Here is a 144,179-nt window from a genome sequence, read left to right as displayed (position 1 = left end):
CTGAGAGTTCATGTCCACGATGGCGTCTCCAGCCATGTCTCTCCTTGTACTTTCACTGCCACCTGGGCTCTGTGAGGAAGCTCATCTCCTGAGCAATCACATCCTGCCTGTGTCTGGGCTCCTCAGATCCTCTCTCAGAGCCCACCAGCCACCCTTTGCCTGTTCATCTGCCAGGCCAATCCCTCCCGGGATTCTACTCCTTCATTCCCAGAAGCTGCTTCTCAGCAGCTATGGGCCCAACTTTTAAATTTGCATGTGGATGTTTAATTCAAGCAGGGCATAGACCACCATTTCTCCCAGTTCTCACCACTCCCTGTTGCTCACACCATTGGCTTCCATCATCTGCTTTACCTGCCTACCTCCTGGGGGGCATATGATTTTTGTGAGTCCTGGCTTATATTCTTCTTGGGGACAATGGTTCCACAAAATGCTGACTCCCACAAATGGTTTTAGGAAAAAATATTAGAAGGTTACCTGCAGCCAGGTGCCTGTGGCTCACACCTGTAATCCTGGCTACTCAAGAGGCAGAGATTTGGAGGATCGCAGTTCCAAACCAGTAAATAGTTCACCTATCTCAAAAATACCCAACACAAAAAAGAGCTGGCAAAGTGGTTCAGGTGGTAGAGACCTGCCTAGCAAGCATGAGGCCCTGAGTTCAAACCCCAGTTACCACCAAAATAAATAAATAAATAAAAATTAAAAGGTTATATGCATTTGAGAAACAGTGTCTCCCCTCCAACAGATTATGAGGCATTCATTTTAAAGGGCCTGAAAAGTTCTGCAGTAAAAAAAAAATAATTTACCTGGCATTTCTCAAATTTATTGGTTTACAAAAATCCTTGTTCTCAAGGAAACTTATAAATGTACAGTGGATATTTGTCACCAGGAACACATCCTAGACAAACATGTAGCTCATGAGCTCCCCCTTCCACAAAACCTTAGGACACAAACACCATTCATTCAGCCAAGTTCCTTGACCCTTTGTGACAGGATGGCCTATCCCCCTGTCCAATAGCACGTTCCTCACATCCACATGAGACCTCATCAGAATAGCCTTGGCCATTTACTGTGATTTGAATTTGTTCCCCAAAGATTATGTGTTAAAAACTTGATCTCCAATATGGCAGTGTCGGGAGGCAAGGTCCAACGGAAGGGTTGTGGGACACTTATTGCCTTCATGAGCAAACTACTAATAGTGTTAATAGTGGGAGTAAGTTTGTTCATGGCAGTGGGTTTCCCATAAAAGGACAAGTTAAACCTCTGTTACCCTCTCACTTTCTGCCATGAGAGGACACAGCAAGGAAGACTCCTGTAAGATGTGAGCACTTTGGTCTTGGACTTCCCAGTCTCCAAAACTGTGGGAAATAAATTTCTCTCCTTTATAAGTTACCTGGTTTCTGATACTCTTTTGCAGCAGCACAAAATAGAATAAGGCACCATCCACCTATATTTCTACTAATATTCCTGATCTCTTAGGTATTCCCTAAGATCAAAATCACCCTTAACAGTGTTCACAGCAAGGTAGGCATTCTCTAGGGTGTACCTCAAAACTCCTCCAGGGTCTACACATCACATAGTCCCAAAGTCTCTACATTGTTAGGTATTAAGGCAGCATCCACTTTTTGGTACCAAAGTCCTGTCTTAGTCAATTTGCTGTAAAATGAACTAAAGGTTCCATGAAAATAAAGCCTGTGACTGTTTTTGCTGATCCCAGCTTCCCTAGCACACAGCAGAGCTGGCACATGGTGGGCACTCAAGTATTCGTGAGTGAATGAATGCAGGTGTTCACATAGCTCACACGTGCTAGTTTTGACGGCCGAGCTTTCAGTCCCAAGAAGGCAGAGACAGTGTCTGCCAATCCTACAAGGACCTGAGAGGCACATCCTGAAGCTGGAGGGCAGAAGACCCTAATCATATTGTAAAGAGAGAGTATAGCTTTGCATACAGGCTTTGGAGTTAGATGTGAGGGTTCTAGGAGAACCCTAAGCAAGTTACTTAATCTTTCTGCACCCCTGTTTTTCACCTGCAAAATGAGGATGACAAGATGTCCCTAAAAAGTTACTTAAGTGAGCCAGCAGACATGAAACCCTTTAACGCAATGCCTGGTTGAGTAATCCCTCAGCTGGTGCTAGCTGTTATTATTTTAGGATCATTAATAGTCATCAATAATGGGTTCTTGGAACAGGTTAGCATCCCATTGGGTGATGTAGAGCATAGCCTTCTATCGAAGCTCCTGTCAAAGCACGAGATTTCCTTCCTTACCTTTGTGCAAAAAGGCAAAGGTATGTTCAATTTAGGCTCGAGGAAAGAGCTCTCTGTGAGACCATGGATAGGTGAAAATGACTTCATTTTCATCCATCTTCCCTGGGCTCTCTCAGCTGACACTGGCAACAAAGCTTTAAGCATTTGATATTGGCTTGTCCTGATTCATTACCCTGGCCTCTTCCTGCATGCCCACTTCTGCAGGTGAGCTGCTGAGCTTGGCTCCCAATGGGCTCCATCAGAACTCAGGGATCACTGTCAAAGGGAAACCTCCTGAGCTGCCTCTCCTCTTGGCTGATTCTCACTTTGCAAGGCAATTTCTTTCCTGCTTTGCCTTTTCCTTCTTCCTTCCACCCCCCACCATATCAGCCTTACATAGCCACCAGAAATGATTGCCAAGGAATGGCTTTTCAAATACCCAATTGCACCAAATACAAGGGCTGTGCAAATCCCTTCAACGGGGAGGAGGCCCCTGTTTGGTTCGGCTGTCCAGCAGGACATTATTCAGCAGTTTAATCATTATTACCAGTGCTGTACTGCACCTCTCTGGAGAAGCACTAACCTGGAATGAAAAGGAACTGACATAATTAGTCTGACACAGTTCAATAAGGAACTATTACACCAAAGGTAATGAGCTCTGATGATATATTAATGTTATTGTAAGAAATTATGCCAGTGCAACATAGTGACTTTGAGGTGGGGATGGAAGCACGGACAAGCTTGGAGTTTTCCTAGTCAATGGGCTAATGAGAAAAAAACAGTGAGAAGACTTCTAAAAGCCCCTTTCCTCTGGCCAGGAAGTGCTAGAGACTGGGATTTGTTATCCCAGCTACAGGGCACTGCAGAGGCCATCAAGGAAATGCTGTTACTGTTGCTATGCACAAGTGGCTACATGTTTGTTCAAATAGGAAAACAAAAGCCCAGGAAAATTTCTCTGAGCACTAAAAGTCTATGAAGAGATATTGTAATAACAGCTCCTTTCAGTTGCTGGACACTGCACAGTTTACAATGTAGTCCGATGTCTCTTATGAGAAGCAGATGGGCACAAAAGGCAAGGTCTCTGCTGCTCACTAAGTTGTGATCCCAGTCAAGTCATTTACCACCTGTGGACCTCAGTTTCCTCATCTCTGAAGCGGGCACAGTTATGCCTCCCTTCAAATTTGGCATAAGGCTCCTACAATATAGCAGGTGTGCAGTATAAGATGTAGTTAGCATGATGCCAATCACCTGCCATTGCATTTGGGTATAGGGTGACAAAGATCCTCCCTCAGGCATGTCAACTTCTTGATATTAACTTCCAACCTCAGAAGAAGGAAAGTGGGCAGCACTCTGAAAGTCTAAAACTGGCAGATATGAACATTTCTAAAACACAATTGACCATTTCCCGAACCGAGGTACTGAATCAGCTACCATCTTTCATGTTAGCACCTCCATGGCTAAAATTGGCACTAGACCCAGTTGAAGTGTGGACTCTGGCCTCATGTAATTCTTTTTTTTTTTTAATTATTTTTTGGTCTAAGTTCTCTAAACATAAGGAAAAAAGAAAGGAAACCAATTCCCAAACTCCATGAGAAGGTAGTGACTGTCTTCGTGACTCCTCCACCTGTCCATTCTCCCTAGTTTAAATTGAAACAGTAATTAAATTTGCTTATGATCAGCCCTTCATATCTATAGGTTCTACATTGTCAGATTCAACCAACCATACATCAAAAATACTTGGAAAAATACTGTGTCTGTGTTAAACATATATAAACTTTTGTTCTTGTCATTATTCCCTAAATAATGCAGTCTAACAACTATTTACATAGCATTTACATATATTATGTATTATTTGAATCTATAAGACAGGAGATGAATCTCAGTTGTAGAGCATGTGCCTAGCATATATAAGGCCCTGGCTTTCATTCCCAGCACAACAACAACAACAAAAAAAGAAGCTAGAGGTGATTTGAAGTATATGGAAGTATTTGCACAGTTAATACTCATGTTATTTAAGGTAACATAAGAGTGCCTCGTGTTATTTAAGAGGCTCGAGCATGTGTGTATTTCGATGTCTATGGGGGGCAGGTCTTGGAGCTACCCTCCCCTCTTGGTGGATACCCATAGATGGCTGTACTCAATTTTCAGTTCACATATTGATTTCATATGCAAGCCCTCAACCGCCAAGACAATTTTGGTGAACCCTAGAGCAGCCATTCTCATTGTTTCCATTTTACAGACGAGATGATCAGGGTTCAGTAGGTTAAGTGCCCAACCCCCACACACACCAGGAAGACGAGGCAGCGCATAAACTGGAGCTTGGATATCAATCCCAGGAATAAGAAGGTTCTGGCACTGGGCTTCTCCTCACTCAAACACCTTCTCGCTTGGCAAACCTCAGCACCTGGTGCAAGGCATCCTCAGTACTAATGCCCTTAGTGGGGGCCCTTTTTTTGCATCTTCAAAAGGGGCACCCTTTTCCCTCGGGGGCAAAGGATGAAACAAAGGAATTGGCTTTGTGGTCTCTGAGACTGGAGGGTGGCCTGTGTTCTGTTTTCCTTAGGGAAAGAAGGGCTAGTGTCCAGTCCCATGACTCATGGATTTCATGCTATTCCCTCCCCTATGCCCCATGATATTCTCTGGACCTGAGAGCAGTGTAAGGACCCTTTTTTCTTGGTGGCATTAGGGTTTGAACTCAGGGCCACAGGTCTGCTAGGCAGGTGCTCTTCCACTTGGGCCACTCTGCCACCCCCTTTTTGTGCTGGGTATTTTTGAGATGGGGTCAAGTGAACTATTTGCCCAGTCTGGCTTTGAACCACAATCCTCCTGATCTCTACCTCCTGAGTATCTAGGATTACAGGCATGAGACACCTGCACCAAGCTAAGCAGGTCTTGATGGAAGAATTCAAGCAAGCATCTCCAGAGTGTCCTATATCAACACCGACCATATAGGTCGGTGGCTCTGGAAATGTGCACCTCTGACCAGCAGTGTGGGCAATACTGGGAACTTGTTACAAATGCCAGTTATCAGGCCTGTGCCAGACCACTGAATCAGAAACTGTGGGGGCGGGTTCAGCAAGTCACAGTTCACAGTCCTTCTGGAGGATTCTGATACACAAGAACATGAGGGGACCACTGGTCTAGCATCCTGACCTTACCTGTCACAGGGTGGAGGAACAGGAACAAGGTCTCACTCTGGACACTCCTTACTTCTCACTCTCTGCATTTTCTACCTACACACAGCCCACTCCACTGAAGTCAAATATCACCAGCCTTCCCCAGTGGTCCCAGGATAGCTGGGTCCTGGTTGCCAGGGGCACAGGCTTCAATTCTTCACCAGGCACTCCCTGCTAACCACAGCTGCTGCCAGTTCTCTGCTGACAGTTTAAGGACAAACTCAGTTTTCAAGCAAAGAATTGGTTTTCTCCTGAAGACATCATGTTCTAGTCTATAGGCAAGTGTGAGTTCTTCCTATGACTTCCTATGACTGGTCCCACTCCTTGTGAAATACTGGCCCACTCTTATTATGCCAGAGCAGCACTGTCTGCCTCCATGAGCCATTTTCCATTTTTCACATCAAGAGGCTGACACTTGCTTGAAAGCACTTCCAGTCAGCAAGCCTGCCTGATTCTTCACTTCTTTCTGAGAAAAGAGGGGTCCAGTTCATCCCATCATCCTTACCCACCTAATTCACTGCATGAATAGCAGGGATAGGAACCAGGGACGGGAAGGGCCAGCACCTGGGTTGCCAAGGCTACTCACTAGTAGGAGCCAGTCCTCACTCCTCAGGACCGGGGCTTCCTTCCCTCCCCACACTGCTGGCCATGAGCTCCAGGTAAAAATGAACCCTCATCAGCAGATGTGGGGCCTCCTGGCCACGTGCTATGTGGGAAACAATGTTGCTTACACAGGAGAAGCATAAGTTCTGGGCTCTCCCAGCAGGAAAGCTGCTGGGCTGGGTCCTTCCCAACAGCCAGCCAAGCCCCTGAGTCACAAGGAGAGTCACAAGGAACCCACCAGATTCCCAACAGGTTCCCCAGTGGCCACTAACAGATGGACCTCATAGGAGGTCCTAACCCCTTGAAGCTCTGAATCTGACACTGGCAAACTGAGTAGGGACTTCAGCTGCCATCTTGTCAGATGGTGGGAAGTCTGCATTCCCTTGAGGACTCTGCCCACCACCATTAGACCCCCAAAACTATCTCTACCAAGTGGCAGGTAACACAGTGGTTAAGCTGAGGTGCTAGACTCAGTGGACTATGATCAAATCCCAGCCCCACCAATCCTGTCTGAACCCTGGGAAGCTTCTTCACCTCTCTGAATCTACATTTCCTCACCTGCTTTATGGGACTAGTAATGATAGTACCTGCTTCATTCTTACTAGCCTGAAGTACACACTCAATTTAAAAAGAGAAAATGGTATTTTCCTTATTGTCATTTTATTCTTTGCAGCAGCCGCAGATGGGGAGGTACCCTAAGTGGAAAGTGATAGAGAGGCAACCCTTGCCCTATAATAGCCAGACCTGCACCTTCAGCTGAGTCTGGCACCAGACAGAGGCCATGCTGAAAATCCATGTGCTCCCCAGCAACTTGATAGCCGAGGGGTCCTGTCCACAGCAGCGTCTGAGGCCTGACTCAGGGCAGCACTTCATTGCCTGTGCTAGTGATTCTCGGTGGCTGCCAGAAAAGGGTCGTGTCACCTTGGGGACACTAAGACCCCACTTTTTTCTCAATGGGCAAAGGGGTCCTGGTGCCTAAAGCAACCAGTAGTCTCCAGCACCAAGACCCCACTCTGCATCTCAGGCTGGGTCTCAGAAGACAAGGCTAGACCAGTCCACAACAGGACCAGAAGGTCCAATATCTTCCCAAGGGGCTGTCCCAGGGGCAGCCCCTAACCCCAGTCAAGCCCTCCACACCCTTGCTTTTAACTTCATGCCCTATTCTACTGAAAACTTTGGTTGCATGTCATCAAGCAATCTGACTTAAGCTGGCTCATGCAAAGGGACATATATACAGGCTTATATGATATTTGGAAACAGATTTTGCTGTGTTGCTGACATATACACTAAATCACTGCCCTTGTGAAGACTAAGATTACATAAGAACATACATCCTTACCCTGCCTCTCTGAGCAGGCACAGCCACGTGCTCTATGATTGCCACGAGTGGCCGCAGAGGTAGCTCTTGAGGCTACATCCTTCCCTATTCAAACCCATTGGGAAAAAAAAAAAAAAAAAAACTAAAACTAAACTCCCAGCAAGTTGTTGAAACACAGATGCAGGAGTCAGGTTCCTACCCCAGGTAGTAACTGTGACAGGAGGAATGGAATGTAGTGGTTGGCTCAGGCCCTGATCTCATGATCCATTCAGACCATTAAAATGAGGGTGGAGGAGGAGTGGGCAGCTGAGGGAGAGATTATGCCAGAAGCAAAGCTCATGTCTTTCTCCATTCCCTCACCCAGGTCTCCTTAACCAAGTCTCCCCCAGCTCTGCACAATACAAACCAGCTCCTCTGATATGCTGAGCTCCATACTCCTCTCCTCCCTGGTTTCCTCCCTAAGGTAAAACAGCAATATAAATTCATTCAGGTACACAAACTAGTTTACATGTTAATTTCACTGTCACTGTCTCCTTTCCAATCCCTGTGCTACAGACTGAATGCATCTCCCCAAATTCATAGGTTGAAGCCCCAGTGCCCAATGTGATGATATCAGGAGATGATGTTAGAGGAAGTCATGAAGATGGGGCCCTTGTGATGAGATTGGTATTCTAAATAAGAAGAGACACCAGACAGTTTGCTCATCTGCCCCAACACCAACTAGCACAGAGAGGAGGTCATGTGAGGACACATCAAGAATGCAGCCATCTGCAACCAGGATGAAAGACCGGAGCCTCACCATGCTGGGTCCCTGATCTCAGACTTGCATCCTGCAGAGCAGAGAGAAGTAAGTGACTGCTGTTTAAGTCTCTGGCCTGTGCTATGGTATTTTGTTGTGGCAGCCTGAGCCAAATAGATAATAGGCCTCTTCTTTTCCTGCCCCAGCCCTAGACCATCTGGAAGGACAGGCTTCTGCTGCTCTGTATCACCTGAGCAAGGAAAGTGTGAAGGAAGAGGAGGCAGGTAGACACTGATAGGGTGGTCAAGGCCCATGGTTCCCTCCACAACATATGGCCTTGGACTGTGATGCAGGAACCAGAACTTGGGAACCTGAAAGAGACTCACTTGCTGTTCTCTTCCCAGGATTTTCCGGCTTTCTTGAGAGGAAGAGCACTGGCCCCTGACTTTGGTGTCAGGACACCTGGTCTTTAGTTTCAACTTTGCAACTCACTTGCTGAGTGATCCTGCAATGTCTTCCCCTCTCTGAGCCTCAGTTTCCACATCTATGAAATGAGGAAGTAGAATTGCATATGCACCAAGACCTTTTCCTTTTCGGTTCCTCCAGCCTGTACTCTGCAGATGCTGGAACAGCAGGGAGAAGTGCACAGTGATAGATGCCCAGGCACGTGACTCTTGCCCATTCCTCCTTCCCACCATCCAAGGCTCTGGGGGATAGGAGCTTCCAATAGCCCCAGGGGATCAGCATCCATTCATCTTTGCAGATCCCCAGCCTGGCTGGGGTTGAGCTGCTGATAGAATTTCAGATGCTTAGTCATACTTTTTTGAGTAAATATCATGGTAAAAAGACATGACATTTCCGGGGCCAGTCTTCAGCATTAATAAGAGATTCCAAGAACAGGGTGACCTTTTCACAAAGGATTTGTAAATGCCAAAAACTACATAAAACCTCTCTTTCTGAGGCAGACAGGATTGCCACCACTCAGCATTTATTCCCCACATGTGAGGCTGGCTGTGGCTTTTTCAGGTCCGTGGTGAGGAACTGTGAGAACTGTACAGGAAGAGGGGGAGAGGAGGAAGAGGAGAAAGGAGGAGGGGAAAGGAAGGGAAGAGGAGGAGAATGAAGAGAGGACGAAAGTGGAAAAGAGAGAGGGGAGAAAGAGAAGAACAGGATGAAGGAAGAAGGGAAGAAAGAAAGAGAAGGGGAGGGAGGAAGGAAGGGAAGAGGGGAGAGAAGGAGGTAAGGAAGGAGGGAGGGAAGGAGAAAAGGAAGGAATGGAGGGTGCAGGGCAGGTCCACCCTGGGAAACTGTGCAATTAGTTAACTGAGGGATGCCCAGCCATTTCCCAGGCCCCTGAGGACCAAGCTTCTAAACTGCTCTGCCTTAACCACCGCCCCACAGGACCAGCTATGTTGCCTCCTGCTGGCCAAGTAAAGGTGCTCTTGCAGCCACCAGCCAACACAGAGGGGGACAGTCCCATGGTAGGAGCCCAGACACCCCCTTGCTAACCTTCTCTTACAGTGGTTCACAGGACCCAGGGGATGGCAGCAGCATGGTGCACAGAATGAGCACAGGCTTTGGGGACAGGCTCATCTTCATCTAAGTCCTGGCTGGCTCCTTCCCAAGCCTCAGTTTCTGCACCTGTAAGAGGGATCGGCCTCTTACAGGTAGAGGAATGATGTCAATGCATCACTGGATACATCATAGGAATACATCTGTTCATATCTGGTGCCACTCCATCCTTCCTTGTGGGGGCTCCAGAGACCACCTGGTCTTTTTCCTTTATACTGCCTTCTGCTGCTTGGGCAGGCATGGAGTTCTGAGGGCCTTCAGAGAAGACTCCACTCCTCAGACCAGAAAGTCATGTCAAATCCTTCCCACTCCACCATCCAGGGCAGCTGCCAGGAAGTTGGGAGAAGGAGACTCCAGTGGGTACCTCCACATAGAGTGTGTGTGGGTAATGAACAGGCCCCAGAAAAACAGTTCCTCACAGCTGCCTCTGCACAGCCAAAGCCTGATGTGCTGCCCTGGGCTGCCCCTGTGCTGGGTTCACTGTGTAATGGTGCTTGACAGATCCTAATTTTCTTTTAAAAAGACGTGCATTATAGTGGAGGACATAATAATACATGTTGGTGACATGAGGCAATTGTCCAGTTAGTGAGGATAGAGAGGGTTTCACTGGCTCAAATGTCTGACTCATGAAGGATTTTAGAACATGGTCTGCCAAGAACTTTTTAATTCAGTTATCATGTTTTCGGGACTGTGGGTGGACCTGGCTGTGTGCTAGACCACAGGGAGCTCCATAAAGAAAAACCTGGTCCCTGTCCCTGATGAGGCCATATAACAGCCCTGTAGATTAGGTAACACAAAACAGAAGCCCAGAGAAAGCAAGAGATTCTCCCTATGTCACACAGCTCCCCACGGCAGGATGAAGGCTAGAACTCAGATAGCTCATTCGCCCATACGTGGGAAGTGAGTTCTAGACTGATTCCTGGTTGTCATCAGGTAGGATGGAACAACAGTTGAAAAATCTGAGCTCTGGAATCAGACATATGTGGTTTTGCCTGATATTAGTTATACTGACTTAAGACCATTTCCTGCTTGATGGGCAAGAATGTTCCTTGAATCAGTGACAGTTGGCAACATCTCCTGTGCTATCTGCATGGACAAGGTGGGCAAGTGGGTTCAAGATTCCTACAATCCACCCCTTGTCCCACGCCCTTTACATGACTGACTCACCTTCATGGGGATGTCCAGAAAGTATTAATGTCCAGATCAGCCTTGAGGAAGGTCTGTCTTTACCTGCTAGGGCTCCTTCTGCTCTTGGCTTTGTCCTCATTGTCATTCATTCATTCATTCACTGTATATTCATCAAGCACCTCCTGTGCTCTAGGTATATGCTGGGTGGTAGGGATATAAGAGGAAAACCGACGAGTCTCTTCCTTGACGGACTTACAGTTTGGGGATCAAGACAGACAACTGGAGACAAGACCATATAGGAGCCCAGTGCTGAGGCTCCACAGATGTGTAAAATGCAAGACAGGTGAAGGGGGTGGGGTACAAGCAGGACCCAGCCAAAGGAAGTAACATCCCTCTGAAAGCAATGTTTCAGAGGGAACATGGGGTTCTGTGACCAGAACAGCCTGTGGGGGATGAATGAGCTGTAAGGCAGTAGGTGAGAGCAAGGATCAAATCAGAAAGTGCTGCACCCAGGCCTTCTGAAGTCAGTGGTGATCCATTGACAGATTGTGAGAAGAGTCCCATAGTCAGGTTGTCCTCTGAAGAGGGTTCTCTGGTTGCTGTAGGAGAATGGCTTAGAGAGTGAAGCCTGGAGGCAGGGGTCAGGTAGGAGGCCTGGGAGCATCCCTGGGAGGGGGTGGCTGGGATAGGAGCATCCCACTGAAGAGAACATGGAAAGGAACAAATGCAAAAGGTATTGGGAAAGTAAAAGGGAAAGACTTTGGTGATGAAGGAGGGAACTGCTGGTAATGGGGAGGTGTTCCGGCCAGTGACAGACCTCACGTAGCAAGAGCAAGGGGTGGCTTTTAGCCCCAGCCAATGTATACAAGTCCATGGTCATCAGGTCCATTGGAGTGAGTCTGAGGAGGCAGACCATCCAAAAACTGGTCAAGGGGCCAAGATGTACAGAGGGCAGAAGCAATAAAGGATAAGGAATCAGGAAGGTTGGGAGGGAGCATTGCTGCCAGCTCACTAAACAGGTCTGTTTCCCTTTGTGTGTGGATTGTGTCCATAAAGGGGCCAGTGCAAGAGAGACAGGCGAGGATCCAATTCATAGATGAGGCTGGTAGCTGAAGTGACAGCACACATGACAAGCTAGAGCATGCAGCCCGAGCTGGGCTTGGACACACAGGCATGCAAGTCTCATGCTCACAGCTGCTCCTGCGGGGTAATCCGGGTGTCTCCATCTGACTGTAAGGTCTGTGCCAGCCATCAGCTGCCTGTGGCTGCCAAGAAAGCAATTGCCTTCTCTGACTCCATTAATAGGAGTTTAGTGTCCGGATCAATGTGGAGGAGAGTCCCACTTTACTCTGCACTTGTCAAGCTCTATCTAGCCCTGCAGGCTGTGAAGAGCGCACATGGCTCAGATACTTCCCTTGGGGCTCTCAAAGCCTCTGTCTAAAAAGCATATGCTTCCCTGTTAGGGTGAGGACAGCCCCACCTCCATGACTGTAGGGCCTCCCTCCCCTGGGAATGCCTCAACTCCAGTGGGAATTGGCTGGAGGCTCTGACGTGAGAGGGAACACAAAATGCCCCTTTTGTAAGGTAAGTCAGAACTCCAGATTTATGTGAAGTCTAATGATGTCTGAATATCGGTCTACATGGTTTTTGTTGTTGTTTTGCAATACTGGCATTTGAACTCAGGGCCTATACCTTGAGCACTACACCAGCCTTTTTTTGTGAAGGGTTTTTTTGAGATAGGGTCTATTTCCCTTGCCTGGCTTCCAACCTCGAGTCTCCTGATCGCTGCCTCCTGAGTCACTAGGATTCCAGGTGTTAGCCATCAGCACCCAAATTTGGTCCATATGTTTTTAAGAATTCGGTGAGGGGAAACATGTGTGTGAGCTAGATCAAACCTGCAGCCTCCCACCTGTAACTTTCAAGCTAACAAAGACCCTCGTTTTTGCAGGTGAAGCTGGCAAAAGTCAGAGCACACAGTTCAGCACTGAGCTAGCCTTGTCAGGGTTCGGCCGTTCCTTTATTCTTTTCTGCAGACACACCCTGTACCCAGTCCCTAGTCTCTATCTTGACCTCTAGTCCCTGAGCCCCTATCTCTGTGCCATGCCTAGATCCCAGCACCTCTGAGACACTGTCGTCCAGGGGTCCCTGGCCTTCTCTGATTCCAGCCCACTCCTGAGGCCTTTTCCCATCCCCAGATCTACCTGCATGTTCTGCCTGTGGCATGAGTCTAGGTGAGTCCCTGCCTGGGCTTTCCTGGCTCCTTGCCTTAGCTTCCTCTTCCTGCTGTAACTTGGGTGGCCAAAACACCACACAAATATATTATCTTGCAGCTCCAGAGATCAGAAGTCCGAAATGAACTTAGAAGCTAAACTCACAGCATAAGCAGAGTCGTGCTCCTTTTGATGGCCCAGGGGGAGAATCATCTCCTCGCCTTTCCTACCTCCCAGAGGCTGCCTGCATTCTTTGGCTCATGGCTCTCTTCCTCCACCTCCAAGGCACATCATCCAAACCCCTGCTTCTACCATTACATCTCCTTTCTGACTCTGATCTCCTGCCTCCCTCTCATAAGGGCCCTGTGATTACATTGGATCCAAATGGATAATTCAGGATTATCCTCTTCCTGAGATCCTTTACTTAATCATATTAAACAAAGCCCCTTTGCCATGTAAGATAACATTTTCACAGGTTCTAAGGATTCAGAGGAGCCGCTATTCTGTCTACCACACTCCTTGTCCTTCAGTCCAAACACTTGTCCCTATAGGGGTATCACTCATCTACTATAGTGGGTGGTCTACTTTCTGGAACCTGGTGGGCTAAGGTCCCAACAGTCAGACAGACTGATAGGCCAAAAGACACATGGATGGACAGAAATTCAGATCAAGTGCCAGAAGCAAAAATACATACCCACGTGTGTGTGTATGTGTGTGTGTGTGTCTGCACATGCATGAATGTGTGATTATATATGCACAGGGAGAGGACAGACACCTTGACCCACAGGTGGGTTCTGCTCTGTCTCCTGCTCACAGTCCTACAAGTGTTGCTGCCTAAGTCCCTTCCTCTGAGTCCACTCTGCAAAGTGTAAGGTCAGCATTTTTCCCCATCCCCAAGTCACTTATCAAATTGGATTAGCTGTGGACAGAGCCCAATTAGACAAACGTACCTCCCAGCCTTGATTTACTGGAAGAAAACAAGAGATGTTGTTCATTCTGGGAAGGTATCATTCTTAAGTGTGCTAACATGCAAACACTTCACTCCTGCAAGATTTTGTATGAAAAATCTCAGTGACAGGGGCCACAGCTATGTGAGTAGTTTGGCTGAGAGTTTATTCAGCCCAGAGATGAGTGAGGACTTGAAAAGACTGCTCCTCTGGTCGGGAGAACAGGCACACCCAGGAGCCAAGAGCCAGGGGATGCTTGGGAGTTGAGCCTGCCAGGGAGCATGAAATTGACATCAACAGGTGGCAGGACCTCAGGTGCCACCTCACCATGTCCCACCTTTTGAGCTCAATGAGGAGCTCAAAGAGGGCCCACACTCGCCAGTGAGGAGCAGAGCAGCAGCCCAAGTTACAACCTGAGTTTGCTAGGGAGGGCAGCATGTGTGTGGTTAGGACAACAAATTCTAGGTTCAGACAAAACCCAGTTCAGCTCCTGGCTCCCTAGACACCCACCAGTTCTAGAACCTCAGGAGCTTGTTCTGTTCCTCACTATACACACCCACAAAATGGGAATAAAGCCATATATGTATGTATATATATGTGTGTGTGTGTGTGTATATATATGTATTTGTGTACACATGTATATATAGAGAGAGAAAGTTGTTGGAGACATCAATGTTACATCATGTACAAAGTGATCAGCACACTGCTCAGACTCTAATAATTGTTATTATTAATATTAGAAGATGAAGACAGGACCAGATAGGCAACTTGGAAAGCTTGCTGGTGAGTCAGTCCTCTGGGTGACACTCCCATTGCCTCTACCCTCCTGCTTAGGACTGAGCTGAACTGAACCTGAGTTCTACCTGTTGCCAGGTGTGGTAATGAATGCCTATAATCCTAGCACTCAGGAGGCTGAGGTAGGAGCATCATGAGTTCAAGGCCAACCTGGGCTATGATATCAAGACCCTCTCTCAAAAAACCAAGAGTCAGGGATGTAGCTCAGTGGTAGAGCTCTTGCCTAGCATGCACAGAACCCTGGGTTTGATCCCTAACCCTGCAATTAAAAAACCCCTACCTGTGACGAACTGAACCAAGCAGGGCATCTAGCACATCCCACCAATGGCAGAATGAATGTCATCATCACCTAAGACCAAGAGGCCCTGTCCACACACACACCAGCAAAGCCGTTCTCTCTCTCTCTCTTTCTCTCTCTCTCTCTCTATCTTTGTCTCTCTCTCTCTCCCCTCTCAGAAGCTGTTGAAAGCTACTTCAAGGTTAGAATTCCAGTAGCTCAGTCCTGAGTGGGACAGAGGACACTGAGTGTGACAGAGAACACTGAGTGAAACAGAGGACACTGGAAAAATTTGGAGCAAAGAGGTCCAGGGGGCCTTGGCAAGAGGTCTTCTTTTCTGTACCTAGCGATCCTTTGGGCCCTTTCATCCCATTGCAAACAACAGAATCTGCTGTCTAGATGGTCTCTGTGGAGGAGGGATTTATTAGAGTAGAGAAAAAATGACACTTTTCTCTGTCATCATTATGAATAAGGAAACACACAGTGTTTCCCAGCCAGGAGCAAGAAACCAAGAAGAGGGTCACCGTGTCTAGAAAGGACCCCTATCCCAAAGAAACAAGTGAAATCTTGAGCCTTTCCAATATTTGTTTAACCTCACATCAGACTTTATTCCCAACATATGCAGAACTTTGTCACAGTCTTTGAGAGTGTTATGATGTGTGAGAAAACTGCTGTTTTGCACCATGAATGGACTCACTGTAAATTCAGAAACGTTGGTGTTCACCCTGCGCTTTTTGCTTTCAGTTCCTGTTGGGTTCTGTTTGATAAACCTAAGTCCCTATGAAGCTTCTTTACAAGTTAGCTTTTTCTTCTAGTTTCTAAATACTGTTGTCTTTTCATGCTAGGTAATGCACAGAACTGTTGAGCAGGAGGACGAACTGATTGAAGTTTAAGCTTCCATAAGGAACACACAGGCTGGCCTGAATTGGCTGACACTACAGGGTTCTGAATGTCTGACCACAGTGAGACAGCATGCATGGGAGGAAGGACCTCTCCCAGCCCCATGGGGATGTCAGACAAGCTGATGACTGCAAGAAGACCTAGTGCAGCCCTTGCAGCCCTGTGGGTGTAGGTTGGGACTTGGAAGCCCCAGTTTCTTCTGTAAAATGAGAACAATGAGGATCCACTTCATGGGTTTGTTGTGAGGGTGAGGTTTAAGTGGCTGGGGAAAAACAGGCCCTCAAGGAACATGACTTTGCTCCCTGGCTCTGATCCTATTGGTACCAACAGGGAGCTGGGGTCCAAGGGTAGGCTGCTGTCCCTCCAAAAGACATGGAGAAGATGAAGGCCCTATAGCAACTGAAAGAAGTTCAGCTTGGAATGATCCTAGCTGTTAGAAATGGGAACGCCTGACCACAGCAGGTAGGGGAAGGGCTGGGGTGCCACATGGAGGTCAAGGAGGCCTGGTTAGCACAACCCAGGCCCAGCATTAGGTCTGATGAGCTGAAGGCAGGACTCGATGCTGAACCCAAAATGAGGAGGCTGGAACTGTGGGATGTCTCCAACCTTAAGTTAGTCTTGATCCTGGAACCTGGGCTCTGGCTGATCAGGGTTTGACGTCCATGCTGTGGGGAGGAGGGACTCACAGGTTTCCAACCAGGAAGAATAGGGTTGACAGGAGGTGAAGGCACCATGTACTACATCCTGTTCCCACTTCAGACATGATGGATGCAGATGTGACTGCTTTGTTTCTAAGCAATACAAGTCAACTCCCTGTATAGCTATCCTTATCTCAACTAGAAAAACCCTTGGTCCTTACTATTATTGCTTATACTCTCTCTTCAACAAAATTAGAGATAAGGGCAAAATAGTTTCTGCCTGATAGCGAGCAGGGTAGGTAAGGGAGGGGGTGGGAGGAAAGGGGGAGAAATGACCCAAACATTGTATGCACATATGAATAAAAGAAAAAAAAGTTCTGGAACAAATAAAAATAAATAAATTAAATAAATAAAGTTCTTAAAGTTGGAAAAAAAATTTTTAAAAAATAAACTTGGCCTTATGTGTTTTCTCTGAGCCCTGCTCCTCAAGCAACTGTTACCTAAGACATAACCTAGCTCTGTAAACAAACTTGGCTAAGGCTAGTTCCAGCCCAGCAGGCACTACCACCCCTCTCTTTGCAACCATACTCTGATGGATCCTCTGTACCCACAGTGGTTCATCTGTCCTGCCACTCTGTGGAAGTGAGGGGCAAGAAAGAGTGGGTGCAGTGAGATATCATCAAGCATGAGCATGGACCAGCTTGCATTCTGTTTCCTAACCCTGGCTGAGTCTGTGGACCAGAAGCCTTGTTAAAGGAAAACCCACCAACACGGGCACTGGATGGCTGAACGCCAGACTTGCTTTCTGGGCCTGGGACTCAGGACTATCAGAGCTATAGAGCTCTTATATAGACAGTTGGCTAACCCTTATGGGTTTACAAATCACTTCCGTGTTTCCAATTTTATTAAATTCTCACAACAACCCTAATAAATGAGCTGAGCATTAATTATCTTCTGCATTGTACAGTCAGGTCAGCAGAAGCCCAAAGGGGGCAAGTGACTCATGCAAGGTCACACAGCTACTAAGTACCAGAAATGAGATTAAAAACCCAACTTTCTGGTCACAAGGATCGTGCCTTCTCTGGCTCACGCGCATCTTTCAAGGGGTGTGCTCCATGTTGGTCAGGTGATCAAGAAACAGCACATGGGAAACTTCCCAAGGTCCAGATCAAGTTATATGCAGACTTGTCATGAGTTATTTTGAAAAGAAATCATGCCTAGTCATTTGGGCAACAGCAGCAGCAGACCTAAAAGCATCAGCCACCTCTTCCCCATCACAAGGATGCAAAGCATGCTTTCAGTTCTCTCATGAAGTGAGCTACAGAGAGGACACTATGTTCACTGCCAAGCCCTCAAGCAGGGCCAGGTGCCACCAGTGAAGTTTGTGCCTTTGGGAAAAACCCAAGTGGCTAAAGTTTTAGATGTTCCTTATGGAAGCTTAATCTTGAATTGGTTTCTCCCCTCGATCCATAACTCTGTGCATTACTAAGTGTGAAAGTAAGGCTCAGCAGTAACAACATTTAGAAACCAGAAGAAAAGGCTAACTTGCAAAGAAGTTCAGACTTCATAGCGACTTAGGCTTCATCCCCAGCCCCAACGCGGTGTCCCTGTCTTTAAGTGAGATTGACAGCCCTACCCCACACATGCCCTTCCATGGGTCTGGGGCTCCTTGCTTCCCCTCTCGGCCCCTCCTGGGAAACACAAGGCCCCCAGGAATCCCCTCCATGCCTCCTGATTCCTGGCCTCTAGCTCCAGCACCCCACCTCAAAGTTGGCTTACCAGAAGCCAAAACAGGGAGCTTAGCTCAGTGAGCAAATCAGCCCCAGCAATTGTCTGACCAAATTGACTTGTCAGTCACCAGGGCCTTGGAAAGTCATGTGATCTGCACACAGAAGGAATGATTTGTAAACTTTGAGACCTGGAGGAAAACACTCACAGAAGGCTCAACATAGAGAACACACCCAGAAACAGGTGGAACCTCAGGCGAGGATACTCCAAGAGATGGTTGCCAGCAATCACCTGGCTCCATCAGCAGCACTCTGCAACTGTGTTATTGCCCAGACAGCCAGTTCCCTCTCCAAATCCTAAATCTTCCCATCCAACCCCTGCATCTTAATCCACACACATGGATCTCTCAGAATCCCTCACAAGGTCCCTCTGAAATCTGCAATGGTTTGAGAGAGGAATCATAAAATCATGTTCATATAAAAACAGATAAAATAGGTGTAATCTTAAATCAGAATATAACACAGCTATCCCAAAAATCTAGAAAGAAACAGCTCCAGGTGGCCAAGCATTCCCCCAGTCCTGCCCCCAAGGATTTGCATGTCCTTATGGTGGCAGAGCCACACCTCAAATCAGAACTATGAAAAGTGAGTTACTACAAATAGGGCATGGACATTGACTTCCTCTGAGACTTTTGCGTTAAAAGTGGTTCTTTTTCTAAATGCACTTTGAACTCACCTGTCTGGAGCATCTCATATTTGGCAATAGGTACTTGTTCATGCCACCTGCTCTGGAAATAATAAGAAATATAATTCAGGTGTTGCAAAGTGGTCCCCCCTATTCTGTTACAAATGGGGTTTTTAATGTCCTGTGTGGGGTGGAGAGGGGGCTGGGAATTCAGCATCTGTTGCTGCCTCTTACACCCAGAGTAGAGGTCTTCTTGACCCTTGCTTCTTTCCAGCTTCTATCCCTTAGTATTAGTAGATTTGCTGTAGCTTTAACAAAAATATCTGAGGCTAGGTAACTATAAAGAAAAGAAGTTTACCTAGTGCACAGTTTTGGAACTGAAAGTCTAAGACCAGGTAGCCTCATTTGTTCAGCCTCTGGTGAGGGTCCCCCATGGTTGCATTATAACATGGCAGATGATATTATAGTGGGAGAGAGATATCACGACAAGACAGGAAACCAGAGACCAGGGAGGAGCTTTTTTTTTTTAAATTACAATTTACACTCATAAGAACTTAGTCACTCCACGAGATCAGCATTAATCTCTTCCAAGGGCAGCTCTCCCCCACCCCCTGTAAACTAAGCATCTCTCACTAGGCCCAACCTCTCACATGTCCATCATCTCTCAATACTACCACACTGGGGACCAAGATTCTAGCATGTGAACTTTTAGAAAGGAAACCACATCCAAACCACACAGCCTTCCTTTAATGGCTCCCTCCTTCTCCAGGTCCCCTCTGCTTGTTATCAGGCTTCAGCTGGAGCCTAGGACAGCCTTTCTCCTGCCCCGTACTCATTGAGTCATGAAGCAGAGGGTGCTTACGGGGCGGGATGTGATGGGGAGAACTCTGTAATAGTCTCGCAATTTTCTGTAAATCTAAAACTATTCAAAAGTAAAACATATACTTAAAAATAAAATAACCAAAGTAGCAGGTAGGGACTCTAGTCCCAGAAGTAAGGAGAAGAGGGAGCCCCAAATCTTCACTCAGACTCCTCCCATGGCAAATTCTTCCTGAGTTTATGTGAGAAGAAATCACACTGCATCACAGCAGATAATTTTCCCACATGAGAAAAGGCTATTCCTCCTGTTAATGCAACTTTGACCTTGTCCTTTGAGGAAAATGACTCCAGCACATGGTTGTAAGAAGCATTTGACTCTGTTCTGGATGTAAATGACATTCTCAGAGGGCATGGCACCAACTCTGGCGAATGTCCTCCTTCAAATCTCTTTCTCTCTCAATCCTTCTCTCTCTCTCTCTCTCTCTCTCTCTCTCTCTCTCTCTCATACACACACACACACACACACACACACACACACACACACACACACACGCACACACCCCTACTCATCATAACGAGGACAGAGAGGTCCAGTGCAACTTGCCACATCATAAAAACTGAACTAACATCAGTCCTCTGTGTTCACAAGTCAACCAACTGCAGATTGAAAATATCTAAAAATAAACTGTGTGCTTCACATGTACAAACTTTTCCTTGTCACTATCCCCTGGGCATCACAGCATAGCAATTGCTTCATAACGTTTACATTGTGCTAGATGTTACAAGCACTCTAGAGCTGATTTAACGTATATGGGAGGATTGTGTAGGTTGTGAGAAAACACTGTGCCATTTTATATAAGGCACTTGAGCATTCGCAGACTTTGGTAGCCTAGGGTGTGAAGTTCCTGGAATAAATCTGCAGATACCAAGGGATGACTATACTTGTAACTATTTGAATAGTTTTATACTGTAGTATATTATCACAATTGTCAGGATACATTGACTGTCTCAGAAGTTGGGATCTGTCATCTCTCTGAACCTACTCAACAGCTCTGTAAGGAGGGAACTGTGACCTCTATTCACAGGTCAGAAAGCTCATTCAGGGAGTGAAGCCATTTGCCCAGGGTGACTGTAAAGTCACCAGCTCCAGCTCTCTTTGGGACTTGGAGTTTAGTGATTTTTCCCAAGGTCCTACCATGAATAGCATGAGTGGGACTTAAACCATGACTTAGGAATCTGTTGACTGGTCTTCCCAAGTTCTTATTTATTAGTGAGCAAAAATTTAATCCTGAAAAAGCAAGCATAAAAAAATCGTCTTTAGGAGAAGAGAAACCAGGGTGTTGCTGGGGGAGGGCCTATGACAAGGGCAGGCCAATATAGGGAAATGCTAGGGTACGGTTCTGCTGGGCTGAACCCAGAGTGAGCAAGCAGAAGCATGTCGGGGAAGGGCAGACCACACAACAGTGACAGTAACAGCTGCCTTTTGTTAAAGTTTTCTCTGTGTCAGACGCTGTTCAGAGAGTTCACATGGAAAAATCCCACTTAATCCTCAAAGTGATCTAATGAGATACATTCTCCTAAGAGTTAAGATGTTTTATATTACAAGTAATAATATTTTTAAAACTGAAAAATAGTTTCGGCACTAAAGAGCCTTCCAGCAAAGATGTCACTGAAGGTCATGCCTTGAGGTCTTCCTCTGATGCCAGCACATGACAGTCATAGATAAAATAGAAATAGTGGAACTAAGAAGACAGCCACTTTCCAAAGCAAGATAAATGTCTTTCTGGACTAGAAGTGGTAGAAAAGGATGAAGAGAAAAGGCTAGCTGAGTTGCAAGTCTGCTGGATCGGAGTCTGGAGGCAGGCGAAAGTGGCTGGGGCCCCATCCTGCGGGTTGTGTGAGGTAAAGATTCTGATCCAGGCTCATTCTGCCTGGGATGACGTTCCCTTTCCAGGGAAAGAGTTGAAAACAAACCTGCAGTGTACCAGCCCAGGCTTGTGGTTTGTAGAACAGTGTGGTTAGGATGGTGGGAGGTAGGGAGCCATCAGGCCAGAACCTAGGCAAACCAGGCAAGCTTTTAAGAAGTAGAGCCTAACGGGAGGCCCTGAAGTCAGGAGTGGGGAATGGGGGGGGCTCTGCCCTTCGAAGGAAAGGCTGGTTTCCTATTGGGAAAGGCTGAGCCTAACCTCTGAATTGCTCTCTGGCTTCCTGTCTGGTGATATACTGGCTCCCTCTTCCTCTTACACTCCATGCCACAGTGAAACTAAAGAACATAAAGGGTAAAGAAAAAGTTATCTTAAATACAGAAAAAAATTCTAATTTTAAAGGTAGAAAGCACAAGATATTTTAAAGGTAGGAGAAAAAAGACAGATTTGTCTACAAGGTAAAACAATATCACATTGCCATACTTCTGGTCACCACAGTGGAAGACAGAAGGCAACACAGTCATAGCATCAAAGGGCTAAGCAAAAATAACCAGAACTCAAGACATGTCCCCAGCTCAGCTACCACTCAGGTCTGAAAATGAAACCAAAACATTTCAGTCACAAAGACTATTCACCATCCAGAGAAACTAACTGAAAGAATTAGCAGAGAAGGAACTTCTCCAAAAAGAAAAGGAGACCAGAGGGAAAAGACCATGCAAGGAACAGAGGTAAACTTGGAAATTAGTAAAATTGTCCATAAATTTAATGACTTGCCAAATAACGCTGTCATTATTGTGACATAGCATTATTATTATTAAATATTATTTAATAATATATATTGTTATTTATTATTATTACTAATATATAATATTCAGACCCAAAGACTAAATAACAACAAGGGTAAAGATGCCAGGCTTCTATGGGTGGAGTATGCTAAGGTCTTATCTAAAGAACAGAAATAATGAATTTATTAGAAAAATTAATAGGAAAATGCTAAAAATACAAAGCTCACTGCTAAGAGAACAGCAATACAATTTATAGTTTCCAAGTCAGCAAGAGTAGGGAGAAATGACAAAAGAAAACCTCACCAATCTAGCAACTCCTTAAAGTAGAAGAATGGAACTTGAGGAAAACCACAAAATAAGATAGTGAGCATAATACACTAGTAATTGCCATTAAATGGGAATAAATCCAACTTATCTCTTAAAGAACAGACTATTAGATCAGACCTTTAAAAATTTTAACTGTGTGTTACTTACATGTGACAAAGAAAACACGAAATAAAGAGACAGAAAAGGACCCATACTTGGTAAATAAAAGCAAAGGCGGGATAGTCAGGCTAATGTGACAAAACTTTGAAGCAAAATCTATGAGAAATAAAGAGGCATTATTATACAATAATGATAAAAGGAACACATGCCACCAAAGGGACATGACAATCATGATTCCAGATATCTTGTGTTAAATACATAAAGCGAAAACTGGCCGAGTCGTGAGGAGATACTGACTAGTGAGCGCCCATCACAGGAATTTTGGTGCCTTCCCCACTGACATATCAAGCAGTAAGGATATAGATTATCTGAGCCACATTGAAAAGTTTGATCTGATAGAGAAATGAGGAGCCCTGCTCTCAATAAGCATGGAATATTCGTTCTTTTTTTTTCAGGCACACAAAGCACATTACAAAAATCGACTTTGTACCAGGTCACAAAAACAGTATCAAAAATTATAAAGAGTGCATCACATAGTATTTTCTCTAGCCAATGTACTTAGATTAGAATTCAGCAGTGAAAGTAGTTTAAAATATATTTGGAAAAGAAAAAAATAGAGACTCCCAAATGACATGAGTGACAAAGAAATACACAATGGAAATTTATGAACTATTTAATATTGAATGACGACTATACTTCATGTAAAATTTGTGGGACATGATTAAAGCCATTCCTAGAGGGAAAATTTAACTTGCAATGGATTTGTTTAAAACTGAAAAATATTAAAAATAAATGAGTTCCTTTTTCAACTTAAGAAGGTAGGGAAAAACTGAGCGTGGCAGTTCACATCTGTAGTCCCAGCTATTCTGCAGGTGGAGGCTGCAGGATTGCAAGTTTACAGCCAGACACTCTCAGAAACAAAATTTTGACAGTCTTTGCCAGTGTTCTTGGTAGAATGTTTTTTTTGGGGGGGGTGGGGTTGGCAGCACTGGGATTTGAACTCAGGGCCTCATGCTTTCTAGGCAGGCACTCCTACCACTTGAGCCACTCCACTAGACCCCCAAGAAAATTTTTAAAAAGTAATAAGGGTGTAGCTGAAGTGGGAGAGTGCTTGTCTAGCATGCTTGGGGCCCTGTACTGAAAAAAAAAAAAAAGTTAGGGAAAGAAAATCAAGGTAGAATAAAGAAAACAGTAAACATGACAGCAGAAATTAATTAAATGGAAAACATTAGAGATAATTAGCTAAAAGTTGCCTCTTTAAAAGATTAATAATGGGTTGGCACATGGCCCAAGTGATAGTGCCTGCCTAGCAAGGGCAAGCCCCTGACTTCAAACCCCAGTACTGACAAAAAAAGAAAGAAAAAGAAAGTTGCCTGCCAGACACAGGTAGCACATGCCTGAAATCCTTCCTTGGACAGCTGAGATCCAGAGGATCTTGGTTTGAAGCCAGCCCAGGCAAACAGTTTCACGAGACCCCATCTCCAAAATAACCAGAGAAAAATAGACTGGAGGTGTCTCTCAAGTGGTAGAGTGCCTGCTTTGCAAGTGCAAAGCCCTGAGTTCAAACCCAAGTCTCCCCACCAAAAAAAAAATAGTAAAATAGACAAACCTCAAGAAAGGAACAAAGATTCAATAGAAATTTGAAAATGTAAAAGAAAATTGAATAACCTCAGATCAATGAGACATGGAGAATTTTCTCCAATAACATAAATTATCAAAGTGACTGAAAAAGAAAAAGAAATAGAACACTTGGGTAAATCAGTAGCATTAGGAAAATGAATAGGTACTCAAAACTTTTCTCCCCTTTGCCAAAGACACCAAGCCTTGGTCACCACAGAGCAAGTTTTGCACAGCCCTCAGAAGGGCAGCTCCTGTGCAGCTTTCTTCCAAGAGTCAGGTGACAGCGTGATCGCCTTCTTATAAGATTGGTGGAATTTTCTACCAAAGCTAGATGGGGACAGCATCAAAAAGAAAATCATGCTTTGAGTACTATGGTGTGTACATTGTTTCCCTATGCATCACCTAAATTTCCTATTGGATTATTTTTAAATTAAAATGTGCTTTTCTTGGGGTTGGTCAGATTTTAAGTGGTATCCACCCCCCCTTGGTAGTGGGATATGTGCTTTCTGGCATATACAGAGCTTTTACCCATTTCCTCATTCTATCATGATTCACCCCTGAAAGTTTAAGTTCCTTTATCAGTTGGCCCTTCCCCAACATCTACAAGAAGATATGCAAGCAAGTGGCCAGGGTTAAATGCCTTGCCTTGAAAATGGACCACCACTGACTTTATTTTTAACAGTTTGTAATCAGGATACAAAAATCCTAAGTAAATAGTGACGAGTCCATTCCAGCAGTATATAAAACCCACAACAAAATAGAGCTTATCCAAGAAATCTAAAGGAGGCTCAAAATTAGGAAATGCATCTATACAATCAAGATTATGGAGAACAAATTATACAATCATATCAAAACATGCACGAAAAGCATTCAATAACATGCTGCACATTCATAATCTCTCAAAAGTCAGGGAGGGAAAAATGCTCTTAACAAAATACAAACAGAATGTAATTTCCATAACTTAATGAAGTAGACATTCCAAAACTCCTAGTAAACATTCTACTTAATGATGGTATTTTAGGCTCCTTCTCAATCAAATCAGGAAAAAGACAAGGGTGGCTATAATTTGCAGAATTATTCAAAATCGTCCTGGAAGTCTAGGTAGTATACCAGAGAATAAGAACTGGAGAGGTAGCCATGGATATCCATGGATTAATTTGTCATTATTTCAAGTGATACGCTTATCTGACTAGAAAAATAATCCACTGATGGTGGATGGGTGAGTGACGAATGAATGAAGGAATAAATGAAATGCAGCTTGGTTTTGCTGGGTTGGGACAAACCCACAGAACAACTTCATAGCTCTCAGGAAGTTCGCGGTGGGAAGCCATCAGACCACACAGCCAGGCCTCACAGAAGTCAGGAGAGGTCTTGCCTTGATTTAAAATGGTAATGTTATTTCACTGTGGATATTTTGCATTAATCTGGGTTCTCAAATATTGCATTAAAACATCATTTATCTTGATTACTGAGTTTTCAGGGCCCCCTTCAATCTTGCGAGTGCCTCTTTTACCTTGCCCTGATCCCCCCTGGAAGGCTAGTGTGCTCTCCTGCATTGACACAGTCCCCCCAGAGTGGATATTGAGCCTCAGGTCTGAGAGGTACCTAATCTATTAAGGGATCCCCTACGTTAGTGCCTCCTATGCACATGTCATTGCTGTAGCTCAGTCAGTCGTGACAAGTGAGGCTGACAGCCTTCCAGTCTGAGTCTGAGGAGGTGGGAGGTGGAGTTCTGCCTGGGAGCCATTTTCATGCCAAATGCAGAGGCTGGCTCTTTTCCATGGTTGGGACAGGCCCTGCCTGTGGTTCAGCTGAGCCCCCTTCTGGCTGACTGTGTCCCAGAAGGACCCAGTCCTCTCTAGGGGTATGGTCCACAGCACTACTGCCCTACCACCTTCTGAGAAACAGAGGCACACACACTCCCACAAAGTCCCCAACTCTCCTCCTTTGTCTGCAGTCTTAGCCCAGGGATCTAGGGTTGGTGGGGCCCCAATTTGTGCTACATAGGCAGCTCGTGTACTTAGAGGTCAAGAGCAGCCTCAGGGTCCCCTTGGGAACTGTTATGACCTTTCCTGAACCTCCCTTTCCTCCTCTGTGAAAAGGCTATCAGAACACCTGCTATCAGGGCTGTGGAAGGAATTAAATGTTGATAATGCACTGAAGTGCTTGGCTCAGTGTAGGGGACGTGCTGTGTTCTCTGTAAACAGCCATCAGCAAATGGATCATCGATACAAGGCCTAGGATGTGGGAGCAGACATTGTTTTTACTGTGAACAAGGACCAGGACCTGGGAAAACATGAGGACCTCCACAGGGAGAGGCTGAGGGAGCACATGAGCACCTTGGCCCTTAGAGAGCAGTGGGATGGGAAGAGCACAGGACAGCTGGAGGGTCACCCATGGGGTCACATAGGAGGCTGGGAGGGCTTAGCATGCCCTGCACAGGACTTGGGAGTGTAACAGGGAGCCATGCCTCCTCTGGAAGAGCCTAGTGGGCAAGGATAGCCTGTCTGGATGAGGATCCTGGGGCCTTGGCCTCATCCTGCTTCCAACTTCATTTCTGCTCCTAAGATTATGAGCTCCTTGAAGGCTGGATGGACCAGATGCATCTCATGGTCTCTGGTCCCTGCATGTGGCCTAGCTCAGGCCTCGGTGGATGAATGGATCTTACCTTCCCTTCCAGAAGGCCTACAGCTCCTCTATCCTATCCTCTGTCCACAATGGGGATGAGTCAGGACACGGGGCAGAAGAAGCAGCCACCTGCTAAGGGAGGTGTTCATCACCAGGTGCCAGATTGGCTGTGAAAGGCAGAGCACTGGCACAGGAAGTCCACCCTGAAGCCCTGATCCTGGCTGTTGGATGTGTGTGTGCCCATCTGACACCATCCAGCACTGGAGCCCACCAGGCTCTGCAACAGCAGCATCATCCAGTGAGTCCATGTCCCAGCCTCACATGGTGTCTTGAAGTCAGAGAAGGTGTGAGGTGATGTAATATAGCTCAGCTGGAACTACAGTGCTCAGAATTCCCTTCCCCACATGCTTTCAGGTTCAGAGTAGCTCTGAGAGAAGTTTCCACAAGATGTGAAGGCAGAAATGAACGCAAGCTATTATCCACTCTCTGAGGGTCAGGTGAAGGACAGTGTGCGGCTCACAGAGGACATCTCTAGCTGGTAGCTCACATAGTTGGGTCTCCTCCCTCTATGTTTGCAAAGTCTTTGGCTACAAGTTAAGCTTTGCAATAAAGATGCCAGACTCTCCTCCATGTCGTCCATATCAACAGGCTTGCAGGCAGTGAGGAACATATGCAGGTCCTAGGCTGTCCTCATGGTTCTGAGGCAATTCTGAGCACATACACGTTTAACAACCACTTCTCCAGGAATACCTGCAATAGGAATGCTGATTGACATTTTTGTTTATGTTAACAAAATAAAAGTGAAACAACAAAACATATGTTGCTCATGTGTGATGGTGAATGCCTATAATCCCAGCTACTCAGGAGGCAGAAATCAGGACTATGGTTTGAGGCCAGCTCCGGTGAAAGGTTAGTAAGACCCCCATCTCAGCCAACAAGCCAGGTGTGGTAGTATGCATCCATGATCCCAGCTACCTGAGAGGCAGAGGTATGACATCATGGTCTGAGGCCAGCCCCAGGCAAAAACACAAGACCCAAACCAAAAACTAACAAAGCAAAAGAGGGCTAGATGCACAGCTCAAGTGGTAGAGAACCTGCCTAGCAAGAGCAAGGCCTTGGGTTCAAACCCCAGTGCCAACAAAACAAAACAAAAAAGCCCTCTTCACTTGTTCTTCAGCTGTAAGCTACTTCTTTGATAAAGTGAAAAATAGTTGTAGACACCAAAGACTTTCTAAATCTCTATAATCATTTTTGTAAAGTCTTATTTTCCTTACTAACATTTTCTTCATAGCCTTCTGAAGTCCAGACTATCACTGACATAAGTCAGCCCTGACGTGTGGAACTTGCCGGTCTTGGTGGTATGGATGCTCCCTTCACAGGAATACCGGCAGGAGGAACAGTAACAGCACAACTCAGCACAGTGTAACTTGTGTGCCACACAGACAGAATGCACAGGGGACACTTGAGTACAGGGAACAATAAGACACAGCAAAGTAATTGCAAAGTAATGAGCTTTGAGTGTTGATTGCTTTTGTTTGCAATCTGGTTTAATTGTAAGTTTGTGTAATTTAAGTTTTTGGTAGTACAGGAGTTTGAACTTAGGGCCTTGCACTTGCTAGGCAGGCACTCTACCACTTGAACTACACCTCCAGTTTTTTTGCTTTAGTTTATTTTTCAGGCCCAGAGTCAGCCTTGGACCTCAATCCTCCTACCCCTGCCTCCAGCCTAGCTGGGATTATGGATGTACCACCATACCCAGCTTATTGTTCAGGTAAGATCTCGCTAACATTTTTTTTTTTTTTGCCTGTGCTGGCCTCAAACCATGATTCTCCCATCTCTGCCTCCCTCACACATAGCTGGGATAACAGACATGAGCCACAGCACCCCGCCTAATTGAATTTTTAAAAATGGCTGTGCTCAACAACTGTGTCAGGAAAATCCTGACCATTACCTAATAAGCTCTCTGGCACAAGCCAGCTTTGGCACACCATGGGTTGCAATTGTCTTCGTGACTTTCAGCTTGTCTCTTGCTCTCCCCAAGTTCATGTCCATCTTTCCTTTCCACCAGTTGACCTTGCTGAACTGCAGTGACTTCTGACCCAACATCAGATCAGAAGCAACAACCCTACCACAAAGTCTCACAACTCCCACAGCTAAAAACACTGCCTAGTTCCTAATGTGTGTCCCTTATCTAAGAAACTCAGTGTGTTTCTGCTCTTATATTTGAATACTGACTAATACAGAAACACAGGATTTCATGGGCCAAAGGAGGATTCTGGCCATCTGTCCAGAAGTTCCAGGCATCCATGGCCATCTCTCAACATTGCAAGCAAAATCCCCCCTGTCAGATACATCCAAACAAATGTACACACACTCCCTGCAGACATGGGATGGCAGGATACAGTATCGGGACTTAGACCACCATGCCCAACCTGGCAGAGAGTCAGAGGGCCAAGAGTGGCCTAATAGGGGCACTGAGGGGTGATCCTGGCAGCAAGGATGATCAGGCCTAATGTGATTGACTCAGCATGAGGGGGACATGGCCACGAACCCACATAGTAACTTCTTAGAATGGAAGCTGTGTCCTTTAGTGGCCCCTGTCATTCATCCAACCACTGTTTCTTCTGTCAACTCCTAGGCTGGACTCAAGGACATAGTGATAAAAACATCTGTATGTTATTTATTTACCTTACCCTCTTATGTTTAGACGATCAACAAAATAAATCAAGCCCTGGTTTGTAGCATTTGCCAATTTCATGGTGTAAATACTCCCAACTGAGGCCAATATATTCTGAGCTCTGTAACAGATTCTGGAACAGAAAACTGGCATTAGTAGAAAAGATGGTGAAATCTAAATAAGGTCCATCATTTAGTGAATAGTATTGTACTAAAGTTAACTTCTTAGTTTTCACAAAAGTATCTTGGTTATGTCGACATCGGGAAGTTCAATGAAGAGAATTCTAGAACTTTTAAACTTTGCAACTTTTAGGTAAATCTAAAATTATTGCAAAATGAAAGTTTTATTAAAAATTGGAAAAGGAAAAATATCACCTCCCTCGCACCAAGGCCAGAACCAATTCAATGGGAAATAAACAAAAACATTGCAAACATTCCTCCTAGGACAGGCGTGTGAGGACTAAACTCTTGACCAGCACTTGTAGCATAAGCCAAGCCCAAAGTCTGAAGAAGGACTCAAGAACAAAGACTTGGAGTCCCAGCTCTGGAACATACTAGAGCAAGAAATGGAGTTTTTCAGTTTTTCATTATTATAAAGCAGTATCTGAGACCAGCTAGCTTAATAAAGGAAAGAGGTTTACTTACTTCACAGTTTTGAAGGCTACAAGTTCAATGTCATTGTGCAGGCTCTGGAGAGTCCCCTGTATGCATCACTTCAAAGCATATGGCAATGACAGTACATGCGGGAAGCAGAGATCACATCACAAAACAGGAGCCAGGGTCACTTGTATATCAACCTGATCTTACAAGAGCTCAAGGGTCTCATAACAGCTACCTTAACCTTCTCCAAGGGCAACTTCTCCTGGTAGCATAAGGAACCCCCTGAGGCCCCATGTCTTAAAGTTTTCACACCACGCCTAGGGGACCAAGCTTCCAAAACATGATGCTTTGAGGGGCATAAGTAAACTACAGCAGCTTCTTGTAACTACAACAGAATGCTTGGTCACGATTATCCAAACACCTATAGAGAATGAAGCTGCCACTTAAATGTTGAGGCTACTTTTCTGTGTCGATGGATAGTTCTGGAAATCCCCACTGGTTCCTATGTAAAACAACAAGTACCCACCCATAGCCTTGCAGGGGAGGGCCACAGTTGGACACTTTTCTGGCAGAGGTATCAACTGCACCCGCTGGTTCTCCTTGACAAGAAGAAAGGGTCTTAGAAATTGGATCTTCAGGCAGTGTCTCCTAAAGATGCTCACCTTTCCCTCTTCCATTGTGAAGTCCAAACTGGTATGGCAAAGGCACATACCGCTGACATCAGTGAACAGGGTAAGACTCTCTGGCAGAGGTTAGTGCTAAGGGACCAGCACGTCTGGAGAGATGACCCATGGTGGTGTCAGAGAGAGCCGGTTTTAGTCCCATATTTGGTGGAGGCTGGCAGAATTCCCATGGTTGGCCTACCATATGATGGGGAGATGTCACAATCATCGATGTACAGATTCTCCTGTGCCAAGAAGGACACTAAAGAAAGAGAATTACCCACTGTCTTTAGTTGATCCCTTAATCATTTCAAGGACTTGCACCAGTGAGCACCTCACACAGCCATGCTCAGGATAGCATCGCTTTGTGCTGGACCAGTTTATGATACCATCCACATGGATGAGGACCTGCCAAGCAACCATATCAATGACAGCTAAACCCAGTCTTCTGGCTGGTAGACTGGTGATACTCCCCCAGTTCTACTGGCATCAGCACATGGGAGTCGACTGCCTACTTAGGATTGAGGGCACAGCAAGATTGGTTTTTTTGTTCCCTATAATCCAAAATCCCCAAAAGATTTGCTGAGATTTTTTAAATGATGGGGCTGAGCCCATTTTGATTTGAAAATAGGACATGTGGCCAAATTCACACTTGTGAAGTTGGACCTCCTAGTCACAGAAATTCGGCTTATTTCCTTCCCTGATCAGTTTCCTCTGAGCCCAACCTGTGTATCACAGAAGGTGTATTATTAGGGTTTTTGAACCCAGGATTTTAAAAGTGATGTGACTTCTCTGAAATAGAAGCAAAGGCCGTCTTGGTAGATCTGTCTGAGTTTGGAGGTTGAGACTGCAGACAGAAGAAGGTAGAGGAAGCTCTTGTTTGCAGGATCCTTGGACTGGGCTCCTGTTGCCAACAAGGAGCTTTCTGGTCTCTGAGAAGCTCTTTTTATAGATGCACTCTGCCTTCTCTGGACAAACAAGGCGCAGACACCTGGTCTCCTTAACCTCAGGTGCCCAGAAGTATCGTCAAAAGTCACAGGTTCGGAAGGTAATTTATCTGAAAGAGCACAGAGCAGATGGTCCCTTCCCTGAGGTAAGGAATTCCAAAATCCTCTTTCTCCAAATGTCCTCTGGTGTGTTCAAGGTAAGCCTCTTGGACTTCTTAGGATGGATCTGCCAACTGTGGCCGTGCCATCTGCCTGGGTCTCAGTGAGTCCATCAAGACAACTGGGCTGCAGAGACGCCAGCCACAGCTTATCTTCCAAGACAGAGTTAGGGCTGGGGCATCAGGAAAGAGTCAACTTAAGTTCACTTCCCAGCTCTCTCTCTCTCTCTCTCTCACCTTGAGAAGAACACAATTCCTCAGGGGCCTCAGTTTCCTCAGTAATTGAGGATTACTTGAGATAATGCATGTTTCCTAACCCAGAATCTGGCCTTAGGAAACTCTCCAAAAAGTGAGGTATCAGAGTGTGTGCAATGCTTATGACCAAATCCTCTCTTCCCGCTTTTTGTTTGGTCCTTACCTTGGCTCTATGAGGAAGCCTGAGCAGGTACTTCTGCCCCTAGTTTCAGATGAGGAAACTGATCTATCCTCTGCCCAAGATCACACAGTGAGTGCAGGGCCGATAAGTTCTGTAATCACACTTCACCTTCTCAGGGAACTTGGCCCCTCTAAGCCCTGAGCCCTGCTGAAAGGGATCAGGAGAGATGAAATCTCAAGGTGATATCAAAGAAAGCTTTTTAGAGAGATAAAGGGACACAGCTTTGCCATCATTCTGCTGGAAAAGGGCTCTCTTATAGAAAGTGCTTGTGTTGCCTTCCCCACCCGTCAATCAGAGAGTTGCCATGCTATGTGCAATTGGAGCAGAGAAATAAATCTGCTTCCAATCTGCTTCATTGCAGCCTGGAGACCAGGGAGGACTTGCTGCTCCAGCCCCCATGGAGGCTACATGGGCACATACAAGGCAGGATTAAGTGTGTTCCTGGGAAGGGGCTGAAAGTCAGCTGCACTCATGACCAAAGGGTCCTACGTGCGCTAGAGAAGTTGGTTCTATTTAGGGACATGCCCCTACCAGAGGACAGAGAGGTCCTGCTGATTAGCTACTCTAGGAAAACACTTCATCCATCTCTTTTCCCTAATGAAGGGTGGAAGCCTGGGACCCACCGTCCTCATCGGCACCATGGAGGGCTGCCTGCTCCTGGTCTATAAAAGCATAGCAGGACTCTCAGTCTGGCAGGAAAAATAGAGGGAGAGAGTCAGGAACGGTGTGAAAGATAGAGACAGAGAGAGCAGAGTGAGGGACAAAGACAGGCAGCCAAGAGAGAATAGACACAGAGAGAGACCAAGAGACACAGAGACTAAGAGTTTTTAGAGAGAGACACCAAGATGGTAGTCCGAGGACTTGGATAAAATTTAAACTGTGGCTAGGCTCTCTAGGTTAAACAACACACACGAGCATTTGTCCAGCACTTGCTATGCACCAGGGGCTGAGTAAAGCACTTCTGTACATAATGCCCCTTGATCCTCACGATTATCTTACAAAGTAGATACCAAAACCTGCCAGCTTTTTAGATGAGGAAGAAAACCATATCTGTAGTGCCACTGCCAAAGGCGGTCTTGTGCCAGCACTTTACAACAGAACTGGGTCTTCTCTCCTGAGAACGTGTGTGGTTTTTGGCTACTACCATTGAAAATTCTTCCTACACCCCTACACACATGCTTGTCTTTACTAAAGCAACTTCTCCTGGAAACAGGCTCATCTTCCCCCATACTCTGCTTAATTAAACAAGTCTTGAAAACTCCAAGGTTGTTCCCACCTCAGGACCTTTGCACATGCATGGAACTGTATTCCCTAGACATTCAAAGGTCCCTAATATAATTCAGATTGGCTGCAGTGCCACTCCTTAAAGATTCTTTTCCTGAATTCCCCATGTAAATATCATAAATACACACACACACAATCATTCTGCATCTGTTTATCCAAGTTATTTTATTTGATTATTGTTTTTTGCCTCTCACTATAGAATGTAGCCCCATGGTAGGTGGGACTTTATCTTCCTCATACTTGTGTTTCTGGTTCCTAAATGAAGGCAGTCAGTTAACATTCCATAAATGAAATTTGAATGAATAAACTGTTCCTCAGGAACCAAGGTTTATTGGTCAGCTGTTTCTCAGGAGCTGGAAGCTTTACCTGAGCCAACCATACGTGACTCCAACAGGACCCCAAGAAGGAGGCTCTTTGTGGGGAACACTCACTGGGTGAGCTCTTCTATAGACTGTATAGCATTTTACAGCAGAAAGTGAACATTAGAAGGGCTGTGAGATATCACAGCATGGAGGGGCAACAGCACCTCTATCAAGCCACCATCTCTAGTGCATGCTGCGGTGTGCTGCCTGACCTTTTTCCCACCTAAGACTCTCATTTCTTCATCTCCTGGGAACACTGGCAGTTGATGGTTCTCAGCTGAGTCACCCTCCTGGAATTACCCATAGTTGAAGAGAGCAGCCTCATGGAGGGCCGACCCCACCCCTGCAGGAGAGCTGCTTCCAGTGATTTGTCAGTGCAAGGTTCACTAGGACCAGCTCCCTTGCCTAAATTCCAGAAAATGCCAAAAGGCCACTTCCACCCCAGAGGTCAGCTGAAACTCTGTCCCAGCTTCCTCACATCTCAGTTCCTCCCCTCTACCCACCTGTGCCTCCTTCACCAGGTGTTGATCAGGAAGGCACTGCCCAACCAACTTGGAGCACAGCCCATCTCTGAATCGCATGCCACGGAACCCTACCTTATGTGACACAACTCCCTTTGCATTCTCCTTTATCTGGGGCAGCAATGACAAGGAGAATGAATGTCTTCCCCAGTCCCACCAGCATGTGCCTTTCTATAGTGCCCTCTTCTCCATAGGTACCAGTTCTTATCCCACACAAAGCAAGTCAATCCTCGCACACCCAAACAGCCTCTCAGATAGTTGAAACGGACCATCACAACTCCTGAAAGCCATCTACTCTCTCCAAGCCAATCAATCTCACTGCCTTCAATCATTTTAGCACATCTTCCTGCTTATTACTACAAATCCCCCACACTCTGTGTCAATTACAACAAGAGAAAATACACCCCATGTTTATGTAACACCCCTTCCCTCCCATCACAACTACACAGCAGGGCCACCTTCAGGCTAGAGGTGAGGACGCCTTGGGCTTTGACACACCTGGAATTTTTCTTCCATTTTGGATGCTTCTCCTGAAACTAGGATCCTTTCCTTTGGAAAATGGCATATGTAGGCAGACTCCCCCCTTCACATACCCCACAGCTGTGTACAATCACAATCTTGTTTGTTTGTCACCCCATTGGGGTAATAGACAAGAATGTCTTTTTCTCTATATCTGACCTTGGCAGAGTTGCAAATCTAATGGCTATTTCTCTTTTGAGAGGATGAGAACGCATTTTAAAATAAGCTATTGTCTTTAAGAAGGGGGAAATCTCATATTAACGGGCAACCCACGTTACTATGACTACGGTTTTTAAAAGATTATGAGCAAGCCAAATGTCTTCTATTATTCATGGTGAAAAGGTAATGTTTTGCCATCACCAAGAGGCGTGCCCTGCATCAAGACGCACTGCCTTTTATCTGGAGGTATGAAAGGGAATGGCAGCTCCGTGTATTTTGTCAGCGTCGTTAGCTACTTGAGAGAGAATATAGGAACACTGTTGATGATGGAGCATCCGTAATGTAGCAGCCAACTTCTTCCAAAGCACTCATCTTCTCAGAGCTGTGCAATCTGAATTCTGGGTCTGCACTGCACGTCAGCCCAGGGGTAATGTGATAAGCAGCTCTAAGAGTCCTGCTTCAGCTGAGACGGCAGGCTTCATCTCAGAACAGATTTACACTCTGCAACCAGATGGCTGCTGACTACCTTGGGCTCCACACAGAAGCAAGGAGGGTGGGAGGTAAGACAGACCTTTCAGAATGTGCAGGGTGCTTCAGAAGGGACAGTCTGGCAAAGAAAATGAGAGTGTGACTTCATCAGAGCGGAGGTGGGGCTCTTTGAAGTTGTGATGTTGCAGGGTTGGGGGGGCTGACAGTGGAGGGACCAGGGTTATGGGGACCTCAATTATACCCTCCCAGCTGCTGTGCATTCAGCCCCATGCTAAGTACCAGGGGACAGTGATGGCAAGTACAAGGTTGTACTTGTCTTTGAAGAGTTCACAGCTACCTGTCATTATTATAAACAATTTCCGTACAGTGCGTGACACTATCTAGAACCCCTGTGCAATGTGACCTAGTGAGAAGTGACTAATTGTTCAGGACAAGGTTGGCCAATTAGTGGCCCCAGACAGGAAACAACCCAGCTTTACTGGCCTGCTTAAAGATTTCAAATCAGGTGACTACACAAAATCTCAGATTTGTCATGGGAAGTCAGAAGATCCACCCATGTTAAAATCACACTCTAAGGGGACAATAATTAATTATGTGTGGCCAGGTAACGGACGCCCCATGGATGGGCTCGGAGTATCCAGCATCCATCATACCCCTGCTATGACTTTACTCTATGGTTATTTAGGTCTTCTTGAGTCTTCTTTTCAGGAAAGAAACTTAGATATATTGAAGGGTGAGTATCAGTTCCCCAAGTTGAGAAGGTGAGAAGTGAGGAGGAAAGAAGAACTGGCCAGTTAACAAGAGTGGCAAACACAAAGGCATGTGAGCATGACAGAGTACTGCATCGTGGGCTTGAGTTCAGGTTCTGTATGGTGGGAGACTAGGGGCATGGGGTCTGGCCTGGCTCCTTTGATTGACTTAAGAAAGGAGGTTCAGTGGGGGAGATGGGTCAGTAAGAGAGCACACAGTAAGGGAGATCATGAAGCTGCAAGGAGGAAGCAGGCGCTACCAGACCCAAACTGCAGGGGAGTCAGGGACCCAGGGCAAATCTAATGCTCTGGCTACTATTGCTACCTAAAAAATCCCCTAAAGCCTTAGTGGCATTACAGCAGTCATTTAATTCTGCTCTGCTAGCCAAAAGTTCACAGAGGGTACAGCAGGAACAATTTGTCTCCTCTCAATGTCTGGTGCCTCAGCACAGGGTAACTCAATTGCTGGTTCATCTCAAGGCATCTGTACTCACAAGTCCAATAGTTGATATTGGCTGTCAGCTGGACCTCAGGTGGGCCATCAGCCAGACACCTACCTGTGACCTCTCCATGTGGCCTCTTTTGGGCTTTCTCAAAGCATGGTTGGGTTCTCAAGACAGCAGGACAGGCATATTTATAGTTGAACCTTAGAAATCACACAGCATCTCTTAACCACACCCTATTAGTCAAGGCATTCACAAGGATATTCCCAGAATCCAGAGGAAAGAACATAGCTCTCCCATGGAGTGTCAGGAACACATCATGGCCAAGAGGGATGGGGTAGGAGCTGTTATTGAAGCCATCCCAGAAAACACAATATGCTATATTTGGCTCTTTGGAAAGATTGATACAGATGGTCTCTGTCTTACAACAGTTCAACTTACAATTCTTTTCAACTTGATCATGGTGCCAAATCAATATGCATTCAGTAGGAATCATACTTCAAAGTTTGAATTTTGATCTTTTCCTAGGCTATAATATACTCTCTTATGAAGCCCAACATAGGAGGCTGACATAAGTACTCAGACAATACAGAAGGTGAGCTGCACTAAGCTATGAGATTCAGTAGGTTTGGTGTATTCCATGCATTTTCAACTTACAATGGGTTTATCAAGACATAACCCAATTATAAATTGAGGCGCAGCTGTACAACAGACTGGATATACTTGATTTGTTGTTTCACATCAAGAAAATTGGTATGAGTCCAAGAATAAGGAATGATCTGAGCTAGAGTCGATGCTGTTTTAGAAAAGATGCAGCTCCAAGGGTGTATGCAATGCTGAAGAAGGAAAGAGGTATAGGGACTAAGCCTTGGGCACCCCAACATTTCAAATTCTGGTAGATGAAGAGGAGCCAACAAAGCAGACAGAGAAAGAGCAATTGATGAGACGAAGAAATGTGTGTGTCCTGGAAACCAAGAGGACAAAGTATTTCAACAGGAGCCTACACACCTAATAATGACAAAGTTTATGCTATGTTTCAGAGATAAACTGGAAGGGTTGGGTAGAGCAATTTGGACAAATCTAAAATGATCAAATATAATTCTTAAATGTCAGTCCTGTGGGAATCTAAGGAGCTGTATGGAGTGGTTTATGGTGCCTGGAGTTGGAAATGAAAGGAAGTGATGAGCAGAGATTGATGAAAAGCCAGCAGAAGGGCCTGCCCTGCAAGACAAACAGCTGAGGCAACGGCTACAGTGATGTGGATCAACTGAGCTGCGGTATCAATTCTAACATTCCATTCTCGGTTCTTCCACCCCAGATTAACCTGTAAGTCACCTACCTTACTGAAGACAATGCTTATCAAGGTGATAATAGGGACTGAGTAACCTACATGCTGTTGCTAAGGAAATAACCACCTTCTTGTACAAAGTGCCCTTCATACTACCTCAGGAGGATGCTGGAGGAACAAAACTACTAATAAAATAAAAACAAGTTTTTAAAAGGACTATTGCAACATCATCACTGCTTCTATTGGCTCCAGCCCATTCTTGATAAGGATCCTCTGCTCTGTTCTGCTCTGCTTTGCACATTTATCAAAAACTTTTTTTAAAAAAAAATTAACTCCTCTAGGCAGAGTTCCATACTGAGTTCCAGCAGGAGAGGTTAAATGTTCTAAAGGTCTCTGAGGCTCACGTTCCTGGCCCCTCCTGTCTGACTCCTGTACCATGCACACTGCAAGGACCCAGTTTGCCCTTTGATATCTCCCCTTTCTTCGTGTAATTGGTTTTTTTCTCACAGTGGTTGCTCTGTGACCTGTGAGGAAGACAATCAAGCCTGGGATCTTGCTGTGCCAGGTCCCCTGAAGCACAGTTTTACACCACTGTTACAATAACAGCCAGTGTGATATCTGTGTGTTCCAAGATGTCACACAGGCCATTGGTTGTGTTGGTTGATGTCTCAACTCTTGTCTGTGGCATGACAGACTTAATCAGATTGATTTGGACATTGAAGGCTCAACATTCCCAATGCTGAGAAGTAAGTCCTGGTTCTTAGCCGCTTGTTAATATCTGTTTATATTTACTATATGAAGTAGATATACATATGTACATATCACACATGTAGTTAATCCACACCTTCTTCTTTGTTTTTGGCACTATGGGGTTTGAACTCAGGACCTCACACTTGGAGCACAGGTGCTCTATCACTAGAGACACTTCGCCAGCCCACCTTCTTTGTGAGGCTTTCTCTTTAATGGCGTGCTACACAGCATGGCCACCAGCTCTGGAGGGAGTGACCAGAGGCTCAAACCTAAGCTCTGCCATTTCCTAGTCTTCATTTGCTCATCTGTAAAATGAGAGCAACAGGACTTCTTTGTACCATTAGAGAGAAAGGAATGCAAGGCAAATACTTTTATTTCTTAGAAAAGTAGTAGATGCAAAGGCCACCTCCCATCATTTGGGTCTGATAGACTTTCTCATGGCAGTTGGTATGTAGGTGGGGATGTCCCTGAAGGTCCAGGGTGCTGGGGCTGAGAAGACTCGTTCACAAGTCAATCTTGCTTTAATCAGGAACTGGTCAGGAAAAAGAAGCTGTGTCAACTGATTCGGGCAGAGGCACATGGCACGGAATTGGTTAGGAGATGGTGGGAAAGCTGAGAAGCCAAGCAGGAAAATGAGGCAATCAAATGATAGCAGCAGCAGGAGATCACCATTGTTCCCATCCCAGACAACCCTGAAGAAGCTGGAACCACACAGTAGGCATGGCAGCCACTAAAGACTCCACCCAAAGCAGCCAGTAAGGGGCAAATAGTTTCTCCCTTCTACCACCCCATCTTCTACCAGTGCCTCCCTATGGCTGAGCCCTGCTAGGAACCACTGACACAGAAGAGTAGAAAATACTGTTTCCAGAAGTCAGTCCTCTTTTACAACGAGCAGGACAGAGAAAGAGGAGGAGATCTCCCTTTGCTTTTTCCTTGGTTAGCTCACAGGCATTTAATCTGGGTCTGGCCCAGCACTGGACACAGAGATGAATGTACCAGGGTTCCTGCCTCAAGACAGCCTTAGGGTGCAGAGTCTCCTCTCAGGGGACATTCCCTCCTTCTCTCAGTTTCTAATGCTCACAGTTCATAGAACATCAAGTATCTCGCAATACAGCATTGTTGACTAATATTTATTTACAAAAGAAGAATATTTGTCACAAAAAACTCAATACCGTATTTTTATTAAAAGACTTTATAGGACAACTAATTATCCTGGCCTCCTGTGTGGTTTCCCACCTCATCTCTTTCTCCTCCCCCAATCCATCTTTTCAAAACACACATTCAATCAATCACTACCTCCCTAAAATGCATTGATTGTTTTCAGAAAAAAAAATACTTAAACTTCCCAAGATGACCCTAACTGATGACCCCCTACCCATCTCTCCAGCCTCCCCTGGACTGCTCCTCTGGCTCCTGCATTCCAGCCACACCACTGCCTCCCATTCTATGACCTTAGAGGTCCCTCCTCCCCATCTCTGCTTTCATTAAGTCCAGTCCTCATTCTCAGTCCCCCATTACAGGTTTTCATAACATCCATGTCTCTGCTTCATAGCAATTATCTCAGTTTTAATCGTATGTTTGTCTGTTTAATGTCTACAATAAGCTGTTCTTAGGCAGAATCTATTTCTGTTTCTCTTGCCACTGCACCCTCAGCACCAAGCATGGTGGCTACATCATGATAGTCATCTAGTAAATATTTGTAAATATTTATGGGTTGGATAGATGGGTGGGTAGATGGATGGGTAGCAGGGTAGATAGATAGGTGAGTTGGTGAGTACATAATTGGCTTGCTGGCTGGCTGGTTGGATGGATGGATGGATGGATGGATGGATGGATGGATGAATGGATGGATAGATAAGAAGGTAGCTGTATGAATAGCTGAATGGAAGGTGGAAAGACAGTTACATGTATGGATGTATGGACAGGTGGGTAAGCAGGTGGATGGAAAGAGTGGATAGATGGGTATGTAGGGGGGTAGGAGGATGGAAAGAAGAAAGAGGAAGGAACGGATGGAGGAAATGTGGAAGTGATACTGGTTTTTCTGGACAGCAGGAAGGGCCTGCTAGTGTTACAGCTTTTTTAGTTTCACAGCAGGCAGCTCCTGATTTTAGGCAGTGCCTAATACCATGCAGCTGACAACTGCTGCTTCCTTCTCCTCTGGAATCCTTTGTCTCATGAACTTGAAGAATAACCACAGACAACAAAGGGTAAGCAAAGAGTAGGATGCTTATTGAGAAGTAAAGAAACAGAGCTCTCTCAGAGCAATAGGGGTCCTGATATGGGGCTGCCAATGAAGTGCTGGGTCTAGGGGTTTTAACCTGTCTGAGTATTGCCCATCTCTGTGGTAATTAGGTGTGTAGAAAACAGCACTCTGGTTGGTTGTGCTTGAAATATTTTGATTGGTTGTACCCAGATCCTGGTGTTATGGGTCCTCATTTAGGTCCTTCCCACTTTTCCTATTCTGGCCCTCCTGGGTTATAGCAAGGTTACTAGGGAAGTGGGCTGTTAAGCAAGGGTTGTGTCAAACTTCTACATATTGTCAGCAGCTCAGGCTACCAGGGAATTTTCCAGGAGCCACTTTGTCCTAGCTATACTGACTAATTTCAGCTAACTGGCTAGGCTGCCTGTTCAGAAGCTCCATATGTGGCTGTTAGAAGGATGTATCACTCACTAGATGAGCTCTGGGGTGAGGCTCTTTTGGGAGCTGCTCTCTGGCATGCATGGTAAGGAAACACATGGTACGTCCTCACCACCCTTCTCTCACCACCTGAAGGAGACCCTTGTTCCTGTGGAGATGAGGATGTTCACACTAGTTTTTGAGGAATGTGGTTTCTGTCTGAGCTATTGAGAGGAGCCTACAGTCACTTCTCCCTACTGTAAACTATTTGGATCTGATATGGGCTCCAACTCACACATATTCCTTTTTATTCTTGATTTTTATAAGCACAAAGAGGTTAAATTTATTTCTTCTTCCTCCATAGAGCCAGGAAACTAATTTGGGAAATGTGATGGCCAGTTTTATGTGCCAAGTTGGCTAGGCCATGGTCCCCAGTTATTTAATCAAGCCCTGTTCTAGGTGTTGCTGGGAAGACATTCTGTAGATGTGATTAATCATCAGTTGGTTTAATTGTCCTCAATTCTCTGAGTGGGCCTAATTCAACCAGGTAAAAGACCTTAAGGGCAAAACAAGGCTTCTGTGAAGAAAAAGAAATTCTAGTTGCACACAGAAGTTTCAGTTTGTGCCTGGGAGTTCTAGTCTGCCTTTCCAGGTGGCATGTCTAGCCAGCTCCCCTCACCACCAGTTGTATAGAACAATTCCATACATACACAGTTAATGATGGGGATGCATTCTGAGAAGCGTGTTGTCAGTCAGCTCCATCACTGTACAGACATCACAGGACATATTTACACAAACCTGGATTGCGTAGGTCAATACTTAATGTAGCCTTTTGAGGCAATCATGACACTAAGTAAACATGAGATTTGTAAGGCTGCTGCCAGCATAACAGGGCATACTGCTTCACAGTAAACTTTTGTGTTGTTTCATAGGTAGAAGGAGAACATTCTTAAAATGATTTTTTAAAGCATTGTATAGCAATATATAAATGTGTAAATAGCCATTTGTTATCTCTCTCAATTATCATGGACTGTACATAATTGCATTGCTATGCTATGCTTTCAAATGAGTGATTACCCAGTGCGTCCTTTTTTACACAGTAGGTTTGTTTACAGCAGCATCACTGCAAGCACATGAGAAATATATTACAGTATGGTGTCAGAATGACTGTATCACTAGGTGATAGGAATTTTTCCAGCTTTGTTATAATCCATGGGATCACTGTCACATACGCAGTCCATCGTGGATCAAAACGTCATATGCAGTGCATGACTGTATGTGTGCATATGCACATATGTATGTCTAAGCATCTTCCTGTTTTCTGTTTATCTGCTGGAACCTGCAGTGATCCAGGAAGGGAGGAGAGGAAGCACTGGAGTCCTACACTACAGACTAGAAGGCTGAGTCTGCTGAAATGAAGAGTTATGAACAAACCCCAAAGGAGAACACGGATACCCTGTCCTAGGCTATAAGGATCCCATAAGGTGGGTGACTAGCTCAATTCCATTTTTTTTTTGCTGAAAAAAGTAATTTATTGCACATAACGTGTTAAACTCATGAAAATTAAAGGCACATATTCAACAATATTTATCTATGCCATTTATCTATAAATAAATACTGTTTTTAACTTCATACTTTAAGAAATACCACAACTTGTGCACATCTAACCAGACAGGTAAAAGAGCTCAGAATGCCGTGAAGACACTCCCATTCGCTGCTGGGAAGGTGTAAGGACAGCAGTTACTGAAGCAAAGCATGAGCACCCCGGTGCATACCAACGGAAACACACAACGACGTTCTTGCAGCACTGCTCACCAAGGGCCCCAACCTGAGAACTCAAATGGCTCATTAATGGTAGAGCAGGTTAAAGATTCTGGCACAGTCACATAAATGAAAACCAACACAGGCACGAAAATGAAGTTCTGTACACATAAAGACACTAATTTATAAAGTTCAAACTAAAGTAACCCTTGGTAATAGGAAACAGGCAAGCATGGGAGGCCTCCACTGGCAGTGAGGAAAGTGTTACACAGGTGAACACGTTAAGACTTGTGCACCTTACTGTGAATAATTTTTCTTGCAGCAAAGTTAAACAGAAAACTGAATCTGGGAAACATGCCAACACACTGGAGGTGCAGACATGAGACAACGGAGGCTGATACCAGGATCTTTGTCCCTTGCTGGAACATGGAAAAAAATAACTTTACAAAAAAAAAACTCTAAGTGCACAAATGATACTCTTGTTGTTGCCATGGTTTTTATTTTGGCACACAAAGTTCACAACACCACTTCCAGATACTTCTACTCTCATGTGAACTAGGCAACTGTGTCATGTTATTCATGCCAGTGACTTATCAGCACAAGTTTTGACCACTTACTTTGCTATAGACTCAGTAAAATCTGGCCTGTGGAGTTAGAGTGACTACTTGTTAGTAATATTCCAAAGAGAAATACTTGTCTTACTTTATTCCTTATATACTGTAGAACCTGCCATCTTGTAGTAAAAGTAGAACTGAGAAATTTTTAAAAAATAATTCTCTGAAATATAAATTCTTTAAAATATAGAAAATTCTTTAAAATCTACTGCCACCATTTAGTAAAGGTGGAAGAGAAAATTCTTTAAGATATAGAAAATTTATTTCCTGTTATGATTTTGAAAAAGAAAAACAGAAGACTTGAGTAGTGTAAAACAACTATTACACCTTGTCCTCTAGACTGTCTAGTCAGTATGTCTGACACTGAAGATTAGCATTGGCTCAGGGAATGAAAAAGTCAACTGTCAGGATTTCTGGCATGAGTATCAGTCTTCTCAGAGGCTCTACCACTCCTGAGAATGGCTTGTTTCAGTATTCAAGAAACACCAAGGGCCTCTGCACAGTGATAGGGCTGGCCCTCCCTCTATAATACTGCAAGTCTCTCCCCACCCATGCGGGAACTGAATTCCAGACTGACCTGCAATTTTGGGTCACTGATCTTCATGTCAGTCAACTGTTCCCTCAGAGTGTGACCTCTTGGGACAGAAACTTTACCTCACTCCTTAGCAGAGAAAGCCCAGAGCCAAGCACTAAAAATAGTCCATGCTGGCACAATAAGTTCAGCATTGGCTTCCAGAAGATGCCCCATGGTTACAGCTTTTGGGCTGCTCATAGTACAGTGGTGGAAACAGATGATAAACACAAAGGACATTGCAATGGAGCAGGGAGATGCCAGAGGGAAGGACACAGTTAAAGGAGCCTAAAGAAAGAAGAATGACAACGCTGCCTGGAATAGGCAGAGAAGGCTTCTCCAGTGCAGGATGGTAAGAATGCACCCATGAGTGTAATAACTCACATTTTTTTCCTCTGGAGAACTTGCTCTGGGCTTTACATTCTTCCAAGGGTTTTATATGGACTCTTACTTAGTTCTCACAACTGCCTAAATAAGCAGTTTCCCTTAGATATTTTTTTCTGTCGATGAAGTAATTGGAGTGCAAAGACAGAAATTTAATAATTTGCCTAACACCAAGTAACTGGTGAATGGAAATACTGGGATTGGTTCAAGACCCAGGTTCAAGGCCACTGGCCTACCCTCCTAGTCAGGAGAAAGGAGTACCAGGTAAAGAAGGTGTCATAGAATCCATGCTATACAGTCATAGTAAACTGCATGCATAATTTAATTTTTTCCAAAACAAGATTTTGAAAATATAATTGATGCATTTGTTTCTATTACAAACAAGAAAGTAAGATTATAATAAATTCCAGTTTGGGTAAAAATAAGATATTGAAACTTAAATAATGGTGTGAATATTGATACATCTACTTTACTACCTTTTGTTATTTAAATTAATCCTTTAAAATACATAAAAGCACACATATAAAGATGCACATTTCCCTTCTCTTTAGGCTGCAGTATGGCTTGGTCAGAGCATGTCTTTACATGAAACTGTGATATTTGATTATCATGATTTTTTTCATTATTTTTGATTTTTAAATATTGATTGAGAGTTTTATCTTGGTTATTGAGATTTTTGAGCACCTGTGCCTCACTTGCCTCATCACCCTAGTCCCAAGGCAAAGAGCCATGCCGCCTGCCTGGCATTAGCTGCACTGGTAGTAGGGGTGGGAAGGTCAGAAGAAAAGGCATTGGAACTTTGGATCCGATCACCAGGGGCTTTCTATACCATTCTCAGGGCTTTAGAGTTCTCCTGTGGGCAACAAGAGGCCGTTGTAGTATTTTAAGGAAGAAAATGACTTGGATCTTAGAGAGTATCCTGACTGTGCATCATCAAGAAGGTTGATGCCTTGCTCAGGCAGCAAGAAGTAGCAAGCCTGACAGTGGGCAGGACTGTCAGATGAAGGCTGGGGCCTCCAGGCAGGTGGCTCTGGAGAGACAACCCGAGAGGCACAGCCCATTTTTTAGCCATCAATGAATCTATTCCATGATTGTCTTTGTCTTCCTCACAGCTGAATTTTGTAACCAACATCCTCCTCTGCTGTATCAGAAGACACAGGATCAACTAAAAATTTTCCTTCAAATTCTTACTGGTAACCCCCAGCACAGGTCAGTTCTATAGTGTGTCAGTGTCCAAGTCAGAAAATCTCTAGAAATTATCTCAAAGAGGGAGACAACTGCCACTAAGACTTGGAAACAATGTTCACTGTAGGCAAAAACTGGAAACAGCCCAAAATATCCCTCAGTGGGTGAATGGGTAAACAAATTGTGGTATATTTGTACACTTGACAATAAAATAGTACAAATACTGTGTGCACAACATGAAGGATACCCAAAAGCATTTTGCTGAGAGAAAGAACTAGATGGTAAAGATATATGCTGTCTGATTCCATTTATGAGTTCAAGGACAGGCAAGATCCACAGTGATAGTTTCAGAGCAAAAGTTATTTGAGGGGCAAGGAGGGTTTGCAATGAGCTATTCAGTGGGAAAGGGGACAAAGAAACTTTCTTGAGTGATGGAAATGTTCCATCTATCGATTTGAATGGTAGTCACACTGGTATATATATATATATATATATATTTTTTTATATATATATATAAATTTCATCAACCTGTACACTTAAGATTTGTGCCTTTTACCACATATAAATTACATCTCAGTTTAAAAATATATAAAAATTAATTAAATAACTTTTAAAAACAAAGCAATTGATGTATGTATGTGTACATATAAATCTTTGTACTAATGCTAAAATGCAAGTTTTGGCAGAAATCTCTTGCTATGGATCAACACTGCCCAGTAGAGTTCTTGCCAGGGATGTATCTGGTCAGGCCAATATGGCAGCCACTAGCCACAGTGACTGTGGAGCACTTGAAATACAGCTAGAGGAACTGAATTTTTTATTTTGTTTCATTTTGATTAATTTAAACTTAGGTATAAATAGTCACATGTGGCTAATAGAGCTGTCCTTTTGGACACTATGCCATAGATTTCAGATTCCCAAGAATCAAACAAAGAGGTATAAGTTTTCTACAACCACCCAGCAGTGGGCACATCCAACAGGGCCGCTCAGGAATTTGGAGAAGTTCAGAGTCAGGGTGCACGCTCTGGAGATGCAGTAGAAGTTCTCTTCTATTCCTTAATCATCTCTATTTCCTCTGAAGTCAATTTTCCATTGATCTTTGTCTCCTGATTAGTTATCTCTTGAAAGGTTTGGGGATCCTTGGTCATCTGTTCACTTGTATGAATGAAATGATTGATACTCTGACCAAGGACTGTATTCAAGGCTGGTCTGGCCACGTGGCAGGCTTTAGAGGGTAAATTCAATATTGTCATCCAGTCTGATTTGGGAGAGAAAGAGGGTTGCTAGGGTCAGTGGTTTTTTACACATCTTCAAGCATTCCTCCTGTCTTCAGCCTCATGCTTCAGAGAGCCTAAAGTACCTGTCATCTCTAAGTCTGAGGCATTGCTGGGCTACATTCAGCACATCACCTCTGCATGCCTTCTGAGCTGAGTTTCTCCACTGTGCTTCATCGACCAGCACTTCTTTGTGCATCTTTTGCCTTCCAGAAATCTGTTAAAATTTCTCTTCTACCACCACTCCCTGTTGTCTTCCTTGTTAGAGGATTCCACTATTTGTATTCCTTTACTTTTTAGTGGCAAGAGGGAGCAAATAACATGTGCGTTCAGTTAAGTATCTTCAGCAGGAAATCCTCCAGACATATCTTTAAAAGTCTAACAAACAAGAGTAGGTTTCCAATCTTTACAATCTCTTGGAGAAGATTCTCAGGCTCTCCTTGCCATCATAGGATCTTGCATTCCTCCTCTAGGCTGGAGGGATGGGAACAGGACCTGTAGGAGACAGGGGGTGGAGACAGAAGAAATAAGCAGCATTAGAAAGTATAGGAACTTCTACTTCCATCCAAGATGAACTACTAAAAGGACACCTAAGAACTCACACCCCAAGATCACCTTAGGAAGTAGGCAATGAGAGTTCCTGAACTTGCCCTGACTAGAGCCTTGAGTAACTTTTCCAAATGGCTTAGGGGAAGAAGAATGTCCAGAGCTCCCAGGAAGCCAGGCATTATGACACCAGAATGAAGAATTAGAACCACAAGTGGCAAGAGCCGTGCTGGGCCTCAAGTGGCCAGGTAAACCACTGAAGGAAGGAGAAGTTTGACAAAAGGCACTCGCACATGCTGATTGGATGTCTATTTCAGAAGGTAGGACTGATGGAAGGACACAGTACTTTGTAATAGATGTCTGTCTGTACTTGACAGAAAAGAGCTTGTCATTTTGGCACAGAATAAAGGTGACTGTGCAGATGGAAGAAGACCAATTCCCACCTAAAGAATGTCTGTATCCATCAAAAGATAACCAAAAAAGGAATTAAAGAAAGGAACATAAAGGTCTGAACCTTTACTATCTGGAGAAAAGGCCTCTGTGGTCCCTTAATACACACACTCAGGCCTTTGTTCCCCTGATTCAATATTATGGAAAGTTGCACATGTATAGAACAAATAATTTAGATGACCTCATAGTTTGGATTCTGGTCTATTTCATGATTTCAGATTCAACCATCTTCAAGGAAGGGAATGTCAGGCTTAAAAGCCTTGCACTATATAAGGCAAAAGCACCAACCAACCAGAGCAAACATTGATTTGGATAACCTGTCCAACTGAATAGGTGCTGGTAGTCAGTCCAGCACATGTGCACACACAATGTGTTGGTCAGTTGGTGTAGACAAATACTTGAGAAATCAACTTAAGGGAAGAAGGGCTTATTTTGGCTCATAGTCTCAGAGGTTTCTGTCCATGGTCCTTGGCTCCATTACTCTAGGCCCATGCACGGTGAGGCAGAGCATCATGGCAGGGAGCTTGTGGTGGAGAAAAGTGGGTTACCTCATGCCAGCCAAGAAGCAGAAAGACATTAACAAGAAGGGGCCAAGGCCAAGATGTACCCTTCACAGAACTACTTCCTCCAACTAGGCCCTGCTTTCCAATAGGCCATTCAAATATTGAATCCATCAGTGGTTTAAACCATTGATTAGGCCAGAGTCCTCACAATCTAATGACCATCTCTGGAAACACCCTCACAGACACACCCAGAGATATGTTTTCCTAATCCCCTACCATCCCTCAATCCAATCAAGTTGATAACCAAGATTGACCATCACGCATCATCCAGTGGGATCTGCTGGGCTGCACATCCTGGTTGCTTGGTCATGCCAGGCACTTTTAACCTGTGTTAATTGCTTCTTCAGTCTGGATACCTGTATTGGAGGACTCTCCAGGAAACTCCCTTTGGGTCTGGGATTCCTTTTCACCTACCACTTTCTCCCTTTGGTCACCTGCCTGTCCTCAAATCCCCTATTACCAAGATGCCTATATGCCTTAAATTAAGAGCATTAGTATAATGTGCTAATCTAAATTGAGGCCCAGGTCTCTGCTGGAAATGAAAGCACATGTTTGGGTTTTAGTAATTGAATCGGGCCACCCAAGCCCTGAACACCTGGCTATTCTTAGGAAGGGCTAACACTACACAGCCTCATATATCAGGAGTTTCATTTAGAAACTAGTAACAGAAAATGTAAATAATTTATTTCTGCCTGATATCCAAGATAGATAGGCAGTAGAAAGTATTCCAGAGTAAATAGGAGTCAGGATCTTTGGTCTTCCTTCTCCACTATCCTTAGAACACACCCCCCCTCTTCAAGGTCACCTCATGGTCCAAGATGACTCCAGTCATGTCTGACTTCCAGGCAGAAAGCAAACAGGAGAGAAGAGAGAGAAAGTGACCTTCCATTGTCTGCCCCTTTGTTAAAGCACTCTTCCAGAAGTTCCACTCTACCACGTTTGCTCCCAACCTATTGGCAGGAGGGACTAGAACACTTAGCCCTTTAGTTAGACTCATTGCCACATGGAATAGAGTTGGATTCTGTGTAGGACAAAGAGCAGGGTGCTTAGCATACCTGGTTTGTCTCAATATAAGAAAGTTCCTTGACTCTCTCTGGGATCAGTTAAAGTGATGGGAGATGCCTCTCCAAACACACCACTGCTGTGGCACAAGCTAAGGCCTCCTGAAGAATCATGACCCTGAGCAGACATGGTTGCTCAGGGGTCCACAGGCCACTGGAAAGAAGTCAATCTCTGGACTGGGGGTGATGGGAAGCTGGAACTTTTTTGGCCTGGATCTTCTCTTTTCTTCCTTCGTGGCAAAAGGTGGCACTGAAGCTCTCCATGCAAAAGTTCACCAATAAAGGAAAGGAACCAGCTGCTCTTAGCACCATCTTAAGAAAGTAAAACTCACTTTGAATTCAGCCAAGAAGTCCTTGGGGGAGAGCACCTCAAAGTGTGTATGTAGGGGTGGGAGGGTACAGACAAACAGTGTCGGCTGGGATGGCATCACCTTTTCCAGCCCAGTTCACCACCCTCAGGGTTGTGTCCTGGGAATAAGGGTGATCTGAGTGGATCTGGCTTGTCCTCTTGGGGAAGTCAGATGAGAGTCAAGGTGGCTTCCAACCTCAAAGAAACTGTGCCACAAGAAACACGCACTGAAGCCCAAGTCAGAATGTGAGGAAAGATCTTCTGATGCTGACCTCCAGGGGAGGTAACCTGGGGTAGGGGGTGTCCTCCCAGTTTGGAAGCTCAGAGAAGCCTGGGACTGTGAGTTATTTTTTAAGTATGGGACAGATTGACTGTGGACATGAGACCTCATCCTTTGAGATGTCAGTGTGGTGCAAGAACCTGCTGGCGTGGGGCTTTGACTCTGTCCTCCCTCTCCCTCATCCTCCTCCTTTCCCTCCACTCTTGAACTCCTTTACTACCTACTAAGAAGGATGGTGTAAGTCTTCCTTGGAGGCTGGAACTGCAGTCCCAGGCTGATCCCATGCATAAGTGAGGACCTGTTGGTGCCCTCGACCACAGCCCTCAGCCACTACCAGGATTCCGTCTGCACATCACGGGTACTTAGTGAAATTTTTGGACAAATTAATGGGTGAGCAAATGAACAATTAAAAGGGATCACCCCAGTAGCTGAACTTGCCCTTGGAGGGATGTTCTCTAAACAGAGAAACACTAATCTACAAAATGGACTTGTTTGGGGTCCACACAGGACTGTGTCTCAAAGGGATTAAAGAAACCTGTAAAATATGTTTGTGCAGTTAAACAAGTGATCCCGGTGTCAATTATTTAGAAACAAGCCTCTAATGTGAACAATCAGAAGTGAGGAAAAATCGATACACTTCTTCTCATGGTGTAGAAATGGAAAACAAGCTTCATTTTACTCCAGCCCTGGAAAGAAAAGGGCAAATAAATGATTCTTGTCAGGGCTCCTGCACCATCTCTCTGCTCAGGGCCTGGCTCGGGAAGGTGCCAGGTGGGTGGACTAGAAAGGCTCTGGTCTCAGACCTAAAACCATAGGTGAATTCAGGGTGCACACACATGCGATATATAGGGGTGTGCAGACATGTCTTCATCTTCACATGCCTTATACACGCACACCCATGTATACCCATGGCACAGATTCATACATAGCATACACACAAACATAAGCTGTCCATCTACTCACACGCATGAGCCAGAATGGCACAAGTCCAGCCCCACATGTAAACGGTCACAGACGCCAGCACTACTTACTCATGTGGATACCTGTGTCCAGATCCTCAGCTCATCATGCTCCGTGAATTAAGCCACAGGGCTGTGTTGGGCTGTAGTGGGCTAATAAAGGGAGCAATGGAAAGTGTGCAGCCCTCCCAGGAACCTGCGGGCTTCCTCACCCTGCTTGGTCAGCAGAGGGCTCCCCTTACCCATGGACATGCAGACTTTGATGAACTGTGCACACTTAGAAAAGCCACAGGTGTGCACGTACATACAGTACACTCACTGTCTTGGTTTCCTATTGCTGTTATTACAATTGACCACAAACCTCATGGCTTAAAACAACACAAATTTATTACGCTACGGTTCTGGAGGTCAGAATGCCAAAAGCAGTCTTCAGGCTAAAAATCAAAGTGTGGGCAGGGCCACATTCCTCCTGGAAGACCTAGAGGAGAATCTATTCCCTCAGGATTTTTTTTTTTTGGCAGTGATATTGGGGATTTGAACCCAGGGCCTCAATCTTGCTAGGCAGGTGCTTTACCACTTGAGCCACACCCCCAGGCCCCCTTTTTTTTTTTTAGTTATTATTGTGGTCTCAGGCTAGCCCCAGGCCAAAAAAAAAAAAGGCCAGCCTGAGATCGCAATCCTCTTATTTATGCTTCCCTCGTGGCTGAGATTATAGGCTTGAACTACCACACCTGGCTTATTTGAGATAAGGGTCTCACTAACTTTCAGGTCTTGAATGGAGATACTTCCAATCTCTGCCTCCCGAGTAGCTGGGATTATAGATGTGAACCACTACACCCAGCTTCTATTCTCTCACCTTGTCTGCACACAGACCTTGAATCATGCCCACATCCTCTACTGCCAAAGCCAGCAGCACAGCAAGTTGAGCATCTTTCTTACTGTAACTGTTCCTCCTCCCTCTTCTAGTTACAATGACTTTTGTGATCACGTCAGGTCCATCCAGGCAATCCAGGATAATCTTTCACCGGAGAGGCAGCAGGCTAGCAATCGTCACTTAATAACCCCTTGCCATTTCCAGGGATCTGGATGTGCACATCTTTGTGGTTCTGCTGTCCTGCCTACCACATTCACACACACATTCACAGTAGAGAGAATCATGACATTCATGGGATGAGAGCCAGAACAGCTGTCTGGGTTAGAGTGCAGATTTCAAAGTCAGATCTGTGATCAAGTTCCAACTCTGAATCCGTCTTGTGACGCTCTGTGAGACTCTGAGCATGCTCTAACACCTCACTAAGCTTCTGTGTCACCATCTGTAAGATGGAAATAAGAGCATCTATACTCTGATATAATGTATACACAATGACTGGAAGAGCGTCTCTCAGACAGCTATTACTGAAAATGATACACAAATCTTACAAAGGAAGCCCTAAATTTTATCACCCAGGGCAGTGATAGAGGTCACCCTCTGGTGTGGTCAGAAATTATTTTTGTTTCCTCTCTGTAATTTCAGAACTGTCTACAGCCCCTTGGAATTTCTTCTTGCAAAGTGACCAGGCTCTTCTTGAGCTTGTCTCTTGCAAACACAGCAGCAGCCAGCTGATACTTTCAGCAGCCTGTCACCAAGTCCCTCATCCAACTTGACAAATGCCTCCAAGACATTTCTTACTTCCTGTTCTTGCAAGTGACAGTCTTCCCAAGTGTTTTGCAATTATATAACATCAGGGCCTGTGACACTTTCCTCACCACCTGCCACCCAGTCTCAAAGCCAGTGCCACATATTCCAGGGTTCTGTTACAGGGGCATTGTGCTTCAGATCCCAAGGACTGTATCAGTTAGCTATGGCTGTGTAACATCCACAAAGTTTCCATGTCAAACAATAAGCACTTATTTCTCACCTTCTTGCCTGCGGATTGGAGATCAGGGGAAAAGAATGAGTTATGAACAGTAATTCAATCTTTCACACATAGTGAGGACATGGTGATCACCAGCCATCGCTAGCTATTATGCCAGCTCCTCACATTGTCACATTCAAGGGCAGACAGGCAGAAGAACTGACTTCACCCTAACTCCACCATTACCTCACTGTGAGTTTTAAAGAAGTCACTCAACCTCCCTGGGCCTCAGTTTCCTCATCTAACAAGTGATTTTCATGGGACTAGAATGTCACATGGCTGATACAACTATCACCACCGGCCCTCAGAGCCCATGTCAGACTCAAACAGATCAAGCATTCTTCTTCTGAGCCTGAATTTGAACCTAGAATTACTCTCCAGACGGTGCTTCATGTGGACACCGCCGAAATGAATTCAGGTCAATTCATCAATGAATGATTTTTGCCCCCTTCTCTAGAGTTGCCCCATTAAAACAGCATGGGATACTGGCTATGATCCAGGTCCCCCCCTCATTTTGAAGAACTAAGGCCCAGAGAGGGGAAGCAGAAACTGAAGGCACACATCTGGAAAAGCTGAGATCTTGACAGAGCTGAGGGCACAGGAGTGAGAGTTTCTGCATTTGAATCCTGCCTCCAACACTTCCCAGATTGATGTTGAGTAAGTCATTTAGCTATCTGTGCCTGTCTTGTCACCTGTAAAGTGAGAATACTAATCGTGGAAATACTAATAGCTGTCACCCCAAAATTGTTATGTGAATGCTCCATAGATCTTGGTCTAGATCTATAAAATACACATGTGGGATTTAGAACAGCGCCTAGTACTTAGCAGAACCATAAACATTAGCTATTAACTGTTATTATTTTATCACCCTAAAGTTGTGGAAAATGCACCAATTAGGAAAACTCGATGCCAACCTGCTTCCACTTAGCAGCATTCTGTCACCTCACTGACTGATGAACTTTAAGGTCTCCCTGTCACCTTCATGATGATCCAATTTCTTGTACATCTTATGGACATGGGCAGTAAGAGACATTTCCGAGGATAGTTCTTTGTCCCTCCAATGAGAAACTGGGTCTCACTTTTCAAGAAGGGCTCGCACCGTTTTAGAAGCTGCTGTTAGCAGAAGAAGCCACTGAGTTGAAAGTTTCAGAGGCCCTTTCTGTTGGGCTGTGTGACTCATTTAGAGCAAGGGTGATAAATGAGGGTAGGTTCGGAAGCTGCAGAAAGATGGCAAAGTCTGGCTTGGGCAGGGGATGAGGGTGGGGGTTTGGGGGAGAACAAAGCACCATTGTTTGCAGGGGAATGCTGGAGGAAATGCTTCTTGCTTGTGAGTCATTTGTAATTAACTCAACCTAGGATGAAAAATGTTGTGTATATGGAAATGTTATACTACCCATGTAATAATAAATCGTTAGCAGATGCTGCAGGGATGAAGATTGTTATTAATGACTTTGGGGTGGAAGGGAGTTCTGGGGAATGTTTGGTTCAGAGGAAGGACACAGTTTGTGCTCAGCTGTGGCTATTTGGCTGACAGGGCACTGGAGGTGCACAACAGTGTGAAAAGAAGAAAAGCACAGCAGGCATAAGGATCTGGTCTGCATTATCCCAATTGATGGAAATTCTGCTCCTGGAATGGGGGGATCTGGAGTTCACAGTGCCCCTCCCACCAACAGCCTGCACCCTCAGTCTCCTACGGCAGTGGTTCCAAGCCTTTGGAGGCTTGGGGCTCACTCCTCTTATGCACACCTGTCAGACTCAGACAGAAGAAGGCACCATTTGACTGAGTGTGACAATCATTTTTGGGGTGCTTTGTGACAAACTCCCAACTCTCACCAGAAATTTCCAAAAATTTCAACCTTGAGAAGCAGCCATAAAGCCTAACCCCTCCCCTTCCAGCTGTCTTCCAGGTAAGTAAGGCTTACAGTACATCCCACACACATCCACTTTGGCAAACATCTGAGGGGTCCCACTCCTCCTGCACCTTGCACAGGACTGGATAGCATGGTGCTGAATGTCTCAGTGCTGGATATCCCAGTGAGGGTTACTGAAGTACTAGATAGCTCCATGCCAAATAGCATAAGGCTGGCTAGCTGGGTGCTGGTTGTGTAGTGTTTGGCTGAGTATGGGCTGTGAGATTAGCTCTGACCGAGTTTACCTGCAGTTCTACTACTTGTTAAGCCTGTATTTTTAGCAAATCACTGATCCCCAGTTTCTTCATCTCTGAAATTGGCAAAGTAATGAATATCTGTCCCCATGTACTGTTAGGGGTTAACTGAAATATACAGAATACACGTTGTATTTTGTATATCCTTGGCAAGTAGTAGTCAGCCATGACATGTTCATAATGGTGACATCCTAAGCCCTCACCATGAGGGCTTCCATACTCAGCCCCCCTCCCTCCCACCACCCTTTCCTTTGGCACATGTGCTCTGCCAAGAGCTCCTCGGCAAGAACTTTGGGCATGTGCACTCACTAGCTCTGTGAACTTGAACATGAGGCTGAAGTTGTCCATGTGTAAGATGGAAATAATGTCATATAAAACTGTCATGAGGACTCAGTGAGATGAGGGCTGTAAAACACCCAGCCAGGTTGTGCCTACTCAGGGTTAAGTATTATCAGTCTGCCAGATTTTGTGGGCAGGAGGACTGGGGCAGAAGTATAGCTCATGCCCCCAGAACTCACCATCAAGGACTCTATCTATGCTTCCAAGAGACCTCTTAACCCAAGCTCACTCTATCCAACATGAGTGTAATGGTGCTATGGCTACCACAGCACTTTTTTACACCATTCCCCTCCTCCTCATCCTTGGTCACTGTCTTGCCTCAGGCAAATCCTGGTTTCTTCAGACCCAAGAGATACAGACAATTGGGCTTAAATCCAAACATCCTCACTGTGTGACATTGGGTAAATTGCTTAACTTCTCTGAACTTGTTTCCTCAACTGTAACTATGGGATTAAATAAGACAATGCATGCAGCATGCTCAGTTGAGAGCCAAGCACTGTTTACATATTAAAGTCCCTTGATCCTTCTTTCCAGTCCTAAGGTTCTTTCTGCCTGCCTAAGAGAATTAACCCTTCTCCTCTCCAGATTTGAGCCTGGATGTTGCAATCAGTCCCCTTCCTCCTGCACTTTCACTAGAGCAATCCTTTCCATTTGCAGTGTAAGATACACACTGACTTTCCCTCAACATCAGCTCTCCTCTCTGTGGTGCATTTATGGATCCAAATGTTTTCACTCCTTCTTGTATCTACCCTGATTTATCTCTCCCTCACCTGATTCTGGTCTTGCTTTGGCCCATGTGACAACAGCTCAGGTGAGGCAAGAAGATACTTGAAGAGTTATTTGTACATTGGGGTTTGTTCTCACTTGCAGCTCTTGGAACCCTGAGACAGCCTTGTGAACAAGCCCAGGCCAGCCTGCGGGAGGATAGCAACCATGGGAGACGGTCCTGGCAACCCAGGCATCTCAGCAACAATATCCAGTACCACTCAGCTCTAGTTGCCCATAGATGCCACAGAGATCCAAGCCCAACAGAAGAACATCCTGCTGAACACAACCCAAATGCTGACCTACAAAATGTGAGCCAAATAAATAGATGATATTTTAAGACCACTAAATTTTAGGTGGTTTTTTACCAGCAGCAAAAGCTGGCTGGTACACTTTCTCCCACTGTGCAGCACATGGGTGCTTTAGTGAATTCTAAATAGTTAATTCCACTAACAATCCCAATGTCCTGACTCAGGCTCAGGGAAGGGTAGGGTTAAACCTATTAGCACATGGAATCCCCTGGTAACAACTTACTCTGGAAAGGACATGTGACCCAATTTAAGGACCTACCCCTCTGTCCACCTTTAATTCCCAGACCACTGAGCCTCACTGGGATTAAATAATCATCACATTCAAGCACTTCCCAGTCATTCATTCTACAGGCAAATATTGAGCACCCATGATGTGGGATGCATTGGTTGACCAGAGCTAAAACAAACCTAGCCCAAATTTGCCACATTCTGATGGGGGATCCATAGTATAGACAGATAACATCTACACAATATAGTACAATCTGAGTATTACAATAGCTCAGTGGAGAAGTACTCACTAGGGAAGTGCCCTAGAGTTGGTGACCCCTGAAAAACTAATAAGAATTTGAAGGGACTGGAAGTGTAGCTCAGAGGTAGATCACTTGCCTACTTCAATTCTACCAGCACATAAAAAAGAAGAAAAAAATAGGAAAGGAAAGGATATTCCAAGAAAAACATAAACATAAAATCACTAAAGTATTTGTTCATAATTCAACAAATATGAATGGAGGTTCAGAGGACAAAACTCTGAGTATTCCTGAATCTCTCCAGACAAGCTTCTAAGTTTCCCCTCTGCTGGGGGTATGAACAACCATGGTGCATGTGGAGGACCATTCAACACCTCCCTCACCTATGACTCCTCCCTTTCACACCAGCCACAAGAGCCACTGATTCACATACCTTTATATTAGTAGCAATTATAACTTACACATATACAGGGGCGTCTTGTTAATTTCAGGCTATTCTGTCAACTGACCAAAATCCTTTAAAAGATCTTCAAATCTTTTCTTTCAATGTGTTCAATATCACCTCCAGATGTGCATGACTTGCACAGTGAATGAAGCCCCTGTCCCTGATATCTTCATCCAAGCCACTCCATCCAAGTTTACATATGGATCTGGAAATTGAATAAGTATTGTGAGCCAGGTACTTTGCATTGACCAAGCACAGGTGCACCCCTCCCAGTGACATCAAATCACCACTTCACTCAACAAATCAGACTCTATGTGCTTGACATTGCTTAGTTGCTAAATAGGCAGCTCTAAGCAGCTCTTCCCTGGAAGTGCTGTAAACATGGTAGGTACAAGCACAATACATGGGGAATCTGTGTGCACCTGAATGCGGTTGTAGCTTGGGGCATATGGAGATTGGAAAGGTGGCAGTTGCCCAGTGATGAGGGACCCCATGTATAATTCTTTAGTCATGTCATGCTCCCCACTCCTAACCTCAGAGACATCTTGAGAAGCTATCCAGTTTTATTGTGGACCTGAGAGTGCCTGAGTGTCCATGTAGTATCAATTCTTGATAAATAATTCAAAGCCCTGTCTTCATGAACCCACATACATCTTCCTATTCAAGGAGCACTGATTTAAGGACATTTAGCTTTTGAACACAAAAATCTCTGATTCTATTTCATTTTAAAAAAGAGGCAGGAGCACTCAGGATTTACTGCACTGATAGGCATGTACAGAAATGAGAGGAAGGAGTTATGAGCTATTGGAAATAAGTATCCTGGATGCTAATGCAGTCTGACCGGAGAGGGACTGTCCTGTCACCTGCCTCCCAATCTCTCTGTCTTTAGGGACAAGAATGCATCTTAGCAACCTGATGCTTCCTTATTACTGTGCAGATGGGGAAATTGTCTACAGTCTCACTGGAAGCATAGCGGAATTGATCCACTCAGAGCTTTGCATCTCAAACTACACAGTTTCCACTTTTGGGGGCCTCAACAGTTTCTTCAAAGTAAACAGGGAGGCAGTGTGGCTGAAGAGATGGGTCATATCCTGACAGTAGAGCAGTATGAGTTTTATGTCTGGATTCTGCCCCTTACCAGAATCCTGATATTAGGCAACTACTTAATGCCTCATCCATCAGTTTTTCTGTCCCTACAATGGCAGTAATAATGAATAGCTGCAATCGTAAGGATGCTAGAATAGGCTCTTACAGTTCAAAACTATGACGGAGGGGCTTTACATCTTTTGCCACTTTTTCTTTGAGTTTTTTGTCTATTTTGTGTGTGCATTATTTGTGGTATAAAGTATGGACCTAACTTACCTATTGTTTTGTTGTTGTTGTTGTTGCCTTACTGGGGATTGAACTCAGGGCTAAGCGTGAACAATCTACCACTTCGGCTCTGCCCTTAGCCCTTTTGCTTTTAGTTTGTTTTTCAGATAAGGTCTTGCTTTTGCCTGGGGCTAGCCTCCAGCCTAGAGCCTTCTTCCACTTTCAGGGTAGCTGGGATTACAGATAGCTCCACTATGCCCAGCCCCTTAATTTACTTCTATACAAGTTTTTTAAGTATGTACAAATGTAGTTGGCCATTTCTCTAATCAAGCAGTTCTAAAATGAGTAAATCTAGTTTGGTTAAGATTGAGGAAACAGGTTTTCTTATTACGTTATCAGTGAGAATATAATTGACACCATACCTTGGTAAAACTCTGTAAATATATAATCAAGTTTAACATATATATCCTAAAAGCCTGTAATCCCTCTCTAGAACTCTGTCTTAGAACTTGTAAGATTACATAAGGCACAAGGCATAACATTGTTTGTAATGGTAAAAAAACAAGTGGAAATAACTTAAATGTCCATATCTGAGTGAATAAATTATAGTACATTCCTACAAATAAAATTCTACGCAAACATTAAAGAAGTACCATATGTACAGCCTTGGAAAGAAGTCTATGACATATTGTAAAGTGAAAAAGGAGGCTCAGCACAATATGTATGTGTTAATACTCGTTTTGGATTTAAAACACCACATATAATAAAAATAGCTAATCACTTATTGGATACTTGTTCTTTGCCAGACACTTATCTAAATATTTGGTCCTTACAGTAACCTCATGAGATAAGTTTGCTTATCCTGTTTTGCAGATGAGGAAACAGGCCGGAGGTAGTAAATTATATCCCCAGGGATGTGGAGACCAGAATGGAGCAGCAAGCTTGCCCTTGAGACTTACTCTGTGCATCAGAAGTATGGGGAAAATTTCTCCAACTGAGAGGGGAGAGACCTTTCTCTGCCTACTTGACCCAGTCTTGTGTTGTTTGGATTTGTTACAATGAGCATGTAATTGGAAAATAAAAATTTTATAAAAGCACCCAACCATGTGGAATTGTTGCCTGGGATGAGAGCCAAGACAGGGTGTAGGGAGCCACAGACACTTTTCTCAGTAGGGCTGAGCTCAAACCTGACTTCACATGGATGCCCCATATGAAACTTCCTCACTGACAAGGAGACGTGTGAAGGGAAAGGAACTTGTTTTGCCATAAGGTAATCAGGGCTCGATCCTACCTGTAACACCTACCAGCAGAGTGGCCTTCTCCAGCATCTCACCCTCTCTGAGTTCCAATTTTCACAACAGACTAATGTCACTATTACAGGATTGTTGTCAGATCTAGAGCATGGCAAGCACATAACAAGTAATCAGGAAGAGATAGTTTTATGGTCACTCTCTCCCATCATTTCTGCAGGGGGGCCCTAGGATCCCATGATTAAGGTAAAGGCTTTTAGATGATATCATCAGGAAAGGTTTTATTGTAACAGGTTGTCCACATCCAACTCTCAGGTCCAAACTCAATTCAGAGAGAGAGGGTTTCACCAAGATAGTACAAATTCAAAAGCTCAATTACTTCCCAAGTATCCCCCTAGTTTCAAGGCCTTCTGCATTCCAAGGAACAAAAGGTACAGAAAGAGAGATTTGTGGTCTCACTCTGCCCAGTGAACTAATCTCTGGTCCAGTGTTTGCAAGAAGCAGTTTGCCTCATTTACCTCTCACTGGGTCTGAACACCAGGATAATGAACTCAAAACTGAGGCATAGAAGAAACAAGCCATGGCATTCGGGTCCTATGTTTAGAAATGTGATTTGAGTAATACAGCACAGGTCCAGAATGCACAAAGCCTGGAGTTCCATCCCCAGCACCACAAAGAAAAAGAAACCCAGACTGGGGGGTGCATAGAAGTCAGAGAAGGGCTGAGAGAAGTCTTTATGTTAACTTTAAAATGACTTTCATATTAGCCCTCTCAATGTCACTAAACATTACCTGTACGGATTGGATTATCCAGGTAATTAAGTCTGCTACCCCTCACTCCAGCCCCAACTGGGTACCGACTGCAGAGCAACAGTACTCTCCATGCTGAAGGACCTTGCAGCTTCATTTATTGCCATTGTGTGTTCCTACAGATTCTTATTTTAATGACACCCTTTTGAAGCAGCCGTGATGGTGCCAAATGGCACTTGCATTTCCAGGAAAGCAGCCAAACTCATTAAGTTAATAAAGGAATTTAGCTGTATGGAGATCCCTTCCTCACATACATTCCAGAAATGCCCTCACTCTCACAACTCATCAACAGCCACTAAACCTCTGCTTCCACCTGCAGAGCTCCCATCCCACTGAGTCACATGGCATCAACCTGAAGAGGGCTGTGGAGGACAGTACTCCAAACAGGAGCTCAGATGCACATAGCAGAGCATAGTCTGCTGACTTCTCTTCACTTCTGTACCAAGAGCAGCAACCCAAAATCCCTTTGCATGCCAGAGCAAGCCCCATCAGAGTCCCATGGATCTGTCCCCTTCTATATGACTAGTTGTGATAGCTGGACTATATGAGTCCACAGTGCAGCCTGGGGTGGCAGGAAGCAATTACCAGATGAAACATCATGACAGCCCCCCTGTGTGGTCTTCTTGACTCAATTGCACCCCTCTCTAATCATGCTTGGCCACTTCAGCCAGGACAGTCTTTCTAAGTCACAAATATGATTGTGTTGCACCTCTCCCATATTGTTTTATCAGCAAAGTGGAGCTCACAGTCAACCAAACCAGATTCCCAGTGTCTCATCAGGCCTTTCAAGAAGTCTTCCTCCACCACTTACCTTCTTCCCCTCCCCTAACCCCATAGCAGCACCCCAAACACACCCTGCTCTCCCTCTCACTTCAGGCCTTTGAATACTATCTCCAGATGCCTGCAGCACCTTCCCTCCTCCACAAACCTGCCTACCTTAGGTGCTCCTTCTGCAAGCTTCCAGGGTGATGGGCATGTCAACATGCTACAGAGTGTGACCACACTGATGCATGGTCATCTGCTTTAAGCCCAGTCTCCACAACCAGAACATGAGTTCCTGTGATTCCTGGAGAACAGAAGTGTGTCTTTTCCTGAATTCCCACACATCTGGCATGTGGATCTGCCATCCTAATTCCTCAAAATGGCCTTTGTAAAAATGGCCTCCCGTTTTCTGGTCCCACCTCTCTTTCCTTCCTCTTTCTTGCCTTCCCTCTCCTTGCTTGACAAGAGCTTTAAATATTTTTATTTATCCACTCTAGGAGAAGCTTGCACCTGGACTCAGCCACTTTCTTGGAGTGGCTCATCCATCTCCTCCCCAGCCCTGCTTCCCTCATCTTAATTCCAGAGGCAAAAGAGAGTATCTCCCCACCTTCTAACCCCACCCCTCACCTCCTGCCATCCTGAAAAGGACACTAGGAAATCCCAAGGGGTCAGCCTGGGTCCACCTAGCCCAGGTCTAACTTACCAGAGTCCCCTAAGATATGTTGTCACTGCTCCATTGCAAGAATGACTGCATGACAGGCTCATTCCCCTTAATAATCCTGCACAGATCAATTGCTGAGTTCAGCCAGGTCTCTCAGGAGGGGTTTTATATTTCTTATTGGCACCAACTCTTGGCATAATGAATTGCTGACACTTACCACACTCTCAATGTGTTTCAAACATTCCTCTTCCACTTGTCAGGGGAGGAAGGGCAATTAGTATCCTAGACATAGAGACCACATGTGGGTTGTGGTCTTGCAACAAGAGCCTGCCCTTCTTCCAGAATTCAAGATCCTCCTTCATAAGAACTAAAGCCAGGGAGACCAATCACCAAAATCCTACCCAGTGGAAATTGAAAGGCATCTCAGAACAGTGGACTTCACTGGCTAACATAAGAGCCACAAATGATTACCGTGCAAGGACACTGTGGTCAAGGCAGGGACCCCTGTTGTAGAACCAAGGACAGAGGTTGGTCCAGGAACCCCAGGACTTTACCTTCACTTGGCGCAAATAGGAAGACTATAATATCCCATAAATATGTACAATTATTATGTATCAAATAAAACTTCAAATAAAAATATATTTAAAAAGAAGAAGATTGCCATGGTCAGGGTTCAGTCAGGGAAACTAAAACCTTGCTCATATTTCAACTACAGGGAATTTAATGGAAAGGTTGGGCCACACTTAGGCTGGAAAGACACAGACACCAAAACAGGGCAGTGAAACAATCCCCAAAATTAGCTGCTGGGTATGGGGATAATGGAGTTACCAAAATCTAGAAGCCAAGGTCTCAGGGTCTGAGCTAGAGTCACAGCAGAGGTTGCCAGGAGGAGATGAGACCTAGGAAGGGAGACTGTCCAGAGGGAACCTGGAACTGCTCTGGATATGCAGACATAGCCAGAAAATGCCCTCTTCACCTGAGCAGAGAAGAGGGGAGATGGCCTGGCCTTCCCCTTCCTCCCCCCTTCAATCTCTGGTGAAATCTAGACAGAAATGAGTGGCCAGAAGCCTGGCAAACACATCTTGCAGGAGAAAAGCAAAAGGTGGATTTAAAAGCAGAGGGCAGCGACCAGTCCAGTCACCAAGGAACAAACAAGTGCCAGAAGTTCATTACCCTCTGTTCTCCCCAATGTTTTAGATTTTTCAATTGTGTTCCTTCTCAGCTTCTGTCCTTCTAGACTTAAGTGTCTGTCCTCTTCAATGCAGTTTCCTGAGTCCATCTTCTGGGCTCAATTAATTTAAAATTCTCCAAATACCATGCACCAAATAGGTGCCAGGCACTCTGTTGGGTAATGCAAGAAGGCAGCACTGAAAGAAACAAGATGGCATTCTTGTTCTCAGGGAGACTATGCTGCGAGATGAATAAATGCACAACTCTCTGCAACATGAAATAAATCACTTGTGTGAAGGCAAAGAAGGAGTTGCACTTGAGGAACTGAGAGAAGACTTTCATCAAGAGGTGACATTTTTTTTCCTGGATCTTAAATGATTCATCAAGTAGGAGAGAGGCATCCCAGAGAGAAAGAACAGTGTCACCAAAGGCACCAAGAGGTAAACAGGACGTAGTGGCTCTAGGGATGCGGTGAAGACAAAGCTGGAACAGCAATGTGTGAGGAGAGGAACACGTGAGCCAAGCACATATGTGCTGAGGCTGGAGGACCTTGAGTGTCACATGGCATGGTGGTGTCATCAAAGTGACTATGGACAGGATTAGGTTTTTCTTCCAGAAAGATCTCTCTGGCTGCCTTTATGAAAGATGGGCTAGAGGCAGAGAAAAGAGTCTGAGAGGTGATTACCACAGAATCCCAAAGAGGAAGGAATGATAAGCAGAAGGATGGAGAGGAAGGCCAGATTCAGGCCAAGGAGACTTTTCAGGGACAAGTTCATGTGGCAGCTGACAGAGGGAGGTGACGGGCCTGACATGTGGCCTTTTACTGGTTTCTGTGGTCTTGGGGCATCTCCAAAGTGGTGGTGATAGCGAAACTGGAACCAGAGTCCTTGGTATGGGTGCTCAGAGTTTAAGTAAAGAAGAGGTCTGCATTTGACATCTAACTCTCTTTCTGTTGGCTTCTGGCCCTGGGGACCCTTTCTTGCTAACATGCATGGTTGGTTGGCACTGACTTCTGGGCTCCCTGCATCCTACCAAGTGATATTTGAGTCATTTTCCCCAAATCACTCTCCATATCCATCTCCTGGTTGATCTATGTGGATGTCTCTGAAATTTTATCTCTTAACCTACCGGTTTCTGAACTGAACAGCAGAACTCCACTTTCCCTACAGCTTGTTTGCAAAAAAACTGAAGTCCCTAGACTTGGATGTACTCCTCAGCTCCATCTTTTGTTCCCAAGTTTTACCCTCCCTGTCCCTGTTTTTACCTTGTATTACGTGATAGTCTGAGATAACAAGAAGCAATGCAGAAGAACCAAGAACTAGCTCTTTTAAGTCAAATGTGATGTAATTAAATGCCAGGAAGAAACAAATGGAAATAGGGATCCTTTAATCCCTCCTTAGAGTTTTTTAACTGAGTCTTCTGAGAAGCCAATCTTAGAGCCACAATCATGTTTTCCATATCCTCTTCATAATCCTGCACATTAGAAACTACACATCTATTGTTTTTTTGTTTTTGTTTTTGTTTTTTTCCTTTTTCTTTTATTATTCATATGTGCATACAAGGCTTGGTTCATTTCTCCCCCCTGCCCCCACCCCCTCCCTTACCACCCACTCCGCCCCCTCCCTCTCCACCCCCCCAATACCCAGCAGAAACTATTTTGCCCTTATTTCTAATTTTGTTGTAGAGAGAGTATAAGCAATAATAGGAAGGAGCAAGGGTTTTTGCTGGTTTTGGACGTTGACTCACATTGATTTCCTGTGCGTGGGTATTACCTTCTAGGTTAATTCTTCTTGAACTAACCTTTTCTCTAGTACCTGTTCCCCTTTTCCTATTGGCCTCAGTTGCTTTTAAGGTATCTGCTTTAGTTTCTCTGCGTTGAGGGCAACAAATGCTAGCTAATTTTTTAGGTGTCTTACCTATCCTCACCCCTCCCTTGTGTGCTCTCGCTTTTATCATGTGCTCATAGTCCAATCCCCTTGTTGTGTTTACCCTTGATCTAATGTCCACATATGAGGGAGAACATACGATTTTTGGTCTTTTGGGCCAGGCTAACCTCACTCAGAATGATGTTCTCCAATTAAATTCATTTACCAGCGAATGATAACATTTCGTTCTTCTTCATGGCTGCATAAAATTCCATTGTGTATAGATACCACATTTTCTTAATCCATTCGTCAGTGGTGGGGCATCTTGGCTGGAGAAACTACACATCTATTGTTGAATGCTTACTTTATGTCTGGATTTGTGCAGGACATTGTGAGGATTCAGAGCCAGACAAGGCACACTTCCTGCCTCTACATTCTGCCTCCAGCTCTCTTCTCCAGCACCAGCCTTTGCTGCCTTCCCACCACACTGAAGTGACAGAGGAAGTGGGAACCCCAAAGCTCTAGATATGGAGAAGGAAAGAGGCATTTAACCCATCTGATTCTGTGCTGAACCATTCTTGTGACCTAACTCAGCAAACTACTTGGTGGTTCCCGAGGGAATAACAAGACTATCAGGGATTCAGTAAACACATAGTCCAGTATTAGAAACAGGTTTTGTGGCAAAGCCCTGAGAGAAAGCAAGAAAGCAGAAGATCAATCTACCAAAGGAAGACAGATGCTGGTAAGAACCCTGGACAGCTCCCCAGAACCCTCCTCTTGTCTTATTTATATTAAGCTTCTACAACATACAGCTAATACACTGTGTTAGTGCTGAGGGTATTGTGGCCTGTGAGGTAGATGCACTCTCTGTCTTCAAGAAGTTGCAGTCTGGGGAGACAGACGGGTAAGAACGCATTAAAGACTTGTGGTGTCTCACTGAGCTTTTGTGCTGTACTCACAGCCCTCCCTGGTCTGGAACAAGTCTGCAGACTGACAGCCTTGTTCTGATTGTCCCAAGCCACACCTCCTTGAGCAAGGGGACATACCTTGTCACCTAAGATACAGTGGGCAGCAGGGCCCAGTCCTCTGATGTGAGCAAGAGTGAACACGGTGGAGCCTGGGAGACCCTCGCAGTGGGTTCTTTCATGGGTGCATTTGCCTCCTCCTCATAGTTTCTGTTATTCAGAATTTCTCTCTAGACCTGGAAAAGAACAACTAGGAACCTCAGCTTCAACTCAATCCTCAATCTGCCCACTCCATTTTGGCCACTGGATTCACAGAAAGTCCCCCTCTTGGTCCCAGAACCTGCCAGCCTGCTTTTAATGCTTTTACTTCTGTCTCAAAGTCTTATTTCTATTGAATCATCACCACCTGGTGGTCTAAGCCAAATTTTGTCAAGAGAGCCTGGAGTAATGGAGTTTAATGACTAGTTGACATCACAGATTTGTAATTTTCTAGAGAGGCTAGTAGGGCTATGACATGGACTCCATTAATTTGCCACACTAAGCCCCACATAGCTTAAGAGTTGGCCAGTTTTTAAAAGATTCCTCTCAAATGATCCAATGCTCCCCTCCCTTGATTCCTTCCTCCTCTTAGCCCTGCTCACTGGACAGAAGTCCCTGCAGGGCTAACTCCACTTCCTCCTGCTGCATGTTAGCCCCTTTTCTTGATTGACATCAGTGCAGCAGGATACACTCAGGTCATTGTTGACCTCTGCTTTTTTTTTTTTTTTAGTTCAAAGCCTCAGGTGGAGAGATGGAAAACAGCCCACTTAATGCAATGGTTGTAGGTGTGTCCCAGGAAACTCAGCCTCCTCCAGTGTGAGGGCAGAGAGACCCCAGGATCACATCCCACCTGAATCCCAGCTGCCTTTTACAAGCAGCCATGGAGGAGGCACTGCCTGCCCCCGAGAGCACACCTGTCAGCACACTGAAGGCATCAAGATGTGTAGAGCCAGGCTTTGTCATTTCAAACGAGGATATGACCTAAGATTTGAAAACTAGGATAATGATCCAAATGTTGGGAGAGTATGGGGAGGATGAGGTGTGCTGGCCGTGCAAACAGCCTGGCAGGAAACAGTCCCCACTCTGTAGATGTTAGTCATCTGTCTCTTCCCTGCTTCCAGGGCTGTGGCTCCAAACCTCACTCACCCTTTTATGCACTCTCAGCCCATCTTGTTCTGGAAGGACCCAGTGGAGAATTTACATTACATAAAGATAGAAAACAAAAAAATTAAATTTTAGTAAGTTAGTTCATATATCAAGCAGAATTAAAATGAGAGTGGGGAACAGATAAGAAGAAACATGAATGAAGGTGATACAAAATCAAGTGCTTTGAGATTGAGCTTGGCTTGCATATCTAAGAGGCAAATGTTTAGCTCAAAAACTTCCCAGAAGACAAAAATAAAGAGGCATACATACACATCTCCAGTCACTGGATATAGTGCTTGAGCGAAAAACAAGTAAGCGCCCTAGAAAAGTGCATTTCTTAACCAAGATTTTTCAACTCAGAAATTTCTTTTCTCAGAATCTGTCCCTTAGAGGTATTCACACACACACACACACACACACACACACGCACGCGCACGCGCACGCGCACGCGCACACGCACACACACGTACACACACACGCACGCACACACACGCGCACGCGCGCGCACACGCACACGCACACACGCACACACACGTACACACACGCACACACGCACACGCACACACGCACGCACACACGCACGCACACACACGCACGCACACACACACACACACGCACACACGTAAAAAGATACATGTGCACACTCAGACGCTCACTGGGGCTGGAGGTGTGATTCAATGGTGGAGCATTTGCCAGGTGGGTTTACTCCCCAGCATCTCAAATGAAAAAGTTCTCAAATTGGTCATCAAAGAATGGTTTGTAGCAGGAAATGTACAAATGAAAGCAAGCTAGATTTCTACCAAATTGCATTCAATAAATCATAGTAAATCCAAATTATGAAATATGATACAACTACAAAAGGAAATACAACTACATATGAAACTATGTCATATATTTATATAATTAATTTTATTTAAATATTTATATAAGCCATAAATATTTGTATATATAAACTATATATAATATATAGTATACATATATATGCACACACACAAACAAAAATTAGGTCCTATATATGTAGTATGTAGAAAAGTAACTGTTCATGTAACACTGATTTTTTATGTAACATTGAAACACTCAGGTAACATTCATGTAACACAGACTGGTCTTGAGAAGTGAATGGACAATGGCAAAAGTCAAAGGAATGTTTTTACTTTTTACTTTATTCATTTCTATATTGAATTTTTTAATCCTAATCATTAATCTAAAAAATAAGACACAAATGTCTTTTTAAAAGTTACAGGAAATTGGAATAGTAGGACTGAATTAATGTTAAATGACTGGAATTCAATCACTGTATTACAGTTACAGAAGAAAAGGTCCTTATTTTTAGTAGATATTTGCCAGTGTCCTTATAGGTTTAAAAAAAGGTTATCAGGTCTGAAATTTATTCTCAAATAATTGACAAATATAAAAATAAGTTAAGCAATTGTAAATGTACAGAATTAGAAGGTAAATATATCACAACAATAATTGGGGGTTATATGAGAGTTCACTGTACAGCTTTTGCCATTTCCTGTCACTTTGAACTGTCTTTCAAAGGACTCCCCAAAACTTATGCATGATTTCTTGCTTCGGGGGTTATGTCTGTGTGCCTTTCCTGGAGTCTAGGAAGACCCTGTTGGTGGATGCTTCCAGGTATGTAAAGCAGGAACCAACCATTGTTCTTGACTGAGACTTAGGTGAAGTTAAGTGAAAATAACCAGAGGAAGAGGGTGTGTTCTATTGTGAATGATGTAAACTGACTATGTCCTTTGGAAACTGCGTGTTCTTGGAAGATGGCCCCATGGGGGTGTGTATCTATATCTATATCCGTATATCTCTATATAAGCATAGATTTAGAAATACTCTTGCTGGGAAAGAAATGTGCACATTGTCAGAATCTAAATGAAGTTGCTTGTGTCAACCCTAACAAAAAGTTTAAAAAGCAGGAAGGTTGTGAAGGAAGGGTTTTATACATGACTGCCTGATAGTGATCTTCACAAAAGACTGCCACAACCACCAAGCCTTCACAGAGGCTATCACCAGACACAAACAGCACTTCTGCAAGGACATCTGCTCAACCTCAGACTGACACCACTCCTGTTAATAATCACTGTGACTAAGAATTATTGTTTCACATTATCTGACCTAATTCTCCTTACTGCTGTCTTTAAAAATCTCCCCTAGCCTATTCCTCCGTAAACATACCCATAGTTTACTACGGCACAACATTCCCACTGTTATATTCCATTATTTCCAAACAAATGTCAGTAAATTCATCGGAAGATATCTCTCTGATGTTTTTTTCATTAGGGGAACATTTTTCCAAGTTCATGGAGATTAAATGCAAACCATGGTAGATAACCTGTACTTAGATTCCATTATTATCAGGGACATCAAGGCCTGACATTTCCTTTACCTCACACTGGAGAAAGGATTAGAAGGAGACAGAGCAGACAAAGGGCAGTAGGAGCTTAGATGGATGGCATCATATTTGTTAAACAAACAGTTGCAATGATGGTGTTCAGTGCACAGTTTTATCTAAGCCTAAAATACACCAACTTTGGGGAAATGAGCTGTCAAACTACTGGGAATGTCTTGGTGGGTCCACAGTGCTGACCACACATCTGAAGGAACAGAAATACCCACATTAGCCATTCTGGAAGAAGCCTGATCCTGGGCTTGTGACAGGAATGATGTGGACAGGGGAAACTTGTTCTCTTTCTGGGCAGTTGAAGTCAAATGGATCCCAAGGTGTGGAGGCAGCTGGAGGATCTCAGGGCTGAGGCATGACCTGCCCAGGTCTATGGAGACCAATGAAGCTACAGAGACTGTCAGCTGGGGAAGGGCACCAAGGACTGTCTTGACCCTTGGGTTCTGAGAACAGTGTTAGCAGCAGCCACTACAGGGGACTTCTGCTGTGCCTGCTCTGCTTTATGCCATGGACTCAGGTCCATCTCAGTTGTACAGGAGGATCACAGCCAGGCTGGCCTAGGCAAAAATGCAAGACTCTATTAAAGAAAAAAAAAGACAACTAAAGCAGAAAGTTCTGGGAGTATGCCTCAAGCAGTAGAGCTCCTCCCTGGCAATGTAAATTCAAAACCCAGTACTGCCAAAAAAAACAATAAAAGAAGAAGAAGAAGAAAAGAAAGAAGTGAGAGGAAGAGAATTTTAAGAAGGCCAATATCCAGTTGTCCAGATTTGTATTCAAGTCACAATATTACACTAGGAAAAGAAAGTGTCACTTGACTGTGGAAGGGTTGGGACATATGGACTACACAATAGAAACTAACATAACTTGAATAAAAGTGGGTTTTAATGCACTCCTGAAGGCCCCACTGAAAGGGAGCAAAGACGCAAAGCACCAGAAATAAGGACAACGATATAAATTCAGCCTCAGAGGGAGAGCACCAATAGGTCCTCTACTTGGTGACAGTTTAAATCCACAGAAAGTGCTCGACTGCCATCTAGTGACCAGAGAGAGTAACCGCTCGGAAGGATAAAAAGGAAAGAGATAAAAGACATTCCAGGTCCTTAAGCATTTACTGGGCTGATATTGGGGGGAGGGGGGCATAAAAATAAACAAACAGACCAAGTCCTGTTTTCTTTTTGCAGGTGGGAGTGATGAAAAGAAATCAACAGGAAGTCTTCAATATCAGGAGATAACAAGTGTCCTGCAGAAAAACAAAGCAGGGTAAAACTGCAGGGGGAGAGAAGTACTGCTTTGCAGGAGGCCAAGTAGCAAGTCTCTGGCTATGTGGGGAAAGTCATTCCAAGAGAACAGAAAAACCAGTGCAAAGGTCCTGAGGTGAGAGTGTTCTTGGTGTGTTCAAGGAGTAGAAATGAGGCAGAAGACTCAGGGTGGAACGAGGAAGTGGAGCAGGGTAGAATATAACACCAAAGAAACTATGGGGGCACATCCTGAAGCGCCTTGTGAGCTGTGGGAAGAACTTTGGTTTTTAACTCCACAGTGAGAGGGACAGAGTTGGAAGGCTTAGAGCTGAGAGGTGACCTGACCTAATTAACATTTTGGATGAGTAATTCCTTTTGCTGGTGCCGAAAGTAGAAGTAAGGTTGCAGCATCAGCCTCACGACGGGGGAGTTAAGAGGCTAGGGCAGCAATCTGGTCACAGAGGATGCTGGCTGCACCAGCAGTCCTGATGAGTGTTGTAAGAAGAGTCAGGTTGTGGACTTTTTGAAAAGATGATGTCAGGAAGACGGAACTGAGATGGCACAATAGAAATAACTTCTATCTGACTCTGGGATTGGAGAAAGAGCCACAAAGGAGAAGTTCTGTCTGTGGAGAGGAAGTGAGAAGAACTCTGCATGACTGAGGTGGGTAGAGGCAGAGGCTGTGCGGTCGGAGACTCAGGGGTGGCTAGCAGCTAGTGTGTCAGTGCTCCTGGGCTTTGCTCAGTCCGTGCCTTGACTCTCTCTCTGGAAATAGAAAGAGGCTTCAACTTCAAGAAGGCGTTTGCCACCACTACAGTTGCTAGGGCTGTGTGCTGAGCAGACTCAATATCGGTCTTAGCCCCTAGGCTGAACTCAGCAGATTGACCAATGAAAACTTCTGTATGACAGAGGAAAGGATTTGTCAGAAAGCAATACCTGTTTGCCCAGGCTTGGAAGAAAGGAAGAGGAAAGAAAGTGGAAATCCTGAAAAGCAGCCTGAAAGGTTGCTGGAGAAACTGGAGATGCTGGTGGAGAGAGGAGCAATGTTCCAGACCCTCCATCTAGAAATGGTGGTAAGAACCAACAATAGCTCCATAGACAGAAGATCAAGGATCAAAATTCCCATGTGAAGATTATACATCAGGACAAAGAAAGAAAACATGATTCCAGTGCACCAGCAGCTGCCTGGTGGTGGGGGACAGGGGGAGAAAGGAGAAAACAAAAGTTTCTAAATAATCCAAATTGGAATTCTAGTTTATCAGGTCCCAGCTTGCTTTGTGTGTCAGGGTGGGGGCAGGTACTGGTGGCACTGGGGTTTGAACTCAGGGCCTTGTGCTTGCTACTCAGGTGCTTTACCACTTGAGCCACTCAGCCAAGCCATTTTGTGTTGGCTGTTTTTGAGATAGGGTCTTGCTTTATGCCTGGACCATGATCCTCCTAATTATGCTTCCTGCCTAGCTGGAATGACAGGCATGTAGCACTGTGCCCAGCCATTGGTTGAGATGGGGTCTTGAGAATTTTTTGCCTGGGCTGATCCTTCTGATCTCTACCTCTCAAGTAGCCAGGATTATAGGTATGAACCACCATGCCCAACCTCAGCTTGCTTTTTACATCTCAAGCTAATCAGAACTATGCTGGAACCAAATTTAGTAAGCCCCTATAGCCAAGTTTTATTCTAAACCAACAAACCACTGGGTTCCTATTTCCTTTAATATTTCACATAAGGAAATGATGTCATTTCAACTGAAAACCATTTTTTTTTTTTTGCAGCACTGGGGTTTGAACTCAGGGCCTCATATTTATAAGACAGGCACTCTTACCACATGAGCCACTCTGCCAGCCCTTAAAACCATTCTTAAAGTATAGGTATAAAATAATGTAATAATGTTTAGATTTAGCTGTGCTTTCAAATAGTTATCAATGGGTCTGAAACAAATTCAGTAGGGAATTAACCTATTTGTATAAAACTGCTAATTAATATAAAAACATAACCAGATTCATCTCGTGTGTTTTGTGTGCTGTGTGCACTGTGATGCAATGGTAGCCGCAGTGCAAATTAAAATAAATTAAAAACTGCACTTGATGGCAAATATACTCAACTGAGAAACTTTTAAGTGAAATCGTTTTGATTTCATAACATTAACCTCTTGAACAAAGACTACCAAATTGATTTCCATAAAGTTGATGATCTGAAGTCTAACTTCAGTCAGCGATATGGATGATCGAATTATAAAAAAAGAAATCATAGATTTGAATTTTTCCGTATTTACCATGAGGCACTCCACTTTATGTTTGAGATGACTTATGACTGATCAATATTATGTGCATTTGTGTGTGTCTGTGCGTGTTTTGGTTTTATTTAACTATCTGCAAAATTATCTTACTTTTGGTTTTTGATGCTTTTCCTTCTCTGAGACGTTGGATGGTTTTCTCTTCAGCATTTTGAATTCTGACTACTCCTAATGAGTGCACTTCCTGCTGTCACAGAAACAACTGCAAACAGCCAGCAGTTGCCGTCTGTGATGCACAGCATCAGACAGCTTTGAGCCCAGCAATGTGCCACTTCCTTCTTTTGGTCAGGATGTGACTTCAGCACTTCACAGCTAAAATTTTTTATTATTTTTATTTATAAAATAAAAATAATTTATTATTTTTTTTCTCCTTACTGTAATACTTTGGTAACTCTTTATTGGCCTGCCTCTGTTACCTTCTATGAGATGGGCTCCCAAATCTCACACTTTGACATGTATGTGATCAGAAGAATCATGATTTCAAAACAAAACTCATGTTCTCAATTAATATAAAAATAAAATTATAAATCATTTTGTAGGTACTGGGGACCATGTCTGAACCAACAAATGAAATAAAACTTGGGATGCTGGCTTCTTGTTGTTTAAAAATTAGAGATTACCTAGGGGATTCAATTTTACATTTCTAAATAAACATTAGAAGATAGAATTAATTAGAATTTAAATAACACTAATTCTACATAAAGCATGTATATACATATAATTTTAAATTATTAAAGGATTATAGTAAATTGTTAAAGAATTATAAAGGAATCAAGTTTTTTATTCTTTATTTGGGGGGAAATGGTAATTTAAGATTCATGGGTGAGAGCAGGAGAGTGGCTCACGTGGCGAGAGTGCCTGCTGACAAGTGTGATGCTCTGAGTTCAAACCCCAGTACTGTCAAAAAAAAGATTTGTGGACAAGTAGATTTACTTTCAGCTAATCACATTATAAGTATCTAGCTGCAAGAAGGCTTAAGATATAAAACGATCAAAAACTAGGTGAACACTGGAAAGTTTAATGTCCTAGAAACACCCAAACCAGTTAAATGCCAGCAACCCAATACACTGCGAAAAGAAACTGTGATTTCTTTTCTTAATTAATACTTGAATTTTACTAAATCACACAGAGGTGAGCATGTGAAAGGTACTTGGGGCTCATCAGAATGAGGCACAGGGTATCCCAGTGACCCTATCTCCTCAACGCAGTAGCTAGGCATTCACCGACAGTGCACCAAAACCATTTTTAATAGAATATTGAAGATAGGTCGATAGCTTTCAAAATAGACCTTTGTATTGCAACACTGTCCAAGACCAGTCATCTGGTCTCATGTCAGTCTTCCCTGCAAATCTTACTTAAAGTGGTGTAACCAGAAGCTCAACACCAATGGAGTCAGCTCCAGCCACTTGCCCCAGTACACCAAATAAAGATACCAGTAGCAGTGAAGGGCAGAGAAAGGAGATGTGGCATGGGTACACCAAGGGAGGAGGCAGAGTAAGCACTCATATCCTCCATACATGACCTTTAAGTTTAAATACAGAAAGAATTGGGACAGGCAGTGAGAGGGATGCATAACTAAGCAGTCCTGGGCAATGTTTGCCCTAGTTGGTCATTATCTCAGTCCCAGATATGTGAAGGATTCTGAAGAAAATCTTATCACTGTCATCATTTGAGGGAAGCAGTCTGGTTCCCATGAGATTATTACTTCTGCTCCAGGGTACAGCATCAATTGTAGGTAATTGTCCTCATTTGGGGTGGTCTGTCCCTTGAGGTTCTCCTGTTCCTTCCCTTGGGAGTAGTTTCAATTCCTTGTCATGAATATGTTATTGATCAGCCCTGTCTTTCCTGGAACCCAGGGGGATTGCAAGAGAGAGATTAATAGCAAAAGACATGGATGCAAAATGGCAGCAGGGATGTCAAGCTTTGCTCCAGCTTTCAGTTACCTCATGGCCCAAGTGAGGAGTCAGTGCTTTTCTGCAAAATACAGTTTCTAAATACCTGTATATGAGAAGTTGTATAATGTGAAAGTTTTAAGTACCTAAGGATGGGACAGCCAATTAAACACATTTAATACATTTGTAGCATAATTTTTTTAAGTGACTAGAAACCTAAAACAGCAGAGACAATCAGAATCAGAAATACAATGAATAGAGGGGTGGAGAGCAATTGACTGCACCAACCCCAGCTCCCATCTGGGAACTGGACACAACAAACGCAAAGTACACTGAGAGTAGGAACAACCAACCAGCATCCTCTCTGCAAGAGAAATCCACGTTCCTTAAGATACCAAAAGTTCAGTTTCTGAACTCAATGGCAGTTCACAAATCATGAGAGCAAGGTGTTGGAGAAAAGGAAGTAAAGGTTTATTAATTTTCTTTGCAAATAAAGGAGTCACAGGAGACTAATATCACAAGAACTGTAGTCCCTGTCCCAAGGGGGAAGATGGGTTTTTAAGGGAAAATCCAGGAGTTTTGAAATTCCTAGTCCTTATCTCCAATTGGTGCCAATCTCTGAATCTTCATGCCTTGCTGGCAAAGATTTTCTCTTTCTTAAAGGGGACTACCAGGTGGCTACAAGAAGGTTAATCTTGGGCTGGAGGTATGACTCAAACGGTAGAGCACCTGCTTTGTAAGCTCGAATCTCTGAGTTCAAACCCCAATCCTACGAAACAAAAGTTAATCTTGAACTCCCTCACATGGGGAAATAGAAGGAGGAAGGAAAATAACAAAGAAAGGAAAGGGGAAAAAATTAATTAAGCTTCAGCAATTTAACCAAACAGTCTGGCTAATGAAATGATTTAGTTACTAGGCTAAAACTAGCACTGAAAGCATATATAGGTGTCTGTTCCCATCATATTTTCCCCACTGTTAATCTTCCCTTTCCATATATATGGAAAAAGGGGTGCCATAGTCATCTGGCTGCTTCCTACTGAAGTTGAGTGATGTTAGGGGATTCCTCTGATAGAAGGCATGCACGTGTCTTTGCAGTAATCCTGGTAGGTTTTGCATAGGTAGGATAAAATAGAGTGCTAAGAAAAAGCAAGTAATTGATCCTGTAATCACAATGATGGTCATACCATGATGAAAGATACCTGATAGAATAGATTTGACACCATTTGGGATGCAGGAAGACAAACCATCAGCCCAGCTCAGGCCACCTGAAACAGACATGTGATGCTCCCATGTTTGTTGTCTAATCTATGTCTCTGTTGGTCTCTACCTGAAAAAATGTGTCAATAAAGGTTTTTGCCATTGATATGAATTCAAGAAGCATGTGCTTGGATCCAAAAGCATCTAATTGTTTTTTTTATTCATTTATTCATATGTGCATACATTGTTTGGGCCATTTCTGCCCCTGCCCCCTCCCACTTCCTCCCACTCCCTCTCTTCCAGGCAGAACCTGTTCGGCCTTTTTCTCCAGTTTTGTTGAAGAGAAGACATAAGCAATAATAAGAATGACATAGCATTTTTGCTAGTTGAAATAAAGATAGCTACACAGAGAGATTCCTAGCATCGCTTCCATGCACAACCAAATTGATTCATCTCTACCAGACCCCTTCACTACTTCCCAACACCTTCGATATTGACCTCTGTCATTTTAAGGTTACTGTATTAGCTCCTCTGCAGTGGGGACCATCAGATACTTTCAAGTTTTGGGTTTCCTGCCTATCCCCATTCCTCCCGTGTGTGCTCTCCTCTTAGTATGTGACCCAAGTCCAACAACATTGCTGCATTTGCCCTAGATCTAAAGTCTGCATATGAGGGAGAACATATATGATTTTTGGTCTTCTGAGCCTGGCTAACCTCAGTCAGAATGGTGTTCTCCAGTTCCATCCATTTACTTGAGAATGATAAGATTTCATTCCTCTTCATGGCTGAGTAAAACTCCACTGTGTATAAATACCACATTTTCTTAATCCATTCATCAGTAGTGGGGCATTTTGGCTGTTTCCATACTTGGCTATTGTGAATAGTGCTGCAATAAACATGGGTATGCAGGTGGCTCTGGAGTGACTTGAGTCTCATTCTTTTAGGTGTATCCCTAGGAGTGGGATTGCTGGATCGTATGGCAGACCTATGTTTAGATTTTTAAGTAGCCTCCATATTGTTTTCTAGAGTGGTTGTACTAGCTTACATTCCCACCAGCAGTGTATGAGGGTTCCTTTTTCCCCACATCCTCACCTGTTGGTGGTGGTATTTTTGATGATAGCTATTCTAACAGGGGTGAGGTGGAATCTTAGTGAAAAAATGGTGAGCATTTTTTCATGTTTTTTGGCCATTTGAATTTCTTCTTTTGAGGAAGTTCTGTTTAGTTCATTTGCCCATTTCCTTATTGGTTCATTGAGTTTGGGAGTTTAGTTTTTTGAATTCCATGTATATCTGGTTATCAGCCCTTTGTCTGATATATATAGCTGGCAAATATTTTCTCCCACTCTGTGGGTGGTCTCTTTAGTTTAGAGACCATTTCTTTTTTGTGCAGAAGCTTTTTAGTTTTATTAAGTCCCATTTGTCTACACTTTCTCTTAGCTGCTGGGGTTCTATTAATGAAGTCCTTGCCTATACCTATTACTTCCAGAGTGTTTCCTGCTCTTTCCAGTACTAACTTCAGAGTTTTGGGTCTGATATTAAGGTCCTTGATCCATTTTGATTTGATACTAGTACAGGGTGATAAACATGGATCGAGTTTCAGTTTTTTTGCAGGCAGATAACCACTTTTCCCAGCAACATTTGTTGAAGAGGCTATCTTTTCTCCATTGTATGTTTTTGGCACCTTTGTCAAAAATAAGGTAGGCATAGCTATGTGGCTTCATATCCGGGTCCTGCATTCACGTTTGCCAGAGGTCTGTCAATCTTGTTTATTTTTTCAAAGAAACAGATTTTTGTTTTGTTGATTCTTTGTTGTTTTGTTGTTGTTGTTGGTTCTATTTCATTAATTTCAGCTCTTATTTTTATTATTTCTCTCCTTCTGCTTGTTTTGAGTTTTGCTTTTTCTTGTTTTTTCTAGGAGTTTGAGATGTAGCGTTAGGTCATTGACTCGAGATCTTTCTGTCCTTTTAATATATGCATTCATGGCTATAAACTTTCCTCTTAGGACTGCCTTTGCTGTGTGCCATAGGTTCTGGTAGGTTGTGTTTTCATTTTAATTAGCTTCCAGGAATCTTTTCATTTTCTCTTTTATTTATTTCATCAATGACCCATTGATCTTTGAGCAATGTGTTGTTCAGCTTCCAATTGTTTGCATGTTTTCTACTGTTGTTTTTATTGTTGAGTTCTAGTTTTAATGCATTGTGATCAGTTAGAATGTATGGGATTATTTTTATTCTTATAGACATCAGATAGACCAATTTGATCTATGGTGTGATTTACTTCCAGAATTTCTTTATTGATTTTTTTGTTTGGATGACCTGTCTGTTTGTGATAGAGGGGTATTAAGGTCTCCCACTACCACTGTGTTGTAGTCTATATATGCTTTTAGTTCCTTCAGAGTATGTTTGATGAAATTGGGTACACTGATGTTGGGTTCTTTGGGGTTGTTTATCTTTGTTTTGTTGGAGTCTGGAACTGGGTATCTGTTTCCTTCATTTCCCTCTGAATCCTGTATTAAGTTATTTTGGGGGGAGAATGGTTTCCATCTCTTCTTTGTCTTCCCATTGCTCCACTTGGTACTGTGTCACTATGTTCTTGATAGGCTAGTTGGTGGTTTCAGTCACCTGTTTTCTTTCCCTTGGTTTAATTTTGTTTTGTAGCTGTATTGGGTTTTTAGCTTAGTGAATGTGTGCTGTTTCTGTCCCTGGTCTGGGTATAATTTAGTGTTGAGTAATTCACAATAGTGAAACTAACAAAACAAAACAAAAACCCAAGAAAATCAGTGGGGAGAGATGAACAAACAACGAAACAAAACAAACAAACACACACACAAAAAGAAATCCTCCAGGTTCAGGAACAATAGAATGTCAGTCTTAGTTTAAGTTCTGGTGTTACTCCTTCAGCATCTAGTGCTGGTGTTGGTATTTAAGCTGGAAGCTCTGTCATAGTCTCGCCAGGTGGTTGGGCAGTGTTTTTTTCTTCTGTCTTTCAGTGACAGCTGCTTGGTCAGCTCCTTCCTCAGTGGGGTGTGGCCATTTAAGTTTGAGTGTTGTCCTCAGGTTCTGGAGATCAGCTCTGTAACCTACCAGCTGTCCTGCTTTGGAATTGGGTTATCACTATGCTGGTTTACTGGGGCTTGTTTCTTTGCCTTGCCCCCTTTCTCTGGGGTAAGGTCAGTGATCTGTCCGCCGGCCTCCTGCTGTCAGTGTGTTGTGATGGTTTGCTGATTGTTTTTCAATTTTGCAGGGTCATTTGACTTTGGATGTTGCTCACTGGCTCAGGAGATGAATGTTTTGGACTTCTACCTGTCCTATTTCAGGGTGTGGCTCATTTGTTTACTGAAAGATCGTGCCGAGGTCAGCTCCTTGCCCTTCCCCTCTTCTCTGGTGTGCTTTCAGCATTCTCACCCCTTCTGCTGTGTGTTAGTTTTCAGTTCCTTGTTTATTGTTCAGTTTTTGTTGTTGTTGTTTTGTGGGGCAGGGGGTCAGTCTGCCCAGGGGGCTATGCTGGTTTACCCCAGTGGTGGCTGGGGGAATACCGTGCAATGATTGGCGTTCACCTGTTGGTATGCCGAATGTCTCCCAAGCAGGTTTGGAGCCGATGTCTGGTGGCGTGGGAGCCCTTCTGCTTTCTCAGTGTAACATGGTGTGGAGAAGCTTCCCACGGGCTAGGGGTTCAGGGTGTCGAAGTTTTGATTCTCCTTGGTGCTTTATTTCTGCCAAGTGTGGCTCCAGCATCTCAGCAAGATTTTTGAGCTCATGCTTTCTGCTTCTGCACCCTATTCACCATCTTGGATCATCCTCTAATTGTTTTTAAAAATAAGGCAGAGGCAGAAGATCATCACCCAACTTCTGAGTAAGAGCTTCTAATGCCATGCCTTGTCTGTCAGCAACACATAAAAGGAAGATATATCCAAACCCAGAATCCCCAGGGGCGGGGAAGATATAATCTCTACGTTTTTGAAAGTCTTCCTGTTGCTTCCCATCCTGCTCCAGGGGTTCACAATGAAGTTCTTGCATTGTCTTATAAAGGACCTTAGGTATGAACTCAAAGCCAGGGATCTAAATCCTATAGAACCCAGCCATTCCCAGAAAACTTCTGAGTTGTTTCTTTGTTAGAAGATGTACTTCTGCAGAATGCCAACAGGCAACAGTTTACAAAGTTTTATAAGGAAAATACAAAACAAAGCTAAGAAGAACAAACTTTTTAAAATAATTTGCTTGAAAAATAAGTACTTGCTAGAGTCATTCCATGAGTGTGACATAAATGCCTTAGTGAAGGATCAAGTGTGACTGACAAAAGGCTTAGAACAGCCATGGTTAGAATGTTTAAAGACATTTAGCGATTGATAAACAATCTATTTCCATTGCATATAGCATTTTGGGATAATAACTATTATTGACAGTATTATGTCAATATCAGCAACATCAGCTCTTCATATCTTTTTAAAGGTAAATAAAATCCCATTTAATTTGATCTCTTAAAAATAGATGAGGAAAAAAATTTAAATATATAATAAAGTAGGATGTTCTTGTTTACAGAGGTGTCCTCTAAGTGACCAAAGCCCAGTTGTTTAAATTATTCAAGTGGCACTGCTTGGGCAAGTCTAATTATCTTTACTTAAAAATAATAGCCATGATACAATTAGGAGCACATGGACACAATCCTGTAACAGGGCAACACCAATAACAATTCTAGCCTGGAGGACACCAGTTTGGTAAATGGTTCTCCTAAGCTTTGTATTCTAGAAACTTTGTTTTCTTATATATTTGTTTCTTATATATTTGGATAACATAAATACATACAACAAAGAAGCAAGCAAAAATTGGCATCACATCTACACAGAAGTCTTCTATATGTTAATGTAGCTTCTATTTTTGAAGAAAACTTTGAATCTTTGACTTGGCAGAAGTACAGTCATACAGCACTTTTATGAAAGTCAAAGATTTAGACCTCTTACAAGTTTAGAGAATATGCTAGTGACTCCAAATACACTTATTTTCTTATGTACAAAAGTGAATTTCATGTATACAATAACAAAATGCTCATTTAGTCAAAGCAAATAGATGTGGTTTAGGTTTTAAATTGCAGGATTGCCCAAATGTCAGGTTTTCCCCCATCTGAGTGGTGGAAGAAATGCCATTTTTGTATGTTGAAAAGCCAAGTGCAATGTATATTGTATAAAACAGACCATTCATTAATCACTTTGCATGTATTAAACCTACATATCTTTAACCCTGCAAACTTTTACATAACATTTAGGTAAGGTTTAGACACATAATTCCACATTTTTCTAGTCATATACATACAGGGTGTGAAATGCACTAAGTTACCTGAAATAATAGTTGTTTGTCTAACCACAGTTATGAAGTAGCCATTTAAGAGGCTGACATATATAGACACTTACATGAAGACAGACTTGTTAAGATTCAGTTTCCTAAATCATCAAAAGCCTGACAAAATTAGCAGAAAACACAAGCAATTATCTTGATAAAACACTGACTCTTTGTTCTTTATGGCTCTTATTTTGGAAAATGTTACTAAAAGCAGAACAATATTTTTAAGAAAGAACTACTGCTCTAGATGTAGAGAATTAGGTTTTAGCTTTATATCAGTGAGTTAAAATTTGACCTTAGAAAATTCTTTTGGAAACTTTGTAATTATAGCCAACTTAATGACATGCAAGCTTTTTGAGGTTCCATCTTTCATATTTTTCTTAAGATTTACTCAGATACTTGGCAACTTTTTTGAGCCTTCTGGTTTTTTTCCCTATCCTTCTTTATCCATTTTGGGACAATCCTTTATGACAAACCTTACTTTACAAAAACCTTCCTCATCCAAAAGTATTTCCTTTTCCCTTTAAATTTCATCTCCAAAAATACATTTCCTTCTTATATCTCTTTCCTACTTACTGGTTCTTATTTTGTACCTTCCTTTTTTCACTAATTTGTATTTTGAAACAACTTTCACAAAATTATTTAATTTAGATGAAATTATTTTTTCCCAATGAAATAATTCTTACTGGTCTTATATTTCAATGAAGACCTGGGAATAAACCAATCTTGAACTGTTTTTCTACATAATAGCAAATAACAAGAACACATTTATTAATAGACTGATATATGGTAAAAGACATTTGAATCCAAATTATATCTATGACAAAATGAAACAGATTAAGATCATTTTCTCAGATAAACTTTAAGATCTCTTTCAAGAGCCTTTAAATAAGTAATAATACCAGCTACTTGACTTTAAATTGACCCTCTCCCTCTTTTAGGGCTGCAAATGGACACTAATTGATCTTGATTTCTGTTCCTCCACTCCTAGTTGTTCATTCCTATTGAATGCTGCTCTGGCAGAAGCAGCCCCCAGCCAGATAATATGCCTGATCAGGTCTTAGAAGGGGAGACCATCCTGCTCCTGGCTCAGAACCTAGAGGTTCCTGGGACAGTGATGCTTCATGTCCCTCTGTTGTTTGCACTTCCTCAGTGGGCAGAGAGGTACAAAAAAGGAGGCTGGAGGATGCAGGACAGCCAGACCAAGATTGATGCTGGCAGCAGTTGTAGTTGCCTGAGCCTGGGCTTTAATTTTGTGGGCCTCAGAGGATGGGGTGGTCCAGGGCAGCCCAGGTTGTGGTTGTGCTGATACCATTTCACCACTTCTGCCTAAGAAATCCTAGAAAGATCACCACAAACCAGCAGGCTGGGCAGCACAAGTCTGATTGGGTTGGGGGGTGGCTGTCAGGGATGCTGGTTGCTTTTTTCCATTCCTGGCAGGACTGACAGGTCTCTCAAAGTAGTTCTTGGGCCCAGGACTGGCACAAAGAGCTGAAGCCACAGCTAGAAGCAGGCAGGTCTCTCTCTCTCTCTCTCTGTCTCTCTCTCTCTCACACACACACACAGACACACACACACACACATGCTTATAACTACAGGTTGACCACAAAATCTTTCCCAAAAGGCTTTCAGATAAAATAGACATATGGCACCTCCCATAATAAATGCAACACACAAACACAAATCATCCCCCCCCAAAAAAAAACCAAAATGAAATAAGAAATTCTTCCAAAACCAAGGCCACATACACAGGAACTTTCCATACAACAAAACAAAAAAACAAGCAAAGACAGATGGGAAGAATCCTTTAGGTTCCCTAATACTGCTTAACCTGACAACTTCTATAATGGTGCAAACAACAAATGCTCCTATGGGGCTGGAAGATCTGGAATAAAAAAAAAAGGAGACCTTCCCAGATTACCAGAATCAGGAGGTTTCAGTGTACATACCAAAGGACTTACCCATGCTTGGCCAAGGCATAGTGACTTCAAATCCTTTTTCCTTTTCTCCAAATGTGTTCTAACATCAGGATGCCCACACCTGCAACCCACATGGAGAAGACAGGAGATTCCTACAGCTAATTTGACTCTGTCAGCTGCTGGGTGGGTCCCCTAGTCGCCTCTTCTTTTTGCATACTGGCACCTCTGCTGGGGGTGTCCCTGCCGGGCTTACTAAAAACCTCCACCTCCTGGTTGTCAGTACTCAATGAGTGTTCCATTGTTCCACACCCTCAGCTTGATCCAGTAAGCCCTAGAAAGCTGCCATACCCAATGGTTTGTTTTGTTGGAAGAGAGCAGGAGACTGGGGTATCACTCAAAGTACCTGAACTATTCCAGGTGTTGGTGTAAGGACCCCCTACAGGTCCCATCTGTGTTGCCAAGTTTGATACCAAAAGCTCAGCTCCTGAACTCAATGCCAACTCACAAATAATGAGAGTATGGTTTTGGAGAAAAGGAAGTGATGTTTTATTTATTTGCCTGACAAATAGAGGACTAGCATCCAAAGACCTACGGTTTCTGTCCCAAAGGGGGAAGAAAGCCCATGAGTTTTGGTCTGCTCATCTCCTGTTGGTACCAGTCTCTGAAGCTGCACATACTGTTGACAAAGATTTCCTCCTTTCTGTTGCCCCAGAGGAAAGGATAATTATGACCCAAAAGGTAACTACAAGAATGTTAATTGTGAACTCCCCAGCATGGGGAACCCAAGAGGAAAGGGAAATAACAAAGAAAGGAAAGGAAAAAAATAAGTAAGCTTTAGCAATTGAGCAAGCAGGCTGGATAGTAGAATGATTGGTTACTAGACCAGAGCCACAGCACTGGGTTTACTTAGGTATCTCCTCCATTACACATGCAAACCTTTATCCAGCTCAGGATGTAGTCTGAGAGTCAGTCCACCTGGATGGCAAGTTCCCATTGATTGGATGGCTCTCACATTGAGAGAGCTCAGATAAAGCTGACAGATTGGCTGGTCCACCCCAGTGCAGAACTCTCAGTAGTTCTTTACCACGTTTCTCAGAAATATGTCACCATGGCAGACCCATCTTGGATGGATGGATCCCGGACCAGTGTAGCCCACAGTGTGGTCTGTAAAAAGGGCTTGTTGTGGCCCAAACTTTGGCTATAGTACTGGGTGCACAGACTAAGGACCTCAAGAGAAAGTGAAGGTCAGTTAAGCAAGGCCTAAACCCCACCCACGGCCACTACCAAACCAGATCAGTGAAAAGGACTCCTGGCAGAAGCTCAGTCATTGCCACAGCCTGCTGAGTATGCATACCAAAGAATAGGAAGAAAGAAAAACACAAACATGTGAACACAAGAAAGAATAAATATCACTAGAAGAGTAGAGAAGCAAATACAGTGAGGAAAGAATCCAACAGCATAATTTCAATAAATCACCATACCTCTAAGATGAATAAAGGAAAAAGAAACAAACATAGATTATGCAAAAAATACAGAAGAAAAACTACAAAAGGACAGGAATTAGGATAGACTTTTAAATAATACCCTGAGCATAAATGGTCTTAATTCTTCAGTTAAAAGATACAGATTGTTGACTGGATTTAAAAACAGGACCCAATAATCTTCTGCCTGCAAGGAACTCACTCCACTGGCAAAGATATGTAAAGACTGAAAGTGATAGGTTGGAAAAATGATATTCCAGGTAAACAGAATCCAAATGCAAGTAGGAGTAGCTATACTCATATCTGGCAAAACAGATTGCAAGTCAAAAACCAGACAAAAGAGACAAAGAATGCCACTGCATATTGGTAAAAGGAACAATCCATTGAGAAGCTGTAACAGGGAAGCAGAGATGGGAGAACTGCAGTTCAAAGCCAGTCAAGGCCTTAAAAAGTTAACAAGGTCCTATCTCAAAACATAAGCTGAGTTTTGTGGCATGTGCCTGTAATCCCAGCTATGTGGGAGGAATAGGTAGGAGAATTATGGTCAAAGACCAGTCCAGGCAAAAAAACCACAAGATCTTATCTGAAAAATAACTGAATAAAAAAGGACTGGGGGTGTGACCCAAGTGGTTAGAGTACATATCTAGCAACCACAAGGCCCTGACTTCAAACCCTAGTGGCACCAAACAAAAGAAGATATAATAATTATAAATACACATATAGTGAAAGTTGGAACACCCAATTTTATAAAATAAACACTAGTGGATATAAAGAGAGAGATAATATAAAGTATAATAATAGTAAGTGACTTTAATACTCATCTTTCACCAATAGATAGTTCACCCAAACAAAAAAAAATAACAAAACAAAGAAATACTGGAATTAAACAGCCCTACAGATCAAATGGACTTAACAGACATATAAGAATATCCCATTCAACAACTCCAGAGTACACACTCTTTTGGTCAATTTACAGAACTTTATTCAAAAGCAATCATATCTTAGGCAATAAAACAAGTCAAGACAAATACAAAACAGTGAAATGATTTCTTGCATGTTATCAGATCCTAACAGAATGAAGTAGAAATCAACAGTAAGAGAAACTACAGAAACTACACCACCCATGGAGATGGAACCCTACACTTTTGAATGAACAGTGGGTCATTGAAGAAATGAAATGAAATTAAAAATTGCTAGAAGCAGTTCAGGCAAGATGACGGAGGAGTAGAAGTTTTTGCCACCTGACCTGTGCTTAAGAGCCTGAATAACCAAAAAGTGTCATCTCACAGAGGAGCATAATGGAGGAAGAACTTTGTGAGCCATCAGGGAGGAGCAGGCCAACTGAAAAGTACAGGGAAAGAGAGAAGAAATAGAGTAGATGAGGAAATAGTTTATGCTCCTTCCAGCTGTGGAACCAAGTGCCAGCTCCCCCCAGGAGGGAGAAGAAGCCAAAATCTTCACCCCAGAAGCTATGGAGAAGGTTGGTACCTGATCGGGATACTGCCACAGGAAAGCTACTGGGACCTGGTGAGTAGCAATGGTGGCCCATGGAGGTCCTGCACATGTGGTGCCATGCAGCAGTTCTTAGAACAAAGTTGTCTGGAGTACAGTGACCACAGCAGCAATGATGGTGGAGAAGGTCGGTGCCTGAATAGGAACCCACTGCAGAAAAACATCTGGGACACCGTGAGTAGAAGTGGTGGGTCACAGAGTTCTCGCAGAACATGGCCTCACATGACATGTCTCAGAATAAAGAAGTTGCCTGGAGTGTGCAATGGTGGCAGCAAAAGGCAGCCATGGCAACAGCAAGCCATGTTTCCAATCTCCCACCACAAAGACTCCTGACTGTGAAGACATCTAACAAAAATTTGTGTCCATGCATCACTACAGACTGTAAGTACTGGAGCTTGAGAGAGGGGAGAGCTACAAGAGGGGATGTGAGACTGGCAAGATGAAAGTGTAAACTCCAGAGACCTACTTGCATCTCCAAACACTCCCCCCACCCACACTGGAGAAGGAATACAAGGCTGTGATCAGTCACCATTTCAGAAACAGGTATCCAACTAGATTGCCACCTTGTGGACTTGAACGACTCAGATACTGAGGGGGAAAAATCATAAACTCAGAAAAGTATACTAAACTGAAGTTATGTGTTATGTTGTTTTTGTCATTATCAAGTTTAGGATACAGAGTTTTTTTTATATGTCTGCTTGTATTTTCTTTTTCTGTAGTTCCAACTGAGCAATTTTGTCTTCTCTCTCACTCATTTTCTCTTTAGTTCTGTCTTCCCCTCTTGCCCTTCTCTGTAGTCATCATAAGAGAGGCCCATCCATGCTTTCCAGTATGGAACCTTAAACCATTTCTTCTCCTCCCCTTTCCTATTGCCCTCCCCCATTTATACTTTCCTCTTGTCTACAACCAGAACTGCTTTCCAGCTCACATTTTCCCATTTCTATGTTTTCTCACCCACAGTCCTCTTTTGCTACCAAAACTTTTAGTGGGTAAATATATTCCCATATTATTTTTGCAGTTTCATTGTGTTTATATTTATTTGTCTGTCTCTTCAATTTTCTCCATTTGTCTTCCCCCTCTCTCCCACATATTAATATCTACTAGACCTCTTCTACCCATCCCAGTCTGCTTTTCCATTAACCCCTTCTATTAGCTCAGCCACCACCGCTCCCTTCTACATAAAACTCTACACCTTTTATTATTTATTAAGTTATCCCCTCTGTCTCCTTTCTATCACTACTTTATTATCTTTAGTCCTCCATAATCTTGAAGATTCATCTTTCTCCAATAAAGACAACTAAAGATAGTGGAGTAGTAGCAGTAATTGATCCTTTTTAAGGATTGCTATAATTTCCAGACTGCACCTTAGTGACTGTGATAGCATTAGCAGTTAAGCCTCCTCTCACTGTGTGGTATAGGGGGTGACACCTAGTATCTTGAGAACAAGAAGCAGAAGAATTGACTACTGAGCCACACCCCCACACACCAGTCAAGAGAAAAGAAAACACAGCAGAGCTCACCCACCTCACATTCCTAAATAATCTTTTAGAAAACCCCAACTAAAGAGACACAGAGTATTGGGACCTTCAACCAAAAATGACTCTGGATGCTTAAATCTCAACATGGATACATTAAGCAACAAGGCAACAGCTCTCCCTCAAAAGCTAACTCTACCACTAAGAACTTAAACAATAGCTAAGAGGAAGAAATATCAATCATTGAATTTGAAAAATAATAGTAAGAGGGATCAATGAGCACAAGGAGGAGACACATAGTTACTGATTAAATTTAAAGAGGATATGAACAAACAGTGAACTGAACTCAAAGAGAATTCATACAGATGAATGAAATAAGGAAGACAATGCAGGATATGAAAGAAGAAATCAAAAACGATATAGAAATCCTGAAAAATAATCAATTTGAAATGAATAGCAAAATATCCTAAATAAAAACCTCAATTGAAGGTTTGGCTAACAGAGTGGAGCAAGTTAAAACTAGATTCCAAGAACAAAAGACTAAGTAGAGGAACTTGATCTATCAGTCAAAAACCACGAAAAAATGCCAAAAAATATGAATAGGATATGCAAGACCTCTGGGACCATTAAAGGACCAAATCTACAAATCATAGGTATAGAAGGAGGAGAAGAAATACATGCTAAAAGCATAGATAACTTATTCAATACCATAATAACTAAAAAACAAACAAACAAACAAAAAAAACAAACCTTCCCCAATCTCAAGAAAGAGAAGGACATTCAGGTATAAGAAACTTTCAGAACATCAAACTGGTAGTACCAGAAAGCAAATATTCTCACACATATTATAATCAAAACACTCAATACACAGAACAAAGAAAGAATATTGAAAGCTACAAAATGTAAATGACAGATCACATATAAGGTTAACATTAGAATAACAGCACATTTCTCAATAAATCTTTAAACACAAGGAGATTATGAAAAGATGTATTTCAAGCCCCCAAAGAAAACAACTGTCAACTTAGAAGAAACACAGAGGTTTCTAGATGTATTTAACCAGCCAAAATTGAACCAAGAGGATATAAGCCACATAAATAGATATAGTAGTGAGATTGAAGCAGTAGAAATGAGTCTCCCACCAAAGAATAACACAGGGCCCAATGGATTCATGGCTTAATTCTACCAGACCTTTATATAAGAATTAATACCAAAATTCCTCAAACTTTTCCAAGAAACAGATAGAAAAGGAACACTAACAAACTCATTATATGATGAATTCCTTATATAGAGAACTCATTATAACGAACTCATTCATGGTAAGAGCACTGAAGAAACTAGGAATAGAAGGAATGTTCCTCAACATAATAGACTATACATGAAAAACCTAGAGCCAACATCATACTAAATGAAGAAATGCTGAAACTATCTCTGCTAAGTCAGGAATGAGACAAGGGTTTCCACTTTCCCCACTCTCATGCAATATAGTTTTGGAATTCCTAATTATGGCTTGCTCTGAATAGAATCAGCTTTAGTATCATAAAAGAAATTACTTAACTTTGCCACCTCTGAAAGAACAGTTCATATAGTTTCATACAGTTCATATACCTTATATTTTTAAAAAATAAAAATAGAAGTGGTAAGCTCAGAGAAATGACAGGAGCAAGAAACAAAAGGGATTCAAATACAGAAGGAAGAAGTAAAATCCGTTTGCAGATAACACAATCTTATCCCTAAAAGACCCCAAAAACTCTTAGAAATCATAAGCACTTTTGGCAAAGTAGCAGGATACAAACTCAATACAAAAAAATCAGTAGCTTTTCTATATACCAACAATGAACAGACTCAGAAAAAAATCAGGGAAACAATCCCATTTTCAATAGTCTCAAAAATTAAAATACCTAGGAATAAATTTAACAAAGAAAATTAAAGATATTTTCAATAAAACTATAAATCACCAAAGAAAGAAACTGAAGAAGACTTCAGAAGATGGAAAGATCTCCCATGCTTGTGAATCAGCAGAATCAGTATTGTGAAATACTGATTTGTGTACTACCAAAACCAATCTACATGTTCAGTGCAGTACCTATCAAATTTCCAATGACATCCTCAACAGAAATAGAAAATTTAACCCAAAAGTTCATATGGAAGCACAAAAGACCTCAAATAGCCAAAGCTATTCTGAGCAAAAAGAGCAAAGATAAAAGTATCACAATACCTGACTTCAAACTATACTACAGAGCTGTAACAACAAACACTGCATGGTGTTGGCACAAAAACAGACACAAAGACCAATGAAACAGAAGCAATGACCCAGATATAAATTCACATAGCCTTTTGACAAAGGATCCCAAAACATATGGTTGAGAAAAGACAGCCTCTTCAACAAATTATGCTGGGAAAACTGAATATTTACATGTAGAAGACTAAAATTCGATCCCTGTTTCACTCTGTACCAATATCAACCCAAAGTGGATCAAAGATATTAACATAAGGCCAGAAACTTTGAAACTACTGCAGGAAACAGTAGTTAATACCGTGGAACATATAGGCATAGGGAATAACTTCCTAAATACAACTCCAATGGCTCAGCAATTAAGAGAAAGGATGAACAAATGGGACTGCATCGAAGTAAAATGCTTCTGCACAGCAAAGGAAACAGTCACTAGACTTAAGAGGCAGTGTATGGAATGGAAGAAAATCTTTGCCAGCTACTCATCTGATAAGGGACTAATAACTAGAATGTACAGGGAGCTCAAAAAACTGAACTCTCCAAGAATCAACAACCCAATGAAGAAATGGGCACATGAATTGAATAGACACTTTTCAAAGGAAGTGGTACAAAAGGTCAATAAATACATGAAGAAGTGTTCAACTTCTCTGGCCATAAAAGAAATGCAAATCAAAGTTATACTAAGATTTCCTCTCATCCCCATTAGAACAAATGTAGGCAAGGATGCGGCAAACAGGAAACTTTATACACTGTTAGTAGGAATGTAAATTAGTACGACCATTATGGAAAGCAGTATATAAATATCATAAAAAACTAAAAATAGAATTACCATAATACAATTCAGTGATACAACCCCTGGGCATATACCCAAAGGAATGTAAGTCAGGATATAATAAAGACACTTACACATCCATATTTATTGCAGCATTATTCACCATAGCCAAGCTTTAGAAATAGTTCAGATGCCCTACAGCTCATGAATGGATTAAGAAAACGTGGTGTATATGCTAATGGAATATTACTCAGCCATAAAGAAGAATGGAATTATTTTGTTTGCAGGTAAGTGGATGGAATTGGAGGACACCATGTTAAGTGAAGTAAGCCAGGTTCAGAAAGACAAAAGCAGCATGTTTTCTCTCATATGTGGAAGATAGATCCAAAAGATAAATGCATACACAAAAACAAATATGATCATATATGAATTTATAGACAGAACATTTTGTAATAGTGGAACTATTGTATGGAACACAGGAGAGAAGGGAAATGAAAAGAGAATGATAGTCAACAATATCAAAATGCATCTGTGCAGGTAGAGGATATATGATATGTATTGAAAACTGCTGAATAATAGGGCATGGGAGGGAAGGGGTAAGGGAGAGAAACAGGGGGGCTTGAACTGACCACTGTACAGTATAGTCACAACTGGGATACATCAAGAAACCCCTCTGAACACGTACTTTGGGGTTAAAAATAAAGGACAGGACTGCAAAATAGGTCTTATGAAGCATGGGTGCTTGTGACGGGGGAGGGTGAATGGAGAGGATAAAGGAGGATGAATATGGTCAATGTACTGTATATACATATATGAAGCAGAACCACGAAACCTTTTGTAATTGTTTTGAATAAGGGGGGAAGGGATGAGGGAGATAGATGGTAGGGGTGAACCTAACAAAAGTATAATTTCTGAATATATTCAGAAATGTTATAATGAAGCCCCACTGTACAACTAATGTATGCTAATAAAAATGATTTGAGAAAAAAAATCCCTAGAACCAAGTGAAAATGTAAACACAACATACCAGAATCTGTGGCTTACAGTAAAAGCAATCCAAGATGAAAGTTGGTGGCCTACACTTTAAAAACACAAAAATATGAGATCTTAAATAATGATGCACCTCAAAGTCTTAATAAAAAAAGAACAAACTAAACCACAAACCAGCAGAGGGAAGAAATAATACAGATCATAGCAGAAATAAATGAGAGATCAAAAAAAATTAATAATACAAAGGCCCAATGAAACAAAGACTTGGTTTTTGGAAAAGCAAAACTCTTTTTGCCAAACTCATAAAAAAGGGATAAAATATGGCATAAATAAGACTAAAGATAAAAAAGGAGATATTATAACAGACATTGCTGAAATTCAGAAAATCACAAAGAATATTCTGAAGAAATGTTCTTCAATAAACTGGAAACTTTGAAGAAATGGATAACTTTCTAAATACATATGAGTTACAAAATTGAACCAAAAAGACAAATAAAACCTAAACAGATCCAATAATGAGCAATGAGATGAAAGAATAATACAAAGTTTCACAGTAAAGAGCAACCCAGGTCCATATGGTTTCAGTTCCGGATTTTCCACACTATTGAAGAAGAACTAATATAATTGCTCTTCAAACTATTCCATAAATAGAAATGGAAGGAGCCCTCCACACTCACACAACAAAGCCAGTATTACCCTGACACCAAAACCTGAGAAGGACCAAGCAAAAAAAAAAAGAAAACTAGAGCACTTTTATGGTCTGGTTAGTGAACGTAGGTGCAAAAATCCTCAATAAAATAATTTGCAAATCCAATTCAATAACACATTAAAAAGACCACATACCACAATCAAGTTGGTTTCATTACAGGACTGCATAAATGGTTCAACATACACAAATCAATAAATGTAATACAGCATGCAAATAAAATTAAGAATAAAACTTACATGATATCTCAACAGATACAGAAAAATCCTTTGACAAAATTCCACATCCCTTCATTATAAAAACCGTAAAGAAACGAGATATTGAAGGATCATACCTTAACATAATAAAGGTGATATATGACAAACCCATAGACAACATCATAATAAATGGGGGAGAACTGAAAGCATTTCCTTTAAAATCAGGAATGAGACAAGGGTGTCTACTCTCACAGCTCTTGTTCAATATATAGATACTTCAAGTTTTAAACCACAGAAATCAAGGGAAATAAATAAAATGGGTACAAATAGGAAAAGAGGAAGTCAAACTGTCCCTATTTGCAGATGATAGGATCCTATACTTAGAAGGCCTTTAGAGACACCATGAGAAGATTCATAAGACATAATAAATTCAGCAAAGTGGAAGAATACAAAATCAATAAAATACTGATACAAAAATCAGTGCTTTTCTATACACTAATAACAAATTCACTGAAGAGGAAATTAGGAAAACAATCTCATTCACCTCAAACAACAGTCAGAAATAAATGCAAACAATAAATTTACATACAATGTAAATTATAAAACGCTGATGACAGAAATTGAAGATAACAATAGAAGATGGGAAGACTTGCAATGCTCATGCATTGGGAGAATTAAATAGTTAAAACAGCTAAACTACCAAAAAGTGTCTTCAGACTCAGTGCAATCCCCACCAAAATACCAATATTTTCATCTCAGAACTAGAAAAAACAATCCTAAAATTTGTGTGGACGCACAGAAGACCCCTGTTAACCAAAGCAATCCTGAGCAAGAAGAGCAATGCCGGAAGCATCACAACACTGCATTTCAAAATGTACTGCAGACCCATAATGATAAAAGCAGCATGGTTTTGGTGTAAAGGCAGACACTTATACCAATGGAATAGAACAGAAGAACTAGAAGTTAACCCTTACAGCTAGGGCCACCCCTTTCTAGACAAAGGGGCCAAAACATACATTGGAGAAAAGACTGCCTCTTAACAAAGGGGGCTGGGAAAACTGGATATCCACAAGGCTGAAACTAGATCCCTATCTTTCACCCTATGCAAAAATCAACTCAAAATGAACCAAAGACTTTAGTGTAAGACATAAAAATTAGAAAAATATAGAGGAAACACTCCAAGACATAGAGGCATAGGCAAAGATCTCCTAGGAGTTCAATCTCTCAGGATCCAATGCCAGTCATTGATAAGTGGCATTGTATCAAGTTAACAATCTGCACAGCAAAGGAAACAACAGAATGGGAAGACAGCCTACATAATGGGAGAAAAACCATCATTATCTATTCATCCAACAGAGGATTAAAACTCAGAAGACATGCAGAACTCAAAAATACAACAGCAAAGCAACAGTAATCCAATCAGTAAATGAGCAAATGAACAGAACAAATGCTTCTCAAAAGAAAAGGTACAAAAGACCAAGAATTTCATGAAAAAAATGTCAACATGGCCAAGTGCCAGTGACTCACATCTGTTATCCTAGCTACTCAGGAGGCAGAGATCAGGAGGATCGTGGTTTGAGGCCAGCCTGAGAAAAATGAAAGTAAGACCCTATCTCAAAAATACCCAATACACACACCAAAAAAGGACTGGCAGAATGACTCATGGTAGAATGTCTGCCTAGCAAGTGTAAGGCCCTCAGTTCAAACCCCAGTACCGCAAAATAAAAAAAATTCTCAACATCTGTAGTCGTCAGGAAATGCAAATCAAACCTACACTGACTTTCCACCTCGCCCCAATCAGAATGGCTAGACTTAAGAAAACAAAAAACAACAAATGCTGGCAAGGATGCAGGGAAGCAGGAACACTATGCATGGCTGGTGGAAATGCAGGTTAAAGCATCTTCTATGGACCTCTGTATGGAGGTTTCTCAAAAAATGAAAAACACAACTTCTCTACAATCTTGCTATACCACTCCTGGGTAATATTTACAAAGGACTCAAAGTCAGCTTACAAAAGAGATAGCTGCACACCCATCTTTACAGCAGCACCATTTACAATAACCAAGTAATGGAAGCATACTAAACACCCATAAATGAACTAATGGATAAAGAAAGGGTACATATACACAGTGGAGCTTTATTCACCCATAATGAAGAATGAAATCATATCATTTACATGAAAATGGATAGAATTGGAATCATCAGGTCAACCAAAATAAGCCAGACTAAGAAAGAGAAGTATAACATAGTTACTCTCTTAAGTGAAATCTAGAGAGAGAGAGGGGAAAAAATGATGACATGAAAGTACAAGGAAGATTATTAGGGGAGAGGAAGGGACCAAGGGAAAGAGAGAGGGAGTTAAGAGAGGGTAATGGGAAGATGAACATTATACGTATATATGAAATGTCACAAGGAAACCCATTACTTTGTACAATTAATATGCACTAGCAATACTAGATAAATAAATGTTGGTGTCAGTAGGACTTGGTAGTTTGGATGTGAGGTTTCTGAGAATGACAACAGGCAAAGACCCAATGTTTGGGCCTCAACAGTCATACACTGAAGTGAAGATCCTGTGGGCAGGGCAGTCAGGAGAGGATGGAAGGAAGTAGCACGATCAAGAGCTCAGATCCTGGGTATTCAAGAGCTTTTGCTGTACTGGAACCTTTGCAAACTTACCATATCCCATTGACTAGATGAGCAAACAAAGGCCCAGAGAAAGGAACCCACCACACAAGAAATCAGAGGCTAAGAAGCCATAGGTGGCAGCTCCTCAGGCCTGAGCTCCAGAAGCCCAAAGCAAACCAAGGCACTGTCAGAAACTCCTGGAGTAATTTCACAATGGCAGATGAGTTGGGCAACTTCCTTCTTCAACCTCCAGTCCCTGGGTGCTGCTTAATTTGACAAAACAGGAAGAACATCTGTGCTGGGCTCCCTGCTGCCTGATGAGGTAGAGGCTGTTCTGCTTTTGGTGCACTAGTTGACCAGCCCCCCGGGCCTAGGACACACATACCAGTGGATGTTGTAGCCTGGCTGGATGAGCAATGGGGCTCAGGAAGTTCCCAAAACAATGGGAAGCTGGAAAGATGATCCTTGGTCTGGCTGTAATGTTTTCTACTAAGGAACTTCCCTGGCAGACACAGCCCAATTCCCCAACCCCCCCCCCAATCCTGAGAACCAGGGCTGGGCCCCACACCCTGCCTGGAGAGTCAGAACTCTGGTTCTGCAGGCTCTTGGTGCTGGGTGTTGTGTGACGGGGAGCTGTGTGCACCTTTGTGCTGTATATGTCTGCACTTGCTGCAGCACGGGCTTGTCCTGGGTCCTCTCCTCCCCTGGCCACGCCCCTCTTGGGGTTCTGTTGGGTGACTTGTACTTCCTGTTTCCCCAGGTCTGGGTTGTTCTCCTTGTTTAGTGCTCCAGTGTCAGGAGAGCTCTGACAAGAACTGCAAATGGGCAGCTCTGAGCCCACTCCTGGGCTCTAAGCCCACCTTCTGCATTGCATCTCCCCTACCTCAGCACTGTGGCTAAAGGTTGATGCCAGGATTCCTACTTCCCAGAGATGGAAGAACCTGAGGAACACAGAACAGTGAGTGCCACTTACACTGGCCCCTCAACTTCCCATCCTCTGGTTCTCCCGCCCCCATCCTCCCATTCATCTATCTTCCCATCCATCCATCTTTCCATCCCTTTGTCTTCCCATCCTTCTTACTCCCCTTCCCTTACCCTCCTATCCCTCCATCCTCATCGTCCTGTCCATCAAGATTCCAATTCATCTCTGATTCATCCTGGGTCCTACCCAGAACCCCCCCATAACCTGACCTCTTGCAGTGTATCCCAGTCTCCTCAGAGCTCCTTCCTACCATTTTCCTCATAATTCCCCTTCACTTCCCTCTTCCTAACACCACCTTGGCAGATGCTTTGGGGGGTTACAAAACTGGATTCTGAGCACAAAATAGGAGTTGTGCACCAGGCAGAAAACTATTCCAGTGAGAGTCTTATACTGGGAGATGGTAGGGGTCAAGGCACAGGGAGATCACTTCCCTCTGCCTGCCTCATGCCTTTCACCACCCACCTCCCATAAACATCCTTAAGACTCCCTTGCATGGGTCAGAGATGGCTGGAGGAGCTCAGCATCAGCTAGCCTACCACTTGGATCTACTGAAAAAGGAGGAGTTGACAGAGTTCCAGCTTCGGCTGCCCAACAATGCACTCTCTAAGAGCTCTTCCAGTGCCATGCCAGCTCAGCCAGAGAAGTCGAATGGCATGGAGGTGGCCTCGTGCCTGGTGGCTCAGTATGGGTATCAGCAGGCCTGGGACGTGGCGCTCCAAACATTGGAGAAGATGGGCCTGAGGATGCCGCGTGCCCAGGTCCAGACAGAGGAAGCCTTGATGTCAAGTGAGTAGATACAGGTACCCAACCTGCCCCACTGGGACCCCACTACTGCCACCAAATCATTCACCAGGCACTCCTGGTGGTGACTTAGACTGCCTTGACAAAGAAGACCCAGATCCCAGCTTAAACTGGAGCTGGGAGGTGCCTAGGAGCCCTTTCTTGAATCCCAGAACCCATGCCCTACACAGGTACACTGCAATGTGTTCCCCACACTATCTGGGAAGGAGGCTCAGGGGCTGCAGAGTGGAGAGACTGGCATTCAGAAGGACTCTGAGAAGGGAGGGCATGGGTTCCAGTCCAGCTTCCAAGAAGAGCACTTGTCCAGGACTGAAGTTATCAGCACAGACTTAGGAGGTAGGAAGAGGCAGGCCCTATTCTAGTACTACTACTCTGGGAAAGTTACCGTCCCTTCTGCCTCTGTTTCTCCATTTGTAAAATAGGAGAGTAAGAGCCTGCTTGCTTAGAATTATGGGGAGGAAAAGAAATAATCAATGCTAAACATATAACAGAGTCTAATATACAGTAAATGCTCAATAAATAGGAGCTCTGGCTAGTACTGTTGCTGGTATTATTGCCATTTGTAATCCTGGGAAGTAGACACTGATATCCTCAGGTGGCTCACAGACAAATAGTAACTCTCATAGAGAAATAGGGACAGGGACATGAATTTCCTGGACCGTTTCCCAGCAGCCTCTGTAGAACATCTCTCTCTAGATGACACCGTGGTAGGGTATGAAGAAGCAGTGGGTTCATGAGTTTCCTCAGACCTCTCTCAGCTGGCACAGAAGACCTGCATAATATGAAGAAACCCAATGCCAGTTCTCTGGCTCCTGCCCCTGCCTCTGCCTCTCTACAAGCCCCAACCTCTTTGCCTCCTGCCATAGGTCTCTCTCCACTCATTGCTTCCCCAAGCATACCCAGCACAGTGTCACCCAGCTGGCCCACCTCCACAGCAGTGCTGAACTCTGGGAGCCTTGAGTCCCTGGGACACCAACAGGACTCAGACAGAATTTTGACAAGGCTGCCTGGTGTGTCTGGAAACAGCTGGAAGAAAGGTGAGGCTTTTTGAGTTGGGCTGGGAGCCCTGGATGGGAATTTGAGTCAGCTAGTAGGTACTCTCCGGGGAGTATATCCTTGCATGGGGACCTGAGGGGCAGGGCGGCAGAGGAAGGATGAAGGAGCCAGCATGGGGTTGGTAAGAGTAATGGGACTAGAAATGATCTTGCACCTTTCAGGTCTGAGGCTGCGCCCCTCCCCCACTTGACAGATGGGGAAACTGAGACCCATGGGGGGTTAGGCAATAAGTCATATTCAATTGGAGCTCAGCTCATTATCTTGGGATCACTGAAGATCTCTGGGGTGAGGGTGGTCCAGAAGTCCCAAGGAGGACTCTGTTCTCCAGATGGACCCCAAGAAGAGAATTGGCACATCCCTCAGCCTAGCCAGTTCCTTATCCTGACTTCTCTTATTTTAGTCTCACCACTCAGACTGTAAACCTCAGACACACCCTTTCGTCTTCTTCCCACTAAAGCATTGAGGTGGCCACTAGTTACGAGTGCAGAAACTCACAGAATTTAGAGGCAGTGCCAGGACTAGAATTTAGAAAAATCCATACATGGGGCAGTGATTTCCTCCTCCATCTAGCCACTTCTTTGTGAAAGTTCCACCTTCCCTTCCTTTCTTTTGTTCTTCCTTCAGTTGCAACTCTTATATCAGCACCCCCGAGCAGTGGCATAGTGACTACAGACTCAAATTTCACTGCCCTCAGATTTACACTGACCTCACCCACTTTCTGTGTGACATGGAACAATCTGAGCTTTCATTCTACTGCTTTCACTCCACATGTCTCTCCTACTCTACAGTATAGAATTTGCACCTTTTCAAGCTCCACAAAAAGAAAATTCACTTGCACAAAGGTCTGAGTGAAAACTCTACCAAAGACATTGTAGGAAGTGTTAAGGTGCTCACATCTTCCTTATATTCCTGCCAGCATTCCTCTCTCTTTTGCCCTTACTCTGGCAGTACCCAACCTCACCAGCTCTTCTCTGTAACACAGAGCAATTCTGCTTTTCCCTAATTTGCATGGCCTAAGTTTCAGTGCCTAACAAAACTGCCTGGCAATAAAGACACCCATCCTCCCTAGAATGTTACACAGTAGCTCTTTATTGTCACTTAAAATGAGGAACTCTACCCAAACCTTGTTTATCAAAAATCTTTCTATTTAATGAACAATCTCACCACCAAGAAGTTTCAGACTAGCTACTAAAAAAGAAAAATTATATATCTAAACGTACATGGCTTAAAAAATAAGATTGTTAATACCCACCTCACAGAATTCTTGTGAGAGTTTGTTTTGGTTTGGATGTGAAGTGTTCCCTAATGGCTCATGCATTGAGGGCTTAGTCCCCAGCTGGTGGATGCAAGCACTGAGAGGTGACTGCATCATGATGGTTCTGACCTAACCAATCCACAGAAAGAGACACATTTTGATGGAGGTGGTGGGAATGAGGAGTTAGGGCCAAGCCAGAGGATGCAGGTCACTGGGGATGTGCCCTGCAGAGGTATCCTTTCCCCTGATACCAGGATCTGCTTCCTGGCTGCCATGAGGTGAGCATCTTCCTCTGCCACAGGCTCCCCCTAAGATGATTTTCTGCCTCACGTCAGATCCAAAGCTACAGAGTCAGCAAACCTTAGATGGAAATCATGAGTCAAAATAAAGTTTTCATTCTTTTAAGTTGTATCTCTCAGATATTGATACAGAGACAGAAATTGGCTAATGTAGAGTTCAAAATGTGTGTCTGAAATAAAATGGATAGTCACTAGCTAGTTATTTCTTTCCTGTCATTTCCACCACTGTCTACAGTCAAAGCAGCATATTGCTTGCATTGGTGCCCAAATTGCTTTAGTTATTAAATGAATGAAGGAACAACGCTATATTATTCCTTTAAGTTCCATCTTCCCTCCCTTTCTTAGGAGGCAGAAAAAGATCCAAGAATCAGAAGACACAGAAGACCTGCCCCACACATTCCTGGAAAAATGAGTATTTGCAACAAAAATTCACACAGTTGCTACTCCTACAAAAACCTCTTCCCAGAGGCCTGGAGCCCCAGATCTGGGAAAGCTGCCATCAGGATGAAGTGCAGGAACGTGGACATCTGATTGAGATCCAAGACATGTTTGACCCCAGCCCTGGTACCCAGGAAGAACCTCAGATAGTTGTACTGCATGGGACTGCTGGAATTGGGAAGTCAACACTGGCCAGGCAGGTGAGGGGAGCCTGGGAGGAAGGCCAGCTGTACAGGGACCGCTTCCAGCATGTCTTCTACTTCAGCTGCAGGGAGCTGGATCAGTGTGGGGTGTTGAGTCTGGCTGAGCTCATTGCAAAAGACTGGGCAGCCCCTGAAGCTCCCATTGGCCAGATCCTGTCTCAGTCCAAGCAGCTGCTCTTCATCCTGGATGATGTGGATGAGTTAAAATGCGTCTTGAAGGAGACGTCTGAGTTCTGTCTGCACTGGAGCCAGCCACAGCCAGTGCACACACTGTTGAGCAGTTTACTGTGGAAATCCTTGCTCCCTGAGGCTTCATTGATGATCATAGCTCGGACCACAGCACTGAAGAAGCTCATTCCTTTGAAGAAGCCACGTTGGGTGGAAGTCCTGGGCTTCTCTGAGTCCAGCAGGAAGGAATATTTCTACAAATATTTCCCAGAGGAAGGCCAAGCAAGTAGAGCCTTTAGCTTGGTTGAATCAAACCCAGCACTCCTGACCCTGGGTCTCGTGCCCTGGGTGTCCTGGCTGATCTGTGCTTGTCTGAAGCAGCAGATGGAGCGGGGACAAGAGCTCCTGCCTACCTTTCAGACCACCACGGCCCTCTGTCTGCACTACTTTGCACAAGCTCTCCCAGCTAAACTCCTGAAGACCCAGCTCAGGGTTATCTGCTCTCTGGCTGCTAAGGCCATCAGGAGAAAAAAGACCCTATTTAGAGAAGGTGGCCTCAGGAAGCACAGGTTAGACAGAGCCATTAAAACCATTTTCTTGAAGATGGGCATTCTTCAAAAGCACTGCGACTCTTCTAGTTACTGCTTTACTGACCCCTGTTTCCAGGAGTTCTTTGCTGCAATGTTCTGTGTATTGGGGGATAAGGAGGAAAAAAGTGAACATCCTAGCCTTTACAAAGGTGTGGAAAAGTTGCAAAAAGTGCTCAGAAAGAATGGTCTGCTGGGAACACTTACGAGACGCTTCTTATTTGGACTTTTAAGTGAGCAGGGGATGAGAGCCATGGATAACATCTTCACCTGCCAGCTGCTTCCAGAGAGGAAATCAGAGCTGCTACAGTGGGCACAAGCAGAAGCTTTGCTCCTGCTGCCATATTCTCTGGAGTGGTTCCACTGTCTGTATGAGATTCAGGATGAGGAGTTCGTGGCCCAGGCTATGGTGCATTTCCGAGGAACAAAGATATTTGTCCAGACAGACGTGGAGCTCCTGGTGGTCACTTTCTGCATTAAATTCTGCAGCCATGTGAAGAGGCTTCAACTGAATAAGGGTGAACAGCAGGGACAAGCTGCTACCCCTGGGGTAGTTCTGTGAGTATCCAAGCCCTCCCCTAAGTCCAGATCCTCTGTGGGTCCCACAGAGCCACATGATCTGAGCACTGGGGACACTCTCAGCCTGGCCCATGGCTACAGGATGGAGCTCACCAGTGACTTCTAACTACCCAAGCCAACCACCATTCCCTATCAATGATGCCACTCTTGCCCCAGGCTGTCACCCTGAAACACCTCTACTCTTTCATAAAGTAGCTCTTGTAATCACCCTGCATGCAGCATCACTGAGAACCTCCCTCCCAGGCTTCCTGCCTCTGTGGCATCACTCAGCATCAGTGTCTGTCTCCTCCTTAGATGATTCACTCCATAACTGTTCACTGAGCCCTGAGGTATGCCAGATCCCACCAATCCCAAATTGAAAAACATAGTCCCTACACTAAGGAGATCAAAACCCAGGAGAGAAGACAGACAGACACCCAGTAATTGTGTTCTTGTGTAAAACCTGAAATCATAAAGGGATAGCCAAGGTACCAGAGTGTGGACCAGAAAAGGAGAGATTTCAGTCTTCTATTTTCAAGTTCTTGAAGGTTTTATCTTGATAAAACTCATGTTACTTGTAGAAAAGTAAGCACAAAGAGGAAAATTAATATCAATCAGAATCCCATTACAAAGAATTGAGGTATATCCTTATAGTTATTTATTTTCCTAGGCACTTTCATATGGGGGAAATTGAGCTATATGTTACATTTTATCTTGTAGTAAATTTTATTGTCTTATTATATCCAGTCTACTTTTCATGTTACTCAGAAGTCTGATAAATATATGATACCCCCTGGGGAGAGTTCCATGGCTGATTTCACCATTTCCCTGATCTTGGACTTGTTAGGTTGTGTCCAGTTATTCATGGTGATAAACATGACTTGGCCTTGAAGGACCTGGATGCTGGTTGCAAGTAGCAGTGGCCTAATATGGGTCATTTAGAAGACTTCAGAGCAGGCACAAGTCTGAGGCCAGATGGGAGCAAGAGAAATCCTGGACACAAGGCCAGAGCAGGACAGTTTGGAATGGACAGTGGCCCATGGAGCCTGGAGAGAATCCCTGGGAAAGTCAGAGGCTTCTGCTGCTTGCAGGGCTGGGGGAACGACAATGTGCGAGGCCCTGAGTCAGCCAGGCAAGTTGGGGAACAGAAAGGAGGCTGCTGAACACAGACAGGAGAGTCCAGAAATAAATGACGGAGAATGGCCACAGGCTGTGGGGGAGGGACAGCCAGCCAGAGATGACAGCTGAAGCAACAAAGATGGCATAGGGATAGCTTTGGGGTTTGGCTCATAATTGAGCCTCATGCATTTCGACTAATTTTTATTTTTTCTTTCAGTTAGTATAAATGCTATACTTGAGCAGCCAAGAAGCCATCTTTGAATGGTTAATTAATTGGCTTCTTTCACATTTCTTTAGTTTTCTGAAATTTGAATAATACATTTTTTTCATTTTTTTGTTTCAGTCAGCATTGGTCACGCTTAACGTTTCTCCAGGGATTGAACTGAGAGCCTCACACTTCTCCCCAGGAATATCACATGGCCATTCAAAAGGGTGTTTATCAGACTTCTTAGTAATACAAGATAACCGTAATATGTTAAGAATGTGAAACTGACTATAGACAAAATGTACAGTATGATTCAATTTTCCCATAGAAAAGTGCATGGAAATAAAGAGGACATTGCTCTATCTCACTTAAGCCATGTCCCCTGTCATTTGGTGCTTAGTTTGTTTTTCAGGTGGAATCTCCATTACTTTCCTCTGCATCCCTAGTAGCTGGTATTACAGAAGTATACCACCATGGCCTACCTTTATATACAGCATTTATACTTCTGAAGTTTATACTTTTTTTGGAGTTACTGGGGTTTGAACTCAGGCCTTGCACTTGCTAGGCAAGTATTCTACCATTTGTGCTAAACTACTGAAACTTTTTGCTTTAGTTTTCAGATCATGTTTGAACAGTTTGTCCACACTGGCCATGGACTGTGAAACCCCTCCCATTCAGTTGGTACTACCATACCTGGGATCACCTGGGATCATGTGCCACCATGCTAGGCTTGTTTTTTGAAACAGGGTCTTGAAAGTTTTTGCCTTAGCTGCCTCTAACCCAGTTCTACCTCCTGAGTAACTGAGATTACAGGAGTACATGGATTACTATCACATTCAGCCCCGATGTTTTTACTTCTTTAAGCTTAAAAACAGCAGTAGGACTTTTGTGAGACTCTGAAATGTCTTGCCACCCTTGTGAAAGCTCTCTAGTAGCAGGTACTATTTCTACCTTGTTTTACTTCTGAGGAGACTAAGTGGGAGACAGAGTTGGGGGTCTCCCTTGCAGACAGCTGACTCCAGAGCCACATCTCTTCACAGTTTGGCAGACTTGGAGGGTGGAGAAATGATTTAAGATGAGAAGCACATTGAGACAGAGTGGGCCAATGAACTACTGTGAGTGCAAAGTAGTGGTATCTGGCAAGAATTAAATACAGGAGTCCACAGCTTGGTATACAGTTTGCATAGTTGAAACCTGGAGCAGATGAGACACTAAGGTAGTGTGGAAATGGAGACATTAAATAGGTGGAAGTCACATATGAGTCTACTCATACTCTCAGATGCAGCCTGTCATCCTCCCCCATTCAGACTGCAAACCTTCTCTCCTGGGCCACCCATTTTATCATCTCTTGCCCGAGGACCATCTCTATGGTCTTGCTATCCTGGTAGGGGAAAGGGGCCCATGTGAACCAGTATGGACAGCAGTATATAAGATCATATTCAAGACCCCATCATAAAATCATCCTCAAACCACCTCTCATGCCCCAGTTCCCAAATCCCATCTCCACCTTTCCTTTCTGGATCTCAAGAATTTAGTGCCAGATGAAGACAGTTATGTTTACATGGAAGTAAGGAAGCTTCCCCTGTGCGAGGCCCTATGCTGGGCACTGCAGATAAAAAAGATGACAGTTGTCGCCCCCTGCCCTGGAGGAACACCCAGACTGAGGCAGCAGCAGACACAGAATGGGCCCATCAGGATGCCGTGCTGAGGGCTGTAGAATAAGGAGCCACATAGAGGGGGTTGGGGACAGGCAGAGAGGCTGGTCAGTCCTGGCAATGGCATCTCCCATGGAGTTCTGACACTCAAGGGGACAGAGTCCCACTCTGTTGTGCACCTCAGACACTGCACACACAGGTCACATCTCTCCTGTTCCTCTCTCTCCCTCAGGTCCACATGGGCTCCAATCACCAGTGCCTCTTGGCAGGTTCTCTTCTCCACTCTCAGGGACAGCAGAAGGCTGAAGGAGCTGGACCTAAGTGGAAATCTGCTGAGTTGTTCTTCAGTGCGGAGTCTTTGTGAGACACTGAGACACCCAAGCTGCCATCTGGAGACCTTGCAGTGAGTCTGGCCTGTGTTCTCCCCTGGAGCGGGGTGAGCAGGAGAGTGAAGGTAGAAGCTGGGTCTAGGATGAGGCTTAGCCTCTGTAATCATTAAATATTCATTTATTTCATCTGTGACCAACACTGTGATGGATGCCAGGCTACTGTGGTCAACAGACAGGAGTTTTTCTCACAGAGGATAGGAGAGACTGACATTAGTCAAGGAGTTGTACCAACAAACATGCAACCGACCCAGACCAGGATCCAGTGAAGAAAACTTCTTGAGTAAGTGTCCTATAGATTGAAAGAATACAAAGGTTTGACTATGTGAAGCAGATGAGGAGAAAGTTCCAGGCTGAGGGAATGGTATCTGCCCATTTCCTGTCCCCTACCCTACTTACCCACCATTCTACTCTTTGTTTCTATGTCCTTTGCCTACTTAAAGATTTCACGCACAAGAAAGATCATGTAATATTCTTCTAAGTCTTTATTTCACTTCTGGATTGATCTGGAAATACATTGAACAAGCTAGAATCAAGAATCTGAGATTTTTCCTTTATGAGTTATAAAATTGAGCATATTTTGTAGACAAAGAAGTTGCTAAAGGAGAGGGTGAAGATCTCAGATAACCAGGAAGAACAAGGTCATGGGAGGGTCAAGAGGACATGGAATCACAGATACCCAAAGGCAGTGCCATACCTGCTCTGGGACAGAGGGACAGAGAAAGACTGTTGAAGACACAGCAGCTGAGGGCAAAAGGTTGAGCAACATAGGGAGTTTCAAGGCCCATATCAACAGCATCTTTTCATCACTAACCTTAGTCAGGTACCATCCCAAGTACATGGCACACATTTTCTTTGTTAATCGTTGCAACCAATGTACCAAATAAGCTTGAAAAATCCATGTTATAGGTGAATAAATAAAATAAGGAAACTGGCTCATAGACTGTAATTAGTAACCAACAGAGACAGGATCTGAACTCCAGTCTGTCTAGCTCAAGAATCCTTAACTAGTACCCTCCACCACCCCAGCGAGCTTCCCCCAGCCTCCTCAACAAAGTCCAAGGCCAGAAGTCCTCAGCAGGGTTGGAGAGGGATTGGGTATGGGGAAGGGGAATCCACGCAGCATATAGTGTAATAGTGAGATCTGGATGAACAAAGCCACAGAGGAAGTATCCATCTGCCTCAGTTGTGAGACGTGGCAGGTGGCAGACACAGAACCACATCTGGACCACCTGGACCTTGACTTTCTTAGGTTACAATCTAAAACTCAGGATTGGGAGCAAGAAAAAAAGCAGATATTGTCTGTAAAGATCTACCCAATACAGGGTACTCTAAATGCCAAGTTCTGGAACATGTCTTCAATATAACTAACCTTGGATTCTCATCTAACATAAAGAAGTCCAGAAACAAGCCCCCTAAAAGGGGGGAAGAAGGCAACTATTGTGAGAAAAAGGAGAGACAGGGACTTTATTTATTTTTATTTTTTTTATTAATCATATGCGCATATAACGCTTGGGTCATTTCTCCCCCCTGCCCCCACCCCCTCCCTTACCACCCACTCCACCCCCTCCCTCTCCCCCCCACCCCCTCAATACCCGGCAGAAACTATTTTGCCCTTATCTCTAATTTTGTTGAAGAGAAAGTATAAGCAATAATAGGAAGGAACAAGGGGTTTTGCTGGTTGAGATAAGGATAGCTATACAGGGAGTTGACTCACATTGATTTCCTGTGCATGTGTGTTAACTTCTAGGTTAATTCTTTTTGATCTAACCTTTTCTCTAGTTCCTGGTCCCCTTTTCCTATTGGCCTCAGTTTCTTTTAAGGTATCTGCTTTAGTTTCTCTGCATTGAGGGCAACAAATGCTAGCTAATTTTTTAGGTGTTTTACTTATCCTCATACCTCCCTTGTGTGCTCTCGCTTTTATCTTGTGATCAAAATCCAATCCCCTTGTTGTGTTTGCCCTTGATCTAATGTCCACATATGAGGGAGAACATACGATTTTTGGTCTTTTGGGCCAGGCTAACCTCACTCAGAATGTTGTTCTCCAATTCCATCCATTTACCAGTGAATGATAACATTTCGTTCTTCTTCATGGCTGCATAAAATTCCATTGTGTATAGATACCACATTTTCTTGATCCATTCGTCAGTAGTGGGGCATCTTGGCTGTTTCCATAACTTGGCTATTGTGAACAGTGCCGCAATGAACATGGGTGTGCGGGTGCCTCTGGAGTAACCTGGAGAGGGGGACTTTAGAATGGAGTGAGGTATTTGACAACCAAGAGAGGCATAACTAGGCCCCACTTTCAACCTCCTGCCTCTTTCTGAACGCCCTCTCCTCACAATCTCATCCTGTGCCCCCTCCTTCCGCTGCCTTCCAGGTCTCCATCTGCAACTCCAGACCCAGCCTCTGGGTCCCAGAGGCCCCTAAATTCAGCATATTCTAACCTAGATTTTCTTCCCTATCTAAATAAAACCTGCTCCTCCAGTCAGGACCAACTGTGTCATTATCAGAACTCAGTACAAAATGAAATTGCAGTGCCCTTGCTCAAAAATAAAAATCAAAGTGCATTTAGGTGCTACCATAGATTTTCCTTCCTTCCAACAAATATTCTCGTGACCGATTATGGCATCTTTATTTTTCTATTTAATGTCGCATTCCCTCAGCCACCTGGATATTAGCAAGATGCACACAGACCTTAATTCATGTATGAGGGCCCTGTCCACAACTTGGAATCTACATATGGTCCTCAAAATGTCAGATTTTTCCTTCCCAACAGCCACCAGGCCTGTGCACTGTGCCCTGGAGAAGATGGGAAGTCAAGCCAGATAGTTTCCATCTCCCATGGGTCTACCAATTCACAGATGGAGTCCCTGTGTACCCTAGTATTGTCCTATCCAAGTCAGAACTGGTGAGAGATTTGCCCTCACCAAACCACCAAATGTGCCTTGCTGAGTATCTCACCTGACACTTTCCACTGGGGAAAACGGGCAACAGTGATCACTGTGCTAAAGAGAAAGCTGGGTGAGACCCTGTGACACTAGGATGCAGAGAAATAGATGGCTAATATATATGTTATATATAATGTACTAATATATGATATAATATATAATATAATATATAACACACTAATATAATATATAGTGCATTTCAATATATAATACCTAACGTACTAATAGAGTGCATATATCTATATATAGTACATATATGTACTAATATAGAACATATAACATATATATATAAAATGTACTTCAATCATATTCACTCCCTATCACACTCCCCTTTTCCCCTTCCTCGTCTCTTGTTTCTCTCCTAAACAGGCCCACTCTTACAATCATATTATATTGTTATTATCTTTTTGGTGGTACTGGGGTTTCAACTGAGGACCTCATGTTTGTTAGGCAGGTGATCTACCACAAGAGCCACCCCACCAGTCCTGTTTTTTGTGTTGGGTTTTGTTGAGTTAAGATCTTGCTAACTATTTGCCCTGTCTGGCTTCCAATCACGATCCTCCTGAACTCTGCCTCCTGAATAGCTAGAATCCACATATGAGTGCAAACATGCAATATTTGTCTTTCTGAGCCTGACTTAACTTGATTATTGTGATAATCACCATTTCCATGCGTTTTCCTATAAATAACATAATTTCATTCTTCTTTATTAATGAATAATATATCATGGTGTTTATACACCACATTTTCCTTATCCATTCAGAGGAGTTGGACACCTAAGCTGATTTCACAACTTGGCTATTGTGAACAATGCTGCAATAAGCATGAATTTCAGGTACCTCTGTTGTGTGTTGGCTTACATTCCTTCAGACATATGCCCAAAGATGGGCATAGCAGGATCATATGATAGTTCTATTTTTAGTTTTTTGAGGAATGTTTATACTGGTTTTCATAGTGGCCATACTAATTTACATTCCTACCAACAATATATATAGGTTTCTGTTTCCTTGCATCCTCGCCACCATCTGTTGTTTGTTATCATGATGACACCCATTCTGATTGGGGTGAGATGGAATCCCAATGTCATTTTGACTTGCATTTCCTTTATGGCTTAGGATGTTGAACATTTCTTCATGTTTTTTTTTGCCATTTGAACTTCTTTTGAGAACTGTCTAATTCGTTTGTCCATTTATTAATTGGATTATTTGCTTTTTTTGTTCAAATTTTATATATCATTTAATATGTAAACTTAATCTCTATGGATTCTGAATATTAATCTTTTATCTAAAGAATAAGTAGCAAAGATTTTCTCCTATTCTGTGTTATCTCTTGATTATGAACCTTGTTTCATTTGCTATGTGGAAGCTTTGTAATTTGTTGGAATTCCATTTGTCAGTTCTCACTTTAATTTTCTTAGCAATTGGAGTCCTGCTCAGAAGTCATTTCTTATGCCCATGTCTTCAAGTATTTTCTCTATGTTTTTAGTCTAGAAGCTTCAAAGTTTTAGGTCTTACATTGAGATATGTGCTCCATGTTGAATTGATTTTTGTACAGTGTGAGAGCTCTAGTTCAATCTTTTAAATGTGAATATACATTTCCAACAATAGTTCCCAACACTATTTGTGGAAGAGACTGTCTTTTCTCCAAAACATGCTTTTTGCTACTTTGTCAAAAATCAAATGGCTGTATCTGTTTGGATTTATTTCTGAGTGTTCTATTCTACACCATTGATCTACCTGTTTTTGTGCCACAGCCATGAAGTTTTTGTTACCGTGGCTCTGTAGTATAATTTGTGATACCTCCTGCATCTCTTTTTTGCTCAAGATTACTTAAACTATTCGGAATCTCTTATGCTTCCATATAAGTTTAAGGATTGATTTTTCTATTTCTGTGGAGAATGACATTGGATGCTGGGAACGGTGGACCAAGTCTGTAATCCCAGCTACTCAGAAATAGAGATTAAAGGGATAACAATTTGAGGCCTGCCCAGACAAAAAGTTAGCAAGACCCCAATCTCAACCAAAAAAGCTGAATGTGGTGGCTCACACCTGTCATCTCAGCTATGTGGGAGGCATAAGTAGGAAGATCGCAGTCCAGGCCAGCTTGGAAAATAAAGCAAGATCCTATCTTTTAAAAAAAATCAAAACAAAGAAGGCTACAAATTTATTCATTTCTTCTAAATTTTCCAATTTATTGAAATATGTCTTCAAAGTTGTCTCTAAAGATCTTCTAAATTTCATTGGTATTTGTTGTGATAGATCCCCTTTCTCATCTCTAATTTTTTTAATTTGTCTTCTCCCTGTTTCTCTTGATTAATTTGGCCAAGAGTTTGCAAATCTCAGTTATCTTTTCAAAATACCAACTCTGTTTCATTGCTACCTTGTATTGTTCTTTTAGTCTCTATTTCAGCAATTTCTGCCCTGATCTGTACTATTTCTTTGCTTCTAATGTTTTTGGGTTTGTTTTATTGTTTTCTGAGCGATTGAGGTGTATCAGTAGGTTGTCTATTTGATATCTCTCTGGTTTTTTTAATGCAGGCACTTCTCATTGTCTTTACTATATCCCAATGGTTCTGGTATGCTGGGTTTTTGTTTTCATTTGATTCTTGAAGTTTTTGTTTTAATTTTCCACTCAATCATCCATGTGTTTGAATATTTTGTGTAGTTATTTTGTTATTAGTATCTAGTTTTATTGTGGTCAGATGAAATACAGGAGATTATTTCAATTTTCTTGTATTTGTTAAGACTTATTTTGTGTCCTGAAACATCTATTTTGCAGAAAGTTCCATGGGCTGCTGAGAAGATCATGTCTTTTAAAGTTGTTAGGTGGAGTATTCTATAGATGTACTTCAAGTCCATTTGATCTATACTGCGATTTAACTCTGCAGTTTCTTTGTTGATTTTTTGTCTGAATGACCAATCCCTCAGTGAGAGTGAGGTGTTAAAGTCAACAACTACTATTGTGTTGGGGTTTACCTGTGCTTCTATGTCCAGTAGTGTTTGTCTTATGAAATTAGGTCACTGACATTCAGTATATGTATATTTACAATTGTTATATCCTCTTGATAGATTATTCCCTTTATGAGTGTGAAGTGACCTTGTCTCATTTGACTAATTTTGGTGTGAAGATTGCCTTATTAGATACAAGTCTAGCTAACACAGTTTGTTTTCACATATTCATTCAGATATTCTATTTGTGTGGAGCATCTTTTTCCATCCTTTACTTAAATCTATATTTATTTTGCCTATGAGATGTGTTTCTTATAGGCAACAAATGGTTGGGTGTTGTTTTTCAATCCAATCCACAAGTTTGTGTCTTTTGATTGGAGAATTGAGACCATTAACATCAGTTATTACCAAAAGGTGTGCATTAATTTCTGCTATTTTGTTGTTTCTGAAGAGTTCAGTTCTTGCTTATTCCTCATTCACTCATCTACTCATGCAGTGAGACTTATTCTTTCCTGTATTTTCATGGTTGCTTTTATCTTCCCCTACTGTGTATAAGATTTCTCTAAGTATCTTTTACAGTGCTGGTTTAGTGATTACTAATTCCTTTAGTTTTTATTTATTATCAATGGTTTATATTTCTTGATCAATTGTGAAGAATAGCTTTGCTGGTCCAGAAATCTATGTTGGCAATTATTTTCTTTCAGGGATTAAAATAAATAGTTTAATACCCTCCTTGCTTTTAAAGTTTCTGTTGAGAAATCTGTTGTTATTCTGATGTGATTGTCTATACAGATGACTTGATGTTTCTCTCTTGCAGTTCTCAGTGTTTCCTAGTTCTGTGCACCTTATTTTTAACTCTCCTATGCCTTGGACTGGCTCTTTTCTGGTCTTGTCTGTTTGGTGTCCTAAAAGCCTCCAATACCTGGATGACCATCTTTTTCTACAGATTTTGGGAGTTTTCTGTGATTATTTTATTGAATTGTTTTATGTGCCTTTAGCTTGCACCTCTTCTTCTTCTCCTAGGCCCATAACTCATAGGTATGATTTTGTAGTAGTGTACCAGAGATCTTAGATATTCCACTCATGAGTTTTATTTTTTCTTTATCTGAATCTTCTAATACACCAACTTGTCTTCAGCCCTAATATGGTGTCTTCAACTTGATCCAGTCTCTTAATAAAGATTTCAGTTGAATTTTGTTTTAACTTTTTAGCTCAGTTTTTCTTTATTCTTTTTCAACAAATTAATTTCATGCAGATGTTATCACCAACCACTTTTGGAATGAAATGAAACACAGATAAACAATACAACAAATAAACCCACAGGATAATGGAGACAGTAAAATATTTTTTTCTTAAAGTCCATAATTAATATCAACTGAATTTTAAAATTTGACTTATTGAGCTTTTCATTTTCAGCGTTTCTACTTTTTTTTTCAGAATTTCTATGTTGTTATTGAATTCCCCTTTCATATACTGCCTCATCTTCCTTATTTCATTAAGTTGTTTGTTTGTATTCCCTTTGAATTCATTTAGGTATCTATTTGAATCCTATTGATTTTGTTGATCATTCTTATAATCATTATTTTGAATTCTTTGTCTGGGGTTTCATCTGCTTCACTATCACTAGTGGAGTTGTTGACTTTTGGAACAGTCATGTTGCCTTGATTTTTTTGTATTTCTTGTGTTTTGGTGCATGGATTTGCACATTTTAGGACATGTCAATGGTTAATAAACTATAGTTTTTCACTTGACTTATCCTGAATGCACAGACAGGACTCTAGTGCTAGTCCAGAGGTTCCCATGACTATACAAGGGGTATGTCTCAGTTGTCATTCTCCAATGCTTCACACTCTATCTGTATGCCAACATGATTCAACTTAAAATGTGCTGTGATTTCCCATCTTCCCTGCCAGCCAGTAGTGTCCCTGACCTCCACCCTCACCTTAGTGAGCCAGATACACCTGTCCTTCAGTTTCCCCTGACTTCTTGATGCTCCTACATTCATTCATCCAATAAATATTTATGAAGTGCACTTCTCTAGGCATATAGGTAGGGCTACTAACAAAAGTGGGCAAAACTCCTCCCTCATAGAGTTTACATTCTGAAAGGGTGTAAGGACAAAAAGCCAAATAAGTAAGTAAAATACATGTAGATGATATGGACTCTAGAAAACATAAAGCAGAAAAAGTAGTAGGGATTCTGAGCATGAGTATGCAATTTTAAGTGAGAGAACAAACCATGAACTATCAGGTGAGAATGTTCAAGGCAAAAGAAGTGTCAGGTGAAAAGATTCAAAGGATTTCAGCAAAAGAAAGAAGACAGGTGAGGATGGAGATAAAAGAGATAAGAAATGAGGACAGAGATGATAAAAATTCAGGTCAGCATGATCCTAGAGTTCAAGACAAGGACGTTGAATGATGCAGGAAAACATTGAAGGGTTTTGATCTAAAACTGACTTACTGTTATTTGTTCCTGTCCCCACAGTAGCCTGTGCATTTCCAGAGGCCTTATGGGGCAAATTGGTGTGGACCAAGTATATGCTCCATGGTTTCTTTGGGTGTTTGTTGAACCAAAAGGTGATAAAGTCAAGGTGATTGCTGTACGTCTCCCACATGTTGGCCAGCTATGACTGAGGGTTACAAAGCCCTTAGATTCAGGTTGAGCTCCTAGCCTGGAGCTCAATCTGAGACTCCAGCTAGGGCTGAACTTCTACATGCTAATAGAGGCTCAAAACAGGCACCTTTGCCAGGAGCTGACACAACCACACTACGTGTTATGGTGAGTGCAGTAACTGCTCCTCTTAGGTTAAAAATGCAGTGATGGGTAGGCAGGGGAATGGAGAGATAGTATATGATCATGTGGCAGCTAAGAAAGAGGAAGAGAGAAGGGGGATCCACTCTGTGGGGTGGAGAACTTGTAGAAACTCAGTGCAGTATGGAGGCTCAGGAGGAATCTCACCCAACTAGGGACTAAGGGGGTGGTCTCAGGACATCTCATGTAGCAAAGAAGCCAAATCCCAGTGCGGAAGCACTTCCCATGCCCCTTTCTGAGTCACTATTCCTAGGATCCATTGCCCACAGTGGATTCCATGAGGACCAGACCAGATTGTAGGCATAAAGAAAAGATCTCTGGCTCTTCATGAGAGTATATTACTAAGCAGTAATGGTGCAGAGTGAAGCAGGGGGTAGGGAGGGATTTGTGACCGTTTTCACAGTCTACAACAGGAGAGGATGTAACAATATGAATCTTGCATAATCATTGTAAGGATTCATGGGTGATGTGCTCAGAGCACTGTTTCCTTTTACCTGTTACTTTCTGGTCCTCACAAGTCATGTCTTCTATTATAGTTCCTCCAGTTGCATAGCATGAGGCCCAGTCATAGACAACTGAACTCATCAGTATCCACTTAATTCAGTCTGTGGAACAAAGTCCTATCTCCTACCATATAGAACAAAAGTGATTGTTCACCTTTCACTAGCCTCTTTGCACTTTCCTCATCTAGTATATGAAGTTACACACACACACATACACACACACGTGCATACTTGCATGTATGCTCATAGAACAGCCATTGAGGTGAGTCTCCTTTTGCTGTCTGCCTAAGCCCTGAGAGTTGCTATTTAGGTCTCTGGTCTTCCTTGCATTTCCCTCCCTTCTTCCCAAGGCCACACCTTCTTCACAGAGCAATTGCCTGCTTTTCCCCATAATCTTCCTAAGCAAGAGATGGGTGGATGGGAGAGAAGGAAGGGAACCAATTGGGATCTCCTAATATCAAAGGTCAGTAATCTCAGAATGGCTAGGAACTCCATCCCACCTGTAATATTTAATTCTCACTACATTTATGGGTGACAAAATTGAGTCAAAGAAGGACTAATATATTTTCCAAGATCAAATAGACAGGAAGCAGCAGCACTAGGATTTGAAGCCAGGTCTGACCTCAAAGCCTGGTTTTCTACCTGCCCAGCACTCTCATACTGCCATCTTAGTCGACAGTTGAGGTCCCAAAAGCTCTTCTAGGAGTTCAGCACATCCAGCTGTGGAAGACCAAGGTGGCCAAAGCTGGATCAAAACTTCAAAAGCTGGGGATCACCAGACAGCATTGCCCAGAGACAGCCTGTGTCTCACAGGAATGCACAGCCTTACTGAGGGGAGGGGGTTGTTACCAGTAGGAGGGGAGAGGATGTAAGTAAAGGGTGTAGGAGGGTAAAATGGTGGAAATATTATGTATTCATGTATGAAAATGGAAAAATTAGACCTGTTGAAATTGTTCTAAGAATGGGGGAGGGAAGATAAAGGAGAATGATGGATGAGGTGAATTTAATTAAGATATATTATAAGAACTTTTGTAAATGTCACCATGTATCCCCAGTATAACAATAATATGATAATAAAAAACTAGATCTTGGACATAGTCCCACATCAGTAAACACAAAGTTGCCTCGTTCTTTTTAACCATGGCATGGAATTTCACTACATGGATTCACCATTAGTGTTTTGATAATCCCATATTACAGCAGCTGGATTGTATCAGTTCTTATTTGCCAATGTAAATAAGAACTGAAATTAAAATTCTTTTCCATGAATGCTGATGTACAACTATAATTCATAGTCTAATTTCTGAGAATTGCTATGGGCATTGCTAATTTTGCCTTCTAAAGAGGTTTTACCTATCAAGATTACAGTGTTTACTAAATTAAATGGGCCACACAATAAGCCTTGTTCCCAAGCACCCCCAGGGTCAGTGCATGTCTGTAGCCATCACACTGCAGGATAGGGCAGGGAATACACTGCAAGGATGTGAGGCACTTTATCTGGAAAGCCAGAGTAAAACACCCATCCCCTGCATTCTCGCATTAGCTCTCACATGAGCTGTTCCAGTCCCTGTGACTCCTGACCCATAAAGACAGAGAACTCAGACTTCTCTGGACATCATGGATTTCACACCCTTCCTCGGGTCTAGCAGCAGAAGGCTAGAAGAGCCCTACCTCAACTCCACTGGGCTTACAGCTCAGCTGTGGGAGCCATGGAGTTATCCACCTAGATAAGACAAGGCAAGCTAAGAGTTTAGCACTGTCAGCACGGCATGCAGTGGGTTAGACACAGCTCTGGAAAGGGACAGAGCATATGCCAGACCCCAATTGTACTGGGGAGCCCAGGATAGATTCTTAGTTCCAATTTATCTTTTCACACTTCCTCTCAACTTTGGTCTTTATATTAGAGGTTCACCAATTTTTCTAATGGACTGGAAATGCACTTACTATTGACACCTATCTGGGCATCCAATGTTCACTACTGAGTACTTTGCAGGGCTAATGTTGTTAACAGATGGGAGTTTACAGATGGGAGATTGAGTAAATTACTCATACCAAGTTGATACAGTGGATGGACAGAATTCCTGTGAGTTCCCCAGGAGTGAGAAAAGGAGGCTGCTCTCATCCTGAGGAGATCCTTGAGTGCCAGAAGAAATTAAAACCTCCCAGGAAAGTCCTTATTTTCCTTCCTTAAACATCAACCCAGGACCCCTAAGCACCACAGCCATTGAAAAGGTCAGACCCCAGTTACCCAATGGAACAAGCCCTTGAGACAATGATCATGTGCAACTCTCCTGCAGGCTAGTGGGCTGTGGCCTCACACCAAGCTGCTGCCAGGACCTGGCCTCTGTGCTCAGTGTCAGCCCCAGACTGACTGAGCTTGACTTACAGCAGAACGACCTGGGCGACCATGGCGTGAGGCTGCTCTATGGAGGACTCAGGCATCCCACCTGCCACCTCAAGTTCCTGTGGTAAGGCCCTGTGGGTCCCTTCTGGGCAGGGGACAGGGGAGGAGTTGAAGAGGGGTGATGGGAGATGGAACAGGGGGAGGAAAATGGACAGTAAATGCATAGTCAGCCTGATTCTTTACCAGCTGTGCCACTTACTCTGACACGATGTGACTCAGAGAAGATAATGTCTTCTCTGAGACTCATATTCCTCATCTATGCAATGAGAATATCATATCCAGATCATAGATTGCAATGAAATAAAGTGTACAAATGTTAAAAACAAGGACGGTGCTGAGCAGAGTTGGGCATACTAGAGTGACAATTATCAGTGTGCCTGTATGTTCTAAAGGAGTCCCAGGTTCACTTTACTCCAGAACAGTTCTGCACTCATTCACTTTTCATTCATTCTTTCATGGCATGGTTCCCAGGTTCCAATCCTGCCTCCTGAAGTTTATACAAGGAGTAACGGACAGACTTTAATCCCCTGTGAGCACACAGTGTGGATTCATTAGCTGTGTTGAGTGCTATGAAGCACACAGGTAGAGTATTATGGGAATTTAACATTGGGAGAGGGTCAAGTTGGATTAATGGATCAGGGAGGACTACTATAAGACCTGAAAGAGAAATAGGACTTAGTCTGGCTAAGTCAGGGACAGACAAAGATAAAGACACAGTGTGGGGAAAGATCAGAAGAGCTCAAGCACTGGAGGCTAAATGGGCCCTAAGTGGCTGACATGCAGTGAGCTCCCAGTCTGAGGTTCATGCAAGCCAGGATTGCCACCACCCTGAAGCCTTGCAGATTTGTGTCCTTCTCCAACCAGCCACCACCAAGTTGTCCTGCAGCCACTTCCTCCTCCCTTTACCTCACTAACACAAACCCACAGACACATGCTAGCTGAACACTTCCTTCAGCCCCTAGAAAAGCACTTTCAGGTGCTCAGAGAACTATAGAGGCTCCAGATCCCATGTCCAGAGTCCTCTGGTTCTTCCTGGTTGGTGGACATGGTCCAGGAAGCCTGAAGCATGTACACTGGCCTCAACCAGGCCAACTTTGACTTCAAACCTAAAAAAGAAGATAAAGCAGAAGATAAAGAAGGGTTCTCCAGATGCTGACTAGCCTTGACAACCAGGGGGAACTTCACTCCCTAGCTTGCTCCCACCAACTGCATTCGGACATCAACTTCTTCAGAACTAACCTTTACCAGAAACCTGGATTCAGGCACCAGCTTAACAGTTACTTGTTAAGCTTTTCCCCCCTCACAGGGGAACTGACTCCCTGAAATTCTGGGAAGGTTTCTGCCTCCTTCCCACTCCTCATCCTAACTCTGGACAGTTTCTAACGGTCAGCTTCGTTTCAAAACTCCTTGGCACCAGGCACCTGTGGTTCACACCTGTAATCCTAGCTACTCAGGAGGCAGAGATCAGGAGGATCACAGTCTGAAGCCAGCCTAGGCAAGTAGTTTGCAAGACCCTATCTTTAAAATACCTAACACAAAAAGGGCTGGTGGAATGGCTCAAGGTGTAGGCCTTGAGTTCAAGCCCTGGTACCACAAAAACAAAAACAAAACAAAACTCCTTGTCACCTGGCCGAGACCTCTACAGAGACAGCCTCTCAGCCAATGTCTCCCGCTGCCCAGTCCTGCTGCCTTCCATCCCCTAATCCTGGTGTTGGCCCAAGAGTACTCCCTAGTCAGTCACCTCATTCTAGCTCCACCTCATACACCTCATAGCTTGATTTGCTGGAACCTGACTGTGACAGACTCCTTTAGCAGGTGCAAAGTCCCAAATCCTGGATCCTGAAGGTCTTGGTATCCTGTGTTGAATCCCATGAGAACCAGGTTTACTTTGTGCTTACAGGCTGGACCAGGCTCCTCTGAGTAAGCAGGTGAGAGAGGAGCTGAAGGCCTTGGAGGAAGAGAGACCTCAGCTGCTTATCTCCAGCAGACGGTAAGGGATGGACCAAGAACCCTCTGACTGATCCAGGGCCAGTGCTGAGCCCTTATGACTGCTCCAGAACTTAGAGATGCTGAAAGAGACCTGGTGTGGTAAGAGAGAGATAAACACAGCCAGGAAAAAAAACAAGAAACTACAAGCAGAGTGATGGATGAATAGGATGCTTTGGGTATATGGTAAAAATAGAATCATATGACTTGCCTGCTTAAACCCTTCTATTAAACAAACAAGGAGATGAAAAGAGTGAGTGAGTGAGTGAGCAAGTCCTCTGGGCCCAGCAGAGTGTCATAACCACTGACCTCTAGTACAGTTTGGCCATAGTACAGAAAGTTGGGAACTATAGGAGGAAGACAAAGACATGGAAAGGCCTTTAGAATAAAGACAATTACCATGATCACTGTCACCACATACATACACACACATATCACACACACACACACACACACACACACACACACACACACACACACACACACTAGGCTTCATAGGGATCCTGAAGGCACGAAAGTCATATTCAACCCTCAGGAAATGCATGGCCACCCAGCTGCTGTGCCTCACCTGAAATGGAAGGGTCAGGTTCCTAAGCTTAGAATAAGTGATCCACTTATTGACCAACGTTCTCTGCAGACCCACTGTGCATAAGTCACTAGGTGGGGAATCTGAGGACACAGCAGTGAACAAGGCAGGCATAGCCTAACCTCTAGGAGTTCACTCTAGCAGGGAGACAGGCACCGGTTCTCCCCCAAGTCTGCATAGTTGCAAATGGGGTTGGTGTGAGTGCATGGATGGCCTCTCTCACCTCATCCAAAGGAATTGAGTTGAGCTCTGAAATTGGGAAGAGTAAGCTGGACCAGAGTGAACTCCAGGCAGAGTTAGAGGATGTAAGAATGGAGAGAACTCAGCTCCTTTAAGGACTAGAAAGCCCACTGCATGGGCAGCCCTAATCAAAATGTGGTCCATGAGTGAGTAGCATCAGCATCCCTCTCACCTGGAACTGCTATAAAAATGCAGAATCTCAGGCCCCACTCCAGGCCTAGTGAATCAGAATTTCTGAAGTGAGCCAGTTTCTTTTGATGCAGTCTTTGTTGAAACAAGCATGCAGGTGAAACTTAAGCCAATTGTTTTTTATTTCCCCTGGCCTAGAGGTCAGTGAGCAGAGACAAAGTGGCATGGGGGGGGGGGGGGCTGGAGGGGAACAGAGGCCACATCAAGACTCTTTGGACCATATTAATATTTTCTGTTTTATCCAGAAGCAATGGAGAAACATCATAGGGCTTCAGCAGTGATTAGATGTCTTGGGTTCATATAAGATCATCCACTGTGCAGAACATGGCCTGAGGGAGACCAGAGCAGAAGCAGGAAACCTTTTGGAGGATGCTGCAGTGGTTCAGGCCACAGATGCCTGGCCTGGAACTAGGATTCAGGCCATGGATGTAGATAGAAGAGGATAGGAAGGAGAGCTACCAGAGAGGTATTGTCCAGATCAGCTGTCAGGGTAAGCAAATGTCTCAGTTCATTTTGTGCTATTGTAACAGAAATGTGAGACTGGGTACTCATAGAAAACAAGGATTATTTCTTATAGCTCTAGTGACTGGGAAGTGCAAGTGTGGGAGGAGAGAACTCAGGAGTAGAAGATCCAGTGTGTGAGGCCTATCTCACTCTGAAAGCTATAATTTCTTTGTTTTTTTCCTGGCTCTGTTTAGCTCTGCAATCTCATGATGACTCACTTTTATAGCAAATCTGCTCTAGCAACAGTGAATCCACTCTTCGCTTCTTAAAGATCTCATCTCCCCACTGTTGCACTGGGCATTAACTTTGCAATGTGTGAACTTCAAGGACACATTCAAACCATACAGCCAGGAAGGAGTCAGGATGGTGCCTCTTTCTGGTGTGGATGCATGGGTGGATGGGAGGAGAGTCACAGAGTCGGGTAATGCATCAAAGGAGCTGAATTTTAAGTGGGTATGTCACAGAGACATCGCTAGCTTCCCTGACATCAGAGAGAAAAATGAACATGACTGTGTGTAGGAAGCCAGGTGTGATGATCCAGACTGAAGGCCCAGAAGGAGGAGAGATGGATAAGATCAGGACCTCACTCAAATGGCAGAGACAACATTCAGGTATTTGAAAGAGAAATGGGGAGGGATGGGGCAGGTCATCCCCTCCATCCCCCTGCCTCTTTTGTGGGACGGATGGGTCTCCATCTGAAGGCCCCACCCCAAAGGAGATCCTCTTTTCCTAGAATCTGGAGGGGTTTCTGCTTCCCTCCCTCCCAGCTTTGGGGGCTGGTGCTTCCCCTCTCCAACATCTATAACCTGCATCAGACCCTACACCAGGACCTGGTCTCCCATCCTGGGCTTCTGAGATCTGGGAATCTCCTGCACATCCATCTTTTTTTTTTTTTTTTTGCATTACTGGGGTTTGAACTCAGGACCTCACACGTGCTACACAGACACTCTACCACTTGAGCCACTCTGCAACCCTGCACATCCATCTCATCTTTTGAGCCAGGTTCTTCTTTCAACCTGTCCACTGGGGACATGCTAGGCAGGATGACACTTCTGGACCAATAGGTAGAGAAGGTGAAGAGAGACTGGGTCGGGGGCAATAGGGGTTGGTCTCAGAAAGCAGGTATGTAGCCCAGGGGCAGGGACAGAGGCTGCAGGCACACCCCTGACACACCCATGCAGAGTAGCCTCTGGAAGGGCACAGGTGTAGGCCAGCAGTGGGGGCTGGGAGACCAGGCAGGACAACATAGAGCTGCTCACTACCTTCTTTCTCCAGAAGGAAATGCCCCACAAGCATCACAGGTGGAACCTCTCCATGTGTCTTCTCCTTCCTGTCTGGGCAACCTGTACATGGAGCCTCTGGGGACCGAAGATGACTTCTGGGGCCCCAAGGGCCCTGTGGCTACTGAGACTGCTGACAAAGAGAGGAGCCTTTGCCGGTGAGTGAGGGATTCTGTCTGCCCAGGCTGGCCTCCTAAGGGAGGTAAGCTCCATTCCCCACACTGTCTTATAGTACCCCATGAACTCTCTACGGTGTCCCAGACAAGGAACAGGACTGAGAGGCTTGAGTGTGTGCTTTTATTATGGAAAAAGATGATTCATTATGAAATCTTTCAATAGTACAAAAAAAATAAGGTACAAGGTGTCCATAACCCAATTTGAACAACTATTTTGCCTAATTCATTACTATTACCTTCCTTCTTCCTCTTTTGTTACTGCTACAGTTTTAAATTCAAGGTATTAGGTGATTTTTATTATTAAACATTTCATTCTCCTGAAAAATGAAAATAAAGACCCTTTATTCCACAACCTGCATGACATTTTCCATCTAACAAAGCTGACATTAGGTCCCTCACATCCTCTAAACCCATTCTGCATTCAAATTTGTTCAGCTGTCTGAAATGTGCTCTTGCTGGTGATTTGTTCTAACCAGGATACAAACAAGGTCTGTTCATTACACTTGGTTTGTTGTATTCCTGAAATCTCATTTAATCTGTTGTAGTGTATATAGTCCTCTTTGTTAATAACCTCCATGTGCAAAGCACCCTACTAGTAGCTGGGACCCCAAGATGAATATGGCAGCCTTGCCCTCCAAGGGCTTCTAGTCCCATAAGTAACAAATGACTGTAATTACAATCATGAGCTCTAGCGTAACACATTACCACTCATCAGACTCAGCCCCAGACACACTTCAGCTGAGAAATCAAGGACCTCCTAAATTCTACTACAGACACTAGCCACTGGCCACACTGCTATCCAGCAAAGTGGAGCCTTGAGAAAATCCTTCATGATCCCTGTAAAGCATTGTGCTCAGCTCCAGTGACTTACCATTAACAGTAGCATGAAAATTCTTAGGAATTATTGGTAAATACACTCTTTAAAAATAAGAACACTTACCCATTTCAACATCATTGTCACTGTCATCATCTTCATCACCATCATAGTAGGAACAGCCAACTGCTCCCATGTATATGTACAGCTGCCAGTTTGTTTTATTTCTCCTATTTACAGATGAGGAAACTAAGATTAGGGAATTTAAATGACTTGCTCTGGGAACCAGAGGAGAGAGCAGAGGAACCAGGACCCAACCGAAGACCTCTGACAGAAATTAGATGTGGCCACTCCACTGTATCCACTGTATCCACAGTATCCACTGTATCCCTAGCTCCTGTACTGGTCTGAAATTAAGCACGTGCTCAGTGAGTTTGTGTGATTTGGTGTCTGCCTTTCGTTCTTCTTCCCAGAGTTCACTTCCCTGAGGCCGGCTCCTACCACTGTCCCAACATGGGTCTCAGCTTTGTGGTGAGAAGGGCAGTGACCATTGAGATAGAATTCTGTGCCTGGGACCCTTTCTTGAGCAGAAATGTCATACAGCACAGCTGGATGGTGGCAGGGCCTCTGTTCGACATCAAGGCTGAGCAGGGAGCTGTGGCTGCTGTGCACCTTCCTCACTTTGTGGCCCTCCAAGGTAAAGGAGGGAAGGATGGAGAGGGGTGGTGGTCACAAGGGGCCTGACAGGGGGAAAAGGATGATGGATGATGGAGAAAGAGCTCATGGCTCCCTGAACAAGGCAAAGAAGGTCATGGAGGTGGAAACTGAGATTTTTCTTCATTGCACTCTTGTTTGGATGTTTCTTCTCTTCTTTGAACCACATATCTCCCAACTTCATAATTACTTTTGCCTGAGCTTACCTAAAAGTTTCCCTGTACATGCCTATTATCCCAGTACTCAGGAGGCTGAGACAGAAGGGTCTGGAGTTTTAGGCTAGCCTGGGCAACACAGTCAGTTCCAGGTCAGCCTGGTATATATAGGAAGACTGTCTCATCGAAACAAATAATGGGGAGAGAGCATAGCTTAAGTGGTGTAGCACTTGCCTAGCAAATATGAGGCCATGGGTTCAATCCCCAATACAAAAAAAAAAATCTATCACACATGGGGCTAGTTGAGCCTGCTCTCCTCTGTTGCTTCAGGGAGCAGGCTGGCTACAGGGAAGAACCCAAACAGATAGAATAAGATAATCAAACCTCAGCTCCCAGGTGATGATGGCATGGAGCAGCATGGATGGGAGGCCAAGACTACCTCACTCTGCACCAGATCAGGATAGGCAGGACGATTCAAACCGGACTGTTGATAGGGGACTGCAACATAGGCTTTCAGTCCCAGACCATGAGGGTAGAGCTGGCATCAGATGAAACCCAGCAGCTGCTGTGTACAAGGCACCTACTGTCTATCAACTCAATGAAACAGTTAGCAGAACTCAATGGATGTGGTTTCCATGTGAAATTATGGCTCAAAATTTTTGTGCAATTGATAGAATGTTCTGGTAGACAATTTGTGTTATATATTATGAAGTAACTTTTATATTGTAACAGTAGAACTCAGAAGTTAACAGTCATGAGAAAGTAACTGTCCATCAAGAATTGTAAACCAAGACAAGTGCTTTTAAGAGGTGGGTAAAATAGACATTGTAGAAAAACTAAAATAAGACAGCTTGCTACAAACAAATGGTTACTGAAGGAAACTATAAAGGATGTACCTCAGGCAAATGGAAAATGATCCCTGAGGTGCAAGATTTTGGAATGATAAGCAGACACTGAATCACATACATGTAAATCTAATGAAACATTCAAAAATTAGAATCTGACATATAGAGATTTTAAAGAGAGAGATTCAGGAAGAAGTATCTTCTCAAGACACTAAGTATCCAGGAAGACAGAAATATATAAAAACAAATATATAGTTACTGATTAAAATGGAGAACAAATGAGCCTTATGTAGTTATAAAAATCACTTACCTATTACTTCCTGTCTTTATAACATGATTCTTGGGTATTTAAATTAATGGTATTTAAATGCATTTTTGGGTTGTTTGCATTTCTTGAAAATATACTAAAGTGCAGCAAATTTTCCATCCATGTGGAGATGTTAGGGCCAAAAGTTCATGAACTATTTACAGTTGTTATTGTTGAAGCACATCTCTTCCTTAAGGAGAATTAATAGGAAATGATGTTAGTGATTAAAATGACAGAAATGTTACTTAAATAATCAGAATTGTTTTTATATGTGTTTAAACTACGGTGGAGAAACTTTTTTGTTCTTCCCTATTCTTATCATATATATATATATGATAAGATATATATCATATATATATATGATAAGATATATATATTATTTATATATATACATAATAAAATGATTGTAAAAGAGGGAAAAGTAAATAGCAACAATAATAACAAGGAAGGTTGTTAAAGGATTCCAAGGGCTTAGCATACTCCAAAGAGAAGTTAAAGCAGGCCTGCTGTTGAGAAAGAGGCAGAGTTCTGCTGTCCAGGTTAAAATGCTAAAACGTTACTATCCTGGTCAGTGCTGGCCATGAAGGCAGGGGATATGGCTGCATGTGGTGCAGAATGGATGGGGTGGCAGAGGCAGCATTGCTCTGGACCACAAGAACATGCAGGAGTATCTGAGCCAACAGGCAGCAGGACAGGGCATCCAATCCATTTAGTTGGCTGAGGATGGACACAGGTTCTCCACACCAGGCCACTGGGTAGAGCTGGCATCAGGTGAAATCTAGACACAACTGGGTGTGAGGGATTTGATATCAATTTAATGAGACACTTAAAATAATCAGATGTAAAATTATGAGTAAGCCAGGAGTTTCATTTAATTGAAAAATGATGATAAAATGATTTGATAAACATGTTACAGCTTATATGACTTATAAGTACTTTTATGATGTGTATATTTTACTTAGATACTAAAAAGGAATATATTTTTAATTTTTATTTATATATTGATTGATAGATTAATCTATAGTAGAATCACAATACTTCTATACATATTTTAGTATGTATGTTAATACCTTTACAACTTGAGGTTACATTAGACTTTAAATGTACACAATAAAATATTACCAAATCAGGGCCAGGTGCAATGGCTCACAACTGTAACCCCAGCTACTCAGGAGGCAGAGATCAGAAAGATCAAGTTTCACTTCAAGGCCAGCCCAGACAAAAAGTTAGTGAGACCAACAAGCCGAGTGTGGTGGTGCATACCCATCCAGGAGAAGGAAAATCTCTATTACTGAAGTCACAAAAGTTCAGTATCGGTGCTGCTCACCAGGAGGAGGGCATGGGGCAGGAGAAACAGGCCAGAGACTCATGTAAGCCACGACTACAACCGTGAGGCCTCTTCCACTAGTGGGACCTGGAACCGGGGGTTTCCAGGTGATTTGGCAGGGAGAGGGACTGTTTGTCCAGGGGATTGAGTGGGTTCTGCCCTGCCAAGCTCTGACGGTGCCCAGCAATAAAAGAACATGATTTGTCCTCACTCTTTACAGGATAGTCTAGGCTGACAGTTGGATCATGCAATGAAGGCCTGGAGCCAGAATGCATCAAAAAGCCCTGGGAGGGACAAAGTCTGCCTTTAGATCTTGCTGGTAGCCCCCTTTGACATCCCACACCTGCAGAGGTTGGTGAGCCAGCCCTGCCCCCATTGTGACCCTAGCTATGCTTTGGCTATCTCATTTACTCACTAGGTTAAACAGGATTTGACCAAGGAATTTGGGACCCTCTGAGTACAAAGGATTCTAGGTGAAGACTGCCCAAATGAAGGTCAATAACTGGATGCAAGAGAATTCACTGAGCTGGTGATATCACCTTCTAAGGGATCCTGAGATGTGGCTAATAACAAACAACTGTGAACAATTACTGAGCTCTGTGTGCCAGGTGCCATGCAAGGCAGTTCCATGTGATTTTCTATCACCCCAATTGTTATAATGGCCTAGCCAGTAACAAGTAACTAAGATTTTCCCCTGGTGTACCAATGAAAAATGTGAAGCTCAGATAGGTGAAGACCTTTGTCCAGGGTTGAGATCCTATTCCAGGTCATGTTAATCCCAGAGCAGGTATTGTACCCCTACCCCATCCCAATCCTGCTCCAGTCCATGCCCCACCAGTCTTCCTAGAACACATTCTGGACTTCACTCTGTAACTGCATAAGACTTACTCCTTTTGGATATAATGCACAGAGAAAAAGTCAAAACACGCAAGGCACACCTGCCATACCCAGCTAGGAAACCAAGCCCTGGGACTGGGTGGGGTCCTGTCCAGGAATTTCTGCTCTCTGCTATCTGGGCTACAGTTGTTTGTTGTCCTGGAAGTGATCACCTTACAATCTAAGGCAGTCTTATTGAGGGATTTTGGCATTGTCTGCTTCTTCACCATCAAGGCAAGGTCCTATCAAGTTATTTCTCTTTCCACAGTGAGTTTTCTCCATCTATAGCTATAGATGAACACTTTTAACATCTCAGATTCACCCCAGGGCCTCACACTCTGGGCATGATCATACCCTGCAGTCTAATTCTATCAGTATGGAATGCAAAATGAAACCAGAAGGCCCCTGGTTTAAAAATGGTTAAGAACATCAAGAAAGGAACACCAAAGCATTAAACCAAGCAGCAGACCCATCTCAGTGTATGGTCTGTGTACCTGCATAGGTCTCAGGTCCATGAAGCTGGCCCTGTCTTTTGGCCCCTTCATCTCACCTCCTCTTCATAGATGATACCTTCCAGCTACATCCTCATAGGACAGAAGGGGTCCATTGGGTTTCTTTCTTTCTTTCTTTCTTTCTTTCTTTCTGTTGTTCTACTTTTTTCTATTTCCCCTTCCCTTTTATTTTCTTTCTCTGTCATAAGACTGGTAATCCCATTCATTTGGTTTCTACCTTCATGACCTCATCACCTCCCAAAAAACTCCCACCTCATAACACCATCTCCTGGAGGATCAGAATCAACATGCAAATTTTGGGAGGACACAACCGTTCAGACCACAGCATTGGGCAACCCCAAGAAGACCTAATATCTGGGATTCTTCTGACCCAGTCAAGTCTGACTCAGTGGAGGCACAAAATCCCACCTCTCAACTCCATTTTTTGACAGAGGGGCTTGTGGACATCTCCCTGTTCCAAGTGGCCCACTTTAAAGAGGATGGGGTGCTCCTGGAGAAGTCAGTCCAGGTGGAGCCACATTGCATAGTCCTGGAAAACCCCAGCTTCTCCCCAATGGGAGTTCTACTGAAGGTGATACCTGCTGCCTGGCTCTTCATCCCCATCACCTCTACCACATTGCTCTACTGTCACCTTGAGCCTGAGGAAATCACCTTCCACCTCTACCTGATCCCCAATGACTGTACCATTCGAAAGGTAACACTGAGAGCCAGAAAGGTGGGGACAGGGTGGATCACAGTAAACCTGAAATGCAACAGACAGCCCTCTAGAGGGATGGTAGATGACAGTATGGATGGGTCCCTTGTAAGCAGGAATCCTGACAGGGGTAGATAATCTTGCCCTTTGCTCAGCCATGGTCTGATACTCTCATACCACAAGTCTTCCCAAACTGGGTTTGCTTTTCTATCATTGATCTCTGGACAATCTTTTTTAACTTCCTTCTAAAAGTCAAAAAGATTGGAAGACCCCATACCCCATAACATTGCCTTTCCTTACTCCCTCTTCCTCTCTGGCAGAGACCCTGTTCCCACCCTGAACATGGCAGAGACCAAGTGTGTGTCTCTCTGTGTGGCAGAACTTGGGAGGAGGGGTGTTGTCACCCTGACCCACACAAATATACTGATGTACTAATACTCCGTCATACCTCCTTCAAATCAGATTCTGTGTGTGCAGAAATCTCCCCAAAACTCTGTTGTTTATGTTTCTTAGGCCATCGATGATGAAGAAGAGAAATTCCAGTTTGTGCGAATACACAAGCCACCCCCTCTGGATCCCCTTTACCTGGGCTCCCGCTATACTGTGTCTGGTTCAGGGAAGCTAGAAATCATCCCCCAGGTGAGCAGCCAGATGTTCACCCCTCACCAGGATCACAGGGTCCTATGGAGTGTGGGAAAACCTGTGGATCAGATCTCAGAGATTCCTAGGGACCTGGCAAATTAAGGTTGGAGGTGTGCAGGAATGGCTCAACTATGGGAGAAATGAAAATTGGAGAGAGGCAAGAAGACATTCAGATGTAGAGGATGATGGGTATTACTTGAGGGCAGTGGGAAGTGTTTGGATTGTAGGAGATCAATACCTTCTAGTCAAAACACACTAGGAACACATGTGTAATCCAACACACTGGGTTTATTGCTGGTTGCAATAAGGAACCATAGGGAACACTGGGGATTCTCAGTAAAAATAAACGTTACACAGAACATACTATGAGACTTGAGTGGATAATTTAGGGGAAGGCCTAAGGAAACAGATTTGCTCCTCATTGAGTTCTGTTATAGAGCAAGAAGAGTTCTGTGAATGGGACTTTCTACAAACCTTATCTCTAGGGAGGACTAAAGCAAGCATAAAGATGGAATTGCTAAAGACACAGCAGTCACTCATTTAGCGTATAGTGGGGATATGTTCGGCATTTGTAATCTGCCTGGTAACCCATCTGAAGTAGATGTCCTGTGTATGTCCAACATGGGACGGTGTGGCAAAGCTGCAGCCTTAGTTCAGTTTATAGTGACACTGAGGTTGAGCTGGGAGCCTCAGGTCAGTTCCTGGACCGAAGGGACTTCTTTTCTTGTTCTTTCTCAGTATCTCTCCTCTACACCCTTGTGCAAAAGCAGATGAGGTTGGGCCACTGGACTTTAATTCATAATTTCCAAATTTTCATGGCTGTGCATCTTGCTGGTTAGACTTAGAGAAGCAACACTGACTGGTGGTCTGAAGATGGACAGGATCCAATGAGTGTGAGATGAGTCTGAGGCATCTGACAATGGCTGTGCAGCAGCATCCATGACTCAGGACAGGGACATCACACAGCTACAACACAGACAATGACCAAAGTCAAAAGCCTATAAGTCTTTGTAACAGGTCTGAAACCAGGGCCCAGATTATGAAATCCAGTGAATAAAAGTCCCAAATCCAGCTGGATCTGTTGAAGAAAGCCCAGTGGTCTTTTTTCCCTCCTAAATCACAAACTGTCCCACTTACAACATGAAGTATTTATATAGTGAAAATTCCTTTGTGACCAGCTATCACATTTTTACCTACAAGGTGAGGGAGAGCATGATAAACCCAACAGTCAGTTAACTTCAGAGCAACTGCTGTGGTCTGGAAAAATGTACAAGAGAGCTTTGTTTTTCTTTAAATCATAGAAAGAAAAATTAGGAGAACAGACATAGCAGGATGAAGATAAGGAAGAGCATACTAGGTGATGACAAAGTGAAATGCTAGACAAAGATCAGTAGTAAAATAAAGGGGTGGGGGTGTTGAAGAATCAGGTAATGAATCTTGCTCTAACATTTCAGGGAGCAGCTGTCCAATTCTGTAGACTGTGGCCTTGAAGGACTCCTGATAATCCTATTTAAGTCTCCAGATGGATCAGATGTCTAGTTGCTAGGAGGAAGTAGTGTTTGTCTTTTGAGTTGAGAAACATGAATCCCTGAGTGAACATTTTGGAGTTATCCTTTGGTGTCTGTTAGCCCTGAATGTGAGAAAGACCTGATCTGTCATTCAACAAATGTTTACTCAGTGCTAAGTCTGTGCTTCAGAGGAGATAGTGCAGTGGGCCTAAGAGGTGGATCCCTTCCTTTGGGAAGGAAATTATTTATGCAGGTCAACTGCAGGGAAGCAGGGATACAAATAAATAGGCCGTTGCAAATCATAGTGTAGGAGAGAGTTCATGGTGAGTAGGGAAGTAGCAATGAAGATGGAGGACAGCTGATGGATTCAGGACAACTGAAAGCTGTTCACGTTCCAAAACCAAAAGGACATTGTAACAGGTCTCCAAGCCTACTTTGGAGGTAGAAGTAATAGGACTTGGTGGATTGGCCATTATCAGGAGAGAAAGGAAGGAGTTAAAGATGATACCTAGATTTGGAACCAGAGTGCTCAGAGAATGGTGGTGCTGTTTACTGAGTTTGAGGAACCTGTGGCAGGAACATGTTTGGAAGATACTCGAATATCAAGATTTCTGCCTGAGATTTGATTTAGAAAGGTGATGAGCATAAATTTTCTGTTTATTGGAAAAGGGACCCATGAGATCAGAATGGAGTTCAACATGGAGGGAGAAAGATCTGGTTTAGACTGTGCGAGCACTACCTTTAGGGTAATAACTGACTTGTCCATTGGATACCAACGTGTATTCTCCACACTCAGAGTCAGGATTTGTGGTCTCAAAATGGCAACTGATTTCAGTACAGGAAATAACCAATGTCCCTAAGGAGTTAAACTGAGCCAAGAAAGTAGGGGGAGGAGGGAAGACCTCATTTGCAGGATGAACAATGGTTTCTCACAGGGCAAGTTTTTCTCTCCTCAGGAACTGGAGCTCTCCTATCGGAGCCCTGGAGAATCCCAGCTCTTCTCTGAGATCTCTGTTGGCCACTTGGGATCAGGGATTAGGCTGCAAATGAAAAACAAGAAAGATGAGACTGTAGTATGGGAGGCCTTTCTGAAACCAGGTAAACCAAGACTAGTCCAGAGAGCTCAGAGGTGGGAGAAAGAAAGACAGTGAGTGGGAGGGGCAGGGATGTAGTGTGAATTATCATAATTTACTGAGGAAAAGAAATCACTCAGGGAAGTTATATGACTTTTTCAATTTGTGTAGCAACTGGCTTGACAAAATTAAAACTCAAGTCAATCTGACTCATCCATTTTCTCTTTTCAATCTTGACACTACCTTTGAATTTACAGATTTAGTATCATAAAGGCCTTTGGCACAGTTTCTCATGATGGCTTGACTGTGAAATGAAGGAGTAAGCACTAGAGGATTTTATGGGTGATCGGTCGAGCCAGTTTTGCCAACATCACATACTCAATCGCTCAGGCATTTTTCATTTTTTCAGCCAGTCTTGCCAACATCACATACTCAATCGCTCAGGCATTTTCAGAGGAAATCAAATAATGAACTTTCGGGAGTAAAGAAACCTTACATTGTGTTAATCCAGCACCCACAATATCAAAATACTCTTCTCAGTACCATGTCAGCTGTCAGAGAGTGGTGTTGGCACCTCCCAAGCTACTACACACAGGCTTCACCATGTGATGAACCAGGGTGTGCTTGGCTCAGCCTTAGCTTGGTGCAACCACAGGTGGGGAATTAACAAGCCCAGTATCAGAGCTGGTTTTGACCTCACCCCAGCACTTACTCATCAGGTGATCTTGGAACATTATCAAACTCCTTTAAGTTTGTGGTTCTCATTTGTAAAATGAGTATAATGACTTATCTGGATCTAGGAAAGATTAAACTGTATCTTTACATGCCTCATGCAGCAATTCTTAATAAACAGCAGCAAGACTGTCCTTTTCCTTATGTTATACCAACCTCTCTAATATCAGTCTTCATTCTGTCCATTGAGACTCATCAAAGTCCATCTCTTTCCTCATGGAAAAGCCTTCGGGTACTGGAAGACTGAGATCATGGTTTGTGTTATGTCTTCTTTATGAAACTTAAACATCTCCAGTTCCTCTTATATTTTCAAATTCTTGGCCATTCATTCACCTTCCTCAGTAGACTTCATTTTATGCACGAGTCAGAATGGACCAAGTCTATCCTGTATGCAGGGATATGAGGAATACCTCCCTCCTCACCCTAATGAACCCAGGGTTCCCAGCACCAAAACCTGAGTCCTGCACCATTTCTCTGCACTTTCAGGTCACGTTGAACTTAAAGTTGGCTCAAACTTCTAAGTCTTGTTCACATGTGGGACTGTGATGTGCCTCTTCCTCTTCTATGCAATTGTTTAAGTCACGTCATTTATTTTTGTTTGCATTAAAACTGATTCATTATTTCCATGTGCTAAGATATACTTTATCTTCATTCTGTCATCAAATCTAGAACACATATATTCAGTGTGTGACTGTTAAAGACCAAACAATGACAAGGAAGATGGAAGTATGCTTCTGCTCAGAATAAGATGTCAAATTGTTTAAGCTGTTAGCCAAGGGATATGGTTGGTTCTCTACCAGGGATTCACTTCAGTCTGACAAGAAAAAACCAAGTTTGAGATGTTAAGGGAGAATTTTCATTTGCTCATTTGATACATTCTCTCCTTTTATTAGTCTATGATCATAGATACTCAGTGCCTCAGTATCCCCATGTGCATAAGAATTCACCTCAGTCATGTCTAAAAATCCTACTAGACCTTGCACAAGCTCCTATCAGATTTGTCTGTAGCTTGTTCTCAGAAACCAAGAATCTCAGAAGGGAGTGGAAAGTTTCAAGAGGTGTCACATATATTCATAACTATCACTGTTACAGATGTTTCTTCATCTCTCTTCTCCCCTCCAGGAGACCTCAGACCTGCAACTAGTCGGGTTCCTTCAGTCCCCAAAGGTCAGTAACAGCTGTCAGAGGCATAGGAGCCAGTAGAGCCCTGGAGTGTACTGGGAAGAGTACACTTGTTATCGTCCTTATCAGGAATGGGGTGGAAGTGTGCATGCCTGGGGACCATGTCCCTCTGTGTCATCCCCTGCACCTTCCAATGGAAGTCCCCTAATTCACAGCCTCCATTCCATACCCCAAACTCCTACCCTGCTCAGTCAGAATGCCAGACTAGATGCTGGCATGAAACAGGACGGAGGTGCTTTTCACGTGGTCAAAAGTCTTCCAGAGGGAGAAGGAGGGATGGGGTTGAGGTTAATGAAAAGAGCTTAAAATGGGAATCCAGGTAGAGGCTAGGTGGGAGCCTTTGTTTGCTCATTGCCAGCCTCACATTCACTCCCAGATGCCTCCACCCTGCTGCACTTCGTGGACCGGCATCGGGAGCAGCTGGTGGTACGAGTGACATCAGTGGACCCTGTCTTGGACAAGCTGCATGGACAGGTGCTGAGTGAAGAGCAGTACGAGAAGGTACGGGCTGAGGCCACCATGCCAGGCAAGATGCGAAAGTTGTTCAGCTTCAGCCGGTCCTGGGACCGGACCTGCAAAGACCAATTCTACCAAGCCCTGAAGGAGACCCATCCTCACCTGATCATGGAACTCTTGGAGAAGTGGATGAGAAACTCAGGGGGATCCTAACAGCTCAGTACCTGCAGTCTGAGCACTCACCTTTGAGTTCTGGTTCTGCCTGGCCTGTCTTTGGGCCTGTTTCTCCACCTATAAACAAGTTGCCTCCTCAGTTGCCTTCCAGCTCTGGAGTTATGGATGACACCTCTGCTGGTCATTATGTGTCCATGGTCAGGGATAACTCACAGGCACAGGTGGACTTCTTGGCTTTCACAGGCCTTCTGTCCAAGTGGGATGACAGCATCTCAGGAATGTCTATGTAGAGCTGGCAAGTCTCCTCCAGGTCTTGCAGTGCCTGAGCTGTGGCCACAGCAGCTAAGCCTTCAGCCCTCCCTGTTCCATCTAGACAACAGGATTTGGGGCAGCATGGGTCTGTTCACTTCTGAGTAGAGGCAATAGAAATGGACATCAGTCCTTGGGGAGTGTAAATAGCTCATGAATAGAAGAGGAAAAAGAGTTATTTCTCAATTATTCTGTCCTGTCAAGCCCAAAACTAGAGCTGCCCCAAAAGTTGTGGGTAGGGAATTTCTAAAAGGGACTACCCCAAAATATACAAAATGAGGCTTATTGGGATTCCAAAGAAAGAAACACTAAATTTCAAGGTGATCCATCAAAAGTATTCAATAAGGAGACTCCTTATAGTGGTATCAGCATCCTGCAAATGGACAGCAGAAAGGAGATGTTCTACCTAGGTATGTCCACAAGAGAGGATTGGCTTATGGAGTTTATATGACTGTTTGTGAAATTTGGCACACAAGGTTTCTACATGTTTAGCACCATGTTAGATCTTGTAGTGTTTCAACCTAAACAACTTTATCTGTGCCTAGGTCAAGGTCATGGCTTGGGTTCTGTCTGTTCTTCAGGGAAACATGCAGAGGACAGAATCACAGAGCAGTCAAGGCTGTCTGGGTTTCTAGATCAAGACAAGGAAAGAAGTGAAAGGGGGAACTGTGGACCCCCCAATTGTCCATGTTGGATTTGACTTTTCTGTTGGTTCAGATGTGAGCTTTGTGATTTGGGAGTCTAGATGGATTCCTGGAGCACAGAGAGTGATGGAGAAGGAGGCTGTGGGGGGGATGGAGTCTAGGTCTTCACTGTGCAAAGTGACTCTGTGCCCTTACTCCAGGCTTAGGTAATTGGAACGAGTTTTCTCTCATTCCTGTTACTACTGAACCTAACTGGGGCTAACTGGGGGTGACAGGAGATGCAGAAAGGACAAACAATAGAAGACAGACATGCAGAAAGTTGGGGCCAGGTGTGCTGGGCACTCAGATGGAGACACACGACAGCCTTGTTGCTTTTTTACTTCTATTCTCTTTACTCTGCTTGTTTTCTCTATTCTTTAAGGCCTTACTCCTTTACAATTCTTTAAAGCCTTGCTTCTAAAGTCTTCTTTTCTGTTCTTTAAAGTCTCTTACCTTAGATTCATTCTGTCCCATGTTTTCTTTAATCTCTTTACCCTCAGACTTGCACTGTCCCATCAGATGTGCACTGTCCCATGTTCTCTATTTTCTTAAAGTCTTGGTGCTTAGACTTGCAAACAACAGCAGCCATGTCTAAAAATTGCATTAGCATAACTCTTAAAGTAAGTCTCGGTCCTTAGACACTGTCGCATGTTCTCTTTAGTTTTTCTTTAGCTAAGCTTTTCTAAAGCCTATGTATATAAAGTTCTTGGTGCAGACTTGCACTGTCCCATGTTCTCTTTAATCTCTAGCATAACTCAGCTGCCCACCAGCAGGGTCATTCTCACAAGCAGCCCACAAATAAATCAATCCCCCATCAAAAAAACCTCACGTCCTCCTTCAGCCAGTCTTTTATATCCAGTGGTAAATAAGGAGGTGGAGGGGCATGACATTGTAACAAGAGAAACCTGCATTCCTACTTCTCTGAACTTAAACAATTTAGGAAAAGCAGCTGTGCTGCATCCTGCACCCTTCTGTGGTTGGGGCCATGCCAAACTCAGCCTGCTGATAATTGGGCACAGGTGTGTTTATGTCTCATAATCCACTCCCCACAGGTAACACTGCCCCATATCCCTACAGCACCTTGTATCCCTTATGCCCATAACAACACTCAACCCTGCTGCTTCATTGCTTGTCTCCCCTCTCAGTAGATGGTAAGATCAAGAGTGCAGGAGTCATGTGATCCTCTCATCAAATCATTTCCAGTGCCTAGTATAGTGCCTGGTACATAGTGGGTGATGACTGAAGATTTACTAGTAGGTTCATGGTAAGGGTGCTTTCTCCAGACATTTCCCTTAATTCCCTCCCTGGCCACCATATTATCTATATGACACAAGAATCTGCCTTACTAACATCTCCCAAGTTATGTGGCTACAACTCAGTTAGGGTAGATTAGGGGACATGGCATATGGGTGTCAAGAGCCAGAAACCAAGCATACAAAAGGTATTAATACATGTTTGAAAACAGAACAATGAAACCAATTAAAAACTGAAAAAAACAGGGGGAAGGAGAAAAAGAGTGATAGAGGGGAAGAATATGATCAAAGTTCCCCATATGCATATATGGAAATATCACAATGAAACTGTTTTGTACAGTTAATACGGTATATGGTAGTCAAATTTAAGAAAAACAACATATTAATGATAACTTGATCAAGAGCACACACCCTTTCCTTTCTCCTCTCACTGAGAGACCCTCCCTCACTGAGCTGTAGCATATAGTAGAAAAATAACACCTCTGACCATGTCCAAATGCTTAACGTGCTCTAAGAGCCAGGCAAGCATATCTTAAAGAAAATCATTTGTTGTTTGAGAAACCTTTGAAAAAATGACTCCTTTGATCTTAGAAATGTTTGCAAAAGAAACATCAGACATCTGTGTTGCAATGACCCAGATTTAGTAAAACAAAGATTTAATGTCTCTGGACCAGAATGATAACATCTCTAAACATTTTTAACAAGAAGGATCAAGTGTAACAGGTGCTCACAACAAGGAATGTGAGCCTCCTAATGAATTTTATTCTAATATATATATAACAGGGATATATATATATATCCCGGTTAGAAGACTCATTGCATTCTTAATGCTCACGCTTTGCCTATGAAATGTGTCTTTGCTTTCTTTTTCACTTTCTGAATAAAACTGCTCAAGTCTTGGCCTGAAGTTTTCTGTGTCAGTGACAAGAACTAGGGGCACACGTTTAGGACCCCTTCCTCTCAGGATCCTCTCTCTGACTGACTCTCACTGACACCTGGTGATACAACCATGACCCTAGTGAATAATAATCTTAGGATTAAACCCATTGGTGTTGTAAAAGTCATACAATTATTTTCTTCAGCTCATGAGAACAAAGCCTTATGCACATTAACCTTGCCCAAAATTCAGAAGCCCAACTTGATCCTGTCCCCTCCCCACTCAATCACTGTACTTGAGCCTCCACTTGCTGCTCTTCCCCACCACCAAACGTATGGGAGCCTCTTCTTTGGCCTCATTGACTCTTAAGGTTACTCCAAGCCTTGCATGAGATAATATATGTGGACTCCAGCTCAGTGTCAAGCATGTAGGAAATACAGAAGTTCTTCCTTCTTATGGTTTTAATGTGAAATGTCTCCACAGGCTCATGTGGACTAAGTTAGGCTTAGTCCTTAGATAGGGGCACCATTTTGGAATGTGGTGGATACTTTAGGAGTCTAGGCCTAGTTGGAGGAGGTAGATCACTGAGGCTATGTTCTTGGGGGCTATAGTTTCTTTGGCCCCTTCTCTCCCTCTCCCTCTTCCTCTCCCTCTCTCTCTCTCTCTCTCTCCTCTTCCTGTAGCAGCCTCTGCCACATGCTACCAGCACCATGATGTACTGCCTCACTACAGGCTCAGAAATATGGAACCAGACTACCTACCATAGACTGAAACCTCTGAAACCATGATCTGAAATAAATCCTTCCTCCCTTAAGTTGTTTATGCCAGGTATTATGGTCACAACAATACAAAATCTGGGTAAGACAGAAAATTGGTACCAGATAAGTGGAGTCATTGTGACTAAACCCGAACAGGTGGTTTTTAAGACTTTAAGGGACACCCTCTGTAGGGACACCTCCCAGCTCTGCGGGCTCAGTCCTCCTACTTTACACTTTTCTATCTCAATAAACTCTCCTGCTTTACTTGCAAAAGAAAAAAAAGTTTGGCAATACTGGGGATTGTACTTGGGGGCCTCACAGTTGCTAGGCAGGCACAAACTCATGTGTAAAAATGGAAAAATGAGACATGTTGAAACTATTCCAGAAATGAGGGGAGGGGGGATAAAGGAGAAAGATGGAGGGGGTGATTTCAACTATGATACACTGTAAGAATTTTTGTAAATGTCACAGTGTACCCCCAGTACGATAATATAATAAATAAAATATTTAGAAACTAGTCTGTAGGAGGAATTTATAAAAGTTCAGAGAAGCAGACCAGAGAAAGCACAGACTTCTTTAAGCATCACTTGATGGGTGATTCTGGTGAGATCTCAGAATAATGAATTCTGATAGGGATGCAGACAGTAAAGACAGTTTTCATGAGGTTTCAGATGGGAACAAGGATTCTTTTGGGAATTAGACAAGAGGCCATTCGTTGCCTCCCTGTTTTCCATGCTGTGAAACTTTGTGGAAGACTTAATTTAAAGCTTGTGGGCTGATAAATCTGGTGGTGAAATCACACAGCAGCCCATCATTCATCCTGTAGCATGGTTACTGCTAGCTGCTTTTAGCCAAGTTCACAGGGAGTATGGTGAAGAAAATTCAGAGTGGAAAGGCTTGAAAAACTTGCAGTTTGACCAGAACATAAGTGTACGTAACATTTGAGTCAAGGAGACTGCAGCTCCTGAAAGACTGGCACCACTAAAAAGAGTCCACATACTTTGCACTGGAACAATAGGAAAGATGCCATGAAGGCATCTCAGGAATTGGACAGACCCCACTGATATCTCAAGTATGTAATAGTAGGAACACATATGAAAGACTTTCCCATGAGAATAGAACACTGCCATGTCCAGGCATCCCATATTCAGCTGCCCAAGCACTCAGAAGCCACTACAGCTATAGTCCAATGGGGCTTGGCTACAGCTTGAGCTGGTGGCAGACCTTGATGTTCTCCATGAGTTGGTGTTGGTTTTTCAGGCATGTAGAATGCAAGAGTTACAGGTCATGGAGGCTTCCACCCAGATTTCAAAGGAAATGCTAGGAGGCCAGGCAATGTGTAGTAGGGTTGGAATCCCTGTGGGGAACCCTGAGAAAAGTGATGTGTGAAGCTGTAAATGTGTAGTAGAAGATGCAGTGACAGATCCCCAGAAGTCAGAGATGCTTAGAACATGGCAGGTCTACTGAGGAAAGTTACAGGCAAGAAGCAGAGTGGCTCTATGAGAGAGGTCATGTAGACTGAAATCAGCAAGGGCTTGAGATTCCCAAGTCCTTTGGATCTCACATCATGCCATCATATTCCCCAGCTTCTGTACATTTTGCTATAGTATTTAATGTTTTATCTGCTGGACTTCAATCTTGTTTTGGTCTGATCATTCTTTTCTCTCTATCCATTCCTCCCTTCTGGAATGGGAATGTGTATTCTGTTCCATTATATCCTGGAAGTATGTAACTTGTTTTTTATTTTGCAAGGACTTACAGCTAAGAGATTTCCCAAGTCTCAGAAGAGACTTTGGATTTAGATGTTTGAACAATATTTTATCTGTTAAGACTTTGAGTACCCTTGGTGATAGATTAATGCATTTGGCCTTATGAGATGGTCACAAGTCTTTGGGGGCCAGGATCAGAATGTGGATACTTAAATATGAACCCTTCCACAGGATCATGTTGAAGACTTATTTCCCAGATGTGAGTGACATTTTGGGAGAAAATGATTACTTTAGGAGTTGGTTTCTAACTGCCTCCAGTTAGGTCATTGAGAGTATGTTCTTGGGAGCTATAGTTTGGATAGCTTCTTCCTATTTTTCTCTGTGTTTCCTGGCTGCCATGAGGTAGCAGCTTCTGCCACACACATCTAGTGTTACAATGTACTGCCTTATCATAGGTCTATGGTAAATATGGAACCAATCTACCATAGACTGATATTTCAAAGCTATGAGCCAAAATAATTCTTTTACTCCTTATGTTTCCTATGTCAGATATTTTGGTCAATGTAGTCTAACACACCACTTATCTGCAATGGATGTCTTCCAAGACTAACAATAGAATCCTGAAACTGGATACTACTGAACCAAAAATATCCTCATGTTTTTCCTATACATACATTCTTATGATAAAGTTTAACTTATAACTTAGGCACAATAAGAGATTAATAACCAAAACAGACAATAAAGTATAATAATTATAAATACACATGTATATATGAATGTGGTCCCTCTCTTAAAATATCTTATGCTGTCTTCATCTTCACTTCAAGGAAGCACCTTGCATCTTTTCATTGGAAATATTGTCAGTAGCACTATTCTTCACATTGAAGCCATTATTAAGTAAAGTAAGAGTTACTTGAAGTCAGTAAAAGTGACACAAAACTGTAATCACAGCACTTCGGAGGCTGAAGCAGAAGGATCATAAGTTCAAGGTCGGCTTTGACTACATAGTGAGCTTGAATTACATTTTGTGAGATCCTGTCTCAAAAAAATTTTTAAGAGAGTTATTTGAACACAAGTGCTTTAATACCATAACAGTCTGTCTGATAGCAAAGGTGGTTACTAAATGACTAATAAACAGGTAACATATGCAGCCTTGACACACTCAACAAAGGTATGGTTCATTTCTCAGACTGTACAGAGGACAGTGAAAGATTTCACCATGTCACTCAGAATGGTACATAATTTAGAACTTATGATTTCTTTATATTTGAAATTTTCTATTTATTATTTTTGAGCCACAGTTGACTTCAGGTAAATAAAACTATGGACAGAAAAACCACAGATAAGAGAGTACAAGTGTACCATAAAACCACAGATAAGAGTACAAGTGTACTCTACAAGAGTATGTACAGTCTCTTGGTGTTTCTGCTCCATGGGTAAGAGAACTAAGTGTATCTCAATCTCCTACAACTATCCTCAAAGAGAATTTAATAGTGTTAGTGCACAAATATCAAAAAATTGAGGAGGGAAGTGTTCATGCCTGTAGCATCAGTGCCAGCTGTTTTGTTAATATGGGCCAGAGGTGCCACCCTCTGGACCCATCAACCATCCTCACACTATTAATAACCTATAAGCTTTTCTCTTGAAATCTTCAGGGGATGACAGTCTTCCTTAAAAATCTCTCTCCTAGCTCTTGGATATGTCCTATAATTGAAGAGGAGTCTCATACTTCGAGAAGGATATTCTTTACCTAAGATCCAGGTAACTGTGGTTGCTTTCTGATCCTAGGTGAGATAAGCCTGCATAGAAGGTATACCCCCAAGATTCTCACTTTCTTTTTCCAAAGACAAGAAATCTATGCATAATAAATTTGCTGATTTACACAGATTCTGGATCAGATGCCTTTATGGCAATTTTCTGGTGAATGTAGAAGGCATATACTTTTGATATCTTCAGCTATCTTACGAGAAAGCAAAGATTGATGGCAAGATGGTAGTGGAATAGAAGCTTTCCCCATTGGGCACTGTGAATAAGAGTGTGGATAACAAAGAATAGACTACATACAGAAGAGCCGAGAGAGAAGAGCATGGAAGAAACATAAAAGACTAATAGGATATCTGAAAAATATGGTGAATCAAAAAGACAACACAGAAACAGCTTGCAGCACCCATCCCTATTTCCCTTAGGGGGAGGGGAAGACAAAGCCTCTAGCTGAAGGTAAGCCAAGCTGCAACTGCAAAAGACTGGCAAAACTAGCTCTAGGACAAGTTTTCTACCACCCACAAATCCTACTCCAATCCAGGGATATCACAAGATAGTAACTTCCTCCTGTGCAACAGGCCAGGAGCAAAACAGGACCAACCCCTCATTTCCCATAATGCAGAGAGGTGTGGCAAGGTGCCATCTTGAGATGGCCTACTGACCGAGTCTGGCATCTTGAGACACCTGGCTGTACAGAGAACTTCAACTTGCAGTGAGCTGAGAAGTTAAAGGTTGCTAAGTTAGGGACCTGGAGACCCTATCCCAGATTTTCTTTGAGGAAAATCTCCAAGGGAAAGCACCTAGCCTTCACTGGCAGAGAACTCAGATATCTGAAGCTCTTTACAAGCAGGCCAGATTGGAGACTGGGCAATTTGGGAGATTTGGAAAATAACAGACCATAGATTCCTAGGTCTGCCAACCATATTATCTACATAGAAACCTGCTCCAAGAGCATCCCTGGCAGAAAAATAGCAAAAATGCTCAGAGGTTGGCAACACAGCCAATCCTACCACAAAGCCCCATTGAATATGGTCAATTTAAAAATCAAAACACTTGGCCCCAATGACAGAGAACTCCAGTTAGAGCAGCTGTGAAATAACATACAACAACAAGCAGCAAGCATCTAACTAAGCAAATCTGGGGTTTAAAATGTTACAGCCTGACGTGTTCCACATCTCCAAACCACAGTATCTGCTTAGAAGTCTGCTACCAGAGGTAGACATAAACAGGGGGAGGTTGGGACTGAGCCCTAGCAGGAAAAGCACAGAACTCTAAAGTTCTCTACCCCTAAAGTTACCTGCCCCTATCTCATAGGAGTCCCTGCCCATTTAGCACTCTCCACTTTTCAACAGGAAGTCTCACTGTCTATCTATACAGGCTGACCAGACCCAAACAACTCAGAGAGCAAAGTTCTTTAAGACAATTAGTCTGGAAAGCATAAATCACACAGTCTCAACTGCCCTCCCCTGAGGCCCAGGCTACACCTTAAGCGAGAGGTGCAACTCTGCCTTTCTGAAGCTGTTTCCATAACTACTATGGCAAGAAGGACTAACAGAAAAAATATACTTCTCTCTGACAAGAAATATGGAGGGTTTTATTTGTTTGTTTGTTTGTTCTGTTTGCTGTTTTTTTATCTTCTTTTGCTTTTTGGTTTCTTTGTTTCCCTTCATCCAATTTGTTCTTGCTTGACTGTTTCTCTCCTTTTTCTTTCATTCTTTATTTCCCTGTACAAATTTCTAGAGCTCGCTCATACTGCTATCTCCTACATCTACTTTCCCTTCTTCCCATCACCCCACTCCCCTCTCTTTCCCACTTACAACACCCACGATACTCAATTACCAATCTTTATATCTCTCAACCAGTGTTAAGCTCCCAGATCATACACCTAGAAATCGGAATTTTGCTCCCATACAAGCTAACTAGGGAGACAGATTAGGGCTTCAATTGTTCCTTACTCATCCGAATACTTGATTTATTGCTGAATTGTTAATCTTGCTACTGTAGTAGGTTCTCCACTCACCTGAGGAAGCAAAATAAGTTTTAGATCAACAGATGCACAAAACACAGA

At 43.3% G+C, this 144,179-nt stretch overlaps 1 protein-coding gene across 1 annotated transcript; it reads left to right on the top strand.

Annotated features, from left to right (window-relative positions):
* Nucleotides 1–97,227: 97,227 nt before the first annotated feature.
* LOC109684890 (NACHT, LRR and PYD domains-containing protein 1) lies at nt 97,228–142,671 on the top strand. Its single transcript, XM_020161487.2, has 15 exons — nt 97,228–97,418; nt 97,925–98,228; nt 99,110–99,280; nt 101,199–102,807; nt 106,019–106,189; nt 117,683–117,853; nt 119,690–119,779; nt 121,814–121,905; nt 122,570–122,732; nt 124,038–124,261; nt 128,732–128,994; nt 129,508–129,633; nt 132,101–132,242; nt 134,072–134,116; nt 134,508–142,671. Exons 1-15 carry the CDS (start codon nt 97,392–97,394, stop codon nt 134,798–134,800), a joined length of 3,891 nt encoding a protein of 1,296 aa, XP_020017076.2. The 5' UTR covers nt 97,228–97,391; the 3' UTR covers nt 134,801–142,671.
* The last annotated feature ends 1,508 nt before the right edge of the window (nt 142,672–144,179 follow it).

This window comes from Castor canadensis, chromosome 11 (assembly GCF_047511655.1).
Source record: "Castor canadensis chromosome 11, mCasCan1.hap1v2, whole genome shotgun sequence".
Lineage (NCBI taxonomy): Eukaryota > Metazoa > Chordata > Mammalia > Rodentia > Castoridae > Castor > Castor canadensis.
The sequence above is the reverse complement of the archived record's forward strand: the minus strand, read 5'-3'. Positions and strand labels throughout refer to the sequence as shown.

Excerpts from the sequence above, each read along its gene's own strand:
- LOC109684890 (XM_020161487.2), top strand. The coding sequence starts at position 97,392 with ATGGAAGAACCTGAGGAACACAGAACA. Across the intron at positions 99,281-101,198 it reads TGGAAACAGCTGGAAGAAAG|GAGGCAGAAAAAGATCCAAG; the intron begins GTGAGGCTTTTT and ends TCCCTTTCTTAG. Across the intron at positions 102,808-106,018 it reads GCTACCCCTGGGGTAGTTCT|GTCCACATGGGCTCCAATCA; the intron begins GTGAGTATCCAA and ends TCTCTCCCTCAG.